The sequence below is a fragment of the Varanus komodoensis genome, unplaced genomic scaffold (genome assembly GCF_004798865.1).
Source record: "Varanus komodoensis strain SLA01 unplaced genomic scaffold, ASM479886v1 scaffold27, whole genome shotgun sequence".
In the NCBI taxonomy this organism is placed as follows: Eukaryota; Metazoa; Chordata; class Lepidosauria; order Squamata; family Varanidae; genus Varanus; species Varanus komodoensis.
In genome coordinates, this window is record NW_025335701.1 from 6,444,657 (window position 1) to 6,588,835 (window position 144,179).

General features: G+C 44.8%; 2 protein-coding genes across 5 annotated transcripts in view; one reads left to right on the top strand and one right to left on the bottom strand.

Annotated features, from left to right (window-relative positions):
• Nucleotides 1-38,700: 38,700 nt before the first annotated feature.
• Nucleotides 38,701-112,955, top strand: CDYL2 (chromodomain Y like 2). Its single transcript, XM_044434111.1, has 7 exons — nt 38,701-38,955; nt 69,616-70,213; nt 92,021-92,238; nt 95,463-95,635; nt 103,014-103,224; nt 105,554-105,697; nt 107,834-112,955. Exons 1-7 carry the CDS (start codon nt 38,932-38,934, stop codon nt 107,990-107,992), a joined length of 1,527 nt encoding a protein of 508 aa, XP_044290046.1. The 5' UTR covers nt 38,701-38,931; the 3' UTR covers nt 107,993-112,955.
• A 10,807-nt stretch (nt 112,956-123,762) lies between these two features.
• The window catches only part of CMC2 (C-X9-C motif containing 2), a 20,639-nt gene continuing 222 nt past the window's right edge, over nt 123,763-144,179 (bottom strand). For 2 of the 4 annotated variants that reach the window (XM_044434236.1, XM_044434235.1), the window contains exons 2-5: nt 136,806-136,897; nt 136,601-136,725; nt 125,110-125,181; nt 123,763-123,981 (exon numbers count right to left, since the gene is read on the bottom strand). In XM_044434236.1, the coding sequence (XP_044290171.1) occupies nt 123,907-123,981; nt 125,110-125,181; nt 136,601-136,681 (228 nt within the window). In that variant the 5' untranslated portion in view covers nt 136,682-136,725; nt 136,806-136,897 and the 3' untranslated portion in view covers nt 123,763-123,906. Of the gene's footprint in view, nt 123,982-125,109; nt 125,182-136,600; nt 136,742-136,805; nt 136,898-144,179 lie in introns of all 4 variants that reach the window. The other 2 variants (XM_044434237.1, XM_044434238.1) reach the window with 2 other exon arrangements.

The window sequence follows — 144,179 nt, forward strand, 5'->3', positions numbered from 1 at the left end:
ACTGCTGGTTGCCTTCCTACCTCCCCTCTCCGAACCACAATAAGCTCTGTTCCAGGCGGTGCTAGTTTTTCTTGTTCTAGCTGTCTCTTTCTGCCCCTCTTCTTCACCCCCCTCCGCCAATCCCAGGCAGGAGAAACTGGTTGCCAGGTTTTAAGGCACAGAGAAAACTTTAGGCTCCTGTAGTTTGGCGTTATATACTCCCCTTTCCTGCCTGACAACTTTGCTCTTTTGAGGGATGGGGCAGGAAAATCAAGTGCTGTAAAGCAGCAACAACTAACAATTTTAGCCATTCTGAGCCAGTGCCTACAATTGAAAACTTTTTCATATTTTGAAATTTGCCCGTGAGCCTAGAAATGTTGGGCGCCCTTGTAATATAATTTCCCGTGTCATCAGAATATTCCACAAAGACAGTGCAGCCCAGTTGCACAAGTTCTGCAGGCACAAACACACTTAAGCTCGCACTTGCTCACCTTAGTTCTGCTTGTGCAAGCCCTGCTTGTGCATTAAACAGTCTTCATACCCACAGAAGCAATAGTTTTGCTGGAGTTGCACGACTCCAGCAAAACTCCTGCTGCTTTGATTTAGCAGACTGGCACTAATGGATGCCGTCCAATAGATTACGGAAGGCTTCTCGGTTTGTTTGGTTCCACTGGACCAGGAGGCTCAAACTAAAATATTCCAGATGATATTCTGTCATTATAGCTAAACTGTGATGTTCACTGCTCCGGGCAAGGGTGATGGCTTCCAATCTGGATGGCCTTAAAATGGGACTGGACAGATTCACGAGTGAGGAGGCTGTCAGTGCTATTCGTCTTGCTGGCTATGGGTTGCCTCCCTTAGAAGCGGTGGCCTGCCTGCATTCCCCAGTTGCTGAGGAGCTTGGGAAGGAGGAGGTCTTGCACACATCCTACATGAGGGACCCCATGGGCAGCTGGTTTGCCGCCATGTTTACAGAGTGCTGGACTAGATGGACCTTTGGTCCATGGGTGGTCTTATGTTCCTATATTCTTGTTCTCTCCCTTCTTCTTCATCTTGATTGGGATTTGGGATTTGAAATTGCGTGGCCAACTCAGGGACTGCACTTCGCTGAGTCCTGTGCAGACTAAGGAACCAACAAGCCCTGGAGAAGTCCACAGAAGGCAGCAGATGATCCTGTATTCTGGAATCCATTCAGATGTTTTCTGGAATTGCAGGAGCACAGGCATGACCCCACTTCCCATCTCATGACCACTTTGCTCTTGCTCAGAACTGGCTTGGGGATAACTACAAAATGTTTACATTGTGTGACACTTAAGTCTATTCTTAGCCAGCAATAGCAAAGACATAGGAGTTTGATCAAATTTAGATGTTTGGAAAGGGTTAGGGAGGAGGGCAACAAGGATGATCTGGGCCCTGGAAACAAAGCCCTCTAAGGAGCAACTGGAAGAAATGGGCCTGTTTAGCCTTGAAAAGAGAAGACTGGGGGAGATATGATAGCAGTTTGCAAGTACGTGGAAGTCTGTCACACAGAGGGGGGCGGCAGGATCTCTTTTCGATTATCCCAGAGTACAGGACACAGGATAATGGGCTCAAGTCACAGGAAGTCCAATTCTGGCTGGACATCAGGAAGAACTTCCTGACTGTTGGAGCAGTACGACAATGGAACCCATGACCTGGGGAGGTGGTGGCTCTCCCGCACTGCAGGCCTTCAAGATGTAGCTGGAGAGCCATCTGAGAGAGACGGTTGACTTGGAGTCCTGCACTGTGCAGAGGGGCGAACACAGCGGCCCTCTGGCCCTTCCAACTCTACTGTTTTATGATTCTATGAAGACAAGGCCAAGAATATTTACTAAGAACAAAATTCCTCCTTTTATTCATAAAACCTTTCCAATAACAAGACCGTCACGCTTGTACAACAAGGAATGTTTGGAATTTTTTTGAGCCAGGAAAGTAAATCTTATTTAAGACTTGTGAGAGGAAGGTGGTTTATTGGCCAATCAAAATTACTGATTGACTGTTTCTTTTTAGGCAGACGATAGGCCAGACTAAGTGCAATTGATTTGTGCTATTTCAACTGGATCTAATGAATGATTTCATCCATGCAGAATTCAGAAGCCTTTTTGTAATCTGCCTGCCTGATGCCAGAAAATGTCAACTGTTCCTGTTCACAGGTCCTTTTCAGGACTGGGCAGAAGATAGTCTTTGCTACTTGATTTTTAAATATTAGTAATAGTAAATAATAGTTAAAGTTTCCACCACCACCACCCAGTATCAGGTTTTTTCATCTTTTATCTGTGATCACTCAACTGTAGAGCTTTACTGTCTGTTGTACCATGGCCTGCACTTGATGGATTTTGAAGTTCTAGGAACATTAATAGTAGCTTGACATTTGTTCCTGATATCAACAGTTTTAAATCCTTTATACTATCCAAGGAAGCTATATAAGTCATATAAATGTGATGAATGCATGCAGTGAAGGCAGGCACTGGCAGGACAAAAGCCAAGGCAGATAATGCCCCAGTTTCTCCTTCTGACATGCTCTTTCCTCATACTGTCCCTGTTCAGGAGCAAAGACAGAGCACGGATGCCAGGGAGGTTTTGATCTTACCATAAAAGAGTGTCACTACTCAACCAACCCATGCATAAGAGCAGTTCACCCCATACTGCTATTCTGAACATTGGAACAATAAAATTTGCAAAGGATTTTGGGCAGAAAAGGTTGTGAGTAAAAACATTAACTTTTTTAAAGATATAATGCTACTACTGCACTGCACTGTTGCTTCATGTTACAACTCTTTCTGACATGCTACGTTAACAGTGTGTGATTCTTAAGTGAAAGCGTACAGTGGGATTGGAGGACACGGTGTTGCTAACACTTCTCTTCTCCATAGATTTTGGCAATACCCAATGGCTGCTTCCATCAGGGTGGAGGTAATCAGATAAATTTCTCACTGGAAAGTACTTTCATATGTGAATATACAGATGATTATACTGAATTACTTATCCATTGCTTGCAATCTAATGCAAGCTGAATAGAAATGGATTTTCTGCAACCTCTTGGCAGCTAAAAGGCTAATATTAAAACACAGGAACAATAAACAGGCAGAATAACACAACTGGTGGAGAATTTAATTAAACCTTCCATTCTTGAGCTGGTGGCATAACTTCCACATGGATCCCACTCTGAATATTTGGGATGCCTCTGTAGAATTATATACATAACTGTTGTTAACAATGACTGTATGCCCTTCATATGGTAACATATATGGATACACATTGTAAACATAACCAATGTTATGGATTCTTCTTATTCTTTTTTCTTTCTTTTCCCTTTTTCTTTTTATTTCTTTTTATTTTTGCTGTTTGGTCGTTTTTGTTGCATAAGAAAAATAACACGACAAGAATCCCAGCTGTTCTGAATCACTTTGCTCCAGGGGATCTATGCAACTGGGCCAAAAAATTAGCACAAGCTGTCTCGCCTCCTATTCCTTTTTCCCATCGTCTTCAAGACCTCGCAAAAACAATAAAGAATACCATTTACATACAAAATACAAACAGTAAAGACCGGAAGCAGAAAGATTTCTATATACTTAAAGATCTTTATAAAGATAAGAAACCTCTTACAGGAAAACAACTGAAAAAGAAACTGGGAAATGTTGACACAGGATCTCTGCTCTCTAATTAGAAGTTGCAACATTTTCAAGCATATTAGCAATGGAGTAGAGTCCCATAAGAAGTCCCAAAACAAACAAAACTTCTGAAAATACTTGTCAAGTATAAATAAAGGAATACCACATAAAACATTGACTATTCACGGTATTAAACACATTACCTTATTCTTTACCTTATTCCATTTTCTTAACTTAGTAGATGCCCATCAGTCAATGCCTATTGACATCACCTTTGTGATACGTCTCTTGGACAAGAACTCCCAAATTCAAGATAAATTCAATGTAAGAGTCCAAACTGCCAGTTAGATAATACAGTAATATTAATATTAATAATAGGAATCCAAAATAATTAATCATTTGCATCGAGGCTGGAACTGACGCTCCTAAAGACGCAATAGAAGATCATCCACACAAATATTCAAGGACACTCGCTGATGCATTGGGAATGGACATACGGCTTTTACTAGGAGCAATGCATTCTAAGGAGATGCGTGCGCATTATGCATGTGCTTCATTATACATAATGCATTGTGCCATTGTGCTACTTCACAGCACTATGTTCATTTCAGCATGTAAAGAGCATCCCTCGTGAGATTTCCTATTTTACTTTGATGCCTGTAAATGTATTGCTTTGCTGTAGCAAATTCCATTTCTTCATATGCAATTATTAATGTCCAAAATTCATTTTTAGAGGTTTCCTTTTTTTGGTGATAGTAATTCCAAGACGTGCAATTTTAGGTTGCTTTTGTAAATATAGTTGGTGTGAGGTCGCATCATTTCTGACTATATAATTTCCATCCAGACCCTCCTCCATGTTCCATCACTTCCTTAAGGGAAAAGAAAAAGGGTATAAAATGGTATCAGGGTTCTGAAAGACATCCGGCAATGCCATCTTCAAAGAGGCTTGTCATAGGCAACAAAGCCGTGCACACCACTCCTTTGCTGTTGTTATTATATTGTCCAGTTTTGGAAGAAATTATGATAATTTCATCAAGTCTCTTTCTACTAGCCTTTCTCAAGTGGGTTTCCCCAGAACCCCAGAATTCAACAAAAAGTCATTGTGGGTTCTGTGAGAGATTGTGGTAAACACACAGACACCATGTTGTGCTTTCACATTCACATCACATTGCGTGAGTGTGTGTCTATAACATAAGCCCACACGAGCTATTGCGTGAGCAGCCCTTCTGCTTGCTCCAGTCACCTAGGAGATGGGAGGGTATCCAGAGAGGGCCCCCCACTGAGGGAAGGGGCTGGGGCAGGGAGCAAATCTGCCTCAGGCTCATAGGCAGCGGTGTGGTGGCACCCGGCCTTCAACAACCAGCAACAGCCATGTTTTTGCATTCTCCTTTCATCACACACACGCTCCATGATTTACACACGGCACTGGCCGGTGAAGAGTGAGGAATGGAAAGAAGAGGAAGAGGGCGCTGCCCGTGCACCTGGCTGGTGGATACTTCCCACAGCACAACTGGGCTGGGCCAGAGTGACCTTTCCCCTCTCAATCCACAAAACCATTCTTATGGGAAAGGTGGCAGGGTGGTATGTCACATGAATAACATCAATGATAAAAATAGCATTAAATTCCATGGGACGTCTGAGTGAATATGCATAGGATGGACTGAGGGGTGTATAATAATTGTAGTTACTATCACAGAGTTACAGAAACATAGAGTTGGAAGGGGCCAAGAGTGCCATTGGGTCCAACGACCTGCTCAGTGCAGGGCCCCAAGCCAAACCACCCCTCCAAGTCAGAGGGCTGCATCCGGAAGGCCTCCAGTGCGTGAGGGCTCATCACCTCCCCACCTCATCAGTCCCATTGTTCAGTGCTCAAAGCCAGAATGTTCTCCCTGACGTTCTGACAGAACCTGGCTTCCTGTAACTTGAGCCCATTATCCCAGATCTCAGATGATCGAGAAGAAAACCTGGCCCTCCGCTGTGTGACAGCCTTTCAAGCTCTTGAAAACTGCTATCATATCTCTCCCCAGGCTCCTCTTCTCCAGGCTAAGCACACCCGGTTCTTCGAGTCTCTCCTGAGAGGACTTTGTTTCCAGGCTCCAGATCATCCTTGTTGCCCTCCTCTGAACCAATTCCAGAATGTCTGTGTTGGGGAAATCCAGGTAAATCCTAGTAGGAAAAGGTTGCTTACATGAGCCTTTGTGTTATAAAATTGAACCTGCAACATCTCTGCACCTCTTTCTCAGAAAGGACCAGAATGCCAAAGCAGGCTTCTGTTTAGCATTATTTTTAAGCTGTTCCTTTAAGAGATGGCCACTAACTTTGGTTGGAAAAGTATTTGCAGAATGGGGCTCCCCAGGTAAATTAACCCCTGTCTATTCTTGTGCTAACAGCAAACAAAACTGACAAGGCGGTCAGACAAGTTTTTCTAGCAGTATTGCAATCAACTTCATTTATATGCCAAGACCCCCAATAGCCACTGTGCCTCCATGATCGTTATGCTGATCTCCTGTAATCAAGACTATTCCATTAAGTCTCCTCTGCAGATCTCTCACATTCTTTTTCACTGTGTTACCCTTATTTTGTCATCACCTGATCAGTTGCTATGTCATGTGACTCAGAATCTATAAAACACTCTGTCCATGTTCTGAAAGCTTGCAGTGAGTGGTTAAGACCACTACCCAGTAGCATGCTGTTGTGAGTAACTGCAGGGAGCCTGGGTGATCTTCAATAAACTACTGAGGTTCAAGGTGAAAGCGGTCTTTCCTTTCCGAACCCAGTTATCCTGTCCCGCGACGGCTGTCAAGACACCCCAACATCTGCATCCTTCATGAACTGGTGCAGAGTGTCTTCTAATTCTGTTCCTGCTTCTCCCGCTGCTCCTGTCAGCAGGGACACCAGGCTGATGCTGCCTCAGCTCGCTGTTGCTCTTCCAGCTCCCTGTACTACACTTAGCTGCTGCAGTTCCACTCCTCTGCCTAAGAACTCTTCACCTTTGCTCTTCCCCGAGAGCAGCTTTCTCCAGCCTGATGGCCTTCAGAGGCATTTGGACCGCAGCTCCCACAATTCCCATCCAGCTGGGCCATTGAGTGGAATTCTGGGTGTTGCTGTCCAAACATGCCTGGAAGGCACAAGGTTGGGAAGACTCCCTAGAGGGTGGACACCTGCCACTCCAGCACTCACACTTTTGCTTCCAACAGGCTGCCCTTGTTGCACGTGTACGCCATGTTGACCTCACACAAGAAGACAAGCATCATAGAAAGCTTACAGGTCACCATCCCAGGGAAGTCTTCTTGGTCCATACTTTCTACTGCCTTTTTGATTCTTGTTGGTCTTACTGGTCTTGTTGTAACAACCAGTGCTTTCTCCTGTCTTCCCTGAAGGTGAACAACGAAGTCCTATCAGTCAATGAGGGCATTTTACATGGAAGCAAACAAAGCAAATGGAGGAAAATCAAAAGTTAGGGATCCCATGCTGAACTCTGTTGCCAAATAAAGGTTGGGTTCTTCCAGTTTGCTTATCCTTTGGGAGCTTGCTTGCTTGCTTGCTTGTCTAGAATAGTCCCTGGTTCAGCTGGGGCAGCTTCCTCTGCTCTGCCTAGCTAGGAGTCAGGAACCAGATGATTATAATAATTATAGTAATTTATAATAATTTCATGCAGGGTTTTCCTGAGACATGAAAATTATTTCAAGGGTTCCTCCGAGGAAAAGGGTGAGAAAGGACACTCTGTCCTAACCCTGAATATATCCCATCCAGGCAGTAAAATCCAACTGTTGCTCGGGTATTTAGCTATGTTTCAACAAAAGAATAACTTTCTTTTGAAAAAACATTTTCTCTAGCAACTCATAAAAGAAACAGCAAATCAGTTTGCCTGTTGTTTTTCTTGGAGACTAATGAGACCACAGATGCTTTGTTCTTCTTCTTCTTCTTCATAAGTAGATAAGTTTATCCAGTGCTTTTTTTGTAAAAAAAAAAAAAAAAAAAGGTGCTGGAACTCAGTCACAGGCAGTAAGCGCGCGACCCCACACACCAATCCCAAGCGGAGCAGTGTCCCAAGCCGAGAGCAGCGCCCTCACTATCTCACTAGCAGATAACAGATAGCAGGCACAATAGCAGCCTGCAGGCACTATGTGAATGATGTTTGCTGCTGATCTGCTACGATTCAAAATCACTTCGTAAAATCCATTGGAAAAAAAGGTTCTGGAACGGCGTTCCAGTGCGTTCTATGACAAAAAAAAGCCCTGAGTTTATCCATCATCTAATTGGTCAAATGTGTGTCTGCCTCTTTAAAAAAAATGTGGCCTTTATCTGTTATTGTAGATATTCATCAAGTGCATCTGCAAGATGTTCCCAGAAAATTTTGCACCACTGGGTTTGCATGCTTTTACGTTTTCATGACAGCAGCCATCACAGCTTTGGCATTTCTACCTATTTCTTCATCAGATATTAGTTGCATTAAAACACTGCATTAAATGTTTTTCTTTTCCTCCATGGCTTTATCAAGTGTTAGTTTGTGTGATATCATTTTAGGCTGATATACATCTGAAAAGATGGCTTGAATTTTCTGCCCCATATTTCTGTGTGACAGAATTTTTCCCCTGTATCCTGGCCAATGTATAATTCTATTTCATGTGGTTTTATTTTAAAATTTAAAAGAAAGGATTCCTGCATTATTAGCATTGCATACTGTAATACTTTTAATGTTTGAACTAATTCTATTTGCAGTTGCCTAGTTTCTACATTTGTCAATTCTGTTCATTTTTTGCCACAAATCCCTATATATACATATACTAATTTTCTGATATGTTTGTGTGTTTTCAAGGTTTTAGTCAATTAGTTTCTTTAAGGCAAGATGAGAAGTATAGAAATTCATGCTTATTAATAATGCTCAATCTCACCTAATTTCATTCCTTTAATGGCAACTCTGTTGTTAGTCACAAAGTCGTGCCCGACCCATCGCACCTCCATGGACAACATTCCTCCAGGCCTTCCTGTCCTCCACCATCCCCTGGAGTCCAGTCAAGCTCACACTGACTGCTTGAGTGACTCCATCCAGCCACCTCATCCTCTGCCGTCCCCTTCTTCTTTTGCCATCTATTGTTCCCAGCATTAGACTCTTCTCCATGGAGTCCTTCCTTCTCATTAGGTGGCCAAATTATTTGAGTTCATCTTCAGGATCTGGCCTTCTAAAGAGCAGTCAGGGTTGATCTCCTCTAGGACTGACTGGTTTGATCCCCTTGCTGTCCAAGGGACTCACAGGAGTCTGCTCCAGCACCACAATTCAAAGGCCTCAATTCTTCAGCACTCAGCCTTCCTTATGGTCCAGCTTTCACAGCCATACATTGCAACTGGGAAAACCATAGCCTTGACTATACGCACTTTTGTCAGCAGGGTGATGTCTCTGCTTTTTAGTACACTGTCTAGATTTGCTATGGCTTTCCTCCCAAGGAGCAAGCATCTTTTAATTTCTTGGCTGCAGTCACTGTCTTTCTTGGAGCCCAGGAAAATAAAATCTGTCACTACCTCCTCTCCTTCCCCATCTATTTGCCAGGAAGTGAGAGGACCAGATGCCATGATCTTAGTTTTCTTAATGTTGAGTTTCAAGCCAACTTTTGCACTCTCCTCCTTCACCCGCATCAAGAGGCTCTTTAGTTCCTCTTCACTTTCTGCCTTGAGAGTGGTATCATCTGCATATCTGAGGTTTTTGATATTTCTTCCGCAATCTTAATTCCAACTTGTGACTCACCCAGCCCGGACTTTTGCATATCAGTTAAATAGACAGGACAACAATATACAGCCTTGCCGAACTCCCTTCCCAGTTTTGAACCAATCAGTGGTTCCGTGCCCAGTTCTCACTGTTGCTTCTTGACCCACATATAGGTTTTTCAAGAGACAAATAAGATGGTCTGGTACTCCCATCTCTTTAAGAACTTGCCACAATTTGTTGTGATCCACACAGTCAAAGGCTTTAGCATAGTCAATGAAGCAGAAGTAGATGTTTTTCTGGAACTCCCTAGCTTTCTCCATGATTCAGCGTATGTTGGCAATTTGATCTCTAGTTCCTCTCCCTTTTTGAAATCCTGCCTATACTTCTGGTAGTTCTTGGCTCATATACTGTTGGAGCCTAACTTGTAGGATTTTTAGCACAACTTTGCTAGCATGTGAAATGAGTGCAATGGTGCGGTAGTTTGAACATTCTTTGGCATTGCCCTTCTTTGGAACTGGAATGTAAACTGTCCTTTTCCAATCCTGTGGCCACTGTTGAGTTTTCCAAATTTGCTGGCATATTGAGTGTAGCATTTTACTGCATCGTCTTTTAGGATGTTGAATAGCTCAGCTGGAATACTGTCTAGTCCACTAGTTTTGTTGTTGCTCAGACTTCCTAAGGCCAATTTGACTTCACATTCACAATGGCAACTCTATCCCTCCTCAAAAATAAAGCAATAAAATAAAATCAACACTTAAAAGCATGTGATGAAAAAAATAGTTTTCAATTAAGTAGCTTCAGTGGGTATATGCACCGGTTCATTTAAAAAAACACACAATTTCTTTACTCCCCACCTTTGCACATTGGATTCCAACAAATATATATCAGCCACAGTGTAGAGTTAATTAAAGAGATCTATAAATCATGAATTGTATAGTGTAAATGTAATTTACTCTTATTGTACTTCTTGTAAAAATGTACTCTTCTTTCTTTTAGGCACCAGGTGCAATTTTTTTTTATTTAAACAAGCTTTTGGTTGATTTAATTTAATTTAATTTAATATTTTTATATTATGAATTTTTTATCTTAATTTCGTTTTGGTTAATTTGGTGGTGGTGTTTGCTAGTGTGTGTGAGCATATTTTATCTGAGGTGCTATTCATTATTTTGTTGTTTTATCTTTTAATCTAATTAATAACTGTTTTATTGTCATTTATGTATGTTTGTATGCTCTAGCACTGTAAGTCACCCAGAGAAACTTCAGGGTATGGGGCACCATAAAAAATTGAATTAAATAAATAAATATTTTTAAAGCACATTGCATTTGTATCTTGGTAATTAAAGGGTTTGGTTTGTTCGATTCGATTGCTACACACCCTTTAACCAAGATGGTTCTGCTGATTGATACTGCATCGGGTAAGTGTAAATGTCATGCACAGGAGCGTGTTTCTGAGGTCCTAAGAGTACTTTGAAGAAGGCAAGGGAGAGCGCGCAGTGGAGACAGAAGGAGCTTGTTTCCCCCAGGCTGCGACACATCCTGGTGGACCCTTTCCCTTCCACTCTGAAGCACGAAAACTAGACAACCAAAATCAGCCATCTCTCTGGTTTGCAGGGTAGCAAACAGATGTCAGCAATGGCGCCACGAAGATCATGGCAGAGCAAGGGTGGCAAGGCTTGCTCCACAGAAGATCCACTACGGTAAATGCCAGGTGTTTGAGAGCCACAACTGGCTGTCTGTGAGCAGTGAGCGGCAAGCAAGCGCTTGCAGGCAGTGGCGGCGGGTGGGGAGTGGCAAGTGAGCATCTACGGACACCCCAGGCGGCAAGCGGCAAGCCACAAAACAACCTCAAACACTACAGACAGCTCCCGAGGCTCCATTTGAGCACCCCCGTGAAACAGCTGTGATGAAACCTGGCAACTGTGGCTTGGTGAGTAGATCAGACAGTGATTAGACATCCCTAGTCTTTCATCATATACAATTCCCAAAGGTGAAAGAGTGAAAAAAATTACCATGGATATTCCCAAAAATGTGGGCAGAAACTATAATTGCTTGTTACCCCTTCCTTGATAGCAATAACTTCCAACACCATTGCTTGCTCCTAATAGATGACCAGTTAATTCTTTCAAATTGCATCATGAAGTGTTGATTCATCATGATTCATACAATCACGAAGTGTTCTATTGACAATTCCAACAACATTCTTAGTTGGCTACCAGCTTTGACCCAACAGAGGTTGTAAAACACTGTCCAGGCTTACCAACCTGAATTAGAGACATAATTATGGACTGAATTACATCTCCCATTTTGGCTTTAACTTCATTACTCTTGGAACTGATCCACTTGAAACCAGTCCTCAAAAGGAATAGTGACTTCCAGGGTGAAGCCCTAACACCTTGCTATGTAAATGAGCAACAACTGGTTTCTGCTAGCAGCTTTCAACCCAAGATGAAGTGTTTCCATACTGTAAACTGATATGGTCATCATAGGAGTCTGACATGTCCTATCCTACACTTGGGAGTGAGTCCCCTATTATCCTCTCTCAGAAAAACTTGCCAATGTGTGCAACTGTTGCAGGAGGAATGGGCGGCAGCAGTAGCTGCAGATGACACTGGCAGAGGATCTTTCACAGACAAAGGAAGTGGCGCTCAGGCAAAATGTGGTTAGTATTTTGCAGAATAAAGCAGTGGGAAGCCACTTCTGAATCTTCTTACCTTGAAATCCCATGAAGAAACAACCCAAAATGAAACAAGAGATAGTTCCAGAACATGAGACCTTCACTTGGAAGACGCTCAATGAGCTACTGAGGAAGAGCAAAGGACAAGTATAAATGGCACTGTCATTGATTGCTCAACTAGATCAAAGATGAAAGGAAGTCTAACAGCTAATCTGCACAAAGGCGAAAGTCCGATACTGCAGAACATATTCAAGTGGAATATGGAATGTGAGAACATGAGATCAAGGCAAACTGGAAAATGTAAAGCCGGAAATGGAAGAGTACTTGGTGTCAGTGAACTAAGATGGATCGGAAAGGGGCATTTTCAGTGAGAGAAACACAACATTTTTTACTCTGAAAATTACAAACTGAGAAGAAATGGAATAGCCCTAATACTGAAACAAGACAAAGGACGGGTAGGAGGGGGCTATAAAGCAAAATCTGACTAAATAATATGAATCAGAATGTGTGGAAAACCTATCAAGTGAGCCATCATTCAAGTTTATGCTCCCGCAACAGCTGCTGAAGAAGAAGAGGAAATTTTCAAGAGGAAATTGAGAGCACATCAAAACAAGACATGCTGATTATCATAGGTGACCAGAATGCAAAAGTAGGAAACAAAGCAGGATCGAATGTTGTAGGGCAATTTGGCCCAGCTGTAAGAAATGGAACAGGAAAACAACTCATAGAATTCTGTGAAGCCAGGAATCTGTTTATCATGAATACAAACTTCAGACACCCAGTCAGACAATTACATACATGGACAACACCAGATGGCCAGTACAGAAATCACATTGACTATGTGATTGGAAGGAGGAAATGAAGAATCTGTTTTTTCACTGCCAAAACAAGGCAGGAAGCAGAATCTAGTACTGACCATAAACTCCTAATATAAAGAATCAGAGTAAAGCTGAAGAGGATCAGAAACAGAAATAAAGTGTCAAAATACAACTTCAGTAACATTCCTGAAGAATATAAAGTTCACAAAAAGAAGAGATTTGCATTACTCAGCTTAACTGACTGGGAGCCAGAAGAACAGTGGACTGAAACCAGATACGTTTTTAGGGAAGGATGCCAAAAGACCATTCCTGGAGCAACAAGGAAGAAAAAGCCTAGATGGATGACAGAAGAAACACAGTTGCTAAGGTCAGGCAAGAAGCAAAAGCAAAATGGGACAGAAATAGACTCAGAATCCTGAATGCAACTTTTCTGTTACTATCATGAATTACCGAGAGAGAGAGAGAGAGAGAGAGAGAGAGAGAGAGAGAGAGAGAGAGAGAGAGAGAGAGAACTAACAAGGGACCTCTTCCAAAAAGATCCAGGAAATCAAAGGACAATTCAAACCTGGATTAGGAACGCTAAAAGAGAAGCAAGGGAGCCTACTATCTGACCAGGAGAAAATAAAGAGAAGGTGGAAAGAGATACAGAATAGATGAAGGGATGGCAGAGTCCTTCAAAGAGGAAGCGGATGAAGAAGAGCCTGCAATATTAAAAAGTGAACTGAACACTGTTCTGAAAGCTCTCGAAAGGAATAAAGCACCCAGAACAGACAGAACTATTCCAAGCTGGAGAGCATGAAATGGTCAAAATCCAAACAAGAATATTCCAACAATTATGGAAAACAAAATAATGGCTGACAGATTGGAAACGTTCAGTATACATTCCAGTCCACAAGAAAGGAGATGCAAAAGAGTGTAGTTGCATTCACTTCCCATGCAAGCCAAGAGCTTCTCTAGGTGTTGCAATGAAGGACGCAACCCTACATGGAATGAGAAATGCTTGCTTCTCAAGCTGGACTCCAAAAAGGAAAGGGCACTCAAGATAACATGGCAAAGATGTGTTGGCTGAAGCACACCAAAGAAATTAAGACCAGTCTGTGCTTTACAGGCCACAGCAAAGCGCGGATCATGAGAAGCTATGGATGATTCTGAAAGTAGTGTGGGTGCCTCAGCACTTGACTGTCCAGATGCGTAACCTGTATCACAGGCAAGAACCTGCCATCAGGACGGTTTCCCATAGGCAAAGACGTCCAACAAGGAATGCTTCATTTCCCCATTGACAGAAGGCACATCAATAGTTTAAGATGTGCTGGATGGCACCATCCTGCTGCCAGAATGCAACCATGACTTGAAACAGAAAGGAGAAAGTGCAAAAGCAGCCCTGTCTCTTTCCCTCTAAAGAGCTTGTATTATCGCATAACAATACTTAGTATAACGCACATCCGTGATCAGCAAATGCCATGTAAGTATGATTCGTGCAAATGCTGGATTAAAGTGATCCTGGATAGAACTGAATGGCTCCACACATTCCAGTTTCATGTCAGATTACAGCACGGGAAGAAAGAAGGCCAAATAGAGTTATTTTCCTCTCATTTGTGGAACTATAATTACTTTATGAGCCATCTCCTTTTCTTTTTTTTTTTGGTCATAATGTCAAAATCCATCTGGAAGCAAAATTCAGCTGCCCCCCCCCCCTCGACTGACAATAAAGATTGCTCATGTGGAACTCTCACTTCACAGATTATTCATTTTTGAATGAAAACAAATGGAAAAAAAATGAAACCAGCAAGGCCTTCCCAAACTGGGAAAGCACACTGACCTATCCACAATTCAGTTAAACGATATTGGCAGGTTACATGGTTATAGTCCAATCTTTATTTTAAGTGGTATTATATAACCTGCCCGTCTTTTTCCTAAATTTAGTATACTGGAAGATATGTTATTTGAACTGTTTATTTATAACAGGTTATTTTAACCTAAATTTAACTGGTGTACAAACAGATCCACAAAGGATGTGATTTCTTGTATGTCCCTCAAAGAAAAGAACCCGGTTTGGCAAGTACGAGGCTTGCCTGAGGGGCAACTGAATCCATGCAACTGTTTGCCTGCTACCCATAGGTTTTCGGATTCTTAGAGGAAACACAACTACATGTGTCTTTTGTGATGATTTAGCTATGAAAAGAAAGATGTATTTTTATCTGCTGTTACTTTAATGATTTGCTGTTTAGCAACTGCCCCATTTTTGCTAGGCCTGTCATATAGATGAAATCAAGGATCCTCACTTTCAAGATGGCAGGGGAGCTGTCCAGCATGGTGTAAGAATTCTGTTGTTTTGCTCATGGCTCAGTTCCAGCTGAGTCTGTTGGGAGCAGATTCCACCATTTTCAATTCTGTAATTAAGGCTTTGATCCAGCTCATGTTTTTCCACCTATGTTCAAGGTGACGATGCACTATCGGACAAGTACTGCACTCTGCGCTTGGTGGCACCTCTGTTCCTTGGTCTTGGGTGTCATCTTGCTGTGTCTGGAGTTGGGAAGGGGGGTGAAACTATCCAAAGCAATTCATTATTTCCAGGGCTCTTAGATGGTAGACTTCACAGGGCTATCATAGAATCGTAGAATAGTAGAACCGGAAGGGGCCAGGAAGGCCCTCGGGTCCAGCCCCCTGCCATCACAGGACACCGAGTTACACCATCCCACTGAGAGGACTGTCCAGTCACTTCTTTAATGTCTCTGTTGTTAGAGAGTCCACAGCCTCCCTAGGCAGCTGGTTCCACTTTCATACTGCTCTGACAGTGAGGAAATTTTTCCTGGTATCTAGCCTGAATCTGACTTCTTGCAAATTAAGTCTGTCATTCCATTCCCTGCCCTCTGGGACGATCAAGAAGAGATCCTGTCCTTCCTCTTCGTGACAGTCTTTCAGGCACTTGTAGAGTGCTGTCATATCTCTTCTCAAGGCTGAACGTGCCCAGTTCACTCAATCTCTCTTCACAGGGCTTGGCCTCCAGTCCCTGGATCATCCTTGTTGACTCCTCTGGACCATTTTCAGCTTTTCCGCATCTTCTTTAAACTTTGGTGCCCATAATTGGACACCATACCCTAAGTGAGTTCTGACTAGTATCAACATTTTCCAACTCCCTTATAATACAATACAATTCTTTATTCAGTCGTTGACCAGCAAATAAAACACAAAATTACAATTAGGTAGAATAAGGAAAATTACAATTAGATAAAATAAAAAGGAAAATACAGTAATTCTAAAATTACTGTTAAATGAGATAGGGAAAATGCAATTATTCTAATAAAACCTAACAACATTTAGAGTTGATTCTACAGTGGACTGTACAGACTATTGAACAGTACTTAGTTGTGGTCTAAGAGATAAAATCAGATTGATCTGATATAAGCATCCTAAGATACAAGGAATCAGAATGACCAGAATATTTAGAGAAGAGTGGGAATAACAATTCCACTCCCTTTCAATAACCAGCTTTGAGAGGCTCCTCATCCTCATTATAAGTCTAATTCAGATCAGGAATGCTTTTAGCAGGATGGTAGTCACTTCAAGGAATACAGAAATACAGAAGAAAATCCTCCAGAAATGAATAAAATAGCCTAAGATGATTGTACAGTGTGCTACAAATGGTTCCCTTGAATCAGTGGCCCATTTGTAATGCAAGCACCTGAAATCTGCCATCTTTACTAGTTTCAAAGCACATCTAAAATGAGGGCCTGTTCCTTTTCCTCCAGGACTCATCCCCTCAAAGGACATGATGCGGGCTGTGTCTTTGCCAAACTGCAACAGTGACGCCAAAAATGGGTGGGCAGGCAATGCCCCCTTTCTGCCTCCTATTTCCTCTCTCTCCCCCCTTCTTGCAGCCAGCAGACGCCAGGGAAAGGATTCTTGTTTCTTGCTGGCTTTGGAGAATATTGCAAGGCAGCCACAGGTAACCCACAAATTCGGACCTGGCAAATACCGTCTCCACAGCATCGCCTGCAGCCGCCACCGCGATGCCAGGCAACGATGCTGGGATCATTTGCATGGAAAGCAGTGTCTCTCTGCTGTGGCACTTTCCAGTTTTACTTGACTGACTGAGTTTAATCAGCAAGGGAGCAGGATAATCAGCCATAGGGTGAGTTTAAGGGCACTCTTCTTTATTTTAGAAAGCTATTTTTACTTCAGCTTCCTTGTGTGCTTCCTTTCTCTCATGGACTTCTCTTCTTATAAATATTCAGGTAGCCTCACTTAAAGAACTAAAAATAGATTTAAAAGAAATATTATTACTTCAAAATAAAGAGGAAGGGAATAAAAATTGGCAGCTCAGGGTTTGAGGAGGCTTGCCCTTAAACACTGATCATGGTATTTTGGTTCTGTTGTGTGTTGTTATAATATAAGTCATACAAATTGTAGCTTTTGTGTCATGTTACAACTGCTGTGATCTAACAGGTATCTCACATTTACTTTAGTTTTTCCAAAAGCCACCTGTACTAAGGTGATTATCTCAGATCATTTCTCAATAAATCTTAGCATTTCTGTATGCCAAATATTTATCTTTCCTTTTAGGGGACATAAAATGAGCATGGCAGGGAATCAAATATTTTTTCAGGTAAGTGACAATTCCTCTTCCTTGCTGTTGAGGAGGCCATAACTAACTATCCAGAGAACTGGAGGATCAAGGACTTGACCTCAATTTTATTCTTGTAGATACGTTTAATACTCTGCAGAGTAGTTCTCCTTTTCCTCACAGTTGGCAGCTTTCTCTTTTTCCTTTCTACCTCTGACATATCAGGAATTCAGAAGAGGTTGTAAAGAGGTTTTAAAACCCTTTGATAACCTTGGTTTGGCTATCCAATCAGTCCAGACACACTCCCTACCAGATTTTCAGTTGGAAATAAAATTAATCTGGTTCGTATCTTTACCCGGCTGTTACCCGTGTCCTCTGGCTTTGTTTCATTCTAAGGATTATTTCTGTTTAGTTGTGCTTTATATGGAGTATGTCTTCCGAACAGCAAGTTACCATGAGTTTGATTTCCATCATACAGGTTGGCTTTACGTCAACAGGCCCTTCCGTCAGCGAGTGCACCCTCTCACTGCCCTTGTGACCAGCTATAGTCCACCACCCTGCTCCATACATTCAAAGCAACAGAAAGCTTGTTACTCACCAAAGCACACTCGATAAACTTGAACCCTGAAGAATGTATCTCTGAGCACGCAGAGAGTGCCTTGTTGAACCCAGTCGAAACAACTGCTGCCAGAAACCCTCCTTTTGAGTGTGTCCGGGCCCAATCCCTTCCGGAGGGCCCATCTGAAAGTGAGCATGCTGGCTCTTCTCAGAGCTCCCCTGAGCACCTGGGGAGAACGGCGGTGAGATAAGTGTCTCTGGTCATCTCATCTCCAGCTCTGGAGTCCCACATTCCCTCCGCCACCTCCTCCCACTCTGATGAGTCCAGGTGGCGTGAGCTGGGAACACGCAGCCAGAAAAACTGCCCCTCTCATTCCCAGCTCCCACCGCTGCTGCCTCTCCTCTCTCTCAGCATTGCCACGATTGCTCGATAGGAAGCAAGTCTGCGAGCAAGGAGGCTGTGGCGCCCTGCTCCTGCCCCTCGCCAGCACTGCTTTTGAAGCTGGAGAGGTCACTGCCTGGTGCTTAAAACTTGGTGGATCTTTGGGGGCAGGAGTGACTTGATTTTAGAACGCCAGTTCTCATAGCCATGTGAGGTTCTCTCAGCCTGGCAGCTCATCCTGCTCCCAAACCTGGCATCTTCAGACTAAAACTCCCACCAACCCCAGTTAATGTAATCCATATTATCAGAGAGATCCAGCTATGAAATGAAATGCAATGAAATGCACTGGGGGAGGGGGCGGGGGGCAAGGTTTTAGTCTGTTCACTGCTCCACAGACCAAGCATCTCCCATAAGCTCAGGCAAGACATTTAGCTCATCCTGGGAAGGGTATTTCCTTTCTTTCTTCTTCTTAAAACTTATTAGGATACATGTGCTCTGCCACTACAAGCTATGGTGAGCTAAGATCCCTCACCATTTCCCAGCGCCTTCAAGCACTTAATTCATACTAAACTGCACTTGGTATTTGACTCTTCCTTTAAGGATCCTGTTGATCAAATTCCAAGAGGCATCTTGCTCAGAAGCTTCTAGTCCTGTCGAGTTAACTGCGCTAGACGAACATTTCCCTTCACACCACCAGCAGTATACAATCTGTGAATATGTTTTACTGTGTTAGGCTGCAGAAAGAAAGGTCTGCGTAATTCTCCCTTCTCTGAAAGCATAATTCCTTTCCAGAGAATAATCCTCCCTTGTCTTCTTGTGGACCTTTGACAAAGTTACAATAACTGCCATGGTGCTTGGTGTCCATTTTACACTTGCACCCATTGAAAAACGCACCTTTCAACCCACCAACACATCCATGGGCATGCAGGAAATTCGAACAGGAACCACAGCCCGCAAGTCACTTGCTTCTAGATTTTTGCCAGAAAACAAACTCTGTTCATCTCTCTCTCCCACACACATAGAAATAATTGTTGAAAAGTCAGTCGATCACATCTTGAATGCAAGAGGAAGTATTGCACAGCAAATACTTTTGAGCAATCGAGGTTGGAAAACATTTGCATAGCTGTTATTTCACTCCAATGAGAAGCTTTTCTGACAAGGCCAAATGAACAGAGACCACTGTAGCCTCCATAAATTCTTCTCAGAATCACAGATCAGGAACAGAAGCAGAGTAATATTTGCAAATGGGTTCACATGAACAGGCATGGACATCTGATCTCAGAAAACGAAAAAAGAAAGAAAAGCATCAGGCAGAAGAGAGGAAGCAGGAGGGGGTGTGTGGGCAAAAAGCAAACCAGTCCAGGGGGATCAGCTGAAACTAAGATGATCCAGGTTCATGTAGCTCCATTTTGGAAACTTCCAGTTTTCTCCAGTTACATGAAAAGCACCATCGTTCAAAATAAATTTCTCATAATGCCCTTTCTGCCTTTGATGGTCCGGGCCATAACTGTCTACTAGCAACTGGCTGGGCAGGACTCACGTAACTGTTGCGCTATGAGGCGATTTTGGACTCTGCACTTAACAGAAATAATCAGGTCACTGTAGGAGCTTTAAAAGTCTGGTGCTTTCATGCAAAACTTCCTATTAGTGTGTCAGAATCTGAGAAAGGAACAAGGAAGTAGTACGAAGGCAGAGTTTATTTATTTATTTTATTTATTTATTTTTCAATTTATATCCTGCCTTTTTCCTACAAAGGGCTCAAGGCAGCTTACATCATTCTCCTCCTCCATCTTATCCCCACAACAACTCTGTGAGGTAGGTTGGGCTGAGAGTCTGTGACTGGCCCAAAGTCACCCAGTTGTCTCCATGGCTGAGTGGGGACTAGAACCTGGAGCAGATTTCCAAAGCTCTCCTGATGTTGGCTTGGTTGTATGCAGGTTCAGCAGAGGTAAGCACGAAACAAAGGATTTAGTTGAGAGGCTGTTGCTGGCAGCTGGATCTGTTAGGATCCACGCTCATTGACCTTATTAACCTTATTAAAAAAAAGGTAAAAAGGTTTCTTTACTGACAAGCAATCCTATGTGACCTGCAGGAAGGAGAGTCGTTGGTCTCTCCTGCAGGAGGCCTTGGTTCATCGTTAGCAGGTGAGCTTAGAAGAGGGAGAAGCACAGTGCCTCTTCTCTCCGGGTGAGAGAGGCGGGGTAGAGGGCAAAGCAGTCACATGACCTTTTGCCTTTCCAGGTGAGGTGGGAGGAGAAAAGAGCTGGTCTCATCTTCCCTATGGCATTTACCCTTTCCCCCCCACTCTGGTTAGTGGACGGAAGCATGCAGTGTTGTGCAAGCGATGTGAGAGGTCTTTGAAGAGAAGCCTTCAAAGGGCCTGACTTTCACATTGTCCAAAGTGTACAACCATCAAGAATGCCAGAAGTTGATCCAAAATATCTTAAGTGCACCAGCGTAGGAAAGGCTGTTCTACACCATTTTGCAGGATGATGCAAGTTGTTGCTTTGGGGAACATTCCACCATTTCAACTGCACAAAGCCATGTTAGTTGCCTCTCGTGTGCTTCAGTGACACACTTCAGGACCCTGCTTCTCTTTCCAGTGTTGCCAGTGTCACGGCAGTTCCCAGTACTTCCTTCAGGAGGACCACAGGAGCTGTTGGCAATGCATGTCTTATGGATCGCTAAATCAACGGAGTATAAAATAGTAAAATGGGAGTCAGGATGGGAGCAGTAAGAAGGCTGTAGCATCAACTTTGGAAAGGCTGGTGCAACGCGGATTGTACTTGGCCTTCTGAAAGCCGCAAACAATCTCGACATATGGGATTTCCTAGGCATGTAAAAGATTTGTGTGTGGGGGGAGGGGGTCATTCATATCAATAGATTTCTTTTCCTCTGTGTGAACTGTAAGCAGTGCTTCTGCCCCCAAAATCACATAACTTGGATTTTTGTTTGAAAGGGTAAGCTCCTGTGTTGCTTTCCCAGCCTAACATAATGAAACCTCCAAAGCACAGTGTGCAAAGTATTGAAATGAATAATACGGTTTGTGGTCATTTTTTTCAGCAAATGAATCTTGCTGAGGCACTTTACTCATCTCCTGACCATAATCAGGTGACAAATGTGAGTCATAGTTCATTCCAGTGACTCATATCAGAACTGACTCCCTTTCACAAAATGATTTCCCTACACACTGAGAGCAGATAAAGGCCTTTCCAGGAATTTGGGGAGAGAATGCCAGAGCCCCATTGCTCTCTTCCCCTCCACAAGACATATTGCGTCTGAGTCACTGAGAAACACAAGTTGGTTTCTGAGGAGTTCCTGACCAGTGTCTCCGCTTGAAGCCTTGCTCACTACTAGGCCAGGTTTTGGTTCCAGCTGCAAACCACGTGCAACCAGAATACTTGAGACAGAAACTTCTGTTTGAACAACCCACCCAGTTTACTGTCTGAGTGGGTGAAGGCAACAGTGAATGTGTCTTTTTTTCAGGGTACAGCGCTAGTGTGTCCAAAAGAGGTCATGCACAAACGAATCAGAAACAGAAAATGTTTAAAAACAAATTTTCCAAAACAGAAAATGTTCCTGCACCTCATCATGCTGGTATGTTTTCTGTCTCTCTCCAATATTCCCTTCTTAGGCAAGGTATTGCGGCAAGTGAGAGCTTCTTAGGGTGGTTTGGATCATAAGAGTCATAGGATAGTAGAGTCCAGAGGGGCCTAGAAGGCCATTGGGTCCAACCCCCTGCTCGGTGCAGGAAGGCAAATTAAGCCATCCCTCTCAGATGGCTGTCTTGCATTTTGAATGCTTCCAGTGAGGGAGAGCCCACCACCTCCCTTCCTGATGTTCTGGAATTATCTAGAGACATTTCAATCTGGCTTCAGACCTGGTTATGGGACTGTTTTGGTTGACATGATCTATGCCAGGAACTGAAAAGAGAAATCTTTTCCTGTTCGTCCCAGTTCTTTCCTGCCTTTCTTGGAAGGGAAAATCTCAGCAAATAGGACTGGGGAATTCTTGTTTGGTGCTGTGGTTGTACCTTAGGGTTCCATCTTTTTAACATGTAATTTGAACTGGAGAGATCGTCCAGAATGCTGAGGTGCAGTGCCAGTGGAATGCTGACGGCAGCTGGCTCTATCATTCCCATCCAAATGAATCCCAAGAAGCCGTTCCAGTTCTCAGTTGGCGTCTGATGTCCTAAAGGATGAGGGCAAACCAGCTGAACCATAAGCCAACCAAGACAGAGGTGTTTCTGGAGTGCTGAAAGGCTGATCAAGGAATGGGGATTCAACATGTGCTGGAAGAGTCGACACTCCCTTGAAGACTCAATCGCACAGTTTGGGTAAGCTTCTCGACTTGGCCCAGAATGTGTATGTCCAATTTTCAGCAGTGGCCGGTGGGGGGGGGGTGCACAGCTGAGGTTACTATGCCAATTCCTGAGGTTAACTGATTTGGCCACAGTCATCATGCGTTAGTCCCATTAGCCTAGGGCAACGTGCTCTTCACAGGACTGCCTTTGAGAACTGTCCAGTCTCCTCCAGTCGGTCCAGAATTCTGTCAGAGGGATGAGCAGGACAGGTGCGAGGGAGCAAGTGCCTCCCTCGTTATACCAGCTGCCCTGGCTGCTGGCCTGTTTCCAGGCAAAATGCACACTACCTAAATGGGTTTGGACGAGGCCTTTGCCCATAAAAGATCTTAATATCTTCTGGAACAGCCCTTCTTTCTAGACCTCTGCCCTCAGAGCCTTGCCATTGGCACCTTCCTTTGCTTTGGAACTCCCTACCAAGGAAGGCTGGATTTGGTTTCTTCTGGGTTGACCTTCTGCCAGTAAGCAAGACCACGTTTGCATGTAAGTGGGCCTTCCATTGAACTGAATTCTTATTGTTTTTAATTTTTCAAAATGTATTGCCATTCCCCTCATAGCAAACACACTCCCCACCCCACACTGTCCAACAGCTGCTTGGTCCCTGGGGGAAGTACAACTTTCAGAGAGCAGATAATGCAACTTACATGGGGAAAGTCACCAGCTTGCTCTGCCAGCCTCATGTACATTGAATCCTTCCTTTCCACCCACCTGCTTGCTTGGTGTCGGAAAAAGCCAGAAGCAGGCTGATCCATGTGCCCCCCAACCGTTCCCAGTTCCAGTCAGTGGGGAGAACAGAGCATGTGGAGCAATGATAGAAGGCATTCTGGAAACATCTGTGGATGGTGGATTGCTCACGTGCCCAAGATTCCCGGTTTCTTTACAGAATCAGAATCACGCTGAACTGAATTGATGTTTGCTTGAATCAAAACAACGAAGACTTAGACACTTGAAAGGCAAACACATGTACTATGGCACATGCATTCACGATCTAGGGTCTGCTTCACATCACCTTCTTTAAACTTTAATGTATTAAACTCTGTTAGAATGCTAGCAACACAATACCACAATATTTGACAATGGAGGAAGATATTGGTTGATCGGAAGTACATAAAATTAACGTATGTGCAATTTTGGGAAGAGATAATTAAATATAATGAGGATGCTAAGAAAATAAAACAAAAGTTATTGACAGAGTTATTATTGTGTGAGGTTGATTTAGGGTTAATTTGGGTAACTCTGAGGCTCCTACATTAGAGCTATCCAAGTTTAGGATTACTGTACTCCACCAATCAAGTGAGTTTAACAAAGGGCTTTATCTTAGTTTGCTTTGCTTTTCTTGTGTTTACAGTAAATTTGAAACATAAAGATGGGAGAAGAAAATATACTTTGATGGATGTCATACTCTAATTTCCTGAGTAATGATCCTAAAACATCCCCTCAAACACATCCTGATACATTTCTGACATTTCCTCAGATATATCCTGGATTATTGGGTCATGGGTCAATAGGAATACAAAATAGCTATTCAACTGGAGTTTTATGATTAGCTTAGAACAGAGCAATAAAAAGCTAAGGTGTTTACCCAGCTCCCAGCCATAAAACAACTCTAATAATTTTTCAGTGCCTATACAAGATGCATAGTAAATTCTGTACTCCTAATACATACCAAAGTTTTGAGAGATGGGAAGGTGTCTTAAAAATGGTATTTTCTCAGTGATACATTATGATAACATGAGCAAGCAAAGGAAATTGTGCACACAACAACACAGAACAATGTTAATGCAGAACAAAAGGACTGCTATAGGCAGAACTTCAAGCAGGACCAGTTCTTTCATTAAGCCAAGTGTGGCCTCTTGGAGACCGTTGCATCTCTCCCAAGTTCCTCCAATACTCTGCTTTGCACACCCTAATCAGCCCTGCCACCATCTGTTGCTCCTGGGCTTTGATGCTTCCACCAGCACCACCACAACTAAATCGCTAGAGCAGTAAATCTCTCTCTCTCTCTCTCTCTCTCTCTCTCTCTCTCTCTCTCTCATTCTCTCTCTCTCTCTCTCTCTCCATCTATCATTTTTATAGTGCCCAATAGCTGAGGCTCTCTGGGTGGTTCACAAAAGTTAAAATGAAACCCATGTTTAAAAAGGTGCCTTAACACTTTAAGCAAGATGCACCAGGAGTACAAAAAAGGGCACGGAGAGGAAGCAGGAGGGCGGACAAGTGAAAAAAGAAGAGAGAGGTGGCGCAGAAGTGCAGGAACGGCATTAGGAAGACTAAAGCTGAGAATGAGCTGAAGGTAGTAAGGGATGCCACAAGCTACCCAAAAAAAGCAGTTTTCATATATGCGTACAGTATAAGCAAGATTAAAGAAATGGTGGTTCAGCTTCTTAATGAGGAAGGCAAATTGGTAACAGATGGCAAAGAAAAAGCCAAAGATTTTAATTTCTACTTTGGTTCACTCTTTTCCCAAAGCGGGTTTATGACACCCATGGAAGAAATGAAGTACAAAACCAAAGGGACAGGACTGAAGCTTGAGATTCATAAACAAATGGTCAAGGAATATCTAATTTCTTAGAATAAGATCAGATACCCAGGACCTGATGAACTGTGTCAAACTAATACAGGAACTGGCAGAAGAACACTCAGAACCACTATTGATTATCATTGAGAAATAAGGGAGGAAGGTGGCAAGCCAGATGATGGAGGGGCTAATGTCATTCCCATCTTCAAAAAGAGCAAAAATCAGTCTCCAGGAAAATTCTGGAGCAGATAATAAAGAAGTCAGTCTCTAAGCATCTTGAAGGCAATGGAGTACTTACTAGAAGCCAGCCTAGAGTTATCAAAAACAAATCTTGCCAAAGTAATCTGATCTCATGTTTTGACAGGGTAACTTCCTATGTTGACTGTGGGAATGCTGTGGACATAATATATCTCGATTTCAAGCAAGGCTTTTGATAAAACACCCATGACATTCTGATCAAGAAACTAGATGGCTCAACTCTCAGGTGCATCCACAGTGGGCTACAGAACTGGACTCAGAGAGTGCTTCTCAGTGGCACCTTCTCAGACTGGGGAGAGGCAGCAAGTGGGGTGCTGCAGGGCTCAGTCCTGGCCCTGCTTGTCAGCATTTTTATTAATGATTTGGGTGAAGACATGCAGGGAATGCTGATCAAATTTGCAGGTGACACAAAATTGGGTAGGATACCTAACACTCTTGAAAACAGGAAAAGAAAATCAAAGTGATCTTGATAAGTTGGAGCATGGAGCTGAAAGCAGCAGAATGAAATTCAATAGAGGCAATTGCCAAGTTCTACATCTAAGAAGAGGGAACCAAATGCCCAGTTACAAGATGGGAGATACATGGCTCAACAACACTACAATCTTGGAATTGTCCTAGACCACGGGTTGAATATGAGTCAACAGTGTGATGCTGCTGCCAAAAAAGCTTATGCTATATTGGGCTACATCAATAGAAGTATAGTGTCCAAATCAGGTGAGGTACTGGTTCCCCTCTGTTCAGCATTGGTTAGGCCCATCTTGAGTATTGTGTCCCATTCTAGGCAAAACCCTTCAAAAAGATGCAGACAAGCTGGAAAGGGTTCAGAGGAGGGCAACAAAAATGATCAAGGGACAGGAAACAAAACTGTATGAGGAAAGATTGAAAGAGCTGGTCATTGAGAAGAGAAGACTGAGGGGAGATATGATAGCACTCTTCAGGTACTGTACTTGAAAGGCTGTCACAAAGGAGGAGGTCAGGTTATCTTCTCGATTATCCCAGAGTGCAGTACATGGAATGACAGGTTCGAGTTACAAGAAGCCAAACTCCAGCTAGATATCGGGAGAAAATTACTACTGTTAGAGCAATGGAACCAATGACCTAGGGAGACTGTCTGCTCTCCCACACTGGCGGCATTCAAGAGGCAGTTGGATAGCTAACTCTAACTTGGAGTCCTACACGGAGTGGGGAGTTGGACCCAGTGGCCTTATAGGCCCCTCCAACCATACTTCTCTACAATTCTATGAGCACTCACCTTTTTAATGTAAATTTGGCTCTCACATGTTGTCTGGGAGTGAGAATATCCATTCAAACATGGCACCATGTTTGTTTTAGTAAGAATGCCTTTGGGCACCACAAAATCGCTGCCAAATTTTGAAAGTCAATGGTGGAGGGTGCTCAGTGGGATAAAGAGAATTGGCCCTTGGGTCCTCTGGAGTTGCCCTCCTCCACTATATACTATCCTGCAATCGTATGCCCATTTACCTTGAAGTAAATCCTTTTAAACTCAGTGCAGCTTACTTATGCACAGACATGTGTAGGTTACTGGCATCTAACATTATTTTAACTCTGCCAGAGTTACTTTGGATGTTCAATTGCTTAGGAAAAAAACACCACTATATATAAATACATAACCAAATATAATGCTGGCAATGCTGTATGTCCAGAAGCAAGATAATGCACACTGAATGTACTCATCTTATTTTATTCTATTTTAAATCATTTTATACAGACTCTCCCAACAAAATCATTTCAAGGCTGCACAAAACAATAAAAACCACCAAACTGAATCAACATATAAAGATGAATCAACATGCAAAGATGTTAACATTTGCAAAAAAAGTCAACATCTTTTTGAAATATAAAACAGGTAGCATAGAAATTATCACAAACCACTGCAAAAGAACAACCAGTCTGCAGCATATTCAGTGGAATCACACAGTTCAAGGCCTCTTGAGTAGAGTTTCGCAATCTTTTACAGTGACATGACTGAAGTACAAGCAGAAGCCAGAAGCAAATGCATGAAGAAACCAATGCAACCAGCATCTAAGTCTGGGTATAGCAACTAGTATCCCAGAGCGTAGCAAGACGCATAAGCAGGCCAAAGTCTGGTCAGTGGTTGAATGGACAATCTGCCTTGCGTTCCATGCTGCAAGAAGGCTGGGATGTTTGCCCTTCATAGTATACAGATCTCTTCTACTTTTATGAACTAGCCCTTGAGCTTAGTCCACATTAGGCTATTTCCGGGTGCCCCATAAAGTTTCATTGGCTTTTTAAACCAAAAGGCATTTCATGCAGAGCTCTGCAAAGCTTAATGGTGTCTCTTTCTTATTCATGGCTCAGCCAAGGATTAAACCTAGGATCTTCTGCTTGCAAAGCATGCTTCCGATCACAGGTTACAGAGCCATGGATTACCTCCAGACTCAGTCATGCTTAGAGTAGTCCCTCTGAAATCAGCAGGACTTAAGCTATTCATCACTAAAGTAGGTCTCATTTATTTCACTGGGTTTAAGCATGAAAGCATCTAGATGCAACCCTGAGACCAAACGATGGGCTGATTAACACATTCATGCATTTCATTGCATTCTGTGCAGATAACAGCTGGCACAGTGTTTATTTTTCTGTATTTAAAGTGATGTGATATTGCGTGTGGTAAAGGTGGTGGACCTGATGGAATCGTGATGTTTGCTACATGCTAAGGTAAAAGTAATTCCTGTAATGTAGAAGCTATTTAAGATCACGTTTATTTGTCTGGATGTTTTACACAGGAACACAGGTTTATAAAAGGGGTGTGGGGAGGAAGGAGAGGAAATTTGGGGTGGGCAAAAGAAACCTTACTTGGCTTATACCAAGAGGAAAGGCATCGGCAGTTATAGGTGGCCTAGAAATACAAGTATAAAATGAATGAATGAATGAATGAATGAATGAACGGGTGGCTTTTCCATTCCCTACTGTTTCATTCTTTTTAAAAAGTATATTCCCCACTCCAGCCTGTGACACAAATGAATGACCATCGCTGCACGGGCTCCAGCCTGACGTACATCCCTTGCTGTTGGAATGAGGGGGCTTTGCCTTGCCAGTTCTGAAGCACCCTGATTTGTCAGAACGCTCCTCTCCACTTCAGCCAGAGAGCGCCAGGAAGCACCGTGTGGGGCTGCAGCATCTACAGCCATGGCGTTTTCCAGCATGTCGGGGCTCCTTTTGTGTATTGCCCACCCCCTGCCAATGTGTGTCTTCTCACCACTGAGAAGCACTTCTGCTGTGTCCTGCAGCCCATTAGAGTCCAATGGATGGCAGCCTACAATTCCTACTCACTTTACATGCAGATTAAGAAAACTGAGTCTCCATTGTGGGGAACTGAAAGGAGCTGGAAAATAAGTACGGGTGAACTCTTGCTCCAGATGATTATAACAAATCAGAAATGTGTCCCCATAATGTGTTTGCTTAAACAACAACAACAAATCAAAGCCCAGCATCACAAAGGAATCATAGATATCACTAATTTATGGTTCTGTGTTGTGTGATGAATGGGCTGGAGGAGGTCTAAGTGTTTGTATATATGATTTATCTGGGCTTCGAGATGTGAAATTACACACAGTAGATGGCTTCCAAGACTGAAAAGTGATGCAATAGCTGGTTTTGCAAGCTTAAGAACAACACAATCCACTTTTTAAAAGGACATATTTTTCCAGAGGGGAAGGGGAATAATATAATAGAGAAGTAAAGGTATTATTGAGTTAGTTGAAACATCATTCTCACAATGAATAAGCTTTTAGAACTGGGAGACCACATGAACTGTGCACTTCCCTAAACCAGGATATGAAGCTGCCCAGGGAGCACTGCTCTATCTAATTTAGTCTTTTAAGACTTCAGAGGCAGCACAGAGAATATTGGATCTGGAATTGAATGGGTGAGCAAAAACCCCAGATCTAGGAATACAAGAAAGTTGGGTTGCATTTGACCACTGGCCCATCCAACTCGGTAGATACATGCCTGCATGTGGTAGGGATGTCATGAGTGGAGCTGGCTGGAGCCAGGGGTCAGACTAGATGGCCCACGAGGACCCTTCTGACTCACTCTTTTTCTATGTTTCTATACTGTGGCTCCCCAGAGTTTCAGACAGGTGTTTTCAGATACCAGCTACCAGTCATTCAACCTTTGCATTCAGATCATGTACTCTGCCACTAATGAAGGAACATGCAGGGCCCATGTGCTGGTCCTTTTCATTAGCAAGAATAATGACATCATCCGCTATTCCCTTTGGGCTTCCCTATTCCCTCTGAGCTTGCTTGCAATCATTACGGTAGCTGAGAAAAAATGTATTTTCCCAGTAGCAATATATTCTGTTGAGCTGTCCCTATTGTAAAGCAAAATATTTGGGGTAGGCTGGTCTGCAAGGTCCATTACAGCCCATTCACTTTGTAAAAGACATGTTCCTGGAAGGGATGCAAACTTTGAGGCCTGGTTTGTTGCAATGGATTAACATAGCTACCTGCATTTTTCAACTCTTCGTGGGTATGGCTAAGATAATTATCATAAAAACATGCAATTCAAAGCTTACCACTACTCCAGTTGGAATATATCTTCCCTCCAGAGTAGCAAAATAAGCCAACAATTAGTGGTGAAGTGAGCCACAAAATTCTGCGAGATCAGCCACAGTCTCTGTTACTGCCTTAAAATTTATTTGTATTTATTCAGTTGCGGGATTGCTATCCTGTCCAACATGGTTGGGGAGCACACTATCTTCACTGAGCAAGCCCTCTGCCTCATCACCATTCATTGTGCTTCTGGTTGCTTTGTCAGAGGACTTTAACATGTGCTTAAGAAATGTGCAGGCTTTCCTACACATTAACCACTCAATAAGCTGGTCATTTGTATCCCATTGTTTTATGTAGCAGCCGTCTATATCAATATTAGCGCCATAACCATGAGCTCTCAGGCCATGCTGGGGCAAGCTTGAATTCAGGAAGAAGGGCCTATCCTGGGCTAGTATGTGAGAAAAGGGTGGGCGCTGCCGTTTGGGGGTCGTGCAGGGGCTGGGCTGGCCAGGGGCTATGTTGTCGGCTGGCAGGTGGTATTGCTAATTGGATTGGAATGTGTTGGGGGGGTTAAGTGTTTTTAGGTGTTTTTAATGTGTTTTTAGCTTATATTTTTAATGGAGTCATTCTCAGCAATGAATATGGGGTTGCCTGGGGAGCGCGTGGGCGCCGCCATTGGGGTGGTCATGGGCAATGGACATTATGGCGTTGGGGGTCTAACGTGTCTGCGTAGAAAAAGGAGGGACAGATAGCTAGCACCTGGTCCTCTTTCTGGTTATTCCCCCAGCCTGAGGGTTCCAGGTAGTCCTGTCAACCGCCCCCTGGGCCTGTCGGTGCTGCTGCTTAATGCCAGGTCAGTCCACAATAGATCTTCCCTCATCCATGACTTGATTGTGGATGAGGGGGCTGACCTGGCTTGCATTACAGAGACCTGGGCAGGAGATGGGAGGGATGCCTCCCTGTCTCAACTGTGCCCACCTGGGTATCTGATCCAGCACCGACCACGCCTGGAGGAGAGGGGAGGGGGGGTCGCTTTGGTTTACCGAGCCTCTATTTCCCTCACGGGACTTCCTGTCCTCTCGAGGCTGGGTCTAGAGTGCCTCTACTTGGTGTTGGGTGACCGAGACAGACTGGGAATTATGTTGGTGTACCATGCACCCTTCTGCCCAACAGACTCACTGCCTGAGCTGATGGAGATCATCTCGGATTTGGTGTTGAAGACTCCCAGGATGTTGGTCCTGGGGGACTTCAATCTCCACGCCGAGGCAGTTCCTACCGGGGCGGCTCAGGACTTCATGGCCTCCATGGGACTGTCTCAACATGTCATTGGCCCGACCCACGAACGTGGACACACTCTGGACCTGGTTTTCTCAATAGGGCAGGAAGAGGGTGATCTGAGGGTGAGGAACTTGTGTCTGACACCCCTGTCATGGTCAGATCACTTCCTCGTGAGGTTTGAGCTCGAGAGCAGCCTTTCCTTCTGTAAGGGTGAGGAGCCAATTGCGCTGGTCCGCCCCCAGAGCCGGATGGATCCAGATGGATTCCTGAAGGCCCTGGGAGAGTTCCCGGTTAATAAGGCTGGTGCTCCTGTCGATGCCTTGGTTGAACTATGGAATGGGGAAATGACCAGGGCTGTTGACATGATCACTCCTAAGCATCCTCTCCCGCCTGGCAGAGCCCGTTCATCCCCCTGGTATACACCTGAACTACGGGCAATGAAGCAGGTTGGGAGACGTCTAGAGCGCAGGTGAAGGAAATCACGGGATGAATCTGACCGAACACACTTAAGAGCCCATTATTGGGCCTATGCTGTAGCGGTGAGGGCAGCGAAGAAGAAATTCTTCTCCGCTTCCATTGCCTCCTCACAATGCCATCCGGCAGAGCTCTTTTGGGTGGTACAGGGGCTGGTACACCCAGACCCAAAGAAAGATCTCGTGCCGCCCTCGAAGGCCCGCTGTGACGACTTCGCCAAGCATTTCAAGGAAAAAATCGCTCAGATTCATCACGATCTGGACTCTACTAGTGAATCAGATTCTACTGGGGAGGTGCCAATGTTGCCATCTGGTCCACAATTGATGGATTAGTTTCAGTTGTTGAGGTCTGATGATGTGGACAAGTACATCCTACCACCTGCTTACTGGATCCTTGCCCATCTTGGCTACTCAAGAAAGCCAAGCACGGGCTAGGGACCTGGATCCTTTCAATGCCTCTCTAAGGGACGGTCAGGTACCTGCCCCTTTAAAGGAGGCGGTAGTCCAGCCAGTCCTAAAGAAGGCATCCCTGGATCCAGAGGTGGTCGCCAATTATAGACTGGTGGCCAACATCCCGTTCTTGGGCAAGGTGTTAGAGCGGGTGGTGGCGGGACAACTCCAAGCACTCTTGGATGAAACTGATTATCTGGACCCATTTCAGTCTGGCTTCAGACCCGGGTACGGTACTGAATCTGCACTGGTCGCCCTGTATGATGACCTGTGCAGGGAGAGAGACAGAGGGAGTGCATCCCTGTTGGTTCTCCTGGACCTCTCAGCAGCTTTCAATATCATCGACCATGGTATCCTTCTGGATAGGCTTGTGGGATTGGGAGTAGGAGGCACTGCTTTGCAGTGGTTCCGCTCCTATCTCAATGGCCGATTCCAGAAGGTGGTGCTGGGGGACTATAGCTCTGCACCATGACAGCTATGCCATGGGGTTCCGCAGGGGACCATTTTGTCCCCCTTGCTATTGAACATCTACATGAAACCACTGGGAGAGGTCATTAGGAGGTGTGGGCTGCGGAATCATCAGTATGTTGATGATACCCAGCTCCACCTCTCATTTTCAACTAATCCAGGTGAGGCAGTGGCTGTACTGAACTGGTGCCTGGCCAAGGTAATGGGCTGGATGAGGGCCAATAAACTGAGGCTCAATCCAGACAAGACGGAGGTCCTGTTGGTAGGTGGGTCGGGCTTCGGGATGGGGGACCTGGACCTTGTCCTGAACAGGGCTGTACTCCCTCTTAGGGACAAGGTCCGCAGCTTGGGAGTGCTCCTCGACCCAGAGCTGTCATTAGAAGCTCAGGTGACAGTGGTGGCGAGGAGCGCTTTCCTTCAGTTTCGGCTGATCCATCAGCTGCATCCCTACCTGGAGAACGACTGCCTGCTGACTGTGACACACGCATTGGTAACTTCCCGACTAGACTTCTGTAATGCGCTCTACGTGGGGCTGCCCTTGAGGACGGTCCAGATACTTCAATTGGTGCAAAACAGAGCTGCCAGGTTGCTGACAGGGACTGGGCGTTGTTCTCATATAACCTCAGTTCTCCATCAGCTCCACTGACTCCCCATTGAAGTCCGGGCCCAATTCAAGGTGTTGGTTATCACCTATAAAGCCCTCAACGGCTTGGGACCTGGTGTTCGAAAGAAGTGCTTATGTCCATATATGCCCTCCCGCCCCCTGAGATCGGCAGAGGAGGCCCTTCTCCAGGAGCCCTCCGTGAAGGATATTAGGAGGGTGAGTACCTGAAGGAGGGCCTTCTCTGTGGTGGCACCCCATCTATGGAATGCGCTCCCCAGAGAGGTCTGCCTGGCGCCTTCATCATTTGTTTTTCGGCACCAGGCCAAGACCTTTTTATTTAAACGATATTTTAATTGTTAATTGTTGTTTTTATTTATTGGTTTTAAACTATTGCCGAGATGCTCCAAATTTTTAATGTTATTTTATGTTGTCTATCCCTTTGTACGCCACCCCGAGACTTTCTGCAATGGGGGCGGCATAAAAATGCTATAAATAAATAGATTGAATGCTTGAATTCTTGTGGAGAAAAGGTGAGGTTTTCCCCTTAAAGAGTTTAGGCAAAACGACCCTGCAGGTCATTGTCTGGAGACATCGGGAAATTACCCCCTCAAGAGCAGCTAGCACAGAAAATAGTCATGCCATGGGCACCTAGCACAGAAAGCAGAAGAGAAGGTCCTGAATAGCCATCAAGCACCTATCCCAAAATGAGCATCCTGCGCTTTGTCCATTAACAAGGAGAGGAGCTAAGCAGGAGGTTCTTTATCTCTTTAAAAATACAGAGTCAGACTGGGATGCAACAGGAGTAACTCTTGCCTAGACAACATCAGGTTACAAGCTTGTGCCTTCCCTATATTTTTCTGATAAATGCAGTTTCCAGCTTTCCTTTCCCTTCTTGCATGCTATCCCCTTGCTTGCCCCTCTTGCACTGGGATTGCACCGAAGGGTGGAGGAGATGACATCATATTGTGGTGATGCTTTTCCTCAGCAAGGACTGGGAAAATGGGTCAAGATGGATGCAGCCAGATATAGGGCAGTTCTGCAAGAGGCCTGGGATGGACAGAGGTTCACCTTCCAGCCAGGGCAGTGAGCCCAAGCTCAGCCGGGGTAGCCCTGGAGGGCTTTCAAAACAAGAATCTGAACGTCCCAGAACAGCCTAATCAGAGTCCAGACCTCCACCCAATGCAGAATCTGTAGCAAGACTTGCTCTGTTGACATGTGAAACATTCCAGCCACTTCATTTCCTTCCCCTTCTCCAGTTTACATTCCCCACCCCTGAACAATCAATATGCCCACTGAGTATGGTCAGCCTGCATTTTCCCCCGGTCCTTTTTTTTGGGGGGGGGGGATACTTCCAGAGGCCTCAGGGTTCTCCAAAACTATGGTGCACTACCTTGAGTGTGAGTAATGCCATTTTCCTTACAACAGCAACCGCACTCATCGTCCAAACAGTGGAAATGAAAGATTGTTGCTTTCTGTTTAAATAGTTTTTACTGTTTTATTGCTGCTTTGTATTTTAGAAACAACACATTCGTCAATTATTTGAATATGGTTCTAATTTTATTCCTTCTAAACCAGCCTGTTTACTATACATAAGCAAGTGATAACTAAGTAAGAATGGAAGTGATTGTGCATTACAATTTGTAAAGCTAAAACATCCCCAAGGAGTTTGCATTCTAGCATTTAACACAATGAAGAGACCAGAGGAAAAGAAAGAAGGAATGTCCAATTGCCAGACAAACTCACATGGCATAGTTTGGTCCACTAACCAGAGGGAGGGAAAGGCTCCATGCCTCAGAAGAAACGAGACCGGCCTTTCTGTTTGAGCTGTGACTTTCCTGTCCCTTCTCTCCTCACACCTCACCTGGAAAGGCAAAAGTGTCACATTTACCCTCTCCCTCTCTTGCCAAATACGCTGCAGGTTCCCAAATCTAATCCCTATGCATTAGACAAAGAAGATGCATTTACTTTGTTACACTTGAGCGTAGTGAACCATCTAAGCCTAAATTAAGTTTATGATCAAATCAACTTGTATATCAGCCCTGAAGAGGAAAGTGGGTTTTTTTAATAGTAAACAAACAAGATCCCAGATGAAATGAAGGCATTTGGGAAGTAGAACAAGTAAAAGAAAATCTTATTCTTAATTCTAGAATTAGATTCTCTCTCTTCAGGCGGCATGGACCTGAGTGTATGTTTTCTAATTACTTGCCTTAGCAATCAGGAATAAGGATTTCAGAATTTTTTAATGCAATCCAAGTAGAAGAGGTCTTTTTTAATGGTGAAATGTGTATGGATTGGGTGTGTGGTAGGACAGCCATGACTCTTCAAGGATTTCCACGTTTTGATCTGTTCAACTAGACATTGCTTCAACTATTGGACAATATAGAAATTTAATAAATTAGATAAATTAACAAAATAATTCTATTTGCCTGCAGCTTGAATGTGATTGGTTAAAGACACTCTTTCCCCAACATTTTGAGTGGTATTGTGCTTGGATTTATGGGCAAGGGTTGAACCCAATTTTGACATTTCACAGGAAGAGGTGAACTTCCAGCACTCTGTCTGCACTTTCAAAGATCTTGTGTCAGCTCAGCCCATTCAGAAAGGTCTCTTGTTTCTCTGTAGTATTTTCAGGGGGCTGAAAAGGCTACTGTGGAGACAAGGAGGCAGGAAAGTCCACTTCCTTCAGCATATTTTGACCCAGCATAAATCTGGGTCCAACCCAAAACTGACCAGGTATAAAAGACAATGTACTTTTCATTTTGGTTATTTAGTGCCAGAAGGAAGATTCCCAGATGCTTTGGACTTCAACTCCCAGAAACCTCTGCCAGAATGCCCAAAAGTCCAGGAATGCTTGGAGTTGTTGGTATAAAACACCTGAAGATCTGATTTAAACACGTCATGAACTGATTGGATTGTTATGCTTTAAAAGCAAGTCATCATGAAAATCCAATGCATTTTATGCATCATGCATTGTTTTGATGATGATTGAGATCGAGAGTTCTCCTTCCTGATATGCCCTCACGCCCCTTAAATTCTGCGGGAGGGGCCCTGCTCCGAGAACCCTCCCTGAAGGGGGTAAAAAGGACATCTACTCGAAGGAGGGCCTTCTCTGTGGTGGCACCCAGATTATGGAATGCACTCCCCGGAGAGGTGTGCCTAGCACCGAGTTTATATTCTTTTCAGTGCCAGGTTACAACCTTTTTATTTAACTGTTATTTTAAAAAACTAATTTAAATTTTAATGTTTAACAGTCACTTTTATTTAACTTATTTAATTTGTATTTTTGGTTAATTATTATTTATTGCTGTTCTATTCTGGTTGTTTTAATGATTGTGAGCCGTGTCAGAATCCCGGAATCTCAATTTGAGAAGAGGGAATAAAACTCGGGTTTGTGGGAAAGACCAAGTGTCCAGACCATCTGAGGCTTTATTATTTTACCCCAAGGTTCCCGCAGTACACTCACGATAATGCAGGCTGCATTTCTGGGCAGGCACAGCTGAACTCCGCTGCAAAGCTTCAATACCATTGCAGGGCATTTATAGGTACACAGGTACAGGGCAATCGATGACAGAATGTAGAGATTACAATAAGATTCTGAGGTCACCACATACAGAACAGATAAAGAAATGTCAGTCAATCACACTGTAACAATCAGATTACAATATTTCTAATTGTCTGTATTGACACTTTAGTTGAGTAACTTGAACCCATCTCCAGGTCTGCTCAGACATGCAAATTCAAGCTACTAGAAACTATTCATGATAAGCTCAGACCCTTATGACTCTAAACATTCTGCATGATCAGGGCACATGAAGTCCTCTGGGCTATCAAAAGATTATTGTAAAATGAATTCCAACAATGACTATTTATAATGTATATTTGGGCTAAAATGGCCTACTATAGCCTACAGCTAAAGGTGAGAGAAAGGAGTGGGGGAGGAAGGCCATTTTAAACAGTGACAGCTTGGTTTTGAGAAGGAAGACAGGATTTGATCCCACAATGCAAAGGCACACAGGAGTAATGCTTTTCAGACAGGATTTACCCAAATTTTCCCGTCAGCTGTCCCAAGATGCCATGCATAAGGGACAGCATACGAAAGTTTTAAATAAACAAATAAAGGGAGCGGGTGAGTTAAAGGACTATGTTCTGTTACAGATTGGGGAAGGTCGATAGCCCAGTGATGCAGAGTTATAGGAGTTATATGTGGCATCTCCATCTAAGATGATAATTATTATAGGATTAGGAAAGACTCCTGCTTTAAAATCTGGATACCTGATGAGGGCCAGTATGGATGCTACAAAGCCAGACCAGTATGGTTTGATTTACTGTAAGGCAACTGCCCACATTCCTGGATCTGGAATTCCAAAGATGCTCTTCCACCGGATTCCAGACTCAGTGGCCTCTTTGCAGATGAAGTTAAATGCCTCTGAATAATTTAGTGATGTGTGTCAGGAAGAAACAAAGTGACATGGTTGGGGTATTTGGAGGTTCCCATAGATGCCTACCCTTCCTTGAGATGAAAACCCAGGAGACATTAGATAGACAGACAGACAGACAGACAGACAGACAAAGGGCTGGTGAATCTAGAAGGTGTGAAGACACCTGTTTGCTCAGCACTGCTGCTAAGTGGTGGTAGCCCTGGGACTTAATGGGAGATGGTGCTGGGGAGGTCTTTGGGTGGCCATGTATATTATTTCACTTGTGAAGCTTACTGCTAAAATTTCTCCCCCACCACCACAGACACACATGCTTATCACATGCTTTAGAATTGCCTATAAGTTCCTGTTATGGTAGAAGAACAATTGTTCTCAACTTTTTTTTTTTTTTTAAGATTTGGTGTGCACCTACAGTTTTGCATTTCGAGTTCACATGGCAAGTACAAGAATGATCCTGAGCTTGCTTCTGCCCTGGGTGGTCCCCGAAAGGGGCGTAGGCTGCAGCCACGCTTCGGGTCGCAGCCTGTGCGTCTGCACCGAAACACTTCCCAGATTCCAGGAATCCCCGGGTTCTCCTCGTCCCTATCCAAGCAGGTGAATGGGATGGTGTCAGACAGGCAGGCGCCGGGGGGAGGGCGACAGACGACCCAATCCCCCAGAGCTGATCTGGCATGCTAAGTAAATAAAGAAATAAAGAGGCGGCCGGGCAGCGGGTGCTCCTTCGGGCCAGCCGGGCCTCCCCCGACGTGCTCGCGCGGCAGGGGCGAGCGGGGCCGGAGCCCGCGTCCTCGGGCGCGGCGGGCGCGGCGGAGGCAGCAACCCCGCTTCTGCCCGTGCCCGCTTGGCTGGCGGGGCGGGAGGGCGGGCGGGGCGGGCGGAGGTTCCCGCACGCCCCGTCGCACGCGCGCAGGCGGGCGGGCGGGCAGGCGCGCGCGCGCACCGAGCGCCGGCTCCCCCGCTTGCACGGATCCAGAGCGCTGCTCGCGCCTGCACGGCACTCCCGTCGCGGTGACGCCCGGCCGCCGTCTCCCCTCGCCTGCGATTCTGCGCACACGCCGGAAGCCCAGGAAGGCTGTCATCCTGCCCAGCACACTGTGCTCGCGGAGGGAGCGCGGGCGAGCCGAGCGCGCCGAAGGAGGATCACGCAGCGCAGCGCGCCCGCCCGCCCAGCGCCGCGCCAGCCCGGGAGCACGGGACGCGCGCCCCCCGGCCGCCCGAGCGCGACGCCCCGGCCCCGCCGCCCGGCATGGCTTCGGGGGATCTTTACGAGGTAACGCCGCCGCTCGCCGGGCTCGGCCGGGCTTTCCCGGAGGGGCGGGCGGAGGGGGCGAGGGACGCCCGGCCAAGGCTGCGGCGCCTCGCTCGGCTGGGGCTCCTTTTCCCCGCGGCGTCCGCCTCCCCGCCACCCCCCGCCGCCGCGCCGCTCCGCTCCTTTTCGCCCGAGTTCCTGGAGAGGAAATGGCAAGCGAGGGCTGGGGGGGGGGGCGAGGAGAGCGGGCTCGGGCTGCCGCCGCGGCTCGGGCTGGCGGGAGGATGGAGCGTTTCCTCCGCCCTCCCCACCTCCGCCGCTCGCGCTCTTCATCCCCCCCCCGCGGGGAGGGGGCTGAGCGCTGCAGGCCTGCGAAGGGCGAGGGGGGCAGAGGTGCTGGCTCCGGGGGGGGCCCGCGCCCCTGCTGCGGAGAAAGTCCAGGTAAAGTCCAGCCTGCCTCCTGCCCTCCGCACCCGCCCCCCCCGAGCCAGGGGCGCGCCGAGCCTTCCCGAGAAGGCGGCGCTCCTCCCCCCCCCCCCCCCCCCCCCCCGGGGCTTCTCAGTTTTGCCCCGGGGGAGGGATGCAAGCCAGGGGGGGGGGGCTTTCCTTGCGGGGGGGGGGATCTGGTGGCCACAGATGCATGCTGGGCTTTTTTGTAGGAAGAGGGAGGGGAAGGAGTGGGCACTCAAGGATGCTGGGCTTGGTAGGTGGGCTGGCCAAGTTTTAGTGGGAGGGGCTTTGGGCAGAGAAAGGGTGGGGGATGGAGCTTCCTGGTTTCGGAGGCTCTGCCTCCTGCCCCCCATACCAGAAAGTTCACCAAATGCCTTCGTCTGATCAACTCTTTGATTGGGAATGGCGATGGGGGACGTATCTGAGGGCTAAATCTGCATGGGCAGGGAGCAGAGGCCCTCGAGCTACCATGTTGGGCAGAAGTGGGTTATATTACGGTTCTGCATGCAGACCTTGCTGCCTGGATGGACCCTGCTATTAGCTTGTTTGGAATAGCCACTGCCCCTTTCCGAATTGGTCTAGGAATTGGGAAGTCGCTGTCCAGTTTTGTCAGAGGCGTGGAGTGATGGATGAGTCAACCAGAGGGCAAATCAGCCAGGGCTAGATTTTGGATGCATTAGAATTTTACTTGGATTGGGTCTACTTTGCCCATCTTAAGTGTCATTGGATGTACAGAGATGTATCAAGTTTATCCTTCCACCACATCTAAAGGAGTATCCCTGTTCTGCCTTGTAGTTTAAAACTGTAAAGGTGCAATCTTAAACTTCAGCAGAAAAAAGGTCTACAACTTGTACCATGCCCCAGCAACCATGTTGGGTGTTATAGGCTTTTTTCTGTTTAAATAGGATTGCACACATCATCAAGAGCTGGTTTAGCTTACACACTTCTAAAACATTGATTGGGTAAAGAAACACCAGGGGAATTTTGATGAAGTATCTTTAATCTTGCATTGCAGTTGTTCTGAAATTGATGTGGTCTGGTTATGAAAGGCTTCTAACTGAATAAGTTTCAGCAGTATAGATGCCCATGCATTATACTTTGGTGCAAAAAGAGGGCTAAAATTCAGATTGGCACAATGGTTTGATTTGCACGTGGAGTGTTTTGAGTCCTCTGCTTGGAGAAAAGCTTCAAAGAAGTAGCACCAAATGTCCCATAATCTTGGAATGTGAGAAATCTGTACCATCAGAAGTGTGTTTGCTTTGTGGAGTACTCCAGTCTACATCACCTGGAAACAGACATGGACCCGGATACAACTTGTATCCTCTCTCTTTATATCTCTCTCTTTATATCTGGGTATATGCAGTGCATTCCATGGAAGAGGGAAAGTAGTCTGATAAACTCTTCATCTTTGAATAATTCAAAGAACAATGTGTGCATGTTTTACACAGTGACTGGTTGCATCCCAAAAATTCCTACAATTTGAAAGTACAAAACTGCATTTAAAAAAAAAATACACCAAAATCTGTACAAAGGTTTTGGTTTGGTTTCTCCTTTCGTTTAGTGTTGTCTTTCTGCTAGAAAAGAAAATACTTCCACATGAAATTGACTTGGATGTGCAAGAACGAAAGGAATCAGCAGAAAATCAGTCAGGTCCACCTATTGCTAAATGTTAAATAGTACAGAAGGAAAGAAGAGATTGCCTCTTTTTTTAAATAGTGCTCACCACCCACATAAAGATTTTTCAGTCAATTAACAGTCTTCTTTGTAGCCACTCCATTGATTAATTAACTGATTCACATTACTGTTAAAGGCTTAATGGTGATTAATCCCAGTTCAAAGTTTGGGGCCTGTTTTTTTAGCAACCCATAGAGTATTACTAATATGTTTATAATAGTATGTATAAATAGTATATGAATACATATGCTTTTTCAAAAGTATGGGGGGTTGTTCTACAAGACAAACAAATTTTACTTTCCTTCAAAAATGAAAGGTGAAAAAGGTGGCCAATAAACAGACCGCAGCAGATGCAGTCCAGTGAAACATGCATTCAGTGGAGTCAGACAAAGGCAGGTCAGAGAACCATCAGTGGAGTTCCACTGCAGTTCCAGCAAGATTCACTGAATCACAAACTATCAGTTGAATAAACAAATGTATTATTCTAATTATCTTGGTACAATAATGCCACCATCTCTGATCACCTCTTCACAAGGACCAGTACTGATTAAAATCCAGCTCAGGTTTTAAATTGAAATTTGCACAAGTGAAATAAAATGAATGCTTTTGATACTTATGCTTATGTGCTGATATTTAGCTTTAAGGCCCCAAAGTTGCTTGATCACATGCTGCGTAAACTCTGTTAGAAGGACAGCTCCTTGGAAGACAGTTACACCACAAACATACCAAAGCATGGTCAATACTCTTTGTACCTACTGCCCTCTAGATCTGTTTTCTTGGAGTATGCATAGGTGGAAGGCACCTTCCCTTTTGGATGATTTGAAGGCAATAAGTCAAGCTGCATCTTGATTTTGGATTTGTCTTTATTGTTTAGTGGTTGTTGATGAGCTATTCAAGTTTTGACCTGAACATTTGTTGATTTCTTCTGGAGAAAACCGAATCTCTCAAGGTGACATCAGTTGCTCAAAGTTTATTTGATCAGTGTTGATGCCTCCAACTTCACTTGAAAATTGATGCTGAACTGGCTTGTCTAGATTTGTGAATTCTAGTTGGTCATGGAGTACATCGTCAACTTTCGTCTCTTCTCTAATACCACCACTGTTGGTGAGTTCTGGCTGGCAGTAAGTAACTGCCATAGTCATGCACTTCGTTAGTTTATTCATAGAAAGTTTTTTGTTGTGTTGTGTATATTAATGATTATGTTTATTATTGCACTGTGTTTTGCTTGTGAGCTGGCTTGAAAGAGTTTGGGCCCTAAGGGTGTGATACTTTTGTAGTGATGATCCTAAACTTCCACACTCAGGCTTATGGTTATCCTGTGCAGGGCTGGAAGAGTGGGGAAGATGGTCTCTACCTCCCCATTCTCCTGCACTGGATTTTCACTAGATGGGCTTTTTGTTCAACTAGCAGTAGTACTAGTTGCTGGTTGGACAGACAGATGGAGAAGCAAGGCGGTTGGGGAGACATCACATCCTGGCCTCTCCAGCCTGCTCTCCACCCATAGAAATACCCGCTTCTCTCCTTCTCCAAAGTTGCTTTCCGACTTCGGAAAGAAGCCAGAATGAGTCATTCTGTACCAGCTGGTAAGAGAGGTCAGAGCTCTGATTCCTAAGTCTGAAGTTGGAGTGCTGACTTTGACCTTGTATCTGGGAATCTAAAATATCTTGTGGCCCCTCAGACACCATCTAGGGAGTCATCCTATGGCTACCATCCTAAATGGTAGGATAAACCTCTTAAAATAAACGAATACTGTAAATGTTTATTTTCTTTCACTGTCCTGTGACACCCCAGCATGAATGTGTAGCTGGTTTCTACTTTAAGGCATGCACTGATGGCATTGTCATTACACTCAAATAGGTTACTTACATATAATAGATGTTATTAAATATGTATCAAAATGCTTCCTCCATTTAATAGTTGTCTTTACTTTGAATACTCTGTGCATTAGCAAAACACTTGGATCCGTTGGTATGAGGTAGAGGAAACATGGCTCAGCTTGACTTTGCCATCGTCTAACATCTGGCTATCCCCTGTATGTCACATGTTGAGCAAAATGGCTGTTTACAGATCCAAGTCAGTAACCCCAAAGCCTACAGACTAAGCCTAGAGACTCTACATTTTTAAAGGAAAAACTCCTCTAACATGGAGGTTCAAAGGGGTCCTTGATGTTATTAAATTGTGAAGATGTAAATGACTAATTAAGCCTGCTGGATGATCACAAAAAAAGAAAAGGGGGGAAAAATCAGAATCCTGCATCACGTTTCACTTCCTGGCACCCTAAGAACCAATTCTTTATATTGTTTTTTTCCCATCAGAATATATGGTGTATCTTAGCTGCCTAGGTCATCTTTTATTCTCTTCTTTGTTTGGGTCACTGAAAACTCCATTAGCAAAATATTTATTTGAACATACTATGCTGGAGAAAGTCTTTGCAATTCTTTTTCATTAATATTGGCCTTGCAGTGTGTTATTCCATATCAGGGATTAAGCTTACAGGCTTTTGCTAAAGTATAATATATAAGATGATTGTAATTAGTTTTGTCAAAGTAGTAATCTTAACTTCCTATAATTATGATCACAATGATGAAACAGTCATCATTCAATGGAGTGTGTTGGCATCTCCACTAAGAATTTCTGCTAACTTTTTTGCTTCCTTTTGTATGAGGGAAAATGTAATCTGACCTCCAAGATGGTGAATTTGTAGAAATACCAAGAATTAAAAAACCAGAACTGGGTTAGAGTAGCCAGAAACATTGTTCTCTATGACAGCACTTACTGGATGGCATTATGTCAAAGATGTAGAAAGAGGACATTTGTGGATTTCCTGAGCTAATTGTAGCAATGACATCACTAGAAGTGGAAATCATGAAACAAAAGTATCTACCCCTCCATCCAAGCCAGCGTGGCACACCTGGGCCAATCTGATTTTGAGTAAGTGCCTGTACTGATTTGGGTTGCAATCCAGCCAAAATTATCCCCATTAATTTCAGCAGAGAAAAAAGTAATCGTATTTTTTAACTTGCCTTTGAAATCAGTAGGACTTCATAGTGCTTAATGTTGATGTGATTGTGCCAGTATTTTAAATCTTTCCAACTCTACGGTGTTAGTTTTATGTCCTATGAGTGCCATATAATAGAAATGTGAGCGCAGCACAAACTATTATACTGTTTATATGTGGAAACACATAAAATGGCAATCATACTTGTGCGTTTTAATATGAAAATGTGCTCCAGTGATGTAGACTTGAATTATTCTATGCTATTCTTGAAAGGTTGAGAATTATTTGTCATTTTATATTGTTGACTGAGCCAGCTTAAGCAGACCTACAAGAACTAAAAATACAGTCCTGTTTTCACCCCTTCAGAATCTAGCTTTCAACCTTTTAAAAAATTGATGAAAAGCAAGTGTACGTGTCAGAATTTGGCCTGATGGACCCATGTAGAATATAACCTCTGGATGAGGGTGGCTATATATTGTGCCCACCACCATTGTTTCTGGTTGGATCACTTTTGGTTTCCACCTCCTTGTTATGTCAAACCAGAAACTGTAAGACTGAAATGTTGGTTATTTCAGAACATGCCTCAGTTTGTTTGGACTTGCTAGTTACAAATAGCCCCAAGGCCTCCTGGTCTTTGGCACTTCAATGTCACCTTGTTAAATGATAGGTCTTTGAAAAATCATTCTTGCTGAGCCACAAGAGTATTTTGGAAGCAGTGAGGGTACAGCCAACTCATGTGCTACAGAGTGGAAGGCTAGCAAGCTTTCTTCTGGGGCCAGAGTATTGCCTATACATCTCATAAAAATACAATTTAAAGGGGGCAACAAATTGTTTTAAGTGATACATTGAAAACTCTTACAAGCCAGTTTGCCTCTCGCCAAATACGCAACTCGTACAGGAGGTGCAGCATGCTAAATATGATTTGGCTATTTTTTAATAGTAGGTAGAATTTGCATCAGCATGTGTAAAACAGAAAAATAGAGAACAGCTCAGTAAGATATCAGTGTTTTCCCCCTCAATTCAGTCTTCCCTGTCTAGATAGTCTACAGAACCAATTTTAATAGTCCCTCTGCTGATTGAATAAATTTCAAAATCAAAAACTAACATGAAAACAGGGAAAGCACCCAGTTCAGATGGATTTCCAGTTGAGTTGTATTTTTCAGTGTTTATTTATTTTTATTTTATTTTCCGATTTATATCCTGCCTTTTCCCTACAAAGGGCTCAAGACAGCTTACATCATTCTCCTCCTCCATCTTATCCCCACAACAACAACCCTGTGAGGTAGGTTGGGCTGAGAGTCTGTGACAGGCCCAGAGTCACCCAGTGGGCTCCATGGCTGAGTGGGGACTAGAACCCAGATTGTCTGAGTCCCAGTCCCGTGCTCTTCACCACCACACCACACTGGCTCTCTCAAGTTCCCAAAGTTGTTCTAGCTTCCAAAGTTGATGCTCCTCTTGTGTCAGCCCTCAGTGATGTCTATATTACAGTAATTCCTAAACCAGATAGAAATCATATCTTCTGTGCAAATGATCAACCTACTTCATTGATATTAATATATTAACTGAAATTTTGGCTGACAGACTAAAACAATTTATTATCATGTTAGTCTACCTTAAAAATAGGCAGGGGGTGATGATTTTAGATTGGTTGTGGATCTGATTGCATTAAAGGATAGAACAGACATGGTTACCATTATCTCTTTAGATGGGGAGAAGCCTTTCCTTAAATTTAATTGGAAATTCACCTTTGCCATATGTTTGCCTCCAGGTTTCAAGAACAGATTGAAGTTTTGCATAACACTCTTAAAACCGGTGTTAGGACCTGGAGCCCTGTCTGAGCTGGTTCCTTTTCTTTTACTCAAGAGAAGTATTAAACAGGGATGTCCTCTTTCTCCATCAATATTCGACATAAGATTGGAACCCCTGTGCATGCTGTTTGACCAGATTCTAATATTAAAGGATTTGTGCATAATACATTAGAATGCAAACTTACTGCCTGTACTGATGATCTGTTATTTTGGAACTCCAGTCTATTTTGCTCCAATATTGATGCAAATAATGATTTTGCACATTTATCTACTTATTCAGTTAACTGATCCAAGTCAGAACTCATGTCTGTTGAAGATAATGCACCCCAGAGAATGTAAACTACCTGGCAGCTTAGAGTTTGTACTTTATTACTTATTTGGGGATACTTGTTCCTAAGGATGTATCACAGGTTAAGTTTAATTTGAGTTAATTAATGAAGTCTCAAGGAGCATTGACAAATGGGGGTCTATGAAGTTATCTATAAATGGGATAAGGTAAATACACTTAAAATGAATGCAGTGCCTTCATTTATTTATTTATTGCTGATATGCCCTTATTTATATCAGGCAAGTATTTCTAGAAGCTTAGTATTTTGTTTTATGTATTTTATGGGATTCCACACCACCATGAATAACTTTGAAAAGAATGCAGCTTTTAATGACACAGCGTGGATTTGCCCTTCCTGTCCTTTCCTTATACTCTTAGGCCTGTTTGTTGATTTGCATTAGATTTTGGTCTGTTCCACTAAAGTTAGATTCCTTTCTCTAGTAGGTTTTGCAATTTTTATTTCTGAATCATCTTCCCAACTGGATTGCAATGGGCATTTGTCATACCAAGATAGAAAACATGCCTTCTCCTCCAGTTGTGTCAGCTAGAGAGCTGTGGCATATTTTAACATCAACTGCAGTTCAACAAATTTTCATGCACAAAATTAACTTGCTGGGGAAATCCAGATTTAAAGACTGGCAAGAAGACGTTTGTTTGGTAGGCTTGGATGGATGGGCTGATTTTTACTTTGGACCAGCTTGTTGGTCCTGATGATAACTTATGTCCATTTTTTGTTTTGTGTAGTTAATAAAATTGTCAGCTATGGCTGCATGAGAAAATATGCAGATAAAGCATTTGCTGGCATCCAGGTTTGGTCCTGCTGCTTTTGCTGCTCCAGAGCTGCCTGTGTTATTGGAAATATTGATCAAGGCTGAACAGCTGTATTCATGTGTATCGATATCTATTATCCATGACTAAATACAGAGGTACCTCGGCTCATGAACACCTTAGTTCATGACCACATCGGGTCGTGAACAAAAATTTCATAAAAATTTTGACTCAGAGCGCAAACTCTACATTGGGTGGCGACCGGGATCGCAGCGGTCGTGCTGGGGGGGCAGGGAGATGGCCACGCTGGTGCTCAGGGTGTGTGTAGTGGGGGGGGGGATGGCCGTGATCTTTGTTGTTCTTTGTCACTTTGCTTCACATTTTTCTGATTAAAAAAATAGTTACAGAACGGATTAACCTTATTTACATTGAACCTTATGGGGAAATTTATCTTGGCTCAGGACCAGTTTGGGTCATGATCAGAGTCCTGGAAATGATTAAGTTCGTGAGTCAAGGTAGCCCTGTATAATCCACAGGGTCTCAGCAAAGAATGGAATAATGAACCGGAGCACCCCATTTGTTCCATCCAATGGAGTGCTTGCTTATTATCTATTTTGCAAGGACTCAGCCTTGATAGACTACACTTAATTTAGGAAAATTTGATTTTCTAATATACCAAATGCCACAATGTCTCTTTGATAAGGCCTTAATTAAATTGGAATGGGTAGAGATATAAATGCAGCTATAGCTTCTTTCCATATATTTTGGCAATGGTGAATGGGAACTTATTTTTAGAGAAGGTAATAATTCAGATAAATCCTTAATATTTAAGGATACACACATCCTTTTGAATTAACTGCCTGTCTCTTGGTCAGTGCAAATGCATTTCCACTCCCCTTTGACACCAAAAAAACCCCTAATGCTCCAACACTGGAAGGGGAAATAAAAGGCAAACAATAAAGTCACAATAATACAGTGGGTACAGTAACATAGAAACAGAGCAAGTCAGAAGGGGTCTCCCGGGCCATCTAGTCCGACCTCCGGCACCAGCCGGCTCTGCTCACGACATGCCCACCATCTGGACGTCCAGCCTATCCTTGAACACCCGCACCGATGGGGCCTCAACGACCTCTCGTGGAAGCCCATTCCACACCCTTGGGGTCCTGACTGTCAGGAATTGCTTCCTGGCATCCAAATGGAACCTTGGCTCCCTGAGCTTTGCTTCGTTGGCGCTCGTCCTGCCTTCCTCTGCAGGGGAGAACAGGCCTCTACCCACCTCCATGTGACATCCCCTCACATACGTGTATGTCGCCAACAGATCCCCTCTGAGTCTCCTCTTCTCCAGGCTGAAGAGACCCAGTTCCCTCAGTCTCGCCTCATACAGGATCCCCTGCAAACTGGCCACCATCCTTGTGGCCCTATGCTGCACTGACTCTAACCTGGCTATATCCTTCCTGTAATGAGGGGCCCAAAACTGAGCACAATATTCCAGTTGTGGGTGCACCAGAGTCGTATAGAGTGGTAGTAATACCTCTCTTGATCTAGAAACCACACTTCTGGCTATGCAGCCAAGGGTGGTGTTTGCCCTCTTGGCCACCGCATCACACTGCTGACTCATGTTCAGCCTGCACTCAACCAGCACCCCGAGGTCTCTTTCACAAGTGCTGCTGTCCAGCCACTTGTCACCTAACCTGTACTTATGACACCCATTCCTACGCCCCAAGTGCAAGACCTTGCACTTATCCACATTGAACGCCACCCTGTTGTCTCCTGCCCACTTCCATAGTCTGTCCAGATCCTTTTGAATCTGGAGTACCTGCTCCTCAGTTGTAGCCACTGCTCCAGTTTTAGTGAACAAAATGTCTTTATGTTTGAACATGTGACCTTTAGATGTAATCTGCAAATGGATTTATATATGGATATTTGGACTGCCTTTGTTGAAGTTTATGCATAATTATTTTCATTAATAGTAGTATGTACTGCTATAAATGAATTCGATGTACAGTATACCCTGAAGTCGTGGTTCAGCATTCGCGCCTTCAGTCTTTTGCGGGATTTTTCTCTGAGCGAGTCCAAGCCAATCTCCTTGTGAGTAAGCCGGCGCCTCACTATGCAGTGGCTTACTCTCAAGGAGATCGTTTCCTCCGAGTTTGGACTCGCTCGGAGAAAATGATCTCTGAGCGCACTCGCCCCGTGTGCCCACCCACCCCCGGCCCGGCCTGCGCCTCCCACCCGCACCACCTTGGTGGCCAGCGCCAGCAGCAAATTTCTGGTTTTTCACAATTTGCAGGTGCTTTGGGAACGTAACCCCCGCTAATTTTGAGGGACTACTGTAATATGTAATAAAAGTAAAGTTATGGATCTTTTAAAATTGTATTAAAATTTGTAATGTTTTAATTTATTCCATTTTTGGTTTGTTTTCGTTTCATTTTTATGTTCACACCAGGGTGGATTTTAGTTAAATGAAATAGATTTAAATCATTGTTTAAAAGATTTAAATCACTAGCCAGTAAAACTAGAATTAAATCATGGATTTTTTTACATAATTTGCATGCATGCCTGTCTTATTCATAGTTAGAGGAGCTTCATTAAAATATTCCCAAACTGGGTCTATTTTACAGCCTGCTGCCATTATAGGTTTTCTCCTTCAGGGAAGGAATAATGTGATAAACCTCAGGCTGTACACAAAAAGATCCAAAAGCTTTGAGTGTCCTGCTCAAAGGGTTTCACTTTCATTTTTACTGCTTGCTGCTTCCTCCTCACACTTAGCTTCTCATGCAGATCTATTCCACTTCCAACGATCTCCTTCCATTCAGTGAATTTTTTGAAATGTAGCACTTAGTAAGAGGTTGATTCTGTAAAGGAGCAATGGGATTAAGGTCTTTTTCTCAACTCTGTATATTCATTTTATAATGTTTTTGCTGTGAAGAAGAGGCAAATTCACACTCTTGAGAACTGTAAAACCAAGCATCTGCGATAGTAACTTCTAGATATAAATATTGCCCAATAATCTTACAGAAACTTCTGGAAGAGCCATTGTGAATGGGTTACTGGAATCCATTTGCCAAATATGTAAGCATTGATTATGTTACATGCTTATGTATGCCCCATGCTACATAATTTAAAACTAAAACTTATTTCATGATGAATAACCTTTGGACTAAAATGTGTCTTAAATGGCGAACTATATTTAGATAGATTTTTCCTCAAAAAGCATTTTATTAAAAATACAATTTAAATTTTAAAAATCCATTTTAATTTTAAAAACATTGATTTTTATTCACCCTGATTGATACAATAAAATAAACAAATGAATAAACAAGTAGTATGCCTTTGAAAATAGCCACAGAATATACCTTAGGTACTTTTCAGTTTAGGATTTAAGCCAATATTATCAATTTAAGAATCCTTTTCAGGGCTGAATTTAAAAAAAAAAAAAACATAGTAAGCTTGTTCTCCCTGATGTTGATACCAAACTACTCACCATTTCTCAGGAACATTCACCCTTTTGGAAAGTGCTCCACTTTTCAATTATTTTTTGGCAGTCCCTTTGAAATGTTCCACCTAGTCATTTATATTGCCATCCCTTCTCCCCTCCCTCTGCTTCTTTGCTCTTATCCAACCAAAACTAACAGTGCAGGGCAACAGCATCTGCCTCCTTGACTGCAAGATCTAGAAATATAGAAACAGCGCGAGTCAGAAGGGGCCTCCCCGTCAACTAGTCTGACCCCCTGGCTCCAGAACTGCCTGGAACTGGAGGGAACCACTCATGATCCAAGAAGCATTGCCATCGCTCTTAGTTGGCTTGGTTTGTCTTCACTGATCCAGCCACATAGCATAGTGATATCTTCCTGTCTGTCATATGATCGACACATAGCTAGAATTTCCAACGTACCTAGGGCTACGATTGTGTACACACTTAGGTGCATAGGAAGCTACCTTATACTGAGCCCAGACCATTGGTCCATCCAGCCCAGTATTGTCATCACTGACTGGCAGCAGTGGCTCGCTGGGGTTTCAGGCAGAAGTTTTTCTCACTCCACCTGGAGATGCTGAGGATTGAACTTGGGACCTACTGCATGCAGATCATGTGTGGTCTTTACCCTGAGGGAGCAAATGCCATAAAACTCAGTGAGACTTACTTCTGAGAGGACATGTATGGGACTGTATAGCTATGTAGGAAGGGGGTGGGGGGACCCAGCAATGGTTTGGGAAAGCAGAGATACCAAACAGGATTGAAACAAATATGCAAATTCTGACTCACAACTGAAGGATTATGTGATTGTTAAAAGCCTGGCAGAAAATCAGTAATTTTGGCCCCAATTTAAAAAGGACAATATTCTGGACAATTTAAAAAGGACAACATGACAATAGTCATGTTGTGGAGTCCCACATAGACTACAAATTCTTTTCTACCAAACTTTGTGTTACTCAGATGCTGGTCAGCTACCTTGAACCTGAAATGCATGCAGCTTTTTGTTTGGTTCATTTAATATCTCCTGTGAGCCAAACAGTGGCTTTTGGTCCTCAGGGATGAGTTGAGATATACAAAGAGTCACCAAGTTCTGAGCTAGAGGAGAATGAAAGTCTTTGATTTACTCAGAACTCTGGATGGACATGAGCCAAAAAAAAAAAAAAGTGGGAAGAATATAAATTTTACCACTGGAAAGTTCCCTAAATTCTAATTAATACAGCAGCCTTGTTTTTACTGCAAGAAGTTACAGCAAAGACTCAGGATTTTTTTTCCCAGCATTTTGTTCATTGTTCAAACGTGATTCTAAGTTTTTCTAGGAATGTGGAGAAATGTTTCTACAGTTGCTCCAAATGGTTGTCAGTGAAGAACAGACTGGTTCACACACACACACACACACACACACACACATTTGCACACAAACACACACTCCTTGTCAATGCAAGAAGTGTAGGACTTACCCTGTTCAGTGCTTCTGTATCAAATATACTACCTCGTGATAAATATGACTGCTAGCAAATATCATGTTTGCAGCTTCTGGGAAAAAAAACCCTAGAAGTTTCCTCACCCAGTACTTTAAATTCTGTGAAGAGTGCTCACATGCAGAGGTGTTGTTAAATAATTAAGAGACTTGACACAAAGGACACAAATCCATACAGGCTAATTTATATCTCTCAATATGCAAATTTAGAAATACTAAATTTAGTTAAATGTTGCAAGAGCTAAATCAGCCAATTGGTTTCTGAGTCAGACTGTCTGAAATAATATACCATATATACCAGCCTATAAGACAACTCTTGAAACTGGAAATAGCAAAGCAAAAAAATATGCCAGGTGGAAATTTTTCCTTCGTTTGCCTTCCTCCTTCCTCCAGTCTCGCGCCATCTTAGCTGCAGTACGCTTCCTTCTTGAACAGCCTTCAACTTAAAACTGGACTGGACCCTCCAGAGTGCAGCCTTGCTCTAGGGGAGCTTGTCCTCTGTCCTACGGGGCCACAGGCCGAGTCCCGAGCCCAGCGCTCGCCCCACCCACCCTTGCCTGGGGTGGCACACCATCCGGGCCAGCTGCAGCAGCCAGGAAGGGGGGCCCTCTTCTCGTGTAGCGGTCCTCGCTCGGCACCCCTGGCCACCCCAGCCAGCCCCCTTGCAGGCTGCCGTAAGCCTCCAGCTTTGCTTTTTTACTTTGTTGTAAACCGTCCAGAGAGCTTTGACTATAAGTGGCATAGGAATGAAATAAACAAATAATTAAATAAAGCAAGCGTGTGTTTTTCTTTTGTGGTGATCCATGGTTTAGGGCCGAAAAGAAAGCTTTCACATCAGTTTACAATTTTTTCTCTAGACACAGATCACGCAGTTACGAACCAAGGTGGATAGAAGACAAAGGTGAGCTCAAGTGAAATCAAAGAGATAATGTGACTATTAGCTAGAATGACACGACGCCATGAGAGTCCAGAAGCTTCTGGCTAACGAATGCCCATGTATAGCAGCGTATAAGCTAACCCTTGAAACCAGAAATGGCAAAGCAAAAGTTGGGAGTCATCTTATATGCCTGACATATGACAAACACCAGAAAAACAGTCCAAAACTTCAACCTTGTCTTTTACACAAGTCACTGTATACTCCAGTATATACAGTTCATGCTTTCTTTAATTTTTCCCTGACCCAGATTATCCCAATGTGATGTAAAACATTTTTTCCTAAGGTTAATTGTCATGTGTAGCTCTCTTTCTTCCCCAGTTTCAGTTTCCTTCCAATTGGCTCCTCCGTGTCAGTTAAACTTAGAATAAAACATTCTTACACTCTTTTTATTGTAATGGCTGGCCAGAAAGCATAATGCAAATGGGCAGCTTTTATCCAAATTTAGTTTAATAATAAATTGTCCATGGGCACTGATAGAAATCCTTGGTTCTAGCAGATACATTCAGGGTCATGGATTGGGACCCGAGGCTTGGCAACACTGATCCACAAAAGAGCAAGAAAAGTATCAAGTAGCTGGAGCTGTTGGTGTTCTGTATACTTGGTTCTGAAGAACTCTCAGTAGATTTTGTTTGTTGCTATTCCATGAACACTTGTGCAAGTGGTAGGACAAGACTTTGCGGGGCAGATTTATAGCATAACAGGGTTATATTGCATTAAGTGCATAAAAGCAGTGAGTAAGTAAAATTCAGAGTTTGAGTCTTGAGAACTGGGTTGTGCCGAGCCTTAACGCAAGAGGTCCTGGATCTTCATGCAGTTTTCCATGTCATCAACCACTGTACTGCAGATGGAGGTTTCTCAGTAAACAACTTTCTGGATTGGCTCCACCCACCCAAGTTGACCTTTTGGATTGGTATAAGGAGCTTCTTGTCCTAGCTAAGCCTTCCTTGAGCAACAAGGCCTTCCCGAGCTCTGTATGTTCTGTATCCTTGGTTATTCTTTGACTGATTTTTCATTTCCTGCTTGATCATGCTTCCTGGTTTGTCCCCCTTGGTTCAGACTTGTTCTTCGGTCCTGCTTACTAGCTTGTCACATAGATACTGACTCACCACACCCACCATTAATTTGTTTAATCCTGTTTTGAAACTGTCCGAGTTGGTGGCCATCACTACCTTGTATGGCACCCAGTTCTGTACTTTGCAAGAGGAAGTACTTCCTTTTATTTGCCTTGAATCTCTCACTGTTCACACTTGTTGGATAACATCCCAGTTTCTAGTACTATCAAGATACTATATGTCATATTTTCTGCTACCCTTTTGTAAAGTAAAAGAACCTCGAACACTTGGACCTTTCCTCAAGGAGAAGTTGCTCCCTTGATCATTTTGGGTGCCCTTTTCCAACTCTATGATACTCTTTTTGAGGTGTCGCAACTAAAAGCCCAGTTTATATTTTTGGACCTCTCCCTGTATGCTTTTGGCCCTGCCTTTTTGGAGCAATGATGTAACACAGCATAGTTGCCTTTATAAACTCTTATAAAGGCATAATAGACTTGCTTTTATACAGTTTTGACACTTTTTCTAATGATTCTCAACATTCTTGACATTTTTAACAAAACCTACAAACTCGGCTAAGACTCCATCAAGCTCTCCACCATCCATGAGCCCAAGAGGTCTTTCCAGTTCAGCCATGGGCTGCTTGACCCCCAATACTGTATACTTGCTCTTAGGATTTATGTTTTCCTTTCCTCTCTTTGTTTCCGCCGCTTCCGTGTGCATTGCTTTACCGTCGCTTACTCTTTGCGCTGGCTATTTTGATGTCCATGCCCTCGATCACAGAGATCAACAAGCTGCATACCATCTTTGCATTGGTGGTTTTATTTCTTCGTCCTGTCCATGTGTCTGAACTGCAGTGCTCTGACTAGACAAGGCCCTTGGGGTTAAAACACTTGCCCCATTCTGAAAGGTTGAGGCTCAGTTATAGCAGCAAGCACTTTCAACTAAAATATGTTTGCGTTTGTTTATATTTTTGGACCTCTCTCTGTATGCCTTTGGTCCTGCCTTTTTGGAGCAATGATGTAACACGGTGGAGTTCCTGGACTGAAATGAGCCTTGCACCCTGCTGCATCCCAAGAGTATTAGCCTCCTTTGCACATGGTCATTTTACAATTCTGGCAATTGTTAAGTATGTTGATATCAGGTCCTTTGTGGTTTTGAAAGGCAAACAGTAATGTGTTCATCAGCATTGTTTATTGATACTCGTTAAAGCGCTTGCCATTGAGAGCCTGGTGCATTCTCTGCATTGTGTTCTGCCCTGGCACGTTAAAGATAATGAACAGCTCAACCTTAAAAGCTGTTCATCAACAAAGCCCTATTAAAGTTAAATAGGCCCCCCATGGTACATGAAGATCTAACTGTCGGGCTTAAAACAGAAATGAGGTTCTCAGATACTGAAGTTAGGATTGCAGGCTTGGACACACACATCTGCTCACATGTTAGCAAATTTTGTAGCTGCACTTCCATTTGGTAAGCATATTCTTAGTTAATATTCTTAAAGGTTGTGGAGTGCACTGTATTGTGCCTTGTGTAGTCACACCACTAATTGAACAGTCCCTCTTACTGTTACGTTTGCCTACATACTTCTGCCTTTTTTGCCTGCTGAAAAATAAAGATTCAGCAGCCTATAAATGTAATCAAATTATTTATTTGATTGTTAAAACTAGCTAAAATATACAGCTGAAAACATAAGTTAAGTGCAATGCAGTGTCCATGTCATTTAGGAATTTATGGTGGACACATAATGAATTATCAAGATGGCAAAGAAGCTTTTGCACATAGACTTCCTTTTGAATTTTTTTCTGCTCTGAGCTACTTTTTCCCCGGAATTTATGCACCTTACCTGATTCTTTATAAAAGCTACCATGTAAGTTTTCAGATAGGGATGCGAGAGGAATCTGATGGTAGTGTGTGGGGAAAACTAATGGATTATAAAAATTTTCCGTTTCTCAAATTCTGGTTTGCCAAATTCTGGGTGAGCTTACTTGAGCCAGCTCCCAAATTTCCATCTCCAAGATTGGTCATGGTTTGTATGTTTAAAATAACGCTAGGGAAATTTGTGAAAAATCAGCTGATTTGCACAAATCGTTCCCCAAAAGCACATTATCTTTGTGTGATTTATGTAAATTGCATGGTAATAATGTTTTTGGGGGTACCAATTTGTGCAAAGCACACAAGATACCATAATTTGTGCCCATTCAGTAAATTTGTACAAATTGTGTGAATTCACAGTACTGCACACACAGGCTGATTTGAGCAAATTTCTTTAGCATTTTTTCAACTATGACCAGTCTTAGAGGGAGGAAAAAGTGAATTAACTTGCTACCAGAGGTAGGAGGAAGTCCGCTTAGTTCAAATGGGCTAGACTTTCCAGCATCAGCTCATCCCTGCCTTCGGAGCATGTTGCCCAGATGAGAGAGAAGAGGAAGTGATGGGTCATTTCCTGTTTGGATGCATCCAGTATAACTTGTGGAGGGCAAATTAGTATGACCACCGACTAAGAGGAGGAAACCCGTTTTTGAAAAAGAAGGCAGAGATCTACATAAAATCTGCATGTTCTGATGACTACAATTTATATCAAAATATAGTGGGGAGAGATGGCTGTGACGAGATGCCCTGTTTCCTGCTTGTTCTGCTGCCATCCAGGTTGTGAATGCTGATGGAGAACTTCAGGGCACTGCCTGTTCTCCCTCCTTGGGGTTCTTTACAGTTAAACACATTTGAACTGAGAACCCTTCAGCCAAAGGATGCCTTCAAATAGAGAACTTTGCTCTGTGAAGCAGGACACGTGGTCCTGCTGCACCTGGCACAACCTCCACTTGGGGTTGTCTGTGTGCAGGTACTACTGATGGAATGTTGTTGCACCAGACGCGGTTCCTGTACACTGTAAACGAGGTCTATCCCATAATTGCACCCTTACATGTTGAAATTGAAATTTATTACTAAAATATCAGTGTATATGCAAGATAGTTACCAGGAATTCATATTCTGGGGCTTCTGTTTTACTGGGATTGTTCCCTTTTCAGTGAGAGCTTGGACGATTGAATGCACTTTCATCAAAAAAAAGTTAACGTAGAAAACTAAATTTCAGAATGACAAGTTCTAATCTGTCCTTTTTCCTTACACGTGAGTTGCCTGTGTGTATGATTTTGTTTTGTTTTGTAGGAATAGAGAGGTGAGGAAGCATTCTGTCATACAAGAGCATATCTGAACGCAGATGAGGTCCAGCCCAGTCAGAGCATCAGTTGAGAACTAAATGCAACCTCGTATCAATGTACAGTATGGGCCTCTGTGGAAGAAAGGGGCAAATGAGGGGTTGCACTGTGGGGTCACTGTTTTGCCTCTCATGGATTGCAGTCAGAATGTGGGGCGCTGGGACAGGGACCAGAATGAAGAGCCATCAGCCTTATCGAAGACCTGCACACAGTAGATGAGAACTTCTAGAACTGGGGTGCTGATAGGGACCGACAGAGGTGCTTGCAACTCTTGCCTTTGCTTGGGGGCCTGGCTATGAGACTGTCATGGTAAGGGCTTCAAAATATGCCACGGCATTGCGGGGTGTGAGAGAAAGGAGGGATGGGGAAGGGGAGGGGAGGGGAGGAAAGGGCAAAGGAGAAGGGAAGCAGGGTAGAAGGAAAGGGGAGGCTTTGCCTGGCTTTGGCCCACTGGGATTACTTTCCCCAAAGGAAGGCAGTCAATGCTGCCATCTTGCTTGTGTGTAGACTAGCAATAAGGAAAAGTGTACTTGAGGCTGCATGCCAGTTACACCAGTTCTTCCATTGCCTCTTGGCAGTTGTTTGGGGAAATGGTTGCATCTGTGCCGTCGAACACCTGCTTTGCATGCAGAAATACAGGATCCAGTTGCTGGATCTCCAGATAGAGCTGCAAACTGCAGAGAGTCACTACTGGTCAGAACAGTCAAGACGGGGCCGTTTTCCAAGTTTTTGTAAGGCAGTTCCCCGTTTGCCTGGGCTGCCTTCACCTGCCAGCATTGTCATGCAACAGACCAAGGGATGATGAGGGAAGGGGTGGGTGCTTCCCACGGCGACAAGGTCCCCATCGTTCGGTTTTAGGAGACATCAACCAGTGCTCCTCCCTCATGTTTTCTCCCCAACTTTTGCTTTCCCTGGACACAAGTTCAGTTCAGTTCTGTTCTCTCTTCTCTTCTCTTCTCTTCTCTTCTCTTCTCTTCTCTTCTCTTCTCTTCTCTTCTCTTCTATTCTATTCTATTCTATTCTGTTTTACTTGAGGGCTGTTTTAGCTCCAGTGGTTTCTTTCCCTGCAAAATCCTGGAAATTTGTCCCCTCTATACCTGATAAATAGACATATCGCTAACGGTTTTAGTAATGTTGTTTGGAATGTCCATCTCCAAGTGTTGAAAAGAACACTTTCTCTTGTGTTTATGTCCATTGGCTGTTATGGTCATTTATGTGATGTCATATGTACAAAATGTGACTCCAGTCTAACTCGTGGTGTGCTGTGAATATGCAATAGACCAGTGCTCTGACATGCCCAGCTACAAACAATTGTAAAATTCAAATGTGATCCAAATCAGCATTTTTAATTCAAAGGAGTTATTGTGGTGACTGCTAAGGAAAAAAACACATTCTTTTGTCCATTCATTAGACTTGTAACAATGTAGCATGTTCTTGGCTCTGTGTGGTCTTGCAGTCACTTTCTTGCTTCTCGTATATTTGGGTGGGGGAAGCAAAGAGGAAGAACGTTTTATATCTGCCTTATTACATGAGTGCCTTGGTATTGTTAACCATTTTGAAGAAAGAATTGTTTTTCATTGTGAGAAGCAGAAGAATAATCAGAAGTTAATATCCAGCCATGTGGAAATCTTTATGGAGCAACAGGAATATGAAGAATTATGCTTCCGTGTTTGCTCTGATACACTGAAACTGAATCCTTCTTATTTGTCTTATGATTTAAGTTCAGTATCAGTTTTACTATGAGACCTTTCTCAGTAGCTTGGCACGATTCCATCTTTTTTCAGTCATCTCAACCCAGTGTAGCGAGAGAGAACTGCAGTGCGGGGTGTGCTTGTTCCAGGAGACTCCATCCCATTTCTGTCCCTTCCGATTCCCCACTTCCACCCCTCCTCGTTTTCTGTGCCCCAGCACTGGGCATGCTCAATTTGGATCATGGTGTTGTTTTATTCCAGGAACAAGCTCAGCTCATTGTTGGTATATATAATGATATTGCCACCAGTGTAGATTATATCAGATTCATTCTTCCATACTGATTCTGCCTAAAATTCTATTTTGTTGCTGCTGACACAGTACAAAATTCGTCAGTTTAATTAATGTTTAGAAACTTACAAACAACTAAAATGCTCTCCCAATTAGGCATCAGATCATTTATGAAAATATTTCTAATGCAAATCCTTATAAAATCTGCTTGAGGCAAGTATTCTGTTAAAATATATGCTTCCTTTTGTCTCACATGGTAGGGAATGCATTTTCTAAGATTATGCACAATCAAGAAACCAATTCTCCCCCACTTGAGTTTAATGTACCTAATTCTTGCTGCACCATGTTAGACCCCATTGTCTTGGAATCCTTTGTAACTGTTGATATTGTTCCTGCAAAAAGAAAATACGGAGCTGCTTCATAGCCTTTGGGGCTTTCCACCCCATGGAACTGATCTGTTGTGCATTTAAGACAGGGCAAAAGAGAAAACACTTACTTTTCCAGTGCCCAAAGACATCACTAACCAAAGATGTAGTGATAACCTCCCACTCAGAAGGGGGATTCACAAAGGACTGGAGCCCAGTCCAAACTGGCGGTTCAAGAGCAGAGGAGGGCACAGCATCATTATTATTATTATTATTATTATTATTATTATTATTATTAACATTTCTATGCCGCCCCTTGCCGAAACCTCGGGGCGGCTTACAACATGATAAAATACATTGAAATACAATAGTACATAATAAATTACCATTAAATATAAAAATACAAAAAAATACATTGATTTACAAATACAAAATTAAAATTATCAGTATAAAATAAAAATATAGGAGGAGAAAGAGAAGGAAGAAGAAGTTGCCCAGGCCAGATCATATGTTTTAACAATTGAAATGATGTTTAAATAAAAAGGTCTTTACCTGGCGCCGAAAAACCAGTAACGACGGTGCCAGGCGGACCTCTTTGGGGAGTGAATTCCATAGGTTGGGCGCCACCGCAGAGAAAGCCCTCCTCCGGGTACTTACTCTCCTAATTTCTTTCATGGAGGGTTCCTGGAGAAGGGACTCTCCCGCAGATCTCAAAGGGCGGTCGGGCATATACGGACGTAAGCGCTCGTTCAGGTAGCCAGGACCCAAGCCGTTTAGGGCTTTGTAGGTCATAATCAACACCTTGAATTGGGCCCGGGCTTCAATGGGAAGCCAGTGAAGCTGATGGAGGACTGGAGTCATGTGAGCATAACGCCCCGTCCCCGTCAGCAACCTGGCAGCTCTATTTTGCACCAATTGAAGTGTTCGGACCGTCTTCAGGGGAAGCCCCACGTAAAGCGCGTTGCAGAAGTCTAGGCGGGAAGTCACCAGCGCGTGTGTCACCGTCGCCAGGCAGTCGTACTCCAGGTAGGGGCACAGCTGATTAATCAGCCGAAGCTGAAGGAAGGCGTTCCTCGCTACCGCTGTCACCTGAGCTTCCAAAGAGAGCTCCGGGTCGAGGAGTACTCCTAAGCTGCGGACCTTATCCCTAAGAGGGAGTGTTGCACCATTCAGGACCAGGTCAAATCCACCCTCTCCGAAACCCGATCCGCCAACCAACAGGACCTCCGTCTTGTCTGGGTTGAGTTTCAGTTTATTGGCCCTCATCCATTCCCTTACCTCGGCCAAGCACCGGTTCAGCACAGCCACTGCCTCACCTGGATTAGTGGAGAATGAGAGGTAAAGCTGGGTATCATCAGCGTATTGATGATTCCGCAGCCCACACCTCCTGATGACCTCTCCCAGCGGTTTCATATAGATGTTAAATAGCAGAGGGGATAGAATGGAGCCCTGTGGTACCCCATGGCATAGCTGCCATGACGTAGAGACATGGTCCCCCAGCACTACCTTCTGGAATCGACCGTCGAGATAGGAGCGGAACCACTGCAAAGCAGTGCCTCCAACCCCCAATCCCGCAAGTCTATCCAGAAGGATACCATGGTCGATGGTATCGAAAGCCGCCGAGAGGTCCAGAAGAACCAACAGGGATGTACTCCCCCTGTCCTTCTCCCTGCACAGGTCGTCGTACAGGGCGACCAAGGCAGATTCAGTACTGTACCCGGGTCTGAAGCCGGACTGAAAAGGATCCAGATAATCAGTTTCATCCAAGAGTGCTTGGAGTTGTCCCGCCACCACTCGCTCCAACACCTTGCCCAGAAACGGGATGTTGGCCACAGGTCTATAGTTAGTGGCCATCTCTGGAGCCAGTGACGCTTTCTTCAGGACCGGTCGTATTACCGCCTCCTTTAAAGGGGCAGGCACTCGACCCTCCCTCAGAGAAGCGTTAACCACTTCCAAGATCCAGGTCCCAATCCCGTGCTTGGAGTTATTTATTAACCAAGACGGGCAAGGATCCAATAGGCAAGTGGTGGGACGTACTCTTCCAAGCACCTTGTCCACATCATTGGGCCGCAATAATTGAAATTCCTCCAGTAATTTTGGACCAGACGGTGGCATTGGCGACTCCTCAGAGACCTCTGATTCATTAGTGGAGTCCAGCTCGTGACGAATCTGAGCGATTTTCTCCCTGAAATGCCTGGCAAAGTCGTCACAGCGGGCCTTTGAGGGTGGCATCGGATCTTCCTTAGGACCCAGGCGAACCAGGCCTTGCACCACTCGAAAAAGCTCCGCTGGACGGCATTGTGAGGAGGCAATGGAAGCGGAAAAAAACTTCTTTTTCGCCGCCTTCACCGCCACAGCATAGGCCCGATAGTGGGCTCTCAAGTGTGTTCGGTCAGATTCATCCCGTGATTTCCTCCACCTACGCTCTAGCCGTCTCCCAGCTCACTTCATCGCCCGTAATTCAGGTGTATACCAAGGGGAAGAGCGGACTCTGCCCGGTGGGAGAGGACGCTTAGGAGCGATCGTGTCCACAGCCCTGGTCATCTCTCCGTTCCACAGTTCGACCAGAGCCTCGACAGGAGCACCAGTCTTGTCAGCCGGAAACTCCCCCAGGGCCCCCAGGAATCCATCCGGATCCATCCGGCTCCGGGGGCGGGCCCATACAATCGGGTCCGCACTCTTATAGAGGGAGAGGCCGCTCTCGAGCACAAACCTCACCAGGAGGTGATCTGACCATGACAGGGGAGTCAAACATAAGTTCTTCACCCTCAGGTCATCCTCTACCTGCCCCGTCGTGAATACCAGGTCCAGAGTGTGTCCACGTTCATGGGTAGGGCCAGTGACGTGTTGAGACAGGCCCATGGCCGTCATAGAGGCCATGAAGTCCTGAGCCGCCCTGGTCAGTCCAGACTCGGCATGGAGATTGAAGTCTCTGTCAGCTCAGATAGGGAGACTGCTGGGCAGAAAGGTGCACGGTACACCAATAGAATCCCCAATCTGTCTCGTTCGCCCAACACCAAGTAGAGGCACTCCAGCCCTGGTCTCAAGGGGACCGGAAGGCCCGTGAGAGAGATGGAGGCTCTGTAAACCAACGCGACTCCCCCTCCCCTCCCTTCTGGGCGTGAACAGTGTTGAACCAGATACCCGGGCGGGCACAATTGGGAGAGGGCAACATCCCCTCCCTCTCCCGCCCAGGTCTCCGTTATGCAAGCCAGGTCGGCCCCCTCATCCACAATCAAGTCATGGATGAGGGAAGATTTATTATTGATCGACCTGGCATTGAGCAGCAGCACCGTCAGACCCGAGGGATGGTTAACAAGGCTACCTGGCGCCCTCTGGTTGGGGGCAGGATCAGAAGGAGGGACAGGTGTCAGCCATCTGTCCATCCTTCTTCTACGTGGACACGTTAAGCCCCTATTGTTGTAACGACCATTGCCCGTGACCACGCCAATAGCAGCCCCCGTGGGTTCCCCAGGATATATAAACGTCGACATGGCCAGGAATGACTCAAAGCACTGATTAAAGCAGGGTAAGATTATAAAGTAGGTCGAAGGAGGAGAAAAAGAACGATAAAAAGAAAAAGAGGATCCTTCCTCTTCCCTGAGAATCAGCAGTAGGCAAGCCTATTTCAACAAGAGTCCATGGCCAGCCCAGCCCCCCTCTCGTCCCCCCGAACGGCACCCCAAACGGCGGCGACCCCTTTGGTCGCCGCCCTTCGGCCGCCGGCCCCGGCCGTTGCCGCGGCTTTGACTCCGCAGGGCGCCTCCGAGACCCGCCCCGTCACGCACCGCGCGCGCCCGATCACCTGGGCCGGCGGGCGGCGCTCTCTGGCGCCACGTGCGGCCGCGCTGGCCGGTGGAGCTGGCTGCCGTCGAGGTCGCAGCCGCGTGCGTCTGCCTGCATTCGCTTGCCCGGGAGCGGCGTGATGCTGGAGGTGGGCGGAAGCGTCTCTTGCAGCGCGGGGTCGGTGTTTCCTGCCTGGGGGGCCGTTCCCTCCTGGCCGTTGCCGTGGCTTTGACTCCGCAGGGCGCCTCCGAGACCCGCCCCGTTGCGCACCGCGCGCGCCCGATCACCTGGGCCGGCGGGCGGCGCTCTCCGGCGCCGCGTGCGGCCGCGCTGGCCGGTGGAGCTGGCTGCCGTCGAGGTCGCAGCCGCGTGCGTCTGCCTGCATTCGCTTGCCCGGGAGCGGCGTGATGCTGGAGGTGGGCGGAAGCGTCTCTTGCAGCGCGGGGTCGGTGTTTCCTGCCTGGGGGGCCGTTCCCTCCTGGCCGTTGCCGCGGCTTTGACTCCGCAGGGCGCCTCCGAGACCCGCCGTTTCTCTTCATGAATGGCAAGACCAGTGCTTTTTTTGTCGTACAGCGCACTGGAACAGCGTTCCGGCACCTTTTTTCAACGGATTTTCCAAGTTTTCAAAGTAACTTTTGAAAATTTGATGTTTGGTCCACATGGATTTGAATTGTCCTGTCGAACATAGCAGGTTGGTGGCAAAATCATTAAAGCGGTGCATGCGGGCTGCTCACATGTCGAGTGCGATGCGTGCGCGCTTCGTCCGCGCTGGTTGTGAGGGCGCTGCGAGGCTTGTGATTGGTCGTGTGGTCACGCGCTGAGTGCTTACTGCAGGCGGCAGCCATTACGTTTCGTTACACAACTGATGTGTGTGGGTGTGTGTACAGTGATTGACTACCTGCGAAAGGTAAATAATTTATTTTAAAAAAATGTTGGTGAATTGAAAATCTTTTTTTAATTTTTAGTGCAAAAGTGTGACCCCCAAATTTAAAAATGAAAAAAAAAATACTAATTACTTCTCAACCACCGGCCCTGCTCAGCGCTTTTGTTCATCAAACTAGTTGGACCGCCTCTGAGACTTTTTGATCCTTGAAAGTGCGTTGATCTGTGGTTACTCAGAGGACGAAATTCAGCCATAGATACTAACAGCAGGGAAAGGAGTCGAGAAGATTTGTCAGACAAGAATTGGACAAAACTTGGGAATTTACTATGAACATTTGCCTTAAATACAATGAATTAAATTTATGTTAAGAACTGAATATATAATTTTAAATAAAATATTAACAAGATGTGAGTTCCGGCACCTTTTTTCTTACAAAAAAAGCACTGGGCAAGACTCATCCATGTGGCCAACATTTCGAATGAACAGTCACTTTTCAAAATTTATGGGCACATGTTCAGCAACAGTGCTATTATCATGGGAGCGGTTGTGTCTGTGCCAGTTTACCTCGTGGGCCCGTAAGTTCTGATGACGTTCTGTTGGATTACAGGGTTCGGCTATAGGTCAATTCTAGATCTGGACTGAAAATGGGTAAAAGGTTGGTCAAAGATGCTGTAGCCCTTTTGCAAATGTACAGGCTCAGGTTACAGGAGCAGTCAATTCAAGTTGGCATGGTTGCTGCCAATAGTAATTTGAATACAAGTTTTGTATATTATTGTAGTTTTTGAAGTTGGTCTCATTTTGTTGACCAGTTTATGTATGTTTTTACATTATATAATAAGTTTATAGAATTGTAATAGCATGGTACTGATCTCCTGTGTAAAATTTGCAGATACAGCCTAATTTCTGATTTCTGCTTTTCTCTGATTGCAATCAGGGGCATGTGTACAAATTTAGCATCTGATATACAGGGATAATTTGTGCTTGTGAACTGTGCTTGACAATCATGAAATGAGCAACAAATGCAATTAAGAATGAGGTATTCAAAAGTGGAAGAAATCAAGGAGATATGCCAAAACCCCTCCTTAGATCATCCCATTGGGTGATTGCTGCATGAAGCAGTTTTTTTAAAAATAAAACTTTAATTTAAAAAACATGCTTTTTTCACTCTGGGAGTATTCCGAACCTTACATTTATGAAGTATCCATTTCCCTCTTTCTGTCTGTTGTGTTTTCATATGCAATATTAGCCAAATCCAGTGGTAGCATACTCTCTTTAGCAGAGGTTTTGAAGGATGCATCAAAAAGCTCATGGTAGCGTAATGTTGATGCCGCTTACCCTCAAGTGAGGAAGAATCCATAGACATCCCCAGACATTTTTATGGACATAGGAATGAATGAGCAGGTGAGTTTTGCAATCACCGGTATTCTCTGAATTCGACATTGAAGCCAACCTCAGTTCCCCATGCTCAATTACACTCTGTTTTCATTTCAGACATGTAAAAAGCACATTACTAGTGGGAGGGAAAAACTCTTAAAAGAGCGTACTCAAATGTGCACTTTTAAAACTGCATCTAAAAAACAACAACAAACCAGGAACTGAGACGCTCAGAATACTGAAGGATTTTTTTTTTCCATAAAAGACTATCTTCCTTGGGATTTGGGAGTGAAAACACAATATGTTTGATTTGTGAACATGAATGAAATTTTCATATATCTCTCTGTGGACTGCTCTGATTTTGAAATCAGATGAGCTTGCGCCAGCTCTTCCTTTACCTTTTAGATGTAGGTAAGTGGGCAGACAGATAGATAGCTGAATAAATCAACACAGACTGTACTGGTCAGCCACCTGGGAGTCCCCACCTCCCTGTGGCCCCAAATCCCAGGCCGGACACTGGATTCTGCACAAAGAACCCAACCATTGGAGGGAAAGGGTTTTATTAAAAAGCTAAAAGATAGGGGTCAAGGGTACTAAAGGGGTATAAAACACAAGGTACAGTTATACAACAGGAAGGGAAAAGAAGGGGATTTGGAGAGCAGCACAGATATACTTTACAGGCAATCAACACCCCCCCTCCGAGACCCCCAGCACTGTTGGCCTCCTCGGACTCAAAATAACAAAGCTTCCCTAGTTTAGTTATATGCACCAGATTTCAAATATACGAGTAGGACAGCGTCCTTCAGCGGAGCCACCAGCAGCAAGAGTAGAACCTCTCCGAAAAGAGGGACCCTGAACTCCTTTTCTTTTTTACCCCCCTTCCCCAATCAAACAGCGATCGTGCGTGATGGATCCCCGGTGAGGGCCATTTGCCTTTATTGCCCCAATCTCCTGTCCTGGCCTCGAGAATGTGAATTCTCCTGTCCTGGCCCAAAATTTACAGTATCTCCCCCTTTCACATTCCCAGGGCCTTAGCCTTGAGCACCAGTGCCTCGCTGGCAGACGCCTAACCCTTGTGGCATTTTTATTCTGCCTGGCAGTTAACCCTTCTGTAACAAAGCGTGCTTTGCGCCAGTTTACACACACTATATAGAGACAGTATCCTGCTGATCACCCCTTGCCAGGTGCCACCATGGGCTGGTGCTCTTCTGGGCCCTCCTTGGGCATCTGGTTGACCACTGTGGGAAGCTTCATGATGACCGACATTTACCTTTCATCTAATCCATCCGGCTTCTTTTTTCATGCTTACGAGTTTCATCTGTGACGGCCCATTCAGCTGAAAGAGGCCTGGAGTGACGTGATCTCATAGGCCAGCTCCTCTCAACAGCGGCATTGTCCTGTTTTGAACCAGTTGAAGTTTCTGAACCAGTTTCAAAAGCAACCCCACGCAGAGTGCATTCTAGTAGTTCAAACGAGTGGTTACCTGTAACTAAGCTCTATCTGTCCGGATAGGGTATCGTTGATATATCATCACAAGCCAATAAAAGGTGTGCTGTACTACTGAGTCCACTTGTGACTCAAGCAACAGTTCTGAATTGAGAAGCACCCCCAGACTACAAACCCACCCTATAGGGGGAGTTGCAGCCCTGTTCAGGACAGATTGAATATCACCCAGCTGGACAGATGCCCCCCCCCCCCCCACTGTACTTTCGTCTTGTCTGGCTTGAGTCTCAGTTTATTGGCTCTCATCCTGTCCATCACCAAGCCCAGACACTGAATCAGATTGGCCGACACCTCACCTGCATTTGATAAAAAGAGAGGTAGAGCTGAATGTCACCTGCATATTGATGGACCCTCAGCACACACCTCTGGATGACCTCCCCCAGGAGTTTCATGTAGATGTTAAAGAGCCTGGGGGATAAAATGGGGCCCTGAGGTACTCCATGGCATAACCGCTATCCCCAAGCACCACCTGCTGGAAAAGGGCAGTCAGATGGGAGTAGAACGACTGCCATGCAGTGCCTCCTCTCCCAATCCAGCCAGCCTATCCAGAAGGATACCAAGGTTGATGGTATCAGAAGCTGCTGAGGGGTCCAAGAGAATCATCAACAGGGTCATACTTGCCCATCTCTCCCAGCAAAGGTCTTCCCACAGGGTGACCAAGGCAGCTTCCATCCCAAAACCAGGCCTGAAGCCTGACTGAACAGGGTCTAGATTATCCATTTCATCCAAGCATGCCTGGAGCTGCCTAGCCACGACCTAGTGGGTAAGAGCCTGGGACTGGGACTCAGGCGATCTGGGTTCTAGTCCCCGTTCAGCCATGGAGCCAACTGGGTGACTCTGGGCCTGTCACACACTCTCAACCCAACCTACCTCACAGGGTTGTTGTTGTGGGGATAAGATGGAGGAGGAGAATGGTGTAAGCTGCCTTGAGCCCTCTGTAGGAAAAAGGCAGGATATAAATCGTAAAAAAAAATATAAATAAACACCTTGCCCAGGAAGGGGATAGTGGCTACAGGCCTGTAATTATTCACATCCTCTGGGTCCAATTTCAGTTTTTCTTTTTTAGGAGAGGCTTAATCTTTTAAAGAGGCTGGCACCACTCCCTCTTTCAAGGAGGCACATGTAGCCACCTGGACCCAGGTGTGAATCCCTTCCGTGGCGAAGAGCCGCAATGAGCAAGGGTCGAGCACACAGGCCGAACTGACCTTGCACCTTGTCCACATCATCAGGCCTCAATAACTGGAACTCATCCAACAATCCTGAACTAGACAGCCTCTGAACACCTCTGTTAACAGGACCTACATTAATTATGTAGTCAATCTTGTGACAAACCTGAGCAACTTTTCTCTTTAAAGTGCTGCACAAATGCATCACGGTGAGCAACTGAGGGTTCCACAGTTACTTTTTCTGACCCAGATAGTAAAAGGCCTTGGACCACTTTGACACCTAACTCCTGATTTGCATGTGTTTTTTTTACCATTCTCCCAGTCATTCTAGTGCCTCAAATTGTCCCCCCAAAACTAATAGCCCTAGAGAACATGGCCAATGGTTAGCATGCACATACGTCACCAAAATGCATGTATTTCTCAGAGTGAAATGGAATCAAATAATGACAACAAAGCTGAAGTTGCTCCAACAGTTGAAGTAAATGAGGGAACTTGTAGGCCAAAATGTCTGACTGTCATAAGTTAACCACCCTTACTGTAGGTGACAAAATATTTTCTGATGCAAGCTGAAGAGGTTCATGCAAATGAGCCTAATTTTCATTGGCAAAAATGCTAGAAAATCCAAGTTACTGCTGTTGAGATGCAATGAATCCCACCTTTTATGGGGGGCTAGAAGAAGCACTCTCTCTTTTAGATAGGACAGGGTCTGTGATTTCTAAGATTTTATCCACTGCAGTACATGTGTACATTATCTACAAATAAGGAAAACCAACTTTTCCTTTTCAAGCATTAGGTTGGATCCAGACATAGACTGGGTTCAGACAACACTCTAACCCATGCTTAAAGGTTGAGTGTGGGTTATCATTGAATTCAGTGTAACTTGTTATCTCACATGTCTGAGTGTGAGATAACAAGTCACAACAAATGACCCACGGTTCACAATCCAACACCTACCCATGGGTTCTCTTAATGGATTGTTCATAATTAACAATCCAAGGTTAACGAATGAAACTGGGTTCAGATAGTGTTATAACCTTAATTTGTAAAACTGCCCCTTGTTCAGCAACAACCCACACTCAGTCTGTGGTCAGTTCTTAAATGTGGGTTATCATGTTGACTAAGTGAAGTCCCCATCTGTCAGGATCCAATCCATGGGGAGAGGGGTTTCTCCTGTGCAAATTAATGCATGTTTAATCAATCTGTTAATTAATGTGGACTTGATTGAGTAATCAACTAAAATGGAAAACTGGTTGAGATTTCTTTAATTAGATGATCGCTCTCCTGATCAACAATGTGTTTTGATCACTGATAGTACAATCCTAGACAAGCTACTCAGAAGTAAGCCCTACCAAGTTCAAAGGGTTTTCTCCTAGCAAAATGTGTTTATGTTTGCAGCTGAATTATATTTCCTTTACCCATTTAGTTTTTCCATTTTTTCCACTTAGGTTGAAAGGATTGTAGATAAAAGGAAGAACAAAAAAGGTAAATGGGAATATCTTATACGGTGGAAAGGTTATGGGAGCAATGAAGACACATGGGAACCGGAACACCATTTATTGCACTGTGAGGAATTTATCGATGAATTCAATGGGCTGCACGTCACGAGAGAGAAGCGCGCAAAGCATGGGAAGCAAGCCAGCACAGCAAAGTTTTTACGAGAGGGCCGAGGGCTTTCTCTTGACAAGATGCCACACAGAACACCTGATCCTGGGAAGAGCAGAGGATTGTCCCATAAGAGGAAGCGCATAACCCCTGCATTTCAAAAGCCAAAAAAGGGCTACACGGCAAAACCAGCTGCTTCTTCGGGAGATCGAGCTGCTAAAACCGTATCTTACCGGACTACCCCCAGTGGTTTACAAATTATGCCATTGAAAAAGCCACACAATGGCCTGCAGAATGGAGATGCCAGTTATGAGAAGGATTCTAGACACTTTGGGAATGGCTCCCAAAAGCCAGACATGGATTTCAATGTATGTGAAGGGGAACCTGATTTGCCTGGAGTATTGGATGTTAACAGTGAATCACCCGTCTTGAATGGGATTGGTATGGGATTTTTATTTTATTTCAAGTCTTTTTCTAAAACCTGTACAATATTTTAATCTCAATTCTAGTACAGCATTAATTTATGAGTATAAATGCAGGCAAGAAAATGGGTATGTTAATGCATTGCTTCACAGTGCAATCTTCTGCATGTCAGCTTGGAGGCAGGTAGGTAGGTTCTACTGAATTCAGAGAAATTTACTCTTTGGTCCAGGTGCATATGATTGCAGGCTAAACCTCCCAGTGCAATACCATCTCAGTCCAGCTGCAAAAGCCACCCTCTTTCTTCCCTTCCCGCTACTAAAAAAAGCATGTGTGGACACCTGCATCTCATCTCTCATAGTTTCACTCATCTAGCAAATAGTGGCATTTTAAACAGTTTTGTACATTTTGCCACGAATGTCAAAGTGATTAAAGGTAGCCCGCCATGTAACTCACAGGGGGAAGGGGCTCTGCTTGTGGAAGGTCTAATTCCAAGGATGCCCGTCAAACGGGGACGGAGCTCACAGCGTGGTCTCTCTGCTTCTGTGTGTAGTGTTTTCTTGGGGGTGGATGGAGTGCTGTGTGAAGTAGGTGAGGAAGTCTACTTCTGCCAGCACAGGTGATCCAGTGCAAATCTGGATCCAAGCCCTAATATAATAATGAATTAAAACAGAACTAATCAGATAATGATAAATTGTCTGAAAAGATCAGGCAGTAGCCAGTTGGCTTAAAAAAGGTTGCTCCTTTTGAGAACGCCGAAGAATGTCAGGGACTTTCTCAGTATCGTAACAACCTTCCACCAAAGGGCACCTATTTATGAAGGAAATGCATATGTTTATTTTGGATGTGGCACACCTGGGGCCTGGAGCTTTTAGCAATGCTGACTCCATCGGCCATCTTCATAGAGGCTGCTTCTCTTTTGGCTGTGTTACTCTGTAGATGTCCAACAAGAAGATACACTGAGAATCACAAGCAGTGATTCAGATGCCCATAAACCCCTAAAACCAGATGATTATTGGCATCCTGTGAGCCGAGCACAGAAGCAAACTCTGTGCCCCTGCTCTCCCTGCCCTGGAAGTCAGCCAGGCAGCCCATTCCTGGAGAACCTGGACAACTCTGTGCCCTGCCTCCAAACTGCTTTCTAACCATGTTTGCTCTTACAGCCTGAGAGTGATCTGAGCAGGGATGCCCCATTCTGAGGTCAGAGCACTGCCTCTGACCTTGGATCTGGAAATCTGAAGAGTCCTATGGACACTGAGATGCTACCTGGGGGCCATAGGATTGCTCTGTTAGTGACCTGAATTGTACCATTGCACCCTCTCTTCTTTTTTTGTTGCTTCTATTTTGAACTTTATTTTGAAATGAAATGCAATAAAATCCCATGGTACCACAAGGAGATGTTTTAATACCCTGCTTTATGAGGCAGTTAGCTGCTTCTCCAGATACTAACTCACCAACTGTACTTTTGCACATCCTTTACCACATCCAGGTTGGACAATTCAAAGACAAGGGGTGATGGATGGGAAGGCCTCACTCTTTACTTTTGTTCTTCTATGGTGATGGAAGATAGCAGAGTTGAACAGGACCTGGAGACTTAAATTGTAGTTAGCAAACAGCCTGATAGATGGAGAAGGGGTCCTTTAAGTGTTCAACAAAAGCTTCCTCAATTATACTTAAAATTATCCTTAAAATGGTAATTTCTGGTGGAAAGTTTATGTGCATGTAATACCAGGGGAGGGTTGAGGCATGAGTGCTCTTCCCTACATCCTTCCCATTTAGATACATGCAGTGTCAGTTTCCTTCTGTGAATTCTGGAACTCTTCTTTCCAGCCCTTGTCCCAGCTTGAAAAGCTGCTCCACCAGAACCTGGGAGCATCTGCTAGTAGGAATGTGCAGATTTTGCTACATCCGTTCCATCTGTGTTTTCAGGGTGTCAAGTATCTCTCATTCCATCTTTCTTCTACCATCACTGGCATATCGATCGGTGCACAAACAAAAAGCGTATTGAGAATGCCAGGTGTTTTTTCATGGTGCAGTCCATTGGGTGTGCAATAAATGCTATTTTATATCAGTGTTATTTATTCTAATTAGTTTTTGAGTTTTGGTGGTACCTCTTTATTCTTGAGATGCATGTGCAGGTGGCAAGGGATTTTCATAAGACCCCAATTTCCATTTATCTTCTCCTTAAGCCAAGCAATCTCAATACCTTCACAGTTGCCTTATATGAAGTCTCTTTGCACTTACAAACATTTTTGCTGAACTTTCCCCTATCCTTTCTAATATATCCTTTTGGAGATTCTGGGATCAAGACTGAGCACACTGTTTCAGCAAAGAATGTCATAGAAATATGTTAAGTTCAGTGCATCCAGTATTTAGCTTTCTTCCATCTACAGTCTAGTTTCTTTAACTCTTGTAATGCTCACTCAGAAGTTTTGAAATGTTCAGGGCAATCTTCCAATCTCTTTCCTGTCAGTTTAATTTTAGAGAAAGAAGCTTCCTCCTTCATGCATCCTATTCCTGTGCTCAGGCCCTCTTAAAGACCCTGAGAAGCCCAGAAGCTGAAGTTTGTCTGCCACTGGCTTCTCATTGGTTTTTGGAGTGTGCTAGAATTCAGTCTGGGGCACTGGGATAGCATTTCAAACTGGCATTTTTCATATCTTGTAAAAGACTATCCAGGAGCAACGGAAAGGTAGAGGAAGGGAGCTGCATCCAGTCCCAAACAGCAGCCACATTCCTCTAGTCTGGCATGAAACATCCATGAAAGCTGGCCCAGTGCTCAAATGCATGCTCACATCTTGCTGCAGAACCAGGAAGGGGGAGGGCCTTTCCAATCTCATTGTTGAGCCCCCAGATCTCATTAGCATAGCCAGTTATGATGGAAATTGTAATCTGGCAACATCAGGAACATCTCGGGTTCCCCATTCTTGTGTAGACAGTAGTGGGTCCCACGCCAGGGTTGCAGGAAGAGGAGGCATCTACCTTGCAGTCATCATTCTCCGCTCGTGGTGTTCAAGGTTTTTTAGATGAACTTGTGACCTTCCAGTTTCACTTCTGTTTTTAAGCAGAACATTTTGGTGAGCTTTTCTTAAAACAGAGAAAATAGAATGTTAAAAAAGTGTAGGAAAAATGCATTTGCAGAGTGCCATGTGGAGGTTATCTCGCAGCAAAACAGGAAAAGAAATGTTTTTGTGTAGTGCTTGGAGGTAGATAACAGCCTCATGTAGGAAAGCTCTCCATTGGTGTAACTACAACGTGGACAGAATCATACAAATGGAAGGGCCCAAGAAGGCCATCGGGTTCAGCCCTCTGCTCAGTGCAGGACTCCAGGCTAAACCACACCCTTCAGAGGGCTCTCCAGATGCTTTAGCATCCCTCACCAACCTCAGTGCGTTCTCAGCTTTAACTTTCCTGATGCCTTCCCTGCAATTCCATACAACCTGCCTGTATGCGTCCTTTGTCACTCGGCCTTCCTTCCACTTATGTCCTTTTTGTTTCCAGAGCATCTCTGAGCATTTTGTGAAGCCACATCAGCTTCTTCTGTTGCCTTCTACTTATTTTCTTTGTTGGAATTCTTTGTAATAGTGCCTTTTGAATTTTCTTTTTAAAAAATTATCTGCTCTCGATGGGACTGCTAAGCGCATCCTGCTGCATTTTTGTGCAGAGAGATAAATCTTTAACATAAAGTGCAACCCTGCCTCCCTCCCTGTTCCTTTTGCTCTTCTTGCACATGTTATATCCTTCAGTTGTTGAATTCCAGTCCTGAGAGTCATCCCACCAAGTTTCAGTTGTGCCTCTCAGGTGGTAATTGCTCTCCTACATTAAGAGTTTGACATGCTGTTTGTTCCCCATACTCTGGGCATTAGTATATAGACATTGAAGGCTGCATGCTTTATACTGTAACTGTCTTCCTACATGTACCTACATGTTTTGGAAGACTATTATTGGATGCTGTAAGAGCTGCTCTCTCTCTCTGTGATGCGGTGCATAAGCCTTCGTCTGCTGTTACGCCCAGGTGTATTTCTCCCTTCCCTTCAGTTGAAAGCTTTCCTGATATACTCCATGCTGTATATGTCCAACCACATTCTGTCCAGTCCTTCTAAGGTGCAACCCTTCTCCTGCCTTGGCAATCCTTCAGTTACAGCACTGATCTGCCCTCTAGGGAGACACCATACCTGCTGAGTTCACAGGGGTTCATGACATACATGTGATGCCATTCTGCGGTGGCAGGAACTCTCCCTCAACTAATTCTTTTCTTGCTCTTGTAGACCTTGATGCCATTGACACTGCTCTACTGACTTTCAGCCCCTTGCTCAGTGTTGCACGAAATGACTTGTAGTTCTTCTACTACAGTTTTCCCTCTAGTATCATCCTTGAGAACCTGAAAGCAGATCCATAGTTCCACTGCTTCCACTGGAGCAGCTCGTTGTCTAGTTCTTCTGCACCTGTCACCCTTCCCAAGGAGTTTCCTCCTCATTTTCCCTTGCCTTGAGATTCTCTTCTTCCAGTTCCCTTACTACCTTTGGCTGTTGCCGTTGGACCATTCTGTCTAAAGACTCATTTTCTTCTACTCCCTCGAGGGTGGACACTCCAGTGCTCTCACATTTCCTTCCAGCAAGGCTATGAGCTTGCAATTGTTGCCTGTGTACGCCATGCTGACCTCAGGCAAGAACACAAACATTGCCCAGACCCTGCGGGTCACCGCCACTGGGGAGTCGTCTTGGTCCATAGCCTCTACTTCCTTTCTGCGTCGACCTTGCTGGCTGTGTTGCAAGCAACCTGTGCGTTCTCTGGTCTTCCCTGAAGGTCACTGGCCAAGTCCCCTTTGCCTCTTGCACTGCAGCTGTGCTGCCAAACTCGTGCTGGCTCTCCCTGTTCACTCCCTCTCTCTGAGAGTTTGCTTGTTTGTACAGGATTGTCCCTAGACCAGCTAGGGCAGCTTCCTCTGCTCTGCTCTGCTCGGAGTCTAAAACCAGAATGCAGTGTCACAGAACAAACCATTTGGCCAGTAACAAGCCTTGGGACGTCCGTCTGTGAGGGTCACATGTGAGGTCCCATGCTGCAGAGGTGGGGTCTATTAGCATATGTCTTGAAATGCACAGATGCCTCGGTCCCCAGAGCAGGAATTTATCCCACATAAGGCGCGTGGGAGAGCCATCCACTTCTACAGCTGTACATTGTTTGTCCATCTTGATGGGGTCCTTTTCCCATGGGAGGCCTTCGGTGTAAAACAGTGCAAACCTCCCATGTAAAGCAGCACTTCTCTGACCAGTTCCACACGTCCTCTTACGTGGTGTTACGTGAGAGCCAGTGTGGTGGAATAGCTTTGCTGTTGGATATAGCTCATGCTGGCCCCAGAAGCTGGCTGGGTCAGGCAAGTGTCTCTGGCCTGAAGTACGTGAGGGGCCAGTCCTGCCTGTGGGGCTCCCTGATCTATTTGTGTGGGGCAGTGAGCAAGACACAGGGCTCCTGTATTCATTCTTCTCTTGCGATGTGCAGCGTAGTGATGCTGCCCCCACACCAGAGCAGAGAGTGTGGGTCCTGTCATGGGTTGAGGAGCAGGGTGAGTTAGCAAGCCCATGATCCATACAGTGGCTCTCTCACCATGAAGGGGACAGCATGGTGGGTCTCTTGCCCAAGAGTCTACAGGTGAAGTCCTGAGCTCAAGTCATTTCTCAGCTGTCAGGTTTACTGGGTGACTCTTGACCAGGTGGCAATTTTCAGCTTAAGCTACCTCCTTGCCATGAGGATACAGTGGGCATTTGGGGCATAATTAGGAAAGAGACTGAAAATAAAACTGCCAGTCACATAATGCCCTTTCACAAATCGATGATGTGACCACAATTGGAAACACTGCGGAGTTTTTGGTCACTGATAGAGCCGAAGAGGATGGGCAAAGTAACCAAGGGGCTGTTCAGTTCGGAAGAAAGGGGGAGTAAGGAGGATGGGGTGGAGCTATCAAATTATGCATGGTGGGGGCAGCCAGATTGGCAGAGCTGTTCCCATACAACCCTCCCTCCCTCCCTCCCTCCCTCCCTCCCTCCCTCCCTCGTAGAACTCTAGTACACAGTGGGGTCCTCCCATGAGGCTGACTGGTGGGAGAGTTCAGGCAGATTTAATATGCACATGATGCATCATTAAACTCTGAAATGCGCTGCCCCAAGTGTGGGCTACCAATTTAAAAATGAGCCGGTCAATTCATGGAGGTCAGTGGCTGCCTGTCATAACGCCCTTTGTTATCAGAGACAAGTGTGTCTCCAGGGCTCCATTAGGCAGAGTTAGGTAGTCTCCTCGGGTGGGGATGCTGGGAGATGGCCGTAAAGTGCTAGAGGAGAATGCTGCGAGCCATGGGGGCCGCTGCATCCTGGCTTGTAGCCTTGAGTTGCAGCGGACGGTGCTGTACGGTTGGGGGTTTGTACATGGAATGGGAGGGGGGCACTTTCTTGTCCTTTGCCTCAGGCAGCAAATATCTTGGGCCATCTTCTGTTTGCCAGTGTCCCGTGAGTTTTGTTTGGGAAGTGTGTGAACGGGAGGCCTGGGGTCTGATCCAGCGCATAGATCCTTTTATGCAATAGGGCTTAGATTAGTCTTGACTAATGTAATTTGCATTGCTTTCAGTGCAAGTCTAAATATTCAGTCTAAATATTATTAAGTCTGCATCCCAAACGACTGTTGTTGTTATTGGCAGCAGGTTACCGTAAAACTGATACCCGTCCTATCAGTGAGCAACTGTTAGATGATTTGCTTTACCACACAAGGTTTCTTGGCCTGAAACATCAAGGGAGCTAAATATTTCTGGGTAGGTTTTCAGCATGCTAACTGACAATCCCGTTGCAGCGTTTCTTTAAATGGAGCCAACTTTTCCCCCACTCCCACATTCTTCTCTCCCTTCATGTCTGGTGCTGCTGCCTTCATTCAACTCCAGCCCTTTCTGCTGACAGCAGCAAAGAGAAACAGAGTTCTTATTTTTATCTTTTTATTTCTTCACCCGCAATGTCTTTCAGCCCTGAGCTTCCCTCACTGGCAAGCTCTTTTCTTGTGAAGTCAAAGCACCAACCGGAATTGCTTTACATAGGCAAGCCCCTCACACATACCCCCCCCCATGCGCACACACACAATCTGCAGGCAAACCAAAAGAAGAGAGATGAGACATTCAAACCGAAATAGAGGAGGCAGAGAAGCAAAAGAACAGGATAGAGCACAGGTTAGAAATAATGAGGTGGGGTGAGGAGAGGTTAACACCATAATGGTAATTTTAAAATCTTCTTGTAGAAGGGCTTGGATAAAACAATGATTCAACTCTAAATTTATGAAATAAGCCCCTTAATTCATGGGGAAATGGCTGAGTGACACGATGGATTGATTTTCTTCTGCAAGGAAAGGGGTTGATTTAAATTACTGATTTAAATCATGTTAGCCACAGAAACTTTTTCATATATTTCCTGATCAACAGTGCAGATCTGACCACTAAATCATGTTGATTTACAACTGAGTAGTGTATTATTTACAAATTGCTTCCTTCAAGCAGGCTTTACAGCTCTTGGTCTCACAGTATATATTTTGCAAGCTTTAATAACATTTTACCTGTAGAGGAAATGTTATTAAAATATTCCCATATAAGATCTGCCTAACATGGTTATATCTAGACTAGTGTGCAAACAAAAATTTACATTAAAAATAAATTTAGATTTTGAACAATCTGGGTTTTTTTAATCATTGGGATCCTTATCTGCCTTTCCGACTTCACTAATTCCACTGCTTTACTAGACCCATTTCCACCATCTCATAAAACACCGAACACCAGCAATCTGTCTATCCTGGTTCTTTGCACTCAAGTACCTTAGGCAGAAGAATAGAAACTAAAAGTTCAGAAGATTCGAAAGCTGTTTGTTCTTCTTTGTGGTCTCTGGGCATCTGTGTATGAGCCCTGCACTCTTATGGGAGGATTGGTTGGGAAGCTATCCTGGCTATGCTCATTCTGGCCAGAACCCCTCATGCTCCTCTTCCTACTGTATCTGTGGGGGGTTCACGCCCGCTTCCTCAGTTACTGTCTGACCACCATTGTGGCTGGCACGGAAACGTCCTCCTCTGCAAACTTGCATCACTCCATTTTTTCTTATTTTCTTTGCTTTTAACTTGCCTTCACATTTAGGTTTTCCGTGTTTCTCACTCTTATTTATTATTATTTATTTATTAAAACATTTTTATGCCGCCCCATTCGCCGAAGCCTCGGGGCGGCTCACTCTTCTCAACCTCCTTTCCCACCTCCTTATAGAATCACATTTTTTAAAAACCCTCCTTTTGTCATTCTCTCTTTCTTCCTGCTCCTTTGTCTTCTTCTTTGCTCCCGACTGCACTCAAGGTGCCCTTTTGGAAATGCATTCCTTGTGGGAGTAAGCTCCTCCCGACAAATGGGCATTCCATTTGCTTCTCCTACCTTGATGAAGCACACCTGGCGGAGTCTTGCCCACGCTGCCAGGCCTTCTCTGAACAGGACCGAAAAAATGGAGCAGGCCACCTGCAAGCCGAACCTTGGAACGGTGCCCTCCAAGCTGTGGACACCCCCAGGCCTCTGGATCCAGAGCACCCGTCTCCCCCTCCAGCCCTGCCTCATGGACACCTTCCACTGCAGGAGAGGCTCCCTCAATGCCAGAGCATTCCATCAAAGCCCACAAAGCCAGGAAAGTGGTCAAAAAGGCCAAGCAGATGGCAGAGTTAGCAAAGGCAAAGCATAAGAAAAGGCCCCAGGCACACCACTCACCACCGGCTCCAAAAGAGGTCTCGGCACCGAGAGCTTCGGAAGCAGAATTGCCAGCACGGACACTCTGTCCAGTTTGCGCAACCTTGGTCTTGGAGGAGGGGAGTCACGACTCACCGCTTCACACACTTCTCAACCCCCTTCTGGGTTCCCATCGTCCCACTGGCCTCTCCTTGCTTTGCCCAGCAACAGTCTACGCCAACTTCACCTGTGCATAGAGCCATCCCTATTTCACTGTCACATCTACTTGATTGATAGATTGATTTCTGTACTGCCCATTAACAAAGACAGTTCTTTGGGTGGTTCACAAGATTGAAAAGCACAGCCAAAACACACGATACAACAACAAATCGAAAATACTCAAATAAAATAACAACAATAAAATACCAACAAGGAGTCCACAACAGTTGCGCTCAAGTTAGTCCAAGGGAACAGCAGCAATAAACCCAGTAAAATGCCATTTTACTCCCCTCCTCACCCAATTTAGTCATCACCTCCCGAGAGCCTGGTTCACCTTTGGAGTATATGGGGAGATTCTCAGAAGAAGTACTGCAAATGGCAACATCCCTCAATCTGGAGGCCCAACAAGACATAGAGAAAGTGGCAGATCTGGCATTTGATGCTATTTTTAGCACGGATGCATCCCCGGTCTCGAATCTGTTCCTCCTGACCCTCCTCCACTCAGTGCAACAAAACTGGAAAACACCTTCTACACTGCCACCAAGAGATTGTACTGAAGGCAGGGGAAGAATATTTGTTTTCCCAGCATCCTAAGCCAAATTAAATTATTAGTGAATTGGTACAAGGAAGCTCCCAGTAGGAGCTCTCACCAGCAGTAAACAAAAAGGAATGCAGACGCAACATTATGGTGAGGTTTATCTACTCCTTCTTCACCCTGTACCTCTGTGTGTCCAACTATGGGGACACCATGGCTCACTTTTCCACTGAGATAAGACGGGACCCCTCTGTGACCACATCCCAGAGGATTATAGAGAGCTGGCAAGGGTCTTCCAGACAGAGCCAATCAACCTCTCCTGCCAACAAATTAATGCAGCCCGGCATCTTGTTGACAGCAGCTCGAAGGCCCGTATCAGAAATGTGGTGATACTTATTTATTTATTTACATATATTGATAGGCCACCTATAATTGCCAAGGCCTTCCTAGGCAGCCTACAATGCAAAGTATACTAACAAAGTATACTAGGGTAAAAACACATTAAAAGCCGATTAAGGCTTAAGATAGGGAGGCATGCCTAGCTGCACTTGGGCTGTCTTTCACAAGAAGCCCACTCCTGGATCAAGGACATGACCTTTGACAAGAAAGGACCTTTAACTCCAAGACCAGTGAGCTGATGGACTCAGTACAGAAGGCAAGGGCAACAGCAAAGAAGATGGGGCCGAACCAGCCATTGGCGAGCTTGTGTAAGTGGCTTGGCGAGCCCTACTCCTCCAACTTGCCAAGAGGGTGGTGCCACCATCCTCGTCAGGCAGCAGGCAACAACCCAACCCAGACCGAGGGAGGCTACTGGCAGGCACAAACAACTAAACTATACGGTGAGAAGCAGCAGTGTTGACTGGTTCAGTTAGGTTCAATAGAAGTCTCTCCACATTTCTCCCCACATAGGAAGCCATAACATCAGATATGTTTTCTTCATTGTGGAGAGAGGATACAGAATAGAATTCAACACCCTTCCACCCCTCGATACTGTTCGGACTCTCCAGTGTTACCAGTGGAGGTAGCCATTCCCTTCTCAGAGGAAGCTAGAGAACCTGTGTTACCATCAGAGCATCAACAGATTTTCTACTCCAGGTACCTCACAGTACCGAAGCAAGATGGGGGGCTTTGACCAGTTCTAGACCAAAGAGACATCAACTTCATCACCCCGAGGAATGGTTCCCCTTCAAAACATTTTGCCTTTCCTTTAGAAAGGGGACTGGTTTGCATCTATAGATTTTCATTTCACTACACGACACAACTATCAACATTTTCTACAGTTTCAGGTTGGGACAGAAGGCTTCCAGTTTTCCATCCTGCCCTTCCAACTCCTCACCACTTCAACGGTGTTTATTAAGTACATGGCAGTAGGGTGCACCTACTTGCATCTCCAAGGGGTCCAGATTTTCTGCTACCCCAGTGATTGGCAGTTAGCAGCCCCCTCTAAGAAAGACATGGTCCAATCCATTGCTCCTTCTTACAGCCCCTTGAACTCTGCATAAACCTAAAAATAGCATCTGTTCTCTCCTGATCCCAGTTGATTCTCTTCATTTGGGCATGTATCAGCTCAAGAGCAGGGAGAACCTACCTTCCAGCTTCCAGGGCATCCACTCTGATTGACCTGATTACCAAGCATCATGCCCATCTAATTGTCACAGTAAACCAGGTAGAGCACCTGTTAGATGCTCACCTGACAACAGTGCTCACATTGTTAATCTCTGATTTGCTATCCACAGGCTTACACCTCCCCACCACTACCAAAAATGCCTAGAACATCTTTTAAACCTTTGCGTCTGTTTTCAACCAAAGCATAAGGACTGGGTGGGCATCCTTCAACTTTATATTTTTAACAAGCCTACCTCTATCATTGCTCTTTCCTTGCAAAGGTATTTGGCACCCATGTCCTGGATTGTACCAAATGGCAGTCCATGGTTTAAACAGCCCATGGGTTGTCCTGCATGAGATGAAGAGAACTAACTCGCTGCTTCCTGTATGCCCACCACTTTGATTTCTGCTCAGCCACCCACAATCAGCTCTTTCGCTGACCATGACATCTGAACACAGGTGGATGGGCTGTTTGGGGATTCGGTGGTGAGCCCGTTGCCAGTGTAACTGCTAGGCTGTTTGGCCGCTTGGTTATGTAGGAGGCCAAGTTCGACCTCATGCTCAGCAACCTGCAAGAGGCCATTTGTCCATCGTTGATGCAAACGGGAAGTGGTTGGGCACTGCGAGCAGCGCTCCTGACCAGTCCCAACAGCTCTTGGCTTGTTAACCAGTGGGTGTCATTACGTATGAACAGCACCCTTCTCTTGAGTAATGAGCTGCTGGAGGGGTGACGAATCTGAGTTATCCGACTGCAGTCCATTATAATGGTGGCCCCCATGAAGGGCGGATTAAAAAAAAAAAAAGATGGCAGCCATTTTGAATTTTCCAAAAGTCAAAAAGCACATCACAACAGGCATTTCTGTTTTCTGTTCCACTTCTCGCAGAAGTATTGCAACTCATCTCTGAATTATAGCCAAAAAACCTAGAAAATGAAAGATTGAGAAATGGACCTTGTCAATTTGGTGCAGAGTTTTTTTCCATTCCCCCTCCTGCCAGTTTTCTGGGGTTTTTTATACCATTATTCAATCTAGACACTGTACTCAATGAATATATTCTGTCCTCATTAGACTGTTTAGAATTCCCCTCCTCTCAACATACACACACAAACCTCTTGATTTTATTTCGTGAAGCTTTTACTACTTTTGAAAACCTTGACATTTCACCAAGTCTGCTGAAGCTGTCCCCGTGCACGTGAACAGAATAATTTTAGCTGCATAAGGATGCATACTTAGCTCTGAATTTGGGAAGTGATAAAGAGAGTAATAAACGTACAGTATAAAAGACAGTAAAAGTGAGTGTGCCATGAAAGGATGTGAGGGGATTATGATAAGCCAAGAAAGGGCAAGACCTTGAGGGAGCGACTTGGTGGCGACTAGACAACATCTGAAGATGATAGTGCATAGATTGGCAGATCCAAACTATTAGCTATCCCAAGGCCTTTCAACCTTCCTTCTCCCCTGAAACACTGTTGTAGACAGGCAAAAATGCCCATCTGGCAAAAATGCAGGTGCAAGGACAGGGAGACAAAGACAGTCCCCACCGTTCCTCTGCTCCATTTGAGATGATGGTGAGTTTCCAATTTTGGAGTCTTATAGACATCAAGGCATAACCCGTAGGATCATGCCCTTAGTCTGGAGTGCATTGCCCTCACCTTCTGTAGCCAGCTATGGGAAAGCGGTTGATGTGGGTGTTGACCAATCCAGTAAAACTGAAATTGGAAGCTAATTTACGCTGCACACTAGCCGTCCTGCTGTTTTGTTATCAGGCAACAGATGCCAAGAGCTTCACTGGGTGTCTCCCAGCCCAAGTTAGCCAAACCCTTGATAATATAAAGAACATCTGCTGAGGTATCTTTTCCTCCAGCTCACAACGGTATTCTGTCATCTCCCATCGACATGTGCTGTCTTTCGTTATCACATGGCTGTCTGCTTCTTTTGTGATACTGTAATTGAGAGTGATTGTTTTGTCACGTTCCTTGACAGCATTTTTTAAAAAACACACACAAATCCATTAAATTGGCCATTTTTCTCTCTCTCACTCTCCATTGATCTAACTCTCTGCACAACTTGCTATCAAATGCCTGTTTTATTTAACAATAGCTTTTTCATTCTCGTACTTTCATAGGGGGCAGAAGCAATTTTACTCGCAGTGCTAGTTTCACTTCCAAGGAAGTCTATGTTTATTCATGTTGCCGTCAGAAATGCTGGTAATGCAGTTTAATGTGTTAACTTTGCAAGGGTGTGCTTTCTGGTGGAACAAATTGTTACAGTTTTTTCTGAGTATGTTGCAGATGGATTAGGAGCACAGGAAAACCTTTGAGCATGGAAACATTTTAAATATGAATTTGTGTTTTTAAAATGCTGCTTTGAGGTGGAAAACATTATGGAGCTGGTTTCCTTGGGAGAAGAGAAGCCTTCTTCGGACAATCAGTAAAAGGACCACAGGCGCGTCTGGCATGGTGCTAGCATCTCACAGGTCATGCCTCCACCATGAGGCTGAAACCGCTTTTTGTTTTCGAATGTCTGTAGAAGGGGGTCTGGGGTTCTGGTCTCTCAGAGAGACTCTGGCTCCCCACAGATGTTTTGATAACATTCTAGTCTTGGAAAGAGTTAGATTGCAAGGTAGCGGGTTTTTTACAGTACTGGTTTATTTAAAATCTGGTAACAGCACTGAGCAAGCTGGCACTCAGGAGCAATTTGCGATGAGCCCCCGCAACGCTGCCGTGTGCCCTTGGAGCGTTCTGCGGCTGGTTCTTGCAACCGGTATGAAGACCTGAATTTGCTCTTCTTTCCTGGGCAACATTTGGAATCCCCTCCCGCCTGCAATATATCAGTTCCCTTCAGACACACGCACAGGCAGAAAATTGGCCACAGCTTGAACTTGGCTGGTAGATCTGACCAGCATCCCCAGCTGATGTGAGCCATGTTTGCATACTCTCGTTCTTGTGATTCTGCCACATGTGAGGTGGGATAGTGGGACTCCATCACACTTCTCATGCACGCTGCTACCTGCAGCACCTTGAACAAGGAAGGCCTGAAGTGGAGAACCTGGTCAGGGTACAGTACGCAACTTCCACACAAGCATTAGCACCCTGCCTAAAGCCCACGTCCTACCACACAAGAATCCCGTATGACTGACCAGGCTCCCATTTCTGGCCTTCTCTGTACAACGTGGCTAGCGGTTAAGAGTGCAGGACTGAGACTCAGGAGGTCTGGTTTCTGGTCCCCGCTCAGCCATGGAGCCCCCTGGGTGGCTTTGAGCCAGTCCCAGACTCTCAGCCCCACCTGCCTCACTGGGTGGTTGTTGTGGGGAGAAGATGGAGAGCAGCAGGAGGAGAACAATCTAAGCCACGCTGAGTTCTTTGAAAAGGTGTGAGTGTCACTTCTAGCACTTCTGCCTGACTTGTCCCCAGGGCCATTGCTGCCAGTTGCTCTGCATGGCTTGGGACGCGTTCCTTGTTTGACCACGACTCAGTGCTGATGCTGAGCCTTCTTCCATCTGGCACTGTTCTGCCATCTTCCCATCAAGGCCAGCTTTCGCTTACACATGGGCCACCACTCTCCCTTGGCGTGTTGTGTGTGTCTACGCAAATACACAGCACCCACCCATAGCTGGGGAAATATTAATTGAAGCCAGGTTGCAAGTGGATAGTGCTAACAGCTGTGCATTACCATTTTGTAACCCCTGGGAAACCCTTTCCAGCTGCCTCCCTCACCGTAATTGCTGTGCTCTGTCCAGACTCTCATGTTCCCACATGCGCTGCATCAGGAGTGCGCAAACCGATGGGGTCCTTAAAGGTAAGAGGAACTGCTTCTTTGAGCAAGCGCTTCGAGACTGACTCACTCTAATTCAGCGGCTTCCAACTGTGTTTCAAACTGAGGAAAGGTGGTGCGGGTCTAGCAGGAGGCATGAAGCATCAGGACAGGAGCTCTGTTGTCCAGCATTCTGTCCACACAGTGGCCGACCAGCTGCTTAGCTCACAAGTGCAACAACAACCTGCCGCCCATGCTCCCCAGCAACTGGCCTACAAAGGCATACAGGAAATCTATGTCGTCGTCATGACCTGTAGCCATGGAGAGGGCTCTCCTCCGTGCATCTGCCCAATCCGCTTTCAGCGTCATCCAGACAGGTGGCCCTCGCTACCTCTTGTGGGGCCAAATGCTGTAGTTTTGCTGTGTGCAGAAGCACCTCCTCCTGCCTGCCCTGAATGTTTGCCACTCACCTTGATGGGACTAATGTTACAAGGGAGGGAGAAACAAGCCTTCCTATGCACTTCCTCCACACCATGCAAACTTGTGTACCCCTGCAGCATCTCTTCCTGCCTTTTCTCCAATCCAGGCAGTCCCTCTGCCATCACCTTGCCATGCAAGGGAGCGGCTCCTTGGTTACTTTAGCTTCTCTTTCCCAACACTGCAGTATCCCTTTAACCAGACCCGTACCCAGCATTCCAAGAGTGGCCACACCATAGATTTGCGTAAGGGCTGCATGACTTATTTTCGTTCCCTAATTTACCTTTTTCACAGCAGTCACACACTGCATTCACCGAACTGCCGCCAAAAGCCCAAAATTATTTCCTTGGTCAGCCACTATCCCAGAGGCCATTTCAGAGGAACTCTTGGACTGCACTTCAGGGGCCAGCAGGGACCAAGGCAAAATCATTGTGTTTTAGCGGAGAGCTTTCTGCCAGCAGCTTACCCTTGGCGGAAGTAGAATGGGGAAATGTTATCTCTCAGCACTAGTGTAAGACTCACCACCTCTCCCAGGGTGTGGCAGATTATGGGGAGTTTAATATCAGTTGTTTTATGTGCCCTGTTTTATCGGCTTGCTGTTTTTAGCTCTGTTGAATGGTTAAAATGCATGCATGTTATTTGTTTATTGTATTTAGAAAGGCTTATCCCTGCACAGAAATACAGGAAGATGAGCCTGGTAGCCCCATTGAGAATTTCTGGGTGAAAATGCATGTGTCAAGGATACATGGCACTTGATAGTTGGAGTCTCCTACCAATTACCCAGTCAAGGAGACGATAAAGATACCACATTTGTTAAGAAAGTTGCCAGTATTTCCCTGGGCCTCTGGGAATATCTGGTGACAGTAATGACAAGCAACCATGTAAGTTTCCCACAAAGCTCTTGATATTAACTGCTTTGCTGCATTGTGGGAAATTTAAGTGGCTGCTTTCAGTGGGGCCACTATTTTGATTTCCCACAATGCCTTAGTATGAAGATAAAACTGTAGAATCAGACCAAGAGAAATTGTGAGGAATTTATATGGCTGGTTGTTTGCAGGTGGAATTTTGTATAACGTTATCAAGTATTTGGTGGTTCTACCGTAGACAACCGCCCATCTACCAGATACAGTAAATTTCCGAACCATATGAGGGCGATCTTTTTTTTTTCCTTTGGCTTTTTGTTGTTGTGATGTGCTATAGATTTATCTCTGACTTTTGGTGACCCCGTGAGGGAAAGCCCTCCAGAATGTCCTGCCCGTGGCATCTCTTTCTTAGCTGTTCTGAATTCAAGGCTGCAGATTCCTTTATGGAGTCTGTCCATCTCCTATTTGGTCCTCCTTTCCTTCTTCTGCCTCAACTTTCCCTAGCATAATTGTCTTCTCTGGTAATTCTTGCCTTTTCCTGATGTGTACAAAGTGTGACAGTCCCAGTTTTGTCATTTTTACTTCTAGAGAAAGCTCTGGCTTGATTTGTTCTAGGACCTGCTTGTTTGACTTTCTGCTAGTTCAGGGTGTTCCAGCACCATATTTCAAACCCTTTTTTCCCCTGCCAGCTTTCTTCACTGTCCAGCTTTCACACCCATACATAGTATAAATGATCTTGGCCCTCGTCTCCAGTGAAACATCCTCACAGTTGATTATCTGTTCTAGTTCCTTCATTGTTGCCCTTCCAAGTCTCCATCTTCAGATTTCTTGCCTGCAGTCTCCTTTTCAATTGATGACTGAGCCAAGGTAAACAGAATCTTTCACAATTTTGATTTCTTCATTGTTCAGCAATTACAGAATAAAGATCTGCAATTCTCTAGTCCAAATTTTTGTTTTCCTAATGTTCAGCTGCAGTCCAGTTGTTGCACTTTCTTCTGCCAGTAAGATGGTATCATCTGCATATCTTAAATTCTTGATGTGTCTTCTACCAATTTTCACTGATTCCTCCTACCCTAATCCAGCTTTCTTTATGATATGTTCTGTGTACAGATTGAATAGACAGAGAGATAAATACAACCTTGTCTGACACCTCTGACTATGGAAAACCATTCTTTCTCTCCACATTCTGTCCTAACAGCAGCTTCTTGCAGCTTACACATCCTGACAAAGAAGTGCTGAGGCACTCCCGTTTCTTTCAGGACCATCCATAGGTTAGAAACATAGAAACAGAGTGAGTCAGAAGGGGTCTTCTGGGCCATCTAGTCTGACCCCCGGCTCTAGCCGGCTCTGCTCATGGCTCTGCTCACGAGCTTCTCGCGGCCCACATGGTCAGAGGCTTTGCTATATTCTATAAATCACAGACTGATCGTGTTCTTAAATTCTTTGATGCACTCCACTAGCCAACATAGATTTGCAATACAGTGGTACCTTGGCATACGAACTTAATCCGTTCCACAGCTCTGGTTGCGACCCAAATTGGTCGTGACCCAAGTCAAATTTCCCCATAAGGTTCAATGTAAATAAGGTTAACTATTCTGTAACCATTTTTTAATCACAAAAATTTGACACAAAGTGACAAAGAACAACAAAGTGACATAGAACAACAAAGATTGCGGCCATCTCCCCTCCAGCATGACTGCAGTCGCGCCCATCTCCCCTGCACGACCATGATCGCGGCCATAGATGGGCATGATCGCAACCACAACCATGCCCATAGACGCAATCTTAGAAACATATTAGAAATACATCAAAAGTATCTTGAAGCCACATGTATCTGTACAGCAACAACATGTCACTAGTAAGTTGGTATGATAAAGAATGCAAGGCCAAGGAAAATAGCCTAGTCAGACAAACAGGGAACTAATGTGGTCCTGTTGATTCAATGGTCATTCTGTAAAAACCTACTCAAAGGGGGTGATTTTTATATGCACGGGTAGAAAGACTGGGGCAGGCATTAACATGCAAAAATGAAGCTATATGCTGGAGAGTTGTGATGGTAGGGGAAGATAAGGCAGAATTATGAAGGAAGCTTCCATTTCACCGGAAGAATAGTTGCTTTATTCAGCAAGGTTTTTTGTCACCTCTCATAACTAGTCCACCCTTTCCAAATTCTCTAGTGAACAAATTATACCCACGTGGAAGCCAGTGCCTAGAGAGGACGTTATGAAGGAGATAAGAGCTCTCACTAAGGGGAAAGCACTGGGTGCAGGTAGCTCCTGAGCTATGCAAGAGAAACCCTGAGTGGTGGATCCCCGTCTTTTCTTGGCTTGTTTACGCATATCGACACAACACATACCTTGCCTTCAAGCTGGTCCTCTAGTATAGTGGTCCCAGTAAGAGAAGGTGATGAACTGGATCCTAATAATCACAGCCATTTGAGAGTAGCTTCTATGCACTATGCCCCATATCTTCTGTGTAAATTCAAAATATGGAAGGGGGCTAACCGCTTCATTGGTGAAGAAAAAGGCAGGCTTTGGCAAAGGGCAAACACTGCAGATCACTGTAGTCCTTCATCATCTAATTTGAAAAGCAATCCAAGGGCCCACCAAGAAAATGTATCAGCATTTTTAGGTTTAGCCTCAGCTTTTAACTCAGTTAAAAGATCATGCCTATGAGGGAAAAATCGCTAATACAAATATTGATAAAATATTGTTCAAAATTCACAAGTTCCACCTGACAGAAGGCATTACTCTCTTCCATGGGGTCAGACAAGGATGTATTCTGGCCACCTTTTTGTATAACTCTTTCATCTATAATGGCTCTTTTTGGCTCTTTTAGTTCTTTATCTTAGTAACAACTGCTAAAAGTTAAAATTGTGGTTTTTGGAAGGAGGTTCTGGAAATACAAATGGGCAATGGGTGCACAACTAAGTTGTGTAGCTCTTTCAAATATTTAGGGCTTTACTTCAATGAACAACTAAGTCGGAAAACCCATTTTTTGATGCTGTAAATTTGACACCATTGAGAAGTATTCAGAAGATTCTGAAATTCTTTTCAAAATGGGACAACTAATTGAATCTGTGGTCAAAATATTTGTAGGAAAACCAGTTATGCAAACGTTCTGTGTGCTTTGAGTCTGAGATTTGTATGTTTTTGTATACAAAACATACAAAAACTCAATAATTAGAAAAGTAAATAATAAAGTGCTCCCACCACCCCGGAGACAAATACTACCTCCATTTAATTCAAATATTATAACAATTAATAATATATAGTATACTTCAATTATATCCATATCCCCTCCAGAAATTCATATAATATTGATTAGGTTTGCAACCTTTACCTTCTATCAGTACTGCTCAGAATGGATTCTTAAAGAAACTCCTTGCGTTATCCACAGGGACACCTGAAAAACTGACGGCAGAATCAGGCCAACCCTCTATCAAATCAAGAGGAGACAAGAATATTGGTATCAGTTGCATGAAATTACAGAGCAGAGTGTCCCAGATAAATGCTGATAGGAGCAAATGAGATTGGGGGCGGGGTGGGTAGCTCAAAGCTGGCGGTATATAATATTGCATTTTTTAAAAAGCATGGGCCATGTAGCAGTAAGTGACTGGTAGCCTAAGCTTGGTAAACAGATTTTACTCCATGAAAAAGAAAATTTATGGAAAGGAAAATTACTAACACCCTTTCTGCCCCATGGCATGCTATCATGAAAAAAGATCATCAACTTGCAGTGTTTTCCTGCAAGATAGCAACTTGCCACTGTCAAGGAAAAAGTTAGAGGACTCAGGTATTGGCAGACGTCAGCTGCTTATTTGGAAGGATGTATTTCTGAAAGCACTCACTTAACTTTCTGTGAGATGGCCCGCATCTCCTATTCCTCCAACTATATGATTCTGACAGAACAAAATATATATCTTATTATGTGTGTCAGTGTACAGGGCAGTCAACAAACGATACCGTGGTGCACCTATTCTCAGACATGGGCGTCTTATCACGTTTGCAGCAGCAGCCGGGAAAATTCCAGTATGGGGAAGAAAGCGGGGGATAGACTGTTAAGGGGATCCACCAACTGGATGAGCCAAGGTCGTCTAAACATGAGTTTTTCTCTGTTTGGGGGCAGGTGGATTGTTTGGCTTTCTTAAGAAGTCCTAATGAAAGTTGCATTCAAGTTTTAACTGACAGCAGATGAGTACTGGAATTCCCAAATACTTATGCCTTTGATTTATAGATTTACTTTTGTACTGTTTGCAATATCCTTTGACTAAAAACAATAAATATTTTGATGAAAAATCAAATACTACTATTCTTCCATGTAATGCTGGTTGAAAGAAGGGAGGGGGAAAATAACTCTCATCAAGAACTTCATATGGGCAATTATAAACTGAGGAAAAAAGGAGTTTTCTGTATGATTAAGAATCACCATCCTTAATCCTTATTTCGCAAAGTATCTCCAGTAGGACTCCTTTAAAGTTGTTGCATCTAGTTAAAGTGCTTAGCTGGAAAACTGAGATAAAGCAATATAATTTGTAAAGTTTTTATAACAGTATTAGGTATTTAAAATAGCTTCTTAATAAGCACAATCATGGCAGTAGTTGCAATATGCAGTATGTGGTAAATAAACTGAGCCAGATTTGGGCACATTTGGAGCAGAACTAAAGAAATCAGTGGAACTGAATGACTGCTCCCATTGATTCCAAAAGGTCTACTCTGGATCTAACCCTTTGTGTATGAAATATAGTATCTATAGAGGCTATGATGTCTGGAGTATAATGTTTGTAGAGACTGGTAGGATTAGCTGTCCATTGTTAGGGTTAGGTTTCGATGCTTCCAAGGAGACCGAGGTGAAAGTATGCCTTGCTTGGGCATTCTTTGAATCGTAGGACTTTTTGCTATTGAAATATGCATAGAATTGTGTCAAAATTTATCCTTGCTAATGGTAGTTCACCAGAGCTTTAAGCAAATATGAAGCCAGGCTATGAAATGCATATCCATATCCATACCCCAGCTGTACAAAATTTGTGTCTGATGTGAATTTTACCAGGCTGTCCAGAGCCAAAATTGCTCATTTCTGTTCAGATTTAAGGACCAACAATGAATTCAGATCCAGAAAACCTTTGAAGGGCCACGGTTCCTCCCCCGCCCCACTGCTACACCATATAGGGGTTGCAGAATATAAATATAATAAATAAATAAATATTGCCGATCATGTATCTTTTAAACGTATGGCCCCCTTCATATACTCCTGAAATTTCTGAGCTTAAGTGAACACAGAAAGTCCTCAGTACAATGTGCTAATTCAAGTTAATTGGGGCGGAATTTATAATGCCACCCTTCCAGTGTTTACACACCATTTCAGGTGGATTCAAACAATCCAAAACAAGTATAAAATAATGTTCCATTCAAATAATATTAAGATGAAACAGAGGTACATGCATTAGATAAATTAAAAGCATTGGGCAGAACAAAGCAGAGGAGAGGCTGCCAAATGAGTCTCATGAGACCAAATAAATGAATTCCATAATTTGGACATGCGCACTGAGAAGGTTGTTTCTCTGCTCCGCATCAGTGCTCACTAGACGCACTTCTGCTTGCCTCTTTTGGGTTTTCTGCAGATAATGATGCGTGTTTTCTTTCGCTCTTTGCATTTTGAAAGGTTCTTCTCTAGCAAATGGGAGCCTGAATCTTCATAGCACTGTGAAAAAGAAGTTGGAAGGGGAAAAAGATTACGTCTTTGATAAGAGACTCAGGTACAGTGTGCGTCAAAACGAGAGCAACTGTCGGTTCAGAGACATTGTTGTACGGAAAGAAGATGGATTCACACACATCCTCCTGTCCAGTCAGACCTCAGATAACAATGCACTGACTCCAGAGGTATGCAGGTGAACATCAAAGCAAAGAGAAAACTTCCTGAAAGTGGGTTAAAATCAGTCTTGATTTGTATTTAAAATTTCTCTTTCTCCGCCAATAAAAGATCTCCCTTGACATTCCATTCCTAACTTTATCAGTATTGCCTACAATATTTTAAATTAGATTAGAATTATAGGCAGTATATTTGGAATCCATTCAAAAGTCGGGTTTTTTGAGACTTGAACAAGGGCCATGTTGCTGTTTCAGGTAATTATTGTATTCAGTGATTACTTTTTTCCTGAATTAACCCTGAATGGTAATATATTCAGACATGATACGTTTTGGAATAGTTGGTTTTTCCCATCATTCTCCAAGTTGAGATAATTCTGCAGAGACAACCGCCCAAGAGAACAATTAAGAGAAAAGTATGCCATCTGAGATAGCTTGTACCTTGGGCATGGGACAGCCTACACTGCAGCTGTGACCAGCTTGCCTGTGTTCATACGCAAAAGGTGTAGCCTGGAGGGAGCGGAAGGAGGTGCTTGGCAGTCAGGAAAGAGCCTGGTTGTCAGGGCTGGAACTGATTGTCCCCACCCCTCTTCAAGGTCAACCTCAGTCTGGCCACCAATAACGCCCCCCTTACCCAGTCCATCCTACATTCCCTAAAATGGGAAGCTTGATGTTGACTTCTGGAAGGCACAGGCTTTGGGTTGTCAGAACAATCGTTTATGACCCTTTCTCCTCAATTAATTAATTAATCGAGAGCCAGTGTGGTGTAGTGGTTAAGAGCGTGGGACTGGGACTCAGACGATCTGGGTTCTAGTCCCCGCTCGGCCATGGAACCAACTGGGTGACTATGGGCCAGTCACAGACTCTCAGCCCAATCTACCTCACAGGGTTGTTGTGGGGATAAGATAGAGGAGGAGATGTAAGCTGCCTTGAGCCCTTTGTAGGAAAAAGGCAGGATATAAATCAATCAATCAATCAATTAATTAACGATTCTTCAGAACCTGGTCATTGCATTTCAGCTGGTCTGCAGGTATGGGGGAAGAAAACGGGAAATTATTTGCCTGGTGTCTCTGTGTTATGCAACCAGATCTGCACTAGAACCTTGTTCCTCCTGCCCTATAGAGGCCAACAAGGAAGGAATAACCAGCTGGACCATCTCCTCCTTGTGAGAGGGAGTGGTCCATGAGACCATTCCTGAAAAATCTTTCTGCAAACCAGAAGACCTTATCCATTTAGAAGGTAGAAATGTTTAATTTCTGGGTAAAGTCCTTGACAACATGGTTGCCAACCAACTCTGCACACTCTTGGCCGAGACTGACTACATGGATCCATTTTAACTGGAGTTCATGCCAGGCTATGGCACAGAAATATCTTGGGTGGCCTTGTATGATGACCTATGCTAGGAGAGAGACAAGTGGAGTGTGACCCTGTTGACACTCCTGGATCTTTTAGTGCCTTTCAGTACTATTGACCTTGATATCCTTCTGGGGTGACTGTCTGAGTTGGGAGTGGGGAGAACTATTATAGTGGTTTCACCCCTACTTGGAAAGCCATCTCCAAAAGGTGGTGCTTGGAGAATATTGTTCAACCTCATGGATCCTCCAGCATGGAATTCCTCAGGGATTTGTTCTATCCTTATTCAAGAGCTGAGTGATGCCATCCAGAGTTTTGGAGTGCTTTGCCATGGAGTGTGCTGAGGACACACAGTTACATTCCTCTTTGTCATTTTGAGCAGGTGTGGCTGTGAATGTGCTAAACTGGTGCTTGGCTGCAGCAGTGGACTAGATGAGAGCTGACAAACCTGAAGCTCGATCCAGACAAGGCTGAGATGTTGTTAGTGGGTGGTTCCCCTCTCGAAGTAGGGTGCTCAACTGGTTCTGGTCAGGGAGGCACTCCCTTTGAAGGAGCTGGTTCAAAGCTTGGAGGTTCTCCTTGAACCATCTTTGGCACCTGTAGCTGTGATACACTTTCTGCCCGCTCCAGCTGGTGTCCCAGTTGTGCCCCTATCTAGACAAGAATAGCCTGGTTCCAATATCCTATTTCCTGGTCATCTCTAAATTAGATTACTGCGGTGCACTCTATGTGGGCTGCTCTTGAAGTCTGTTTAGAAGCTGCAGCTTTACAACCACCAGCTTAATAAATGGGACCCATACAAGTGGGACTTGATGGAGTGTCTCTTCCCAGACAGCAATCTATACGGTTCAACATCTGCAGCCAATTCCAAAGGAGCCTGGAGGGCAGCAGCAGTGGGAGCACTTTCTCTCTGGTGGCCCCATCCACGTAATGCTCTTCCCTCTGAGGCCCACCCGGTGCCAGCCTTGTCATGGTAGTATCAGGTTGAGATGGCCCTTTATGCTGAGGCTTTTACAAGATATATATGGGTATTCAACGACTTGAAGGAGTTACCCATCCCAAGTATTTTTATAGACTGCTCTTCATAGCATGTTGCTTTAGCTTTGTTTGTTTGTTTTAAAATGTCTGACTTTCTAAAAAGATGTTATGGTGTTTTATTATACTGCTTGCTTGAGCTATTATAAACAGCCCAGAGAGCTTTGGCTATTGGGAGGTATAGAAATGAAATAAATAGCAGTGGTACTAAAATAGACACATGAGACAACCACTTCCTACTAGGGACCCTGGTGGGAGGAAAGGTGAGCCCTGGGAAATAGGAATCTGTTTACTCACACGCATGTTTTAAAAAGGCATCACTCACAGAACCCTGCCTCATTCAAATTTGCAGGAACTGTTTCTTCCATCTCTTTCTTGCCAGAAAAATGGTCTTGAGGAAAGCTGGAGCAGCATAGTGACTTTTTACGGGTAGCTCTAGGAACTCAGTGGCTGGAAGCACTTTCACTCCAAGGCCAAGCCAAAAAACTTTTCTGGAAGAAAGACGGGGAGGTACTACTTCCTGTGACCTATTGTGAAGACTTGGCAAGCCCCAAAACAAGCTAATGTAGTCTTGATGTTTTCTGGTCCTTCTTTCTGAAGCCCGTAGCTGTTGGTTTTGAAGTTGGGGAACATTTGATCTAACAAGAACATTCTGAATATATTCCTCAAATAGTGTGCAGCTTTGAGAAAAACTTCAAGAATGCAGAGACCTAAGGATCATGAACACAGACATTATATCAGTCAAATGGGAGTTGCTGAAACCACAAGAGTTATCTTTGGGGTCATTTGTTTTCGACTGGCAATTGCCTGTACGTGTGTGGAAGAACAGTATTCTTTTGGATTCTCCACAGATCATGAAGGAGGTCCGGCGAGCGTTGTGCAATGCATCTGCTGATGACAGTAAACTCCTGCTCCTCAGCGCAGTGGGAAGCGTCTTCTGCAGCGGCCTAGATTACTCCTATTTAATTGGCAGGTTATCCAACGATAGAAGAAAGGAAAGCACTAGAATTGCTGAAGCTATAAGGTGACTCGGGCTTGCCTTAGCCACTCGGTTAGGACATGTGAGGGGAGGGCGAGTAAGATTTTCTTTTAACTTAAGATGCTTGTTGGTTTATTGTTTGCCTTTATTGCACCAAGCAGCAATGGCCTTGCATGGTTAAGGGTGCAACCCCCTGCACATCTGCTCATAAAGATGTCCTGCTACTCCCAGCATTTGTAGCCAACTTGGGACTGAACCATAAAAGTCCCTTTATTTACAAGTTATACTGCCCTGCACTTCTGGCTTTGCAAGTCAGAAAGGGGAATAAAAGTTCATCATGGAAACTTGGACTTGTGTGTGGAAGGAGCAGTCTGCATATAAGTTCACTGGCAAATAAATGCCCACAAATGATTAAGGGGTATAGTCTGCAATCCTACACGTACCCGTCTAGGAGTAAGTCAGTGTGTCTAAGGAGATGCCCATAGGCTTGCACTGTAAAGGATCTGGAATGGGCTCACCTAAAATGCTTTAAACTCCCTTCTGTCTGCTCAGTGGGACTAGATCTCCACCAAACAAAGCAAAAATTAGACAACCTCCTCCCTGGCAAGAGTTCACCATTCGCATGCAAAAGGTCCCAGCTTCAATCCTCTAGCTACAGCTAGAACTGGCGAAAGCGTCTCCCTGAAATCCTGGAGTGCCGTTGCCAGGCCCTGCTGTCAGTTCTGAACCAGATGGATCGGTGGACACAGACAGCATGGGAACCCACATGTGTGGGGGTTAAGCTTTGGTTGTTGCGTCATGGGCTGTTGCTGAAATGTGGGTTGGGAACCATACACAACGCATGAAGAGAACCCATAGTTTCTTGTTGGGTTGTAAACTATGGTTATTCTTCGTGGTTTCTGTGTATCACACATATGGGCTCTTCGCACATGCGTGGAGCGGTTTTTCAGGAAGATTCTAAAGCTGATTAATTAGTATTTGGCAAGAGTCCAGTTCCCAATGCAGCCAGCATGAAGGCGTGACTCCGGCCAAGGCCTCAGTTCTTCTTCAACCGCCATCATGAGCGCGTTGGGAAGTTCTTCTCCAACTTACCTCATGAGCTATACGTAAAGGCTATATGTGAGCTATACGCTTGTCAGGTTTTTCTCTCTTATCTTCTCTCTATTGCTCAAAGCCCAAAAAAAGAAAGAAAAGGTTATTCATATCCTACAGTGGTTACCGCTGAAGGTTTCATCATGCCTTGCTGGCCAGGCAATGGCACTGAAGGCTGCTTTCCACGACAGTACCACGTGCGGGAACAAGCTCCCACCAAACAACGGCCACTCCCTTTGTTTGTTTTGCCTGGGAGAGTCTCACGTCATCGAGTCTTGTTATCACGGCCAAGCTTTTACAAAGCAGGCAAGGAAACACCGGGCTGACCATTGAAAAGGGGAACTTTGGAGCCACACCTTAGACACCGAAGACCCTCAGCTGTCCACTTCTCCAGCTTTGGCTCAAAACTCAGATGACTCGCCACCTCCCCCACTGGCAAAAATGCCCAAGGTGGCAAAACAAAAGAAGGCAGAAAAGAAAGCATCGCCTCCAAAGTCGCTTACCCTTTATTAAAGAGAAGGGAAGCACAAAAAGCGCCCATTTGTGCTCTGAGTTGTCAGTACCTAGCAGCCTACCGTTCTTCCCTTTGGGCTAGACAGTGGTCCCTTGCCACCAGTACTACAACTCCCATGTACTGGAGATGCGGCGGCACCCCAAAGCCAGGAGAACCCAGGACAATCCCTACAACCGTTTCAACCCCCAAGGAGCACTTTGGTGTCCGAAGGAGAGATTTGGGAGTCACCAGTTCCGCCTCCTCGATCAGCTCACCCTCCGGTACAGAGCCGAGCCTCGGTACCAAGTGTATTTCTCCAGCCAAATGACCGAGGACTCGGTCTCGATGGCATCTTTTCTGGACCGGCAATCCGATGTCCCACCAGGTCTTGTGAGAACTTTTTTGGCTCTATCTCAACCACCTGAGGACACTGGATTCTTTGCATCCCAGGTTCTCCAAATGGCTCATAGTCTAGGACTTAATCCTAGGCAAGAACCCTCGAGAACCAAAGACCCAGTCTTCGAGGCTGCTTATGTGGAGTCCGCCAGACCTGTTACCGTTCCGCTGCTCCCAACTGTGCTGGATGTGATCCAACACGAATGGAGATCCCCAGCATCCGTGGCCCACTGACGCACCACCTCGAAAATATGTATCGCGTCCAAGAAAAAGACACTGAATTCCTGTTTCAACACCTCCGGACAAACTTTGTCATTGTAGAGCCTGCCCAGTCACGCTCCAGAAGGGAGCATTGCAGTCCATCTGACAAGAAAGGCAGGCGCCTGGATGCTATTGGCTGCCACTTCTACTCCTCGTCAGCCCTGTCCAGAAAAATGGCCAACTATCAAGCTACCATGGCCAGATATCACCTCATGCTTTGGGATAGAATGGCGTCCCTATGTTCCTTGCTACCTAAAGACGCCCAAGACCTGGCGAACGAGATTAAAAATGAGGCTACTCACCGAGCCATACAAGACACCAGGCTGAGGGTGGCGCTCGCAATATGGCAGGAGCAATAGGTCTCCGCCGCTTCACATGGCTTCGATCCTCCGGCCTGTCGGGGGGGCCAGAGCACGACTAGAAGACATGCCATTCCATGGTGCTGGCTTGTTCCACAAGACCACTGATGACCGAATGCACTCGGTCCAGAGGCCAGAAACACTGCACGCCACTTGGGGCTCAGTCAACCAATGCCCAAAGGCAACATGCCTCATATAAGTGGCATAGATCTTCCTCCCAGCCTAGGTCCCTTGCCACCACTACTACTAGGGAGTGTATGGCCACTCAGCCTAGATCCCCTCTCATGGGCTCGATCTTCCTGAAGGCTCCCGGAAGGCATATGTGGCTCTTTCAGACGTCTTGCATTGACTCTCCTATGTTTAACCACCTTCTCCAGCCCTTTCTCCACACTTGGGCTGCCATCCCCTCAGACTCATGGCTGCTTTCCATCATTGCCCTGTATCAAGTTCCATACACTCCCTTGTTTTACAGTACAGAAACGAACAGCTCCATCACCACCTCTGCTACAGGAAATTTCCTCCCTGTTTCATAAAGGAGCCATTGAACCTGCACCATCAAAAAATCCTGGATTCTGTTCTAGGTACTGCATGGTTCCAAAGAAGGACGGAGGCCTTCGTCCTATCATGGACCTCTGTTCAGGCCATTCCTCCCCTACTCTCTGAAGGTGCATGGTTCATATCCATTGATTTAAAGGATGCCTATTTTCATATTACGATTGAGGAATCCTATAGACGTTTCCTCCGATTCCAGATAGATGATAAACATTTCCAATTTACCATTCTTCCCTTTGGGCTAGCAGCAGCACCCAGGGTATTTACCAAATGCATGTCGGTGGTCTGCTCCGCCTCCATGGTGTTTATGTATATCCTTACCTCGATGTCTGGCTTATTGTAGCTCACTCACATGAAGCTTCCATCAAGGCGACTCAGCTAATTTGTTCCCTCCTTTCCAGTTTGGGACTTTAATACAACTAAATCTCACCTTTCTCCTTCTCAGTCAATCGACTTCATTGGAGCCAGACTCGAGTCCATACTGGCAAAAGCATTCCTCTCTCAGGACAGACTCCGTACCATGTCCAGAGAGGTCAGATCCCTGATCAACACCTCCTTGCCAACTGCCAAATTGATCCAGCACATTCTAGGACTCTTGTTGGCCGCAATCGAAGTTGTTCCTCTGGCACATCTCTTCATGAGGCCTCTCCAGCTCTGGTTCCTGGTGTCCTTCAATCCAGTGATACAGCCACGTCATAGCAGACTCTGTCTTCCTCCACAGATCCGGAAATGACTACATTGGTGGACAAAAACAGCCAGTACGGCTATTGGAGTCCCCTTCTCCCCTCGGGACCCGCAAGTGCCTATTGTGACAGACGCCTCCCTCCTTGGTTGGGGTGCCCATTGTGGACAGGCCACCATCCAGTCCAGGTGGAGTCCCTGAGAAAGCTGCCACCATATCAACTTCCTCAAGCTCCTGGCAATCAAGAAGGCTTCGGTCACCTTCCAGAATTGTATCCAAGATCGCCACATCAGAGTTCTTACAGACAATAGTACTGTTGTGGCATACATAAACAAGCAGGGCAGAACCAGGTCAAGCAGTGTGGCACATCTTGCCATGACCATTTGGCACTGCTGCATAACCAAGAGAGCCCCACTAACTGCCCTGCATGTGGCCGGCACGACCAATGTTCTAGCAGACTTCTTGAGCAGGGTTTTCACCACATGCCACAAGTGGGAACTCCATCCTGCAGTCCTGCAAACCCTCTGGGACTGTGGGGGCATGCCCCAGGTAGACTTGTTCACTACCGAACACAGCAAGGTCCGTGCCCAGCTCTGCTCAAGGTCCCGTCTCGGCAAACACTCTCTAGGAGATGCCTTTCTCCTATCTTGGAATGGGAAACTGTTTTATCTATTTCTCCCCTTTCTGCTAACTCCAAGGGTCTTAGCAAAGATTCCTTGAGATTGTACAAACGCAATGCTTATCGTTCCTTGGTGGGCCAGGTTCCCTCTCCTGATCGACCTGTCCAAACAAATGTTCTGCCATCTACCCAACAGGAATGACCTTCTCTCCCAAGATCATGGCAGAACTCTCTATCCCAACCTATTGACGCTTCGTCTCATAGCATGGAGGATTTGTCAGACCTAGTTCCTCCTGACCTCAAGTTTGTGCTGGACACATCACTTAAACTGCCCACTCACAAGTCATACATGCAAAATGGCCAACTTTTGAGGCCTTTGCAGAGCAGCATAATTATTCTCCAGCTGCAGCCTCTCCAGTTCAAATTCTTTCATTTTTAAACTCCCTATACAAAAGAGGTCTCTGCTATTCATTGATTAAGGTCTACATGGCTGCCATCTCGGCTTTTCACGACCCAATCCAAGGACGTACAGCTTTCTCTCATCCCCTGATCTGCAAGTTTCTCAAGGGGATTCTGAATTTAACTCCTCCTCCATCATGGAGCCTGTCTGTCGTCCTTCACACACTTCCCAAGTCTCCATTTGAGCCTATGCATTCATGCGATCGCCACCTCCTGTCATGAAAAACAGCTTTGCTTGTGGCCATTACTTAAGCAGCTGAACTGGCAGCCCTCCAGACTGGCGCTCCATATGCAGTCTTTCATGAAGGCAAGGTCATCCTCCAGCCTGATCCTACCTTCCTGCCTAGTAGTGAAGTAGTGTCGTACTTTCACATGAACGAGCCAGTAATCCTGCCCTCGTTCTTCCAGAATCTGCCTACTCCTATAGAGACTGTGTTACATTCCCTCAATGTCAGGAGTCTTGCCTTTTATAAATCAAGACCCAGCCTCTCAGACAAACTCAAAGGCTGTTCATCCTTTACGGTGAGCCATGCAGAGGACACCCGATCTCCTCAGAGGCTCTCTAGGTGGATTGTCCATACCATTTGTCTGGCCTATGACCTTTCTGGCCTTCAGCTTTCTGGGCCTGTCAAAGCTTACTCAGCTAGAGCTGTGTCCACCTCCACCGCACACGACGCTGGAGTGCCCCTGACTGACCTCTGTAAGGCAGCCACATGGTCGAATCCATCAACCTTCGTTCAACACAACCACCTTGGTGTCAGATCAAGAGAGGACTGCGTCTTCAGCAGATCTGTCCTCTCCTCTTTGGTGCACTGAGCAACACCACCCTTCTCCTTGAGGAAAGCTCGCCAGGCGCCCATGCATGTGATGCACAGAGACCATGAAGAACAGACACAGGTTTCCTTACCTGTAGCTGTTGTTCTTCGAGTGGTCATCTGTGCATTCACACATACCCACCCGCCATCCCCTCTGGTGTCTCTCTTTGGACACATGGGTTGTTCTGCATCGGTGACACAGTGACGATGGTGGTCTCAGCTTAAACTTTGGTCTCGGCCAGAGCCCCGCCCTCATGCTGCCTGCGTTGGGGGCCAGCCTCCTGCCGAATACTAATTAATCAGCATTAGAATCTCCCCCGAAAAACCACTCCACGCATGTGCAAAGAGCCCATATGTGTGAATGCACAGATGACCACTGGAAGAACGACAGTTACAGGTAAGGAAACCTGTCTCTATTCCCTGTGCTTTGTCATCTCATCTGGCTTCAGACAAGACATCCTGTGTTGAACCACTGCTCAACCACAGCTCAGCTCCGCAGCATCTGTCCCTCCAGGGCTCACAGACTTCTCGTGTGCCTGGCACCACGAGACACCTCCTGGCACCAAGAGGGCATCTGTGAATGTGCAGGCAAGGAAGGTTGTGCGTCCGACAGCCTTCTTCCATGTCATGTGCAGCAGTGCAAGCAAAGGCTGCTGCACCCAGGGTGGAGGAGGGTCCATTCCTGGTGATAGCTGGCAAGTGCTGGAGTCCCTGGTCAGGAACTCAGACCCACAGCCGTGTCGAAGCAGACGGGGGTCTGGGGAGCCAAGCCCAGGGAATCCAATAGATGCTCACCCCCAAAAGAAGCTTCCTCACCCACCCCAGTCCTTGAGTGGGGCTTATGTTGTCTGAACTCAGTATAGCACAGCTTCTGCTCTACCTTGAGGTTCTGTTTGCCGAAAGTTCCCACAACTCCAGTTGGGGATGATTTGGGAAGTTGTGAAGGTTTTGGAAAGGCCCAGGAGCTGGTAATGTGGGAAACCCATCTCCCATTTTCATCATTTAGAAGTTGTTTTTAAAATATTGGTTTGGTGTGTGATGTTCAAGGCAAAGAATGAATGCAGTGAATAAATGTGGATTATGCTTTTTTAAAAGCAGAAACACCCTGCAGGAAGGAAACAGTGTGTGAACAGCTTTAAGTTCCCATTAAAACTGAACCACCAAGAAGTCAGGTGCACGTGTTCCTTATGCTCAGTTAAATAGTTATCCAAAAAAATAATACCTAATCCTGGACCCTGAACCCAAGCTGTGCTGGAGACACCATAGTTGGGAACTGAGCTTCCGTGTTACTCTGTACTAGGGACAAGCTGACACAAGTGGCTCTCAGCAGCTGGCTTGCCCCCTGTTGCAATCAGTCCTGGGGGAGTGGGACTCTGGGGTCACCCAGTAAGGCAAAAGTCTTCCATTAAGAGAGAGCATGTGCTGAGAGGGCTGGACTGGGGACCTGGGAGATCCAGGTTCTAATCAGCCAACAAACCAGTGACTTCAGGCCATTTGCTCTCCCACAGCGCAACCTACCTCACAGGGTTCTTGCTGTGAGGATAAAGTGGAGCTCTGGAAGCTGCCATGAGCTCCTCACAAGAGAAAAATGGTGGGATAGAAACACAGTGCAATGATATCATCATCATCTTCCAGTAAGGTGCTGACATTATAGAATGTGATTTATAAGAGTCCTTCTGCTTCTTTTCCTTCTAGGGATTTTGTAAAAGCATTCATTCAGTTTAAGAAGCCCATTGTGGTTGCAATCAATGGGCCTGCTCTGGGCTTGGGGGCCTCGATCTTGCCCCTCTGTGATATTGTGTGGGCAAGTGAAAAGGCCTGGTTCCAGACGCCTTATGCAACAATTCGGCTCACGCCCGCTGGCTGTTCATCATACACATTCCCACAGATATTGGGTGTTGCTCTGGTAAGAGTGCCTCTTGTATGGTTTTTCTTTGGGGTGGCTTGGATCTTGGGGTGCGCAAAAGCGTCTTGGATGCAAAGGTGCTCTTCTGCTTTCCAACTGAGCGGAAGAGCGTGGCACAAGAGAAGCGAACCAAAATCCAAACATTGTCTTCTGTTTGCACATCCCTTGTTCTTTTTCACTTTTATTTTGTTTTGTTTTTTGGCAAGAGCATGTGTTATTTTTTTCCTCTGGGTTCAATACATTTCTGGTATAAATCCCTTGCATATGCACAAATTGATCCCCTATGGCTGAGGTACGTGCCACCCAATATTGATTAAAATATGGTTAACCCAACCTACATCAATTGATCTCAGGATGGGACACAGCCATAAAAAACCAGTTTAAAATTACAGTAATAAAAACCAGCATTAATAACCCAAGAAAGTCAATCAAAGACTCAAAGTTTGAGTCGATAGGAAGGTTTTAACTTGGCAGAAAAATGATGCCAGTGCCAGGCTTCCAAGGAGGTGGGTTGCAAGACCAGGTGCCACAGCTAAGAAGGCTCTCTTTCTCATCTTATATTGGACAGCAGCCAAAGGGATGAAGAAAGAGAAAGCCTTTTGACAGTCACTCCAAAAGGTGAACAGTATTCAGGGGGAACCTTCAAATATTGAGGTCCCAAGCTGTTTAGGAGTTTAAACATCATGTAACACCCTGAACTCGGACCAGAAACATATTGGCTGCTAGTTCCTTTAAGAGAGGTGTGATATGAGTGTTTCCCCAACTCTGTTGGAAAGCACTGAAACAGCTGCTAGCATAGAATAGTCAAGTGGGAAGGATCCAAAAAAGTTCCAGTCCCCTGCTCAGTGCATCCCTGGCAGATGGCTTTCCAACTACATCTGGAATGCCTCCAGCATGGAGGAGCCACTTCCACCCTAGGGAAGAGGTTCCACTGTCGTACCGCTCTAACAGTAAGCAAGATCTTCCTGATGCCCAGCCAGAATCTGGCTTCTTGCAACTTGAGCCCATTACTCTGCATCCTACACTCTGGGATGATAGAGAAGAACGCCTGCCCCTCTTCTGTGTGGCAGCCTTTCAAGAGTTGACAAGTGCTATCATATCAGTCTTCTCTTCCCCAAGCTAAACATGCCCAGTTCTTTCAATCTGTCTGCATAGGGCTTTGTTTCCAGTCCCTGGATCATTCTAGTTGCCCTCTGAATCCTTTCCAGTTTGTCTGCATCTTTCTTGAATTGTGGCACCCAGAACTGGTCAGAGTACTCCAGATGAAGCCCAGCCAGTGCTGAGTAAAGGGGAACTGGTATTTCATGTGATTTGGAAGTTATACTTCTATTAACGCAGCCTCAGACAACATTTGCCCTTTTTGCAGCCACATCACACTGTTTGCTCATGTTCAGCTTGTGATTTACAATAATTCCAAGATACTTCTCACTTGAAGTATCGTTGAGCCAAGTGTCCCCCATCAATAGTGATGCATTTAGTTCCCCTTTCCTAGGCATGGCCAGTTTTAATCCCCAGACCTGTGTTCGAGGCAAGACCTGATGACTGAAGCATATGTAATTCCCCACTGGAAATTATGGAATGCTTTGCACTGCGTCTCAAGATTTAAAATGGCTTAGTGCATGCATTCCAGTCAGTGAGGAATTGTACTGCCCTAGGCAGGGGCACATGTGAACAGACGGTCCACAAGAGCATCCACTAAAAAGCTTCACGGGCTCCTCTGTTGCTCTGTTTTAAGTAAGACTTGTTTTTCTTCGCTTGTGTGCTTGCTTTTAAGCATTTGAAAGCAGCATTCTGTGCATATCTACTCAGAAGCAAGGGGAGCTTACATTCCAGGGCAGGTGTGCCTAGGATTGCAGCCGGAAACGTTCCTGAGCTGAACGTTTATCTTCTGTGCAGAACAGTTGTGCATTCTGAAGCATGTGGTGCTTATGCTGCTTTTAGAATTTGGATTTTAGCAATGTAATTTTTCACATCTTCGGGGAGAGGAGCTGTCTGGAAGGTGCTCATCGGGACAGTAAGACGGGATGTTAAATCTTGTACACCCAGTCTGTATGTGCCGATCCAGGAGAGCAAGACGCTCAGCATTTAGTGCCTACAGATTGGACCAAGCAGGTGGGCCCCCACATGACCTGGCCATGGCCCGCCCACAGTGGTGAGAGCGTCATACTCTATTTCTGCTGGAAATAGAAAAACTTGGTCAGCATTTCTGAACATGCACATCAGCCCGCAAATTAGCATATGGATGTTTCTGCAGAACCGTGGCACCTTGGACCATGCTGGTCACGCGGCATACCTGGCCACGCCACTCAAATAGGTTTGGTTGTTGCAGGCAAATGAGATGCTGTTTTGCGGAAGGAAGCTGACTGCACAGGAAGCCTGCAGCCGAGGACTCGTCTCCCAAGTCTTTTGGCCGACAACGTTTGGGCAAGAAGTAATGCTGAGAGTAAAGGAAATGGCATCCTGCAGTGCAGTGGTAAGAGATGCAGGGTGTTCGATAAACGGTGGCTTCAGATGCTCCCCAATTTAAAGATCACCAGCATTTGCAAGAAACTATCTTACGCAAGGCACTGCTTCTGCTAATTATTCTCAGCTCCAGGGGATGAGTGCGTGCCATGTTACCTGGTAGACGCATGCTCACTGCTGGGTCCAAACAAAGGTCAATTTAGGGCACGATCCTGTTCATAAATAAGCAGCGAAAGGTCCCATGGCTGGCTGACTGAGGAATGCTGGGATTTGTAGGTCTTATTTCTCCCCATACACACCTAAGTTTGCACCCTGAATCCATCGTCTGGTTTCCAACTCTAGTCAGTCATAGCCGAAAGAATATGGCTGGCTTAAACTTTCCTTTATGTGAACAACAAATGCTGCTTATCATAGTGTGATTTTATACACCTGCAAAATATTCCCAAGGATGAAGGGCACTTTTTTGTAAAATTAAATTGTGTGAGTCAGTCCAATTTAGTGAGGCTCTTATTCTGGGTGTTAATTGGGAGAAATGAACAGAAGATGAGGATTCTTGAAGGCCAAGCTAACCACCTGTGAGTCCTGTGCACCAGCTGCTTCCGCTGTTCAAGCACCTTCCCTGAGATGCAGACTAAGGCCAGGGTGAGTGGGCCTTAAGGGTGGTCCCAAGGCCCACGCAGGTGTTCCCCCAAAAAGAGAAGTCCCCGGGGCAGCTGATCATGTAAACAAGATGAACATGCAATGACTCTCAAAAGCCACCTGGCCCAGTGCCCCACACACCTTGGAAAACAGTGGCCCTGCTGCAGGTGCCCGGGGCCGCCCCACGCTGGGCACCTGCTTGTGGATGCCCACGCAAGTGCAACCGTCCCTGCACCTCTCATATGTGCAGGGCCGGGCCCGACCCTGCATTTTCATTTTCCCTTGTTAACTACCAAGTCCTCGTTCCTATTTGGCCAAGATCTGATGCTGCAATGTAGCCGCGTGGGCCACAGAACCCTGAAAAGGAGAGCGAGAGATTAGGGGGACATTAACAAGTGAAGTGAAGATTTCTTCCTTCTCCCCCAGTTTTCTTTGGTAAATTAGTTTCTGCTTCAGTAATAATCCAAAGTGACTTTCAATGGTTAAAAGAACTTTGCAAAATAAAATAATTTATACAAGACATTTCAAATTATAAAACCAATAAGAATGTTAAACGGGAAACTGTTTTCCAAGTTCCTGGGTTTGAATGGGATTTTTTCCCATTTTTTCCCCTTTTTTTCAAGGAAACTGGGAAATTCCCTCAGTCAATCTGTTGTCCCCAAGTCGTTCATGGACTTGGAAGTAATCTCAAGTGCCTTGGGAAGAGAAATGCTTTAGATAATTAGAGAGAGAGAGAGAGAGCGCTACTCATGGGCAAAAGCAAAATATAAGCATGGATTTCATGGCTTCTGGCTTCTTAGCATTTATGTTAACATAACATTCAAAACATAAATTGTTTCTTTTATGAAAGCAATCTTCATCACTAGGAGTAGATTGTATGAGCGGATAAATGGATCAGTCAAGAGAAGGCCTATTCAGGTGTTAACGCCAAGTGGTTAAACTTATGCAGGCCAGAAGAGGGGATGTGCTGAGTGGATTTCCGTGGGATGTAGACCCCCAGAAGGCTGGGGCTCACAATCACGTGCAGTCCTATTCACATACAACCACCAACATGTGTACAAGCTCTTGCAAAGAGCTCCCCACTGCAGGCATCCACACTGCATGTGTGGCAGCCTGTGGGTGCGGCTGTGCTACGACAGGACATCGGAGTCAGGCTGCCTGGCGCAGCCCCATTCCTGTTTGTGTGGTGAGTGGCACTACTTAGCATTTTAGCTGAACAGGACTATGGTCCCCATTTCCTCTAGATGTTTCCTCCCGTTTCCAGTGGGAGAAGATGGCACAATTGTCATGACCTTTCCCCACTTCCTCTCGGCCAAGCAGATACCAGAAATGAACAGATCGCTTTGCCATAGAGCACAGCTTTGGAAATTAAGCTACAGGTCTCTTGGACAAGGCTCTGAGCTGCAGTCAGCCAGCTCCGCGGAGTCTGCTGCTTTCGGGAGCAGATCAGCCACAGAGCTATCACCAGGTTCAAATAGTGAAACAGAGTTGTAAATTCTTTTCTTAGGTGCTGGAAGAATCTAAATGCCTAGTTCGGAGTTTCCTGAAATCTGGCCTTGAAGATGTAAATGAGAAAGAATGTCAGATGTTGAAACAGCTCTGGAGTTCTTCCAAAGGACTGGATTCATTATTCAGCTATCTGCAAGACAAAATTTATGAAGTCTGACATCATTCTGCGACTTGGCAGCAAGTGGGAAAAATGTTCCACGCGATTTTCAGATGTCACCAGGGTTTGAAAAATCGAGTAAAAGTAAAACCGAGATCCAATAAATCCCTCAGAGGAATATGTGGCAGTGTATCTTACATATCTATGGTTGTGTCAGTTTCCTTGTGAGTTAAATACAGATGTTTCAGCAGATGTTCCTAGCAAGACGAGTACCTGTTGGACAACGGGAGAGGCAGGTGCACGCAAATGCTGAAGGTTGCACCTTGCTGCAGCTGTGCTGAGAAAGCAGCAACTGGGCACGTGTGGCTGGAGAGAGGCATACATTCCACATGGTGGAAAGCACTAGTGTCGCCCTCAAGGCGCACCGCAGATATCTTTGACTTACCCTTTTTCCCCGAATTATCATAAGCAACTTGCCTCTGCAGTGGCCCAAGCAGTGCAATTTAAACTTCAGGCCAAAAAGGCCCCCTGCTTAGGCCTGCTTGACAGATATTTCAATACTTTTGTTTGTTGAAACGTAAACCGTGGAACTAATTCTGGAGGTGGAATTATATTTATATGTATAATGTATTAAAAATAATTTTGCAACAATAAGTCCTTATTTAGAATTGTTGTTGGCTGTTGGTTAATTTATTTAATTTATTTGTGCATGTCTGTATGTGGTGCGTGTGGGGTGTGTGTGTGTGCATGTGTATACTCACATGCTATACATATAAATGTATATATGTGTGTATATATGTATATATGCACACACATACACATGTATACCTAGACAATTTAACAGTTGGTCTCCTTAAATTATTATTATGTTGTTGTTGTTATCGTTATTTTATTTGATTATTACCCAGGATGAGATATATTTGCACAACTGTACCAGTCTTTGACTTCCTTTAAACAGACTGAGCTGTGTGGACAAGAAAAAAAGACATTGCATTGGAAAGTCGTGGGGCATTACAAAACAGCCACCTTATCCCTGTTTCTTCATACAGGAGATTGTACCGAAATGTGCAGTTCCTAGATGGCATTGTTTAATATCCCTTAAGGAAAATGTGGGGCACAGGTCGTCCAGTGAGGGTAGGTATGCTGAGTTTTAAGCGAATATATTTGATATTTTTCTTAATGGCTGGGCATTAACAACAGGGTGAACACTGCCTAAATTGTGGTACCCGTGAAGGTTTAGCATTCCATGTGCTGTGGAGCATGGATCTTAACCCTCATGAGCTTCTCATTTTAGCCGAGCCTTTCCTCAGTGGAGGTTTATTATTTTTCAGTGAGCTTGTATTTTTCAGTGAGCAAGAATCCAGCAGGAAGGTAGTAGACCGTGGAGTAGGTGGTCAGAGGTTTTCATATTTTACTTCTCTTTCCAGCCCTCAGTGACTGACCCTTCCACCCTGGAGCGGCACAAAAACATTGATTTTCCTCAGAACAGTCTGTGGCCATTTGCTCGTAGAAGGTCATCCCTAACCAATATTTCTTGGAAGCAAGGAATTGATTTTTTCTTATTATTTCTCCACAGAGAATTAAAAGGAATATGTTCTTAAAATTAAACAAGGAAGCTGGTGAGCCAAAACAAGGTGTGCTTCATCTGAGGCCTTGTTCGCAGGTTTGATAAGCAGGTTTCTGTTAAAACTGCAAAAGGAACGTGTTCCTTACAAATGGGTACTGGGGACAGGGATTAACGCTGTCTTTTAAAAAGTCACTGAATTCTCTGGAAAGGCATAAATGGGGCCCTGGCTCAGTGGCGGGGTCTCTGCTTCGCTTGCAGGTCCCATCTCCAGGTAGGGCTGGAAGAGTTCCTGCCTGCATCCTTGAAGAGCTGCCACCCAATCAGTATCAAGAACATAGTCAGACTCCGCCCACGTCGACTTCTCATTCATGCTCGTGTTCTTTTCTTCCTCTTTGCATTTTGTTGTCCTTTGAATATTAAGCCGAAATCGCTTTCCACTTGAATTCCATTGCTTCCAAATGACACAATTGGATTCTACAGTTTTACTTTGTCTGTTTTGTTTTGCTCTATCTTTGGCAGAGCCTCACCTTCTGAGGTCAATGCACAGCCTAGCTTCTAGCCCAGATCTGTCTAAAATATTTTTGAAAAGCAATATTCAAGGCCTCTAGAATATGCATTGGAAATGATTCCACGTGCATTGAGAACGGATCCTGAGTTCTTCAGTCAAAATGGAATGACTGAATGGTTTGCTATTCTCAGCCAAGGATGGTGAATTATCTCAAAAACTAAAATAGTATTTGCTACTGTGGTCCAGCTAACATCTTATGAATCAATGTGTGGAACTGAAGTCATACTCTTGGACATAAATTTGTAGGAAAGTATTTGCTGTATATGACTAAGCAAATGGGCAATATGAATCAAAATATGTGGCAAAACATCCTTTTTTATTAAGTCAGTGGTATAACCCCAAATGGTGTGTCAGATCTGTTAATGCACCAGTGGGAAGACATTTTAGATATAATTTTTGGAGTATGAAATTGTGGTCTTAAGAATGAAGAATTGTCGTCACTCACCTGACTGTCAACATTAATAGTTCCTTCAACAGCATTTTCAAAGTATCGTTGTTTTTGCATTTTCTTGGCTAGTGAAAAATCAAAACACACTGAATACAATTTATTCATATTTAATAAATGAACTCTAAAGATTTTAAACTTTTTTTAAAAGACTCATATCATAATGATTAATCTGATTTCAGTGGAGTCTTTTTTTAAAATGACCAGTGATGATTTTTAAAAAGCTTCTTCATCCACTTTTAGTTTTCTATAGTCACTGGGTTTATAGGTGTACTATATATACTAGATGGAATACTTTATTAATATTCACAGTATTTAATACAAATAAATGAAAAATGGTTGTTAAGTATATTGTATTATTTCATGTAAAGGTTTTTGTACAAATCTTTAAAGATCTACAGTTTTTGCATTTGTAGATATGGAAAAGTAAGCAATTCATTTTTGTGTGTTTGTCTTGCATGTATATTTTTTCTGTACATAAACTGTGGTTTGGTTGGGTCTCTTCTGTTTCAAAGAATAAGCTTTCAGACTTTAATACAGTATATATTTTCAAAAATATAAACTTTTATATTTCCATGGTAGATTAGGGTAAGCGTTTTAGGCAATCTTTTTCAACTATGGTTAACTATTCTTTTAATCTCTAGTGCCAATTGTTTTCCATTTACACTCTTTTATAACTATATTTGGGCAGGAGGTTTTTCCCCCTTTCTCTGTTTGTTTGTTTTGTTCCAGCCTCAAAATTAGTGAATTTAAGATATAAATCTGTAAATTTACTGCATTTGTGAATAAGCCTTACCACTAGTTTGAATCAAAAATTGCTAACTGGATGATTAAGATGGGGGTCCAAACAGAAGGGACGGAAGCAGAACATGTTCAGAACACGGTCGCTGCTGGGCAAATACATTGGTGCTGGGGCAACCCAGCCAAACCCTTTCCTCACATAGGCTTTTCCCCACCAAAACCCTCTCCTCCAGGAACTGGATAGCAGAGCCAGGAGAGAGGAAGTTCAGGGGGCGGAAACACCCAAGCGTACAACACAGTGTGCACTGGAAGAAATGGGCGGTGTTGCCATCGCATCTTCCTAGACCTTCAGCAATCTACCCCCTCCCCACTGCCAAAAAAGCTGCGTTCGGGCAGCTGGCAAATGAAGAGTGCAAGGCCTTAATTCCCCCCCTCCCCACGAATTGTGAAGTGGATAATACGGGTTGTTTGTTTCGAACAACGGTCTCGTCTGTTTTGGCTTTGTTCTACACAAACTGTGCATGTTGTCAACCCAGTTCTCTTAGTCTTCTCAGGCTCTACTTCAGGTGGGTAAGACAAGCCCAATCGGGGTAACGCCTCCTCTCTTTAGGAGACACTAAGGAAGTTTACATACGGGACTTGTAGACAATCTTAAGCGTAGTACGTTTAAGTACTTTGTAACCTGGATATGTTATTTATCTCTGCCTACCCAATTAACTGTACGCTTTAAGCCATACTAGATCGCTTTAAATACTACATGGAAAGTCATTTACTAACTCACTGACATTGTCCACAGGACTTTTGCTTTCAGTGATATATATTTTCTCTTCCATTAGAAAATAAACTACGGACCAAAGAGTTCCATTTTCATTACCAAGCATTAGTTTCATCTGTATAGCAAAGATTGGCTGTTGATTCCGTTGCAACATGCATTTTCGTATCATTTCTCATTCATTTCAGGGAGATAGAAAAGAGCAGAGCAGCCAGGGAGGCCCATCTGCTATTTAAAAAGAAAAAGGAAAAAAGTTCTAAAACTAAGGATACTAGTAAAGGACAGAGTGTCTATTGGCAAGGCTTATTACCAAACCCGAGAGACAAAGCAGATGACCAAAAAGAAAAAGCAAAGAGTCGACAAAATTGCAAAATGTATCTGTGACTACTTATTTGATTTCTAATACTACCTTGCACAAAGCAATTAAGGGGACAATCTTATGCAGGTTTAGACCCCCCCAAAAGGCGTACACATCCCCCAGTCATTCTGGCTGGCTGAGATGCTGGGAACTGTAGGCTGTTTTTCTACCTAAACATGCATGGAATTGTGGCCCAAAATATAGACTTTTTCCCAGATTAGGTTCATAAAGTATTTTGTTGTCTGGATGTCATAGAATAAGATGGTATCAGTTTCCAATATGTGTGATCATTGCAAGTGCACAGTGTAACGCCGAGGAGGGTACGGGGCACCTCTTAACCACAGTGTTGTAAATAGAACTTCAGAAACGACTTTGGTACTGAGGGACCTTAACCTTCTACTATATCAAAAATTGACTGTCTAGATTGTACACAATATATTTGTCAATGGTCTTGTAAACTAGTGTATGAACACATTTTTCTGGGTGCCTTAGAAGTTGTATTTTTCATGTGTGTTAATATGCAGTATTTATATATTGTGAGAAGCTGCTTTGAATAAAAAGATTGAAACTTCCATTTGGTTAGTTTGAGGTTTTAAAGAGAGCTATGGCAAATGTTGTCAAAGTCTATTGCCGCTGTCACTAACGTCTCACTTGGGTCGAAGACACATTCAAAATTTTACTGCCAGTTTCATTGCTGCAGTGAGATGCAAATTCTCCACAAAAACCCTCTTCCTTTCCTGATTTGTCTGCTAGACAACCTCTAGGCGCAGCTGTGGTGCTACTGCAGAGCCCATTCCCCCTTCTAGAATTTGGTTGCTCCTATTCTCAGTTCTAAAAATAAACCAGAAAGTCCTCAGAAAGTGCTCTGAAGAGAAACTGGAGAATTGTGGCTTCTCTAAAGCCATAATCAACACCAGGAAAGCTCTGGTGTCACGCCAAACATGGGGCACCCCAGGACATGGCAGCATCCAGGTAGCATTTTCCAGCCCCCCACAAGGTGCTGCTGTACATCTTCCCCCAGTGCCAAAATTAAGCAAGGTAGGCATGGACCAACACCCCAAGGGGGGCTTGCCAGCAGCCTCGCAGATGCTCTCCCTCTTCTCAGGGCATCCTGCTTCTTCACCTGCCTCTCTCTCTGGCCCAAACAACAGTGGTGGTGGTCAGGAGATTACTTGCCTGTCTGCTCCATGGCTGCCTGTCCAAGCAAGCAAGCCGTGGCAGTGATGGGAACGAGTGGGAGGAGCAACAGCAGCAATCAACAGTGGCAGCAAGATGGTAGCTAGGTCCACCAAGGGATGGGGTTCTTCAAAGGCCCTCCAGAGCCTTGATCTTGTGGGGAGCAGGTTGGAGGAAGACCTAGAAAATGTTATATTAAGCCCTCCACAGTAAATCCAATGAGGTCTAAAATGACGGTGGAAAAAGAACTTCCTTCCGGCAGGCCTACTGGTTTAAGTCATGACAGTGCTGGCCAGCAGCTCCCAGTTCAAGAAGGACACGCCCGTTATTTTATTTTATTTTATTATGGGGATTTTATTCCCCCAGAATTGGCATGCATAAGACCACTATCCTGGGATAACGTGAATGTCCATTTCATAGAACTCGGTAGATCTCCCAGTAAATACTCATAGGATTACGATGTAAAATAGGAATAGTAGCAATGAAGGGTTTTTTTCCCTTTGGGGGAGGGATGTGGGGGCTGGATGCCCAACCAGGAAGATTGTTCCTTTTTTCTGCCCAACCAGATTCTTCAAATAACCAAACAAGACTAGCAAAAACTCTACAATTGTGGTCTGTGGTATATGCGTGAGAGACGAAATTTGGCAGGTTATGCAGTTATGATGTATTTCATGTCAACATGCAAGTATAGTAATATTTTACTGCATAGATTATTTATTTGCAGGCTGAAATTGCATTGTTCTAAAGGAAAGCTACCAAAATATGCTTGAAAGGGATAAATGATATTTTCTTGCTTAAATCCAAAGGTGGCATAGTAATATTTTACTTTGGCAATGCTTGGCTGGGGGCGGGGGTCCATTTGTCATTCCAAAGCTGAAATTAATTTTAATATGAAAATGTTGAAGAATATTCAATGAGAAGTACTTCATTTGACACTTGCAGAGGTCACTTTTATAGGCCGTAAAATGAGCTAGGTCAAGAATGATAAAGCATAAAAGAATTCGGTTCAACTAATTCAATTCTGGCTGTGATTAGCAATTTAACTCTTTCTACACTGACCAACCATGCTGGCTCTCCACCCTGTATTGGCCAGACCATGTGCACCTCGGAGGGCCCAATCCTGGAAAACGTGCCCCTTAGGGCTGAACTGAAACCTCTGGGCAGTGCCTATTGAACTCTCAGTGGTTTTTAAAATTACTAGGCTAAAGAGCAGGGGCAAGGATGCATTAAATAAAGAAGGAACCCTATCACAGACAGTTGAGCTATGCCGTAGTCGTTGGCCACTCCCAAGAATTCCTAATCTACAAATGAATTTAATAAACCATATCCTGAACAAAAATTTAACTTCTTGCACTGGTGTTATTGTTACTGTTTGCTTGCTTGCTTGCTTGCTTGTTTTTTACAATATGTTAAGTTTACCCATACAATGTGTGTGAGTGGTTTTTTTTTTTTCCTGCAAGGAATCCAAGACAGTTTATGTAATCCTCCTCTTCATTTTTTCCTCACATAGACCTAACCTCTCCTTTCCCTTTCTCCTGCTCCTTCTTCAGAAGTATGTACTTCAATAAGATGAATAAGGACAGATAATTACATACAGAAATAAAAATCATACGGCGGCAAAATAAACATCGAGAAAGAGAGAAGTCCACGTGCACTGCAAGCACGACACTTTCCCATGAGCCTTTACCAAGTGTCCCTCTCTTAGTGTATCCGCTGCCAGAGATGCCAATTTTTCCCTCTGTTCCAGCTGTCCCGCCCAAAGGAGCACCAAAGAGTAATTGCACTCCCGAGGCAGAGACGAGAAAAGAAGGTTTATTACAAGAAAAACCTTCGTTCTTGGAATGACTGGAAAATCTACATTGTTTTTCAATCGATAAGCTGTACCAGGTGCTAAGAACAAATCAGAGTCATGTGGTTTTATTCCATCTCCCCATCAACTATATTTCCTTGTCAGTGCACCTGTCAAACAAAGCACCTGGTTTGTTTTCTGAATAAAAATTAATTGCTGGAAAGAGTAATGTAGAGTTATCCCAAGCAAATGATGACCCATGGCAATCTTCATTAACCCCTAGTTTTGTTTTGTGTTTGAGAAATAATAAATTTAATATGTGTCTGCATTTCATAAATATCTATCTAAGGCATCTGTGCAACAGAAAAGGGCTTGCAAATTGCGAGAACTGAAAAAATGTAACAGTATCTTAAAACTGTAAGATATTGCTGTGGTCAGGATGCAACCCACAGATTCACTTATTTTAAGAGTCATTAAAAGGTACATAAAATTCACCCCGTCCGTAGGCTTTCTATCCCATACTCTATCTAGAACAACATCTGAGGTTGCAGAAGTCTCAGTGCAATTTATGAAATCGTTCCAAGAGCGAGGGCCTTTCTTGCAAAAAACCTCCTTTTCTCGTCTCTGCCTCGGGAGTGCAATTACTCTTCGGTGCTCCTTTGGGCAGGACAGCGGGAACAGAGGGAAAAATTGGCATCTCCGGCAGCGGATACACTAAGAGAGGGACACTTGGTAAAGTCTCATAGGAAAGTGTCATGCTCGCAGTGCACGTGGACTTCTCTCTTTCTCGATGTTTATTTTGCCGCTGTATGATTTTTCTTTGCAGTGTATCACGGGGAGGAAGGCAGAGAATGCGGCCAACAAGGCCAGCATGGAACTGGCCCGAGCAAAAGCAGGCACGGAGGTTTTGGTAGGCAAGTGAAGAGGACAACGCTGCATCGTTTCCTGTTGTGAAAAGCAGGTCAGGGAGGTTCATTTCAGGCACCACTAGAAGCCCAGCTAGGTGTTAACTGAGTTTTTCAAAATGTCTCAGATGCAGAGATTAGGGAGTTCAAGGCATGTACCCGCTGCGTGCCGTGTCTGAGACCAGAGCCTGCAGCGCAGACCCTTTGGGGCCAGAAGCAGAAATACTAAAGGGAGCCAGAGAAGACCCGTAGCTCAAACCGTGATGGAAAGGAGAGACGAGCTCCATCTGAACCGGAAGACAACGCTGGCCAGAGTGGCAGCTGCAGTCTTCCGAGTTCGGGGCAATTGCACTATGATGCAAGGAGCTCAGACCGGCAGCCCATGCTGGACCAAGGGTCCAAACAAGGCACGTGTAGAATTTGCTGCCTGCAAATCACATGGGCAGAAGGGCAGGGAGCGATTCAGCAAGTGCCAGAAATGGTCTGGGAAAGCAGAGGGAGCCAGGGAAAGAAAGGGTCACAGGAGCCCGTCCCTCCGCAATGCCTTGAGCGGGCAGAGAAAGCCGTAGGGGAACCAGGAACATCTGCCCAACCTTGCACAGACACAAGGGCGGAAGGCAGGCCAAAGTCCAAAGGGGAACTACAAAACGCATCTGGAGGTTGGATTGTGGTAGGCCAGAGTTCAGACCAGCTGTGTCACTGGATAGTCACAGGGCGGTAGGGGAGGTAGGGGAGGGTTATCCAGTTCATCCATCAACCAGGGCGGAGGGCAAAACCAGGGACTGAGAGACAGGAAGGAAGGAAAGGAAACAAGGAAGGATGGGCCGGATCGATGGTGCTGCCGGCGTCCAGGGCGAGGGTAGCAGGTGGCGAGGCAGAAGCACCAGGACCCAAGGCAAGACAGAGTCCAGCACTGCCCAAGGCCCAAGAGCAAGTCCAAGTCCCGCTCACAGAGCAGGCTGAGGTCGGGAGGAAGGAGTCCATCCGGCAGTAAGGCAAAGCACGGTCAGAAGCAAGCCAGAGGTGGATAAGGGGGGGCAGCAGAGCCTTGGAGCAGGAGAGCCAGAGGGTGGCTCAGGAGCAACAAGGTGGGGCAGGCAAGGCAGGGCAGGCGCAAGGCTATAGCCCAGAGGAGACCCCTTCTGGAGGGAAGAGTCTGCTCTGAAATGGCTCATTTTATTTTATTTTATTTATTAATTAAAACATTTTTATGCCGTCCCATTCGCCGAAGCCTCGGGGCGGCTTACAACAATAAATTAGATCCACATCCCCCCAGGGCTCCCAGCCAGGGCTCCAGTCGGCAGGTCCGGGACTCCCAAGTCGGTCATTCTGGTGCTTGCCCAGCAGGTGGAGCCCTGGCGCTGCCCAGATCCCAACAGGCAGGGGGATTGTCCAGCCTCTGCCCTGACCCAGGCAGACGGGTCTGACCCTGAGGTTCTGCCACAGCATCAACAAGTCTCAGTTCCTTGGGAAGGGCTCCAGTGCCACTTCAATGGGCCCTTGCCCAAAACCCCCGGAGGGTACAAAGATTGCCTGCTTGCCGCGGACTCCCTTAGCAGAGGTGCCACGGCTGCCCCTGCCCCAGTGGTCCATTTCAACAGCATCCTGGCCAGGTGGGGCTTGCCTTGATTTTTTGTAAACGAGCAGGCCTGAGGACTCGAATGGGAACAGTTTGCCTTGCTCCCTTTGCAGAGCGGATCTGAGTTTTGATCATTGCTTTGCTACAAGCACCGTTCCAAGAGGAGGCACTGGGACGGCATTCCCAAAGTCCCAATCGACAGCTTTGCACTTGCATTTCAAGTTTATCATGTTCTGCTAGCTTGGAAAAGGGAAAGCCTGAGGACCAACACTTACCTTTGCCACAGGTAAATCAGGTAGCTTCACATGAGCTAGATGCTGTTTCAGCTTGCGTACAAGATCGCTTTCTTCGATCACAGGCATCACATTTTCCCATTGCCCACTAACCAAAATTTTTGAAATCAGAGGGAGTGAGTCTGCGAGCTGCCACAGTAACCTGTCCCCATCTGTGAAATGGTCTGCATAAAATGTTGTGAAGACAAAAGCGACTCTATGGTGCATCACTACTGAAGAAAGATACATCCCAGTCTGCAACCTGGTGCTCCTTGGAATGATGTCCCAGGGGCCAGGAGACAGCTGAGAGCTTCTCCTCTGAGGGCACAAAGATAGGTCCACCTCCTGATGGGAGCTGCCAACCTCAGATGCCCTCCCCACACTCCACAGGCCTCATCGCTATTCATATCAGCAGAGGAACAAAAATACTCCCATAAGGAGGTGCCTTGTGGGGACATCAAAAGTGCTCCTGGCCCCAAGATGTGTCCCCAAGAAAGGCAGATGTGTACACCAGCCCTGAATCTGAAGTACATAATCTCCTTCCCACTGATGCCAGTGAAAGGGAAACCTCCACACCTGTTCTCGCTATGTTAATTTTCAGGAGAGTTAATGCTACTTACATTTTTTTAAAAACCTTGCACATTAAATAGAGATATATTTAATGTCTCATCTATTGATTTGCCCTCAAGCTTTTATGAACCTGGGAAGACTGAGGTCTCTGTCAGGTGAAAAGAAGGTAACAAATCAGATGCTTCTTCCAGGCATCTGCTTAGAAGGGAATTTCAGAGATGGGACCCACTAAGAAAGCCCTTCCTCACCAGCACCCCACTTCACCTGAGATAGCAGGGGGTCTCAGGTAAGTGTCTTCATTAACACTCCTAAAGTATTGCCAGACTGATGTGGGATCAGGCATGCAGGGGCCCAAGTCCCTGGCAGCAAGAAAATGGGCGTTTTAGAAGAATGTTAGAATTAGTAATAAAAATGGTAAGGCTGGTAAAATATTCTGCTTTGGCCAAGAGTATATGAGGGCTGAGAGAGGCATCAAGCCAAAGTAAATTCTTCACAAGTGTGAAGAATTCAGTGCACCATGATAGATCCATCAGCAAAATTCACAAGTTAATTTTCTCAGAAGTATCGATAGGTTAAAATGCAATCAAGCTGAAAAGGTTTTTTTAAACTTTTCAAACAAGAAAAGAAATACGAGAAATACAAGGACAAGCAAGGAAAGAAAAATAGCATCCCCATTCCATAAGAACAACCAGAACCCACAAACCAACAACGAACCAAAGCTTGCTCATGGTCAGTAGATAAAACATGTAGCGTCTCAACGAAATATTTGCTCCCCTTTGATTTTTCCAGTTTGAAATGGATTTCATTTGCATTGTTAACAGTTCAGATAGTTCAACACTGTAAAGGTGCAAAATATATATATTGTTTCTTGCAGTGCTTTTTTGGTAAAAAAAAAAAAAGGTGCTGGAACTCAGTCACAGGCAGTAAGCGCGCGACCACACACACCATCCCAAGCGGAGGAGCACCCCAAGCCTAGAGCAGCGCCCTCACTATCTCACTAGCAGATAACAGATAGCGGACACAAGAGCAGCCCGCAGGCACTATGTTAATGATGTTTGCTGCTGATCTGCTACATTCAAAATCACTTCGTAAAATCCATTGGAAAAAGGGTGCCGGAACACTGTTCCGGTGCGTTCTATGATAAAAAAAAGCCCTGGTTTATTGTATCGATAAACAAAAATGAACAGCTCAGCTATTACCCACCTGAGTCAATACTCCATAGAGGCTCCTTTGGCAACAATTATAACTCCAAGTGTTCTGTTGGGTTGGGTAGGACCCTTGGGGAGCATCAGTGTCTAAGTCTTGCCACCGATTCAGGTCTTGGCTTTAATTGGGCCATTCTAAGACCGTCAGGGCTTGTTTTACAGCTCTGTGCAGTTCAGTGACCTGCCCAAGCCCAGGTCTTCTGCAGACTGATACAGATTTTCCTCCAGAATTGCCCTGTATTTGCCCTCAGTCCTGACCCATTTCCTGGTTCCCGCCGAGGAAGACCATCATGCCGCCTCCACGCACCACCATGGAAAATGAGCTGAGTCGACTCTGCTCCACGCACGGCGGCTGTCCCCACAAGTAACGCTGAACAACGCTGCACAGCGACCACGCAGCCTGGTGTCTTGCCTTGTGTCGCGGTGCAGACATTCGCGTGGGGTCCGTGCATGCCTGGTTTCCCCGCTTCTCCCTCTTCCCTCAACACGGCGGCACCTAACCCATCAGTCCCCTTGGCTGGAGAACAGTCCCAGAGTGCACTGCTCCTGCCTGCTCTCTCTCTCTGGCCCACACATGCTCCTGGGTGTGGACACAGCTGGCTGCCTTCCCCTCCCGCTGCTCAGGGAAGCACCTGCCTGCGCACTAGAGTCGCACTGCAGGCGCACCCACCTGCACGCCCTCCTGTCTCCCTCCCTGGTTGCACACGTGCCCACATTGCCCCACGTGTGGGATTTGCACACAGTGCCAGGGGCCACCCCCCTGCTGCCGCTGGGCACACGGCGGGCGTCAGCATGGTCACCCGTGCCCACGATGGAGGGGGCCAAGAAAGCGCTTGCCCTGAGGCTTGGGCGGGGACGATTGGGTGGGGGACAGACAGCAAGGCATGTTGGGAACCCAGAGGAACGCCGGAGACAAGGTAGAAGCAAGGGCGGGTGGGAGACATGGGCTTCCCAGGACCATCGTCCTGATGGTGATCCCAACGCACAGCCTGTGTGCTCCTCATGTGTAAGCCTAAACATGAGGAGACTTCTGGTTCCCATGCAGCCGTTGCAAAACACTGATCCAGTGAAGTGTGGCAACCAGACTGGAGTGCCAGGCACGCCTGCCTCCGGTCGCGGCTGCTGGAGGTGGTGTGCTGAAATGCCCCGCAGCCTCCGAGGTTCCAAAGCTGTGGCTGAGCATCGGAATGGCAGTGTGGGGCAGAAGAGAAAGGCGGCACAAAGCAGCCAATCAGAGCGTGGCTGCAGCTGCCTCAGCAGTTGCTAGGCAGAATAGGACAGTGAAACATGGAGGCTGGAGCTTCCCCTGCAGCTGTGGCCTCTCTTGCCACCAAACTCGATGGCAGAAATGTGGAAACCGTACAAAAACATGGCAATGGGGGCCACACGTAACAAGCCACAGTGAAGCACAGAATCCATACAACAAACCATTGTTTCTTGGCATGGTTTCATGGGAACCAAATGTGCCATATTTTGCCATGAACATTCAGTTCACACATAATGACAAGCCATGCCTTCATGGTTTCTAGCATGGCTTGCCATTACGTGTGAACACAACCTGTGTTTTGCAGCAAGGCTGAAAAGTTCAATTTGGGTCTTAGAGAAGCTTTTCCCACACGTCTGCTGTGTCTCCCACGTACCTTTTTGCAAACTCCAAAGAAGCTTTGAGATGGGTTTTAACAATGTCTTTCTTCCTACAGAAGGCCCATAATGCCCAGCTTTGTGGAGCATCCAGGTGAGAGTTGTTGCATAGATGGTTTCTCTTATCCCAGCTTCAGAGCTAGCCAGTCAATTGACAGTTCTATGTTTCATTTTTATACCACCCAACAGCCAAGGGCAGTTAACACACATTACGAAAAATGTAAAACACACACGCTACTGGTGGACAGCTTCCTCTATGCGGAAAATCTTTGAGACATATTTTTTTCTATTTTGTAGGCATGGATGGCATGCTGCCTTAGAGCATCTTCATAGCTTGTGTTATCTTTTACAGCTTAATCTTGATTGGTGCTTCTGTAAAACTTTGTCCTGGAGTTGTTTCAATAGCTTCTTGGTCTTTGTGACATTGTTTGTGTAGGTAAGTTTTCCAGCGGACTCTGGGGCCTTCCAGAAACGGACATGTATCATCTGAGACCCTGTGACACTGAACTTGCAGGGGGGCTTCATTCAACCACACACAATGCAGTGTATGACTTCGTGCACCAGAACTTACTGATGTCACAGGAAAGGGGGTCAATACTTAGGCAAGCAACAAGTGCCAGTTGGTTTTCTGAACTTTTGTACCACAACAGCGGCATTTTGCCCTTTCGATTGTGTCCATCACATGGCAACAATGTCACTCAGTGCGCACAATCCACTGCAATTGGACCGGACATGACAAAATGGGCCACAGTCAAAGAGGGATGATGCCACTGCAAGGCACGACAGTGCATCATTTCACATAAAGAAAGCCCATGATTCAACAATGACCCACAATTCACAACAGTCCATACTCAACCCTGGATTATGTGAGAACCAGGCCACTAGGATATAATACTGTTGAAAACACTTGTAAGTTAGCCATCGAACTTTACTGTGACCCACAAAGAACGCAAAAATCATATTCGGATCACAGCTGTCCAACAGCATGCTTCAGATAATGGTCTAGGTCAGCCTTCCCCAACCTAGTGGCCTTCCCCGACACTTGGACTCCAACTCCCAGAATTACCATCCAGGAGGGCCATTGACTGGGAATTCTGGGTGTTGCAGTCCAAAGATGCCCAGAAGGGACAAAGTCAGGGAAGGCTAGTTTAGGTGCTCAGAAACATGTTACAGAGATCCTTGGATTCAGATGCTTTGACTTTCTTGCTTCACACAAGAGAATAAGAGCAGGAAAGCTCATGCTCTTCCTTTAAAACAAACCACAGTTCTCTGTTATGTTCTCTGTATTCAGGAAAACATGGCATATTCTTGAGTAATTAAACAAGGGTCAAACTATCATTTCAAAACCTGGTTTGTCAGCTAACCTTGGTTAGCACACACAAGTCCAGCTGTGAAGCTTTTGCCGTCTACTTCTTGTGGAAAGGAAGAGGAATGCACAAGCCAGAGGGGTACCATGGCTCATTCCTCACCATGTAAACAACCAGGTGCTGCCTATGCATAACGCTAACCCATGGTTTATTTAACCTAAGATTAACCCTCAGGTTGTGCCCTATCCAGGTTCACCTGCAGACTACGAAAGAAAAGGTGCTTTGCTTTGATCCCAGCTGGTTTCCCCTCCTCCTTTGGCTACACCCTCCCTGTATCCCATATGCCTTTGCAATGCTGTAATACTGGTGTAAATTGTTGGGCAACCACCACCCCAAGAGCGCAGGCTACAGGACAGCTGTTGTTTCTTGCCCCCCAATTCTGTAGCCTGGTGAAATCACCCGTGGACTAGAGCTCTGTGGAATCCATCCCTGCAGCGGCTGCAGACTTTCACACTCGGCACTGTCTTGGAAAGCGAGCCAAGCCAAGACGGACTCCACCAAATCCATGCTTGCAGAACAAAGGCTGCACAAGCTGAGGCTGCTGTGCATGGCACGGGAGAAGGCAGCTGCTTGCGCAGCGTTCATGCTGGGCTCAGCTCCTGGCAAGAGCGTCGCAACAATGGGCGTGCTCCCCAGGAACTTGGAATCATTGCTTGTCGACGCGGACTTTCACGATCAGAGGCAGCAGGTCGAGTCAAGGGGGATCAACCCCGGGAGAGCACCACTGGCCTCCTATCTTGCTTATGAGCTTCACATACAAAACTGGAAGCAGCATTAGATAAACTGTTGGTTTGAACCTAACAGGGCTCATCTCATGTTCTTAACTTGACCAAAGCAGTCAGATTGCATGTCAGAGCTACCATGAGCCAGTCATAGCCATTTTTATTACAATTTTTATTTTTTATTTGTATTACAGTATCCCTAATTATGATTATGTATTCATATTAAATAGTTTTCTGCATTAAAGTGCGATGTACCATCCTGTTTGTATGATCTGCCACCAGTCACAACACCAGCTGCTAGAGTTCAGGATTCTTCCATTTCTTTAGCCATTCCTCATGTTGTCGGAAATTCTTGGCTCTCTTTTCTTCATACTGGAAAGAAAACAAGGTGGTAGATGAACAACAAATAAGCCACATCACTGTAGTTAAAACACAGCATGAGATTTAATCACTCAAGGAAGGGAATAAATATTGTTGCTGTTTTCTAGATTGCCAATTAGATTTGGGTTGGGGAGAGGAGAGGAGAGTAGAGGAGAGGAGAGGAACTGAATTGCTGGCTAAGGTTATTATTTAACATAACCTCCCCAGCTACTCCATTTGGTTTTGGTTGAATACAGCAATCAAGAAACAAAAAACAAAAGTATTTCCTAAGACTTCAAGCAGATAAAAGGACTAGCAAACCACCTGAATGAAAGCCAAGCTAACCAGAAAGCCCATTTCCACAGCAGAAATGAGATGCAGCCAGTGTGAGATGCACAGAGAACTACCGAGGAGCACTGGAAATAACCAAGTGACTGAAGGCAAGAGAGGTGAAGCACCCCTGTCCCAGAGGCCAAATCCAGCCCCATACAGTTTTCCAGAAAGCTATTTTTCCCGGCTTCAGCCCCTCTCAGCTGCCTTCAGTACCTTCCCCAGCCACTCCTCATTTGACTCAACTTCTATGTAGTTTTTCTCCAGTCCAAACAGTCGAAATGCTTCTCCTAAGACTTAGTTGCTGGAAAAAAGGGGGCCATGGGCTTTAATAAGCTGATGCTTTTTGTATTTTCGGCCTCAACACTTTTGCCTTTTGCTCCCCTTCTCCCACCGGCCCCACAAAGCACTGACATGTGGTTCCCAAGGGCTCCTCCAAAACGGAATGGGGCCCTTGGGTTGAAAGCAGCTTCCCTGCAACAGCAAGCAACCTGTAGAGTCCAGAATTTCAGAATACATTTCCCATAAGCTCTGGCCAGCATGACCTATTATTATGGATTATGGGAACTGTAGTACAGAACATCTGAAGTGGGGTTGTACAACATCTGTCTCAATCACAGGGTGCCACAAGCATAGCAGAACATCTTATCTCTGGATGACGTTTCATAGTCAAAGCACAGAGGTGAGCATTGCTGAAAATTTCCAAGTCCTCAGCCTCCCATCATCTTCAGCTGGTGCAAGTCTAGGATTCATATAAAGAAATGTCACTGAATATGATCGTCATAAAGATTTCACCAGCTAGTGGCTTACCTCTTTCTTTAAGCATTTTTTCATTTCTCTGTCAAGATCACTGCAGTGCCCAAAAAATTTCAAGAAGTAGTGCTGGGAAAGAGAGAGGGACTTTGTGATGATAATGAAAAAGAGGAAACACACCTGATAGCAAGAGAGACTGATCAACAAAGGAGAGGACACAAGAGGAGTCGTGATTTTAATTCATAAGCTACTCTTTTATTCAGTTCAACGAACTATTATTGATCCTGATGGTTGGTTTTTGATTCTGTTTGGAAAATGCCTTAAGAAAGTAATGGCTTTAGTTAACGTGTAAAGGCCAAATAATGACTCTCCACATACATGTGGGCATGGTGAGCATGTGGTGAGCGGAGCTGACTGGAGCCGGGGGTCAGACTAGATGGCCCAGGAGGCCCCTTCTGACTCGCTCTGTTTTTCTGTTTCTATGTCCTGAACATTTTAGCAAATTGTTTGATAAGGCACATGATGCTGCAGGTTAATGAGAGCTATCTCCTCCCAGACAGCAAGGCACAATTTGCTAAGAGGCAAAACAATGCTAAGATTTGCATTTCAGGCTTATATGGCAGAATTCAGGCTGATCAAGTGGAAAATATTGCACACAGAAAAGAGAGACTATACATTTATACCTTCTGTACATCTTAATTCTTTCTGGCTGGATTACTTTTTGGTTTCCACATTTTCATTTTGCCAAATCAGAAACTGTAAGATTGAAATATTAATAATACTGGACTGTGCCACAGCTGGTTTGGGCCTGCCAGTTTCAGACTACTCTTGTTTGGCGCCTTAACGCTTCCTTGCTAAATGATGAGTTAAAAAAAAATCAGGTGCTTGTTGAGCTTCAAGAATATTTTGAAATCAATGAAAGAACAAGCAATTTATGCTGCACTGAATGCAAGGTTAGTAAAGCTTTCATATGGAGCTGAATTATTACCTATGTTTCCAGATAGGGAGGAAAGGATGATATGAAACAAGGAAACAGGAAGAGTAAAAGTGTAACAAAGAAAATTCCTGACCCAAAAGGAAGCGGTCCGAGATCAGATTGCAGGAGGGAAATGTCACGTAGACAAGACAGCAGTTCCCTTGCTCAGTGACCTCATGACTGTTCACAAACACATCCCGCATAGGAAATGAGCGCATTACAATTCACCTGGGAGGGACAAAGTGGGAGGGAAGAACAGGTATTGGAGTGGCACAGGAGAGGCGGACGGAAAAGACTGCCACCTCCCAGTGCCCTGGCCAATGCGGGGAGAAGAGGGCAGCAGTGGCTGGGGAAAGGCGTGAGGGTGGGATGTGGACATGTGCTCGGCAGGTTGGCAAGGGGAAGGAAACCCTTCTGACTCCCTTCATTGCAATAAAGTTTTTAAAAAGAACTCTCTGCTGCCTGGTGCGTTTGCTTTTCCGAGGGAAAGGAAAGAATGTAAAATAAATGTAAAAAGGAGCAACTAATAGTTCTAAGTGATAGGTTGAGAACACTTGTAAACTCCCTACCCCCAAAATTCACAATTTTAACAAAAGGTACAGCATGTTAAACATGAGTTGGATAAAATGTTTTCACAATAGGAATAATCTGCACTGGGTTGTTTACGACAGATATAATGAGAGAATATTGAATGGCCCAGTAAAATGTTGGCAAATCATCTTCGACTATTTGAAGTACTATATTGGCTATCAAAGATGATAGTGGCAAGATTCTAAGGACGTGTATCTAATTTTAAAGACAGGCATTTCCCATTTTTAACATTTTATTCAGAATTATGTTGCTGTGTCTGTAAAATATCAGAGCAGGACAACAATTCTTCCCCTCCTGCCCAGGTTAATTTTCCCTGACTAGGTATGTCACAAAGACATTATTTAATGGTGCCTTTGCAGATTGGTTAAATTAAACCTGGAAAACACCTGATCCAGATAGATTTCCAGTGGAGTGACTGAAAACATTTTCCAGCTTTCTCATTTCCAAACTTCACCACCTGTATATCTTTATTTCAGAATCCAGTTCTCTTTCATCAGCACTCAAAGATGCTTATACTACCTAATTCCTAATCCAGATAAAGATCACATCCACCAAAGTAGTACGTTGATTAATGGTGATATTAAAATACTAACTTCAATTCTGGCTAACAGACAACAAACAAGATTAGTCCAACCAGATCAAGACTGTTTATTTCAGAATTCTGTGTGTCTGTTCCAGCAGATGATGCCGATGATTTTGCACATTTATCTGGTTATTCTATTAACTGGTCCAAGTCAGAACTCATATCTACAGAAGGCAAAGTACCCCATACTTTGCTATTTAATTGGCAATTTAGATTTTGTGCTGAGTCTCTTACTATCTGGGAATACTTGTCCAAAGAGACTTCTCACAAATAAATAAGCTGAATTTGAGTAATTTGATTAATAAGATACCAAGGGCCATTGACAGATAGACATCTTTAAAGTAAGGTACCCTATAAAGTAGGGTAAACACACTTAAAATGAAGATAGTACCTCAAATTGTTTTATGCGGTATTCCTTTATCTATATCTGGCAACTATTTCTAGAATGTAATGCTTTGTTTTATAAATTTTATGGGGTTCCACTCCAGTGCAAATATCACTGAAAACAGTATGTGTGTGTGCGCTTTGATGAAAATTGGATATGGCCTCCCTGACCTTCCCTTGTACCATCCGGACTGCTTGTTGCTTTGCACTGGATTTTGGTGCTTTCAATTTAGATTAGATTCCTCTCCCTTGTCAGTTTTGGATTCTTAATTTCTAAGTCTTCTTCCCAAGAGGATCACATCATGCCAGATGCAGCAGCCAGAGAACTGTTGCAATTTCCATGTGAGATTTTCACCTACAAATTTAACCTTATGGAGGAATCCAGATGCGCGAGGAATCTATTTTGGGGTGGAAAGCCACCAGATTCCCTGGGCTTGGCTCCCCAGACTCCAGGCTGCTTTGCAGCAACCCTGAGTTGAGGTTCCTGGCAAGCTTGCCGGGAATCCAGCCCATGCCTCTGACGCATCCAGCACTGCTGTGAACAGCTGCACCGGCCAAAGCATGGCTTTCTGTTCTGTGTACCAATTATAAGGAGCCAGCAATGGATGTGTGGCAATACATACAACTGAAACGTTTGTGAGAATCCAGGTTTGGTCACACTGCTTTATGGCTTCAGGGCTGTGTTGCTAGAAGTGCTGACTGCAGCAAAATGGTTACATTGGTCCTCAGTCCATGATTATAAATGTTTTTTTATTACTCATTAAATATGACCCAAAGGGAATGAACCAAGAATGAAACAATGAACTGCAGCTCCTCATCTTGCCCGATCAATAGCGTGCTCCATTATGATCTATTTCACATGGAGTCATGAGTCATAAGCTACATTTAATTTAGCAAAAATGAGGTTTTGACAGTACTGGACACTGCAGCTTCTCTTTGATAGGGGTTTTGATAAGGGCTTAATTAAATCAACCAATTGTTTGAGGTGCAATTCTCCTAATCCATCTGTTCATCATATGTTTTGGCGATGTCTTAAGGCAGCTTCCTTTCCCTACAAAGGAATAATTCAGATAATTTGTGTCATGGCAAGTTCTTTAGTATTCATGTATACACACATTTTCTTGAATTATCTATCCATCTCCTGGAATTTAATGCAAGGTCAGCATGAATGGATTCTCCATTCCCTTTTGACAGCTAAAAGATTAATATTACAACACTGAAAAGATAAATGGGCCACCTGCAATAACACAATGGGTGGAGAATTTAATGAAACTTTAAATTTTGGCATGGGTGGCATTTAGGCATAATTTTCAAATGGATAAATATAAAGAAATTTGAGGAGCCTTTGAAGTTTAAAATCATTTTTAAGAACAATTGTATGTTCTGTTATATATATATATATTAACATAGTATATACTGCACAATACAAAATTAATAAAAAAGAAAGGAAATGACATAATTATAGCAAAATAAACATCCAATTATCAAAACCCACTGACATGCAACAAAACCATGCCTGTTGCCAGCAGTCAATAAACAGATGTTAAAATTAACACTAAACAAAGTTTTACAAACTTGTGTGGCATCTCCCATCTCCCATTTTGATAGCCAGACTCCGACAAATCATGCTTAGCTATTTTTAAGTGCAGGGTCTTTTGAATGACACCATATTGTCCCTACTAGTTTTGTAGCTATATCAGTACATCCACTGTCAAGAAACAGACTATTTTAGCAAAAATAACTGAGGACAGAATCCAATCCAATTGGCCCATAGCCTTCTGACATCAAAGGATTATGGGAATGCAATGGAGGCAGGAGGAGCAAAGAGCCGATGGTCGCTTCCTCCCTCCAGCTGATTTCCGCCATTTAGCTGAGGCACAGAAGGAGGCGCCACCAGGAACCTCGTCTCTTGTGGCCCCACGTCTTCTTCTCTCCCAGCCCTCCAGAATGCCCCCTAACCCTCATCTCTGAGGTTGTTCTTACTAGCACAGAGATGCAGCTGCTGTGATTCTTTCTGCTCCTCTTTCTGCCAGGGGAGCATTCAGAGAAGTCAGAGAAATTGCCTGACCTATAGCTGGGCCACTGAAAAGTTCTTGGGCTGGCTAGATGGGCTGCCCGGTATCCCAGGTCACATAGTAAGGGGGGATGACATTGTGTGTATGTTAGGGCTGAGGATTTAGAAGTTCCGATAATTTTTAGATTGATATTTATTCTGAATAGTGGTCCTTTTTAAAGAATCTTTGACTGAACCAGGAATGGATTTTAAGTTATGTCCCAAAATCAACTCCAAGGGAGCCAGGAGAAGACCGTCAAGCCAAGACAAACCTACTATTCAGTTGGCAGTCTATGAACAGTGGTCGGTATTCAGCTGGGAGAATGAATACAGTCATTTTCACTCAAAGAAGAAGCTGCATCAGTTTTGCCAGGTACAGATAAACCAACTAACAGCGCTTCCTATTTGGAAGTAAAACCTGGCAGGCCAGGATGTGATGACTTTTAATATGGATGTCTGAATAACTACCTCCAGAATCCAGGATTCCATACCTAACTCCATGAGCTCAGGGAGGTCTTCACCTCCTTGGACACCACTTCCAGGCCCACCTTCCACTGAGACAGAATGCCAACTCAGAGTGGATTCAAAAGCAGCATTTAACAAAGTGGCACAAAACAAAACTAGCTAAAAAAATCCCACTGGGCTGATGAAAGTTGTAGGCTAAAGCATCTCAGGAACTTTGTTGTTGTTGTTGTTGTTGTTAGTCGCAAAGTCATGTCCGACCCATCGCGACCCCATGGACAACATTCCTCCAGGCTCTCCTGTGCTCCACCATCCCCCGGAGTCCACTTAAGCTCACACCCCTGCTTCAGTGACTCCATCCAGCCACCTCATCCTCTGCCGTCCCTTCCTTCTTTTGCCTTCAATTGTTCCCAGCATTAGGCTCTTCTCCAGGGAGTCCTTCCTTCTCATTAGGTGGCCAAAGTATTTGCATTTCATCTTCAGTATCTGGCCTTCTAAAGAACAGTCAGGGTTGATCTCCTCTAGGACTGACCAATTTGATCGCCTTGCGGTCCACAGGACTCGCAGGAGTCTCCTCCAGCACCAGAATTCAAAGGCCTCAATCCTTCGGTGCTCAGCCTTCCTTATGGTCCAGCTTTCACAGCCATACATTGCAACTGGGAAAACCATAGCCTTGACTATACACACTTTTGTTGGCAGGGTGGTGTCTCTGCTTTTTAGTATGCTGTCTAGATTTGCCATAGCTCTCCTCCCCAGGAGCAAGCGTCTTTTAATTTCTTGGCTGCAGTCCCCATCTGTGGTGATCTTGGAGCCCAGGAAAGTAAAATCTGTCACTACGCCATTTCTTCCCCATCTATTTGCCAGGAAGTGAGAGGACCGGATGCCATGATCTTAGTTTTCTTAATGTTGAGTTTCAGGCCAACTTTTGCACTCTCCCCCTTCACCTGCATAAAGAGGCTCTTTAGTTCCTCTTCACTTTCTGCCATGAGAGTGGTATCATCTGCATATCTGCAGTTGTTGATATTTCTCCCAGCAATCTTAATTCCAACTGGTGATTCATCTAGCCTGGTCTTTCTCATGAAGTGCTCTGCATATAAATTAAATAGGCAGGGCGACAGTATACAGCCTTGCTGAACTCCTTTCTCAGTTTTGAACCAATCAGTGGTTCCGTGTCCAGTTCTCACTGTTGCTTCTTGACTTGCATATAGGTTTCTCAAGAGACAAATAAGATGGCCAGGTACTCCCATCTCTTTAAGAACTTGCCACAATTTGTTGTGATTCACACAATCAAAGGCCTTAGCGTAGTCAATGAAGCAGAAGTAGATGTTTTTCTGGAACTCCCTAGCTTTCTCCATGATTCAGCGTATGTTGGCAATTTGATCTCTAGTTCCTCTCCCTCTTTGAAATCCTGCCTGTACTTCTGGTAGTTCTCGGTCCACGTACTGCTGGAGCCTAGCTGGTAAGATTTTGAGCATAACTTTGCTAGCATGTGAAATGAGTGCAATGGTGCGGTAGTTTGAACGTTCTTTGACATTGCCCTTCTTTGGGATCGGAATGTAAACTGACCTTTTCCAATCCTGTGGCCACTGTTGAGTTTTCCAAATTTGCTGACATATTGAGTGTAGCACTTTTACTGAATCATCTTTTAAGATTTTGAATAGCTCAGCTGGAATACTGTCACCTCCACTACTTTTGTTGTTGCTCAGACTTCCTAAGGCCCATTTGACTTCACATTCCAGGATGTCTGGCTTGAGGTCAGTGATCACCCCATCATGGTTATCAGGGACATTAAGCTGTTTCTTGTATAGTTCTTCTGTGTAATCTTGCCACCTCTTCGTAATCTCTTCCGCCTCTGTTAGGTTCCTGCCATTTTGGTCCTTTATCATGCCCATCTTTGCATGAAACATTCCCTTCATATCTCCAATTTTCTTGAAGAGATCTCTGATCCTCCCTATTCTATTGTTTTCTTCTATTTCTTTGCACTGTTCATTTAAGAAGGCATTCTTATCTCCTCTAAGTATTCTTTGGAATTCTGCATTCAATTGGGTGTATCTTTCTCTTTCTCCCTTGCCTTTTGCTTCCCTTCTTTCCTCAGCTATTTGTAAAGCTTCCTCAGTCAGCCATTTTGCTTTCTTGCATTGCTTTTTCTTTGGGATGTTTTTAGTTGCTACCTCTTGTACAATGTTGCGAATCTCCATCCATAGTTCTTCAGGCACTCTGTCTATCAGATCTAATTCCTTAAATCTATTTGTCACCTCTACTGTATATTCATCAGGGATAGGATTTAGGTCATACCTGAGTGGCCTAGTGCTTTTCCCTACTTTCTTCAATTTAAGCCTAAATTTTGCAACCAGAAGCTCATGATCTGAGCCACATTCAGCTCCTGGTCTAGTTTTTCTGACTGTATAGAGCTTCTCCATCTTTGGCTGCAGAGCACATAGTCAATCTGATTTCTGTTCTGACCCTCTGGTGATATCCATGTGTAGAGTCGTCTCTTGGGTTGTTGGAAAATAGTGTTTGCTACGACCATCGTATTCTCTTGACAAAATTCTACCAGCCTGTGCCCTGCTTCATTTTGTACTCCAAGGCCAAACTTGCCTGTTATTCCGGTTATCTTTCGGCTTCTTACTTTAGCATTCCAATCCCCCCCATGATGATAAGGACATCATTTTTTGGTGTTAATTCTAGAAGGTGTTGTAGGCCTTCATAGGACTGGTCAACTTCAGCCTCTTCAGCACCAGTGGTTGGGGCATAGACTTGGACTATTGTGATGTTGAATGGTTTGCCTTGGATTCAAACTGAGATCATTCTGTCATTTTGGAGATTGTATCTCAGTACTGCTTTTCCTACTCTTTTATTGACTATGAAGGCTACTCCATTTCTTCTGAGGGATTCTTGCCCGCAGTAGTATACCTGATGGTCATCTGAATTAAAATCACCCATTCCTGTCCATTTTAGTTCACTGATTCCTAAGATGTCGATGTTCAGTCTTGTCATCTCTTGTTTGACCACGCCCAGCTTGCCTTGATTCATGGATCTTACATTCCAGGTTCCTATGGAGTATAGATCTTCGCAGCATCGGACTCTCACCACCAGATATATCTGCAACTGAGTGTCCTTTCGGCTTTGACCCAGTTGCTTCATTCTTTCTGGTGCTACTAGTACTAGCCCTCCGCTCTTCCCCAGTAGCATATTGGACACCTTCCGACCTGAGGGGCTCATCTTCCGGCGTCACATCTTTTTGCCTTTCGGTAACGTCCATGGGGTTTTCATGGCAAGGCTACTGGAGTGGGTTGCCATTTCCTTCTCCAGTGGATCATGTTTTGTCAGAGCTCTCTACTATGACCTGTCCATCTTGGGTGCCCCTGCACAGCATAGCTCATAGCTTCATTGAGCTACGCAAGCCCCTTCGCCACAGCAAGGCAGTGATCCATGAAGGAGTTTCAGGAACTACAAGTTGTCCATCCCTGATCTAGAGAAGCTTTTTGCATCTCCTCCTTCATTAAGAAACGGGAAGTTAGGGGGAGTGCAGAAGTTATTGCTTACTTCTTGAGCAAGTCATTGAATAATTCCCTCCCAATGCTAGTCATTTGCCTACTGTTATTGTACCTAGATGTTTCTTTAAGAGCCCGATTAATATGGGATTTTCATGGGTAGCAACATGTATTATATGACGATTCTCTTTTCTGACACCTGGCAGAGTCAGAGCAGACTTCCCAGCTGGTCTCGGGGCTGCAGACCAGGCAAATTCCCAGAAAGTGGCCAGTTAGAGTGAGCATAATGGAAGAGCTCAGGAGTTTGGCAACAGAGTTGTAACAGAAGAGAAAACAAAGGCAAAGCTGACTCGGCAATTAGCCTGTGAGGAAGACAGGACAACATGCTGGTCGTTCCAACACAAGAATGTAGTAGAATCAAAAAAAGGAGAGCAGGCTATGGACAGAAACAAACTCTCCAGTGCTGGTGATTTGCAAGCTTCATGCAATGTTAGTTTCTGGCCTGAGATCCAGAAGGCCTGTGCACCCAACAAGTGCGAGCTGGTTTCCCCGTGGGAGAAAGGGTGAGAGTCCAGGAGCAACGAGTTTCCACTCTCAACGGAATAAGGCAAAGGGTTCTTAGACAGAGCAGTGGAACTGCTGCTGAAGTACAAGATTTAGAAGTACAACACGCTGGGGCAGAAGAGGGGAATCCAGAGACAAGTGAAAATGAAGTCAAGGAAATGGTCTGGAAAGGAGTGACAGTTAAGAAGCAAAGACCTTGTTCCACCAAGCTAGTCTCAGGGAACAATACACTTCAAAAAGGAGTTGCTTGCCTTCTGGACACCTGGAGAGGTTTATGATCCTTTGCTGGGGTCCAACATGCCCCAGCTTTACATTTACATAAACACACAACACACTTGGAAAGCAAAAGGAAAGTTTTTTTGGAAGCAAATATAGAGCAGGTACAAACGCTTAACCCAGTGTGGTCTAGGCAGCAAATACTCCTACTGCATCCCAATCCTACGCTATTTATAAAGAGATAAAGAGCTCCTTTCGAATAGCCTTATAGATATCAAGCTGCTAAGAGGAAAAAGAGAGGGAGTCCCAGGTTCTGCATGGGGTTGCAACCCACATGAAGACTTTCCAGTGTGCTCTCTCCCTGGAAGATAGATCAGAGATAGGACTGAGAGGTTGCCAAAGCTCATACAGCCCACGGACAAGTATCCCAAGTGACGCTCTGGAGATGTCAGACTTTGAAGCTTTGGGAAGGAAACTCAAGGACTTTGAGGCCCAGGTAACTTCTCATCCATCCTTCTAGCACTTAGAAGAGGAACAGAAAGGAATGAAAAATACTCTGCCTGACTGTGAAGGTGGTGCCAGTGTGAGAGATCTGGATTATGAGACCATGGGTTGCACTTCCTGGAAGATCGATTGCTTTGAGAACACCATCCCCATGGCGAAGCAGAGCGGTGCCAGCATTGTATTGCGTGGATGGTTTAAGAACGCAATGGAAGAATACAATACTGGTAGAGCTGGAAGGCCTTTCAGTTCAACCCCCTGCTCTCCTTCCACATGTGGTCACCCATCCAGCTGCGGACCTGTACCTTTCCAGCTTAGCAAGGAATTTGCTCCCCCAGTTTTTCTGAACAGTAGCTGAAGAAGCCATGATAAGCAGCAAGGGCAGGGATACAGCCACCTGCAACTCAAGCACTGAGATGCAGGATTCTCAGCCGTGAATCTGATGCCAATATTCACCAATGGGAGCCTCCACAGACATGAGCACAGCATTTTCAGAAAGACCATTTGCTGGGATGGTTGTCATAATATCAGGCCTACAGCGTACTGGTTTGTGCTGAAGCATGCAACTGGGTCTGGTCCAGTTAGTTAAACGTGCTGTTGCTTAGAAGAAATGCCTTAAAAGTCAGTCCACAAGATGTAAGAAGGTGTGTTTCTGACACTGTCCTCTTCCCTTGCAAAGACAGGAACTAAGGACACAAAAACCAGCATGCACGGATGCTGCCTGACCTCTTTGCTGAGCACTGAATGATTTACCTGAAGTGAATGAGATAACAACCTTTGAGCACAGAAACATAGAAACTGAGTCAGAAGGGGCCTCCCGGGCCATCTAGTCTGACCCCTGGCTCCAGCCAGCTCCGCTCACGACATGCCCACCATGAGCATGTCCAGCCTATCCTTGAACACCCGCACCGATGGGGCCTCAACAACCTCTCATGGAAGCCCATTCCACATCCTCCGGGTCCTGACTGTCAGGAAGTGCTTCCTGGCATCTAAATGGAGCCTTGGCTCCCTGAGCTTTGCTCCATTGGAGCGCATCCTGCCTTCCTCTGCAGGGGAGAACAGGTCTACCCACCTCAGTGTGACACCCCCTCACATACCTGTATGTCGCCAACATACCCCCACCGAGTCTCCTCTTCTCCAGGCTGAAGAGACCCAGTTCCCTCAGTCTCGCCTCATACCCCATCCCCTGCAAACCGGCCACCAACCTTGTGGCCCTACGCTGCACTGACTTTAACCTGGCCATATCCTTCCTGTAATGAGGGGCCCAGAACTGAGCACAATACTCCAGTTGTGGGCACACCAGAGTCGTGTAGGGTGGTAGTAATACCCCTCTCAATCTAGAAGCCATGCTTCTGGCTATGCAACCAAGGGTGGCGTTCGCCCTCTTGACCGCAGCATCACACTGCTGACTCATGTTCAGCCTGCACTCAACCAGCACCCCATCATCATCTTTTGCCATCCACTGGGGTATAAACCAGGAGCAGGAGGAGGAGGAGGAACGTGGAGAGAGAGTCCCTCATCCACCCACATGCTGGACCACTGCTCCCTCTGCCAGCATTTTGCTCCTCAGGGAGATTTCAGTTATTTCACAGCATTACTGGCTGGAGATCCTCTCATCTACCTGTAGTAAGAAGATAGGTGAGCATAAGACGAGAGAGTAACTGTGGTAAGTGTCTTACTCCAGAAGACAACTTCAGGGCTTCGGGTTTCATTGCAACTCTTACCTCTTTGTGGCACTCCCTCAGCATCCGAATGACAACGTTGCATTCCTCAGTGTGCAAATGAGGAGCCAAGTGCGGGTGCATTGTGAGTTAAGGAGAGTTCATCAGAAAAATAAAAAGACTTCTACCTGTAAATATGGAGACCTTTTTTAATCCAGAGTAATGCTACTTTACCCTGTGTTTATTCATTAGTGACACATAATATTACCAGAATGAGAGTGGGGTTATAAAGTAAGGTTATCTTTAGCTCCTCCCCTGCAGTAAGTTGGAAATCTTGGGTCAGCTCATCAATCAGCAATCCTGTATGGATCAAAAAAGCATTTAGGGATTATTAGTGTATTATCATCATTCTGGAAAACAAATCAGAGCACTAGATTGGGGCACAGAAGACTGGGATTCAAATCCCCAATCAGCCATGAAGTTCATTGCATGACTTCAAGAGAGTCGTTTTAATCTAGTTCACACAGATTGCTAACCTAGGGTTTCTTTCATTCATACTCAATCCATGGTTTGCTGCCCTTCCTAAGGTTTTCCTGGCAGACAATTGAACAAGCTGTGGCTTGTTTCCCAATGCCTGTGCTGTTGGGTTCCCTCCTGCTCTGCCCATTCTCACCCTGTATCCCATATAGCTTTGCAGTGCTGAAGTACAGGTACGTACAGTACTTGTTCCACTGTCGTCCGCCACCTCTGTAAGCCTGGTGAACCAGGGCTTCTGGGTTCACACATAACAAACAGTCATGGTTTAACCGACCCACAGTTCAGAACCCAAATATCATGCCCTGCCCTGAGCAGGAGTCATCAGAGGCAGACAAGGGAAGAACCAGCACAGCAGTCCCTGCCTAGAGTCAGGCCATGCAGCTGATGCCGCAGCTGAGATCTAGAAGAGCAGCCCTGCCTCCCTTGGACTTCCCAAGGGCAAGAGGCAGACCAGAGGGAATTCACCCCTTGGAAAGGAGGAAGGTCAAGTCTGAGCAAAGGAGGTTCACACAGAAGGAACAGGGTGGGACCACCGTTAAAAGCAAGACAACCAACCTAATTAGTCACCTGTCCAGACTTAACAGCTACCTGTAAATGGATCCATCCAGAGCCTGTTTTCTGTTGCAGACAATGGCATTTCAACCAGCGCTTGCCCAGATGTTTAGGACTGGACAGATTCCTGGATATTTGACTACCCACCTGGACCACTCTCTTAAACAGCACTACCTGGCCTGGATGCTTGGCAGGACAAATTCTATGGCCTGACCTCTGGACTGGACTAGACTGGACTGGTTTCTCTCTTTGGTTACTTCCTGAAGATACATCAGCCTGAACTTGGAACTTCTGACACAGGAGCAAGATACCAACTACAAATCATGGGTTCTCTTTCTGGATTGTTCATGATTAACAAATCATGGCTTATTAGCGTGGTCAGTTCTGCAACATTATAAACCAGAATTCAACAATGAATACCATGGGTAAGCATTAAGTGGGAACCCAGCCTCTCTCACTGCCTTATAGGTATTGGAATAAGGACAAAGTGAGGAGTGATGGAGAACCATTCACAGTCCCCTTCACCACCACGACCTTTCCACATTCTGCTATATTACAACCTAGAACTGACATGGTTTAATTGACATTGCTATTATTTGATGTGCACAACACACTTGACACTGTGAAGGTACAAAATATATTTACTGTGGCATAAAAACTGAGTAAAGGAAACCAAACTGGCACTTACTGGTTATAAGTATTCTTGCCCCTCATACAGATTTATTTGTACCATGTTTAAATTTATTTTAATACTTTTCAACACGAATACATTAAAGCAAAATAAAATAAATCCAAATTAATACATATTAACAGATAATCCCTCCCCAGTTTAATCCATGTTAATTTGTCCTATTTCATTCCTTTTTAATCTTTTCCAAGTCTCAGAATTTTCCATAAGCTTCTTCCAAAATTATTCTATTCAAACCCTTCTCCTTATAATCTATATATTTTCACCAGTCCTTCCAAGAAGCTGTTTTCTTTATTCTTTTGTACACTCTTAACTTCTGTGTCAACCTTTCATCAATTGCTATATACCATATCTTCTTTTTCCACCTAGATACTGTCAGCATCTGATCTGTCTTCCAATTATTTGCTATTAATTCAGCTATCAAGAAAGCAACTCATTTCCCCTTTTATTTCTCTTTCACAAATGTTCAATACATCTGAGTCTGGTGTTCTACATATTGCTTGTTCAGTAACTTTTTCTATTTCTTTAAATATTCTATACCAAAACTCACTTTCCTGCATTCCCACACATGTGCATTTGTGTCCCATTAATTCCACATCCTTTCCAACACAGAGATAAATTCCTGCTTATTTATGCCAATTTCTCCGGTGTCAAGTACAATTTCTATCCCCTTTTTTAGTCAATAACAACCATATCTTGTGTTTGATCATAATTTTATATAATTTAGATATTATGTCTTCATCTCCATAGTCATATTTATCTATTTGCCTTACTATCTCTCTAGTTCTAGTAAAATTGCTGACATGCATCCATAATAACCATGATAGCCCCTTATTTCTCACTCAGTTATTCCATATCTCATGTTATATGGTAGTGCTCTTTATAAAAAATTCTCACTCGACTCAAACCTATTTCTTTCAACATAGTTTTCCCAACCAGTATCCTTTTTATATTATAGCGGATAATTCCTGGCATTCACTTGTTTCCTAAAATGCCGTACTTTTAATAATCCTTTTATTGCACTTCCTTTATTTCTTATTTGTTCTTTACAGACTTTTAAATATAAAACATATTCTGTATTTCTTCTTGTAATTCCCTTTCTATTTCTATCCAATGTACTTGCACCCCTTCCTTCATTATGGTTATATGTCTTAACTGATAGGCAGCAGAATATGTTTTTAAATGTGGCATACTCCATCTGCCTTCTGGCAAAAATCTGTATCTAAAAATACGGGTATTCATGATCTTTCACTCTTAATGTTTTTACTGTCAATTTAGTCATACTTTAAACTTTTCCTGTGGAATTTCTTTCAGAAGTACCTTAAAAAGATAGGTAAGTTTTGTTAATACCGTTTTATAATCATAATCTGAGAACCAGTGTGGTGTGAAGTTAACTGGGACTCAGGTGATCTGGGTTCGAGTCCTGCTCAGCCATGGAGCCAACTGGGTGACTTTGGGCCAGTCACTGAATCTCAGCCCAACCTACCTCACAGGGTTGTTGGTGGGGGGGGGTGGCATTTAGTCCACTCTGTTCAGCTGCCTTCCTAGAGTTTTGTGTTTGGTTTTGAACTGCCAAGGAGTTGCAGTAAGTACAGCAATCAGTGCTCCAAAAAGAAACTGCAAAAAGTGTGAGGCGAAATCACACTCTTAGGGAAGGCTGGAGAGTGAGGGGAGTGTTGAAAAAGTGGAGGGAATTGAAAAAAATGTCTGTTCAACACTTAAAAGTGACACAATGACCCAATCCTGAAGGGGAGATATTGTCCCCTCACCCTGCCTGAGGTGCAGCCACTTTTGCCACTACTTTCTGTGTTTTTCAATCAAAAACTTGAGATCTGATTCCTGGAAACTGCGCGAATTAGCCTATATGCAGCCTTGGCCTGTCAGTTTCTATGTGTGCTCCCTTATCAGTTGAAACACACAACACAATTGACCAGGCAAGAGTAGGTGCCTGGACTCTGCAAGAACACACAAAATCAACAAAGAAAAAGAATATGAACACGTTTGCAAAGTTGTCTAGGACTGAAAAAGATAACTTTAAAATCTAACTTACATGTAAAATTAATTAAACTAAATTAATAAATTTATTTATTTAATTTAATTAATGAATTCCAAAGACATGTGGACATTGGTGGAGGGGCAGGTCTTGATGCTGAGGTCAAATGGCTTACTAGCCAATTCCCTTAGTACTTGACATAATTGCTCTTCCTGGTTCAGATAACATGACAACCATTCATGAATTGAACAATACCTAGAACATGAGTTGCATTAAGAAACAGGGAACACAAGTATGCTGGGGGTGTGTGGTCAAAATCATAGAATCGTAGAATAGTAGAGCTAGAAGAGACCATGAAGGCCATCGGGTCTAACCCTCTGCGGTTGCAGGCCACCAATTTACACCATCCCACTCAAAAGAACATCACAGTTTATTCAGACATACAGGAAATACATGCAGCATATAGCTAGCACCCCCCGCCCCCCGCCCGGCAAAGGGACTACCAAGATGCCAGGAAGCACTTCCTGATGGTTATATGGAATGGGTTTCCATGGGAGGTGGCTGAAGCCCCATCGGTGCAGGTGTTCAAGGACAGGCTGAACATGCACATGGTGGGCATGCCATAAGCGGAGTCAGCTGGAGCTGAGGGTCAGACTAGATGGCCCTGGCAGTCCCTCCTGACTAACTTTGTTTCTGTGTTTCTAAGTTTTCTGTAAAACCACACTAGCTTCTTCTGAGATCTTCTACCCTTTTTTCAGGCTCTGAGGCAGCTTCAGGGCTCCATCTACTGGCTAAGCACCAGAATAACAGCCATGGAAGTTGCAGGATTAGTCTGACAATCCACTGCAGCTGCCAAGGCCCTCATGAGCACCACCCAGGAGCCCTGAGGGAAGAGCTATGTAAGAACTGGCTTTCCTGGGTGTTACTGGCTGAATTCCTGCTTTACTCTTACTCCCTCGAGGGTGGACACTCCAGTGCTCTCACATTTCCTTCCAGCAAGGCTATGAGCTTGCAATTGTTGCCTGTGTACGCCATGCTGACCTCAGGCAAGAACACAAACATTGCCCAGACCCTGCAGGTCACCGCCACTGGGGAGTCATCTTGGCCCATAGCCTCTACTTCCTTTCTGCGTCGACCTTGCTGGCTGTGTTGCAAGCAACCTGTGCGTTCTCTGGTCTTCCCTGAAGGTCACTGGCCAAGTCCCCTTTGCCACTACCTTTGTCTCCTCTTGCACTGCAACTCCCTCTCACTAGGATCACTTGCTCTCTGGGAGCTCGCTTGCTTGTCTAGAATAGTCCCTAGACCAGCTGGGGCAGCTTCCTCTGCTCTGCCTAGCTAAGAGCCAGGGACCAGAACGACACGTCCCCTCCCATACAGCTGCTGAGAGTATTTATTTATTTATTTATTTAGAAAATTTCTATGCCGTCCCATTCGCCGAAGCCTCGGGGCGGCTCACAAAATTAGGCCACTCCCTTGGAGTTGCAGCTCTCAGGAGCACAGGGTGAGTTATTCACAAAATGACCAGTAAACACAGGCAAACCGGCATGGCTTAAGGAACAGTATTGTGAGCAAGAGCCAAGAACAAACCATCCAATCTCAGAGTTCTCTGTTCCAACATGCATTTTACAGAAAGCAAACTGATGAGGCTCAAGGAGAAGCAGCTTGGCAGAGAGGGGTCTGAATCAGCACACTAGTGCTAGAAGCTACTGCCCTGTTTGCCACATGCCAACTTCTCTGGGTTTTTTAATTTCAATTTTTATTTTAATATGAGTGGAAGGGAGCCTGCATGTGTCCATGGACACTCTGTTACGACTAGTCAGCACAGAAAACAGAGCAGAAGAAGACAAAATCAGTGCAAAAATTAGACCAGATGGTGTGTCTGAGGGCTACATTCTAGACTCAGTCTTACAGAATGCCTACTCGATTAATTAGTTACTGGAAGTTGCACTGGATTTATAACTGTACAGCTCCTAGCAGTGATTAATTCATTTAGTTTAGTCCATCTTGTAATTAGTTCTAAGTTCTATATATGCACGCATGCACAGTAACATTAAGTTTGCAAATGTTTGGAAATAAAGAGTTAAATAAAAATTGTTCAGAAATAACGTCCGCCTAGTGCTGTCATTATTTGTTTTTCAGCACCAGACCAAGACCTTTTTATTTAAAAGTTATTTTAATTGTTAATTGACTATTTATTGGGTTTTATATTGTGCCGAGATGTCTCCGAATTTTAAGGCTAGTTGTGTGTATTGTGTCTGTTTTGTAAGCTGCCCCGAGGCTCTTTGCGAATGGGGCAGCATATAAATGTTTTAAATAAATAAATAATAAACTCATAGGAAAGGATGGGGAGGGCTCTCAATGGAAAAGAAATTCTTCTGAAATAAATATTGAGCTTCAAAACACAAGAATAATATAGAAATTGGAAAAACAGAGCAAGTGCTCTGGAAGAGAAGTTGGCTGAAAAATTGCTGAGCAAACACCATTATGATCTAAAGCCGCTACTTGGAAAAAAGCATTAAAGATTAATCCCATTATTAAAACACCATATCAGGTAGTGCAGGGCATCAAGCTAGTTGCCTCCATCTCAGATTTATGTATTGGAAAGCTAGTTGGCTTACATGCATATCTCTTGCTAATGTTTAACAGGATTAACAAGTCAGCAAAGATCATGATATTCTGTGTTGCATTTATGTGGAAACTGGCTCCTTCTGCTGCAGTTGTGCTTCTCCATTTAATCTAGGGGTCTGTCAGCCTTGCGGACCAAATTCCAATTAACCGCATGTCAGTGCTGGGTATGGCCAAAGACAAGTGGGGCAGACCTGTCTGAGCAACTGAAACAATCATGTCTACATTCAACTTTGAATTCAATTTTGCTATTATTTACAAACACATGCTGCAAGGTCACTGTGAATATTAAGAACATCGATATATAGATAATACATGTTGCATGGATAACATAACACATGCAAATAATTTTTAGCTCTCTCCCTTGACTTAAAATCACAGAATAGTAAATTTGGAAGGCCATCAGGTCCAGCCCCCTGCTAGTGCAGGACACCACATTACACCATCCCACTCAGATGGCTGTCTCTAGTCTGGGAGAGCCCATTGCTTCTCCAGGCAACTGGTTCCACTGTTGTCTTGCTCTGACGGTGAGGAAGCTTTTCCTGATGTCCAGCCTGAATCTCGGTTGTTGTAGCTTGAGCTGATTATTTCGTGTCCTGCACTCTGGCACCAGCAAGAAGAGATCTTGACCTTCCTCTCCGTGACAGCCTTTGAGGGACTTCTAGAGGGATATCATGTCCCCCCTCAGTCTCCTCTTCTCAAGGCTGAACATGCCCAGTTCTTTCAGTCTCTCCTCACAGGGCAGTGTCTCCAAACCCTGGGTCATTTCTGTTGCCCTCCTCTGGACTCAGAAGTTTTCTGCATCTTTCTTAAGTCTAGATGCCCAGAAATGGCCACAGTATTCCAGATGAGGTCTGACTAGTGTTGAGTATAGTGGAACTAGGACTTCAGTGCTTTGGAAGTGACAGGTCTGTTGATGCAGCCCGAAACTGCGTTTCCCTTTCTGCAGTTGGATCACACTGTTGCCTCACATTTAGCCTGTGATCTACAACAACCCCAAGATCCTTCTCCTCTGCAGGACCGTTCGGTCAAGCGTTCCCCGTTTTGCAGCGCTGCTTTCGGTTTCTCGTTCCTGGCAAGAACAAGGGACGCGGCATTTGCCCCTCTAGATTCCCACTCTTTTGCCCCCTGCCCCGCATTCTGCCCTATCGAGATCTTTTCTCTGCCCTCCAAGGATTCTGCTATTCCACCCAGCTTGGTGTCGTCTGCAAATTTAATTAACTTTCCTGGTACTTCCTCATTGAAGT

Coding starts and splice junctions, on each gene's coding strand:
- CDYL2 (XM_044434111.1), top strand. CDS start 38,932: ATGGCTTCGGGGGATCTTTACGAG. Junction 38,956..69,615: donor CTTCGGGGGATCTTTACGAG/GTAACGCCGCCG, acceptor TTTTCCACTTAG/GTTGAAAGGATTGTAGATAA. Junction 70,214..92,020: donor ACCCGTCTTGAATGGGATTG/GTATGGGATTTT, acceptor GCATTTTGAAAG/GTTCTTCTCTAGCAAATGGG.